Source organism: Xyrauchen texanus, chromosome 39 (assembly GCF_025860055.1).
Source record: "Xyrauchen texanus isolate HMW12.3.18 chromosome 39, RBS_HiC_50CHRs, whole genome shotgun sequence".
NCBI classification, from domain to species: domain Eukaryota; kingdom Metazoa; phylum Chordata; class Actinopteri; order Cypriniformes; family Catostomidae; genus Xyrauchen; species Xyrauchen texanus.
In genome coordinates this window covers 10886535-11030713 of record NC_068314.1, presented here as the reverse complement: position 1 = coordinate 11030713, position 144179 = coordinate 10886535, and the positions used below count along the sequence as shown (strand labels likewise).

Here is a 144179-nt window from a genome sequence, read left to right as displayed (position 1 = left end):
TGTGGTATCAAAGTGTGTAATATATGTTGTAGAACAAACGACCACATATCGTCAAGTAATGTTAACCACAGACCTTATTTTACACATAAATCCAAAACTCCCATTATAAAACCCCATAGAAAAATCCAGAGGGAAAACATGGCAAATTATTTTCCAGGTTTCTCAAACTGAAGGCTATAGCTTATATCACTTTTCCACCGGGGCTGGTGGAGGAGCAGGAGCCGGTGCTTGACCAGAGGGTGGCACTCGCTCAGAACCGGCTTGCGTTTCCACTGACAAGCAAGCTGAACCCACTACGACATTAACAATGCGAGCTGAACCCACTATGTCATCAACAATGCAGAAGTTACACAACAGACACAAACATGGTGCCATATGCAGCAAATATCAAATGTCTGTTTTTAGTTTTACAAACTTAAATCACTTTCGTTTAAATTGTAAATTTTTTAACAGCTAGCTTTGCGAATTAGGGCAAGACATTTGGCTGTTGTGTGGGTATATCCTCGAGCGTGCCACTGGTGGGATACCATAGTTCCTGGATTTAATCCGACGCAGTTTATCCAGAATTTTTGCATTTCCCGAGAGTCTTTTGATTACATTTGCCATGGTCTCCGTCATGTTCTGGAAAGAAGAGACAGCAATTACCATTTGTGTGTACCCTTTAGAAAACAGGTAGCCATTGCCCTATGTCAGTTGGCCACTGGAAGTGAATACAGAAGTATGTCACATTTTTGGGGTAGGCCTAACCACTGTTTTCAACTGTGTGAAATATTTTTGCAACGCAGTGAATAAGGTACTTCTTCCTGTACAGATCAAGTTCCCAGATACCAGGAAATTGGTCAAAATGGCTCGTTTATTTGAACAGCGATGGAGAGTACCACAATTTGTTGGTGCTATAGATGAAAGCCACATTCCAATAATTGCACCCACACAGTATCCTCAGGACTTTTACAATAAAAAAGGATGGCATTCAATTGTCTTGCAAGCAGTAGTGGATGGGAAAGGGTGTTTTGGGGATTTGTGCATTGGCTTTTCTGGAAGTGTGGATGATGCGAGGGTGTTCAAGTATTCACACTTGTGGGAGAGGTTAAGTGATGGACATTTGTTAAGTCAAAACAAGATGAACATTGCTGGTTGTGATGTTGGACACTACCTTATAGGAGACCCTGCTTACCCCCTGCAGAACTGGCTAATGAAACCCTTTGCAGATTGACCCCTCCATCAACAGACGTACAATTACAGTTTAAGATGTGCAAGGTCTGTAGTGGAGATGAGCTTTGGGAGGCTGAAAGGATGATGGTACTGTCTCCTAAAGAGAAATGATTGCAACCTGGAACTGGTAAATAAGATGGTGCTGACCTACTGTGTGCTCCATAATATCTGTGAGGAACATGGAGACAGTTTCAGTGAGGATCACCTGTCTACGCTACATTCAAACATACAGCCCCCATGTCCAACCAGTACCTGAGCATGTTCAACCAGAAGGAAATGATGTGCAAGCTGCATTATTGCACTATTTCAGCAGGCAGGATGAATGACGTTCTTTATATACCAATTAGTATTCATAATAGTCGTTTTGGAGGTGATCGATTTATTCACCAAATAAATGTTCTTAATATGTTCATTTGTAGTAGCTAGTTTTGGATATAATATGAAGAAACAACAACAACAACACAGATTGTGTTAAATGTCATATTTATTAAATGAAATGTCAAAATGTAAATATGTTTAATCACAAACAATTGTGATTAAAAAGTGAATATAAGGTTTAATTCTTTGAACAAGCACACACACATTGAATAACTGCACAAAAATACATAAAGTGTTAAGTGCAAAAATAGTTGAAGTATGTCCAGTGCAAGAAAAACTATGTAAGATGTCTTTAGCAAAGGTGCTGACATGACGAAGTAGAAAAGAAAAAAGAAAAAAAAGCTGTTTAGGTCGCCTTCCTCTGCTCAGCCTCCATGATGGTGACCATGTGCCCTAGAAGTCCAAACAGAGATGCTGAGGTATCATTCATACTTGTCATGATGTCTTGATGCAGCTCTCTTGTTTGCAGCATGAAATGTTCATCTGCGACTTGAAAATATTCCAGCAGATCCTGGTTACTGTCATGTTTTTCACTGATGAACCGACATGTTTGATCTCTAGTTGTTAATATTTACCGCAACTCTGAAAAAAGCTTTTAAAAATGGTGCCTTTCAAACTGCGGTCTGTAGTGAAAGCTCTGCCTACTGACGCCAGCTCTGGCTCCAGCCCCATTGGAAAAGCGGTATTAGTAAGGCTGTGTCCTCCCCAGAGCAGTCCCTGACCGTCTGTTCAGACCAGAGGCGTCAAGAGCCTCAAATCGACTGGAAATCATTAATTTTCTATGACAGCCAGCGTCTCTCGGCGGCGAGAAGCGGCGCGGCGAGTCTTGGCCGGTGTGAGCGTCAGAGGAAAGTTTAAGTGCAGCCAACATTATGGTAATGAGCTTTGACGTGGTTCGGCGGAAACCTATTGGAGTATAGAAGTGCCCCGTTCTAGCGAAGTCTAGAGAACACAACCGTGTAAACTTTGGTTCCCACCAAACATTAGTTCCGAAGACAATTGGAGGAGAAACGGATTATTGCCGTGGTGGGTTTTCCTGTAATATTTGATCTGTTCCTGTTTGCTTACAGGGATATAAATAAAATTAAAGAGGACAAAGGTGTCTGAAATTGTTAGTGTGCCAGGTGAGTTGATGAAGTGGATATTATGGTTTATATAATATTATATAGTAATATATTAAAATATTTCATGAAGATATACGCTACTTGTAATATGTCGTCAAAAAGATACTGGTCGACGTGTCTGGATCAGTGGCGGCTCCTGAAAAAATTCTCAGGAGGGGCAATTTTTCTGATAATGATTAAGGTGATCCATTCAATGGGTACCGATTTCCCCTCTAGCTACATAAGTTAACAGGTGGAAAGCTATGTAAGAAATTAGCATCAAGGAGCCTTCATAAGCAAAAATGACATGGCTCTGCAATTAATTATTCCACTTATTCATTACTTAAATTAATCCAATGTTGTGTGATGTAAAATAGCTAAACAGGACACATTTTTTAAAAAGATATGTCCAGCAACAACATAAAGACGGGGGCAGCATATAAGTCAATACCAGAAGCATTTATTGACTGATCTCATTAGTATTGGCTTACAAAAGCAAAATAAGTTATCACAGTACAAATAATCAAGGGTGTTCTTTCACATTCCTCAACACTGTATAAACAATCTGCATTTCCATAAACAAATGAAATATCAGCTTAAAATACAAGTAGACATATTGTTGAGAGAAGTGGATCTTTAGAACTACATTTTCTGGAATGTAGGATATCACCAATGTGCTACTTAATAAAAGCAAAGTAACATTGTCCTAAATAAGTGAATGAACAAGTGAGGCTTGACCTAATGTGGTCTGTGCATCTTGGCTTTACACATTGAAGACCAAACCAGAATGATGAGGTGCTGCCAAGTTTAACTAAAGAATTCTGATATACACATTAATTACTGGGGCCTCATGGTTGAATTGGAAATATGTGCACCAGAGCATAATTCACAACAAGCGAGCAAGTGCTTTTGATAGAGGCTACTGAAAATATTGATGCAAGATATTGGTAATAAGCAATTTGTATAGAATTCCATATTCTGCCCCCTTGTATAGATTTGTGAAAATGAACATGAACAGTGATAGACATTTTGCCTGAAAACAGCATTTGAAAATAATTTCTAGAAAGGTAAACACAGCTATTTGTATGGCTTTGTAAATATGAACAACCATATTCTGCCCTCTTGTATAGATTTGTGAAAATGAACATGAACAGATTTTGTTTTTTAAACTTTTTTTTTGAATGAATGAAAAATAACTATTTAAAACAACATCAACTTTGAACTGATTTGGTTTGTGTGTGTGTGTTAATCATAAAATCAGGCATGTTGAGGACTAGTTCCCTCTCCATGGAGAGCATGGCCAGTGCGCATTCAGACGTTCCTGGCCCATTGAATTTCGCAGGAATGTCTTAACTTGTGTCAGAAACATCTCTCAGCTTCAGCTGTTGTCATGGGAGTAGTTATGAGGATGTTCAACAGTCACAGTCTCAGAGAATGTCTACATGGTTGTAGCTCATGAGAACCTGGTACAGTGCCAGTGCACCACAGCAGCCCTTGAATTCAGGATTCTCATAGATCAGAGAGAGTTCTGTCTTGAGCTTTGCCTTGTTCAGCATGGTATATGCATTCACAGTGGCCTCATCAGGAAATGAATGGCAGTACCTTTCAAACATATCTGCTTGCAGTAAGGTAGCACTCACAAGGTGGACAGTGAAAAAGAACCTTGCTTTTTGTGTGATTCTGGATGGTGTTGCAGATCTCTTCAGACAGCCTCTGCTTCTCTTCTCTCAAAGCCGTTCTGGGTCTTTTGGCTCCTGTTGCTACTTGCAGCTGCTGTTGAGAGGAGTCCCTGAAGGCAAACAGACCAATGTGTTTGTTAGGCTATGTACAGTACTGTAGTCTATATGATGCATATGAATATGCAATTTATCCACGTATAGTACAAAGATTTCAGTTCCATTTAAAATGGGCAGGGATGCATAAAGTCTTTAGTGTTTAAGTTAGCCTTTGAGTCTCACCTAGCCTGGATGTTCAGCACAGTATACAGTTTATAAAGTAAGCTAGATTAAACCACTGGCGTAACACAATGAGAATAATGTAATTTCTAACACAAATGCAGTCTCCTTTCATGCATACATTTTCAAATGACAAAGCTCTGCTTTGACAACGATCAAATGATATTGTTTAATCTTACCTTATGGCCTGCACACTGTTTGTGAAGCTGTCGAGGGCACGTTTGATGAAGACAGCATCAATGTCCTTCTTCTGGAGCTTCTGGTACAGAGTATCGACGTGGGGCATGATTTTGTGAAAAACCCACATGAAAAAAAAAATGAAATCTTCATCATGTAGCATCCTCACGTAGCCAGATGCCTCTCTCACGGTGGGCTGGTCAAATGAACCCAATACAGCTTCAAAACATTGTATGAGGTCGTCTCGATTCTCGTAGACAGTGTTATCGACTCTGCTGTTGAAGTTCCACCATGTGGATGAAGTTCTGGGCAGTCTTCGTGCAACAGTCTGGTCAAGAATGCTGGTCCCGTTTGGGTGACCGAAAAAAAAAAAAGTTGCAATCCCGCTCAGATCGGAAAAGAAAATCTTAACTTTTTTGATAAGAGAAGTAGCTTACTGCATGATCAAATTCAGCAGATGCGCATAGCAATAAACATAATGGGCATTCTTAAAATGCTCACGCACATTTTGCTGCACACCAGCATTCTCTCCCCTCATCACACTGGCTCCATCGTAAGCTTGCGCGATGAGTTTAACTTTCTCGTCGTCTGCAAAAAGACCGTTCAGTCTCTCCTAAAACACACTGGCAATTGAGATTGATTCCGAGATGGGAAGAAACTAAAAAAAACGTTCCTGCACTTTATGGTTGCTATTGATGGCACAAGCACCAGCAGTGTCTGTGTAGAAAGGTGTGGCAATGTTCACTCTCCCCAAAGCAGACAATCTCAAACAGCTATCAATGTGGGTCTCATGTTTCTTTATCTTTTCTGAAAGATGGTGCATGTCTGTGACACCTGTCGCTGTCAAAGCGGTGCTCTCTGCCGTGCCGCCTTCAGGGTGAAAGTGTAGGCAGGGGTAGCAGAAGACTACATTGGCTACGTCGCAGCCTGCTAGCCAGGTTTTTCGTTCGTACCAATTTTTGGAAAGTCCTCGAGTGTAGGACTTTCCCCCTTTAGTAGAAATCTGTTGAATGATTACATTTGGTCTGGGAGGTCCTAATTGTTTCGTTGACAATTCATCTTGATTCGTTCGCCGACAAAAGGAACTTCTTTCAAAGAGACAATCGAGATTCACTGAACGCTAGCCATCTTGACAGTAGTACGTGAATTGATTGACGCTGCTAGCCTGCTACCCGCTATTTTCTTAGTTATGTTCATGGTTACTTAACGTATGACGAAAACGCGTAAGTGCAAGCCCTCCCGGAACCCATAGAGATTGTATTGAAAGCTCTGATATTTGAAAAAAATTGTTTTTACATGAGAGTCTATGAGAGACTTCTGGGGCGATTTTAAACCTGACTGAAATCGCCCCAAAAGGGGCGGGGCCATTTTAAGCACGACTTTAGCCTGATTGGCAGATCAGATGTCTAGATTAGAACACTGATAACGACTGTTGCCGTGATAGAATTGGTTAGAAAAAAAATCCTTCCTTTTCCCGTTTGGCAGTGCGTCGCCCATATCGCCCTAATGAACACACCGCCCCTGGTCTGGATTTTGTGGCCCCTTTAAATATAGTTCACAAAACCAAGCATTCTCAACAAATGTTGCAGCCTATTTCAAATACATCAGAGCGTCCACAAATTTTCGATAGCGTTGTTGGCAGGGCAGCCAGAGCGAATTTTGACGCTCTCGCCGCCTCTGGTCTGAACGCACGGTAAGAGACTGTAGGCTAGACACTCTAGTAGGTGTGCATTAATAAAAATGACATGAGTCATTATAACAAAGTAAAATGTCACATGGTTCTAAGCAGATGGTTTGCCATGTGCACCTACTTTCTGTTTCATTCTAGCACTTAATGCTGAGGAAGAGTCTATCCTACAGCCTCAGAAGGACTGGTATAGGTAGGACACAGCCTTACTAGGCTGCAGCTGTTATGTTTACCTTGTCTTGTTTCACTGTTGCCCTTTTGTTTGTCATTTTTGACACTTTTGTTATTCCTTAGTTTTCACTTTTGTCACCCTTGTACCTCCATAGTCTTCCTGTCAGCCCTCATGTTCACTGTTCATTGTTTTCACCTGCCCTCGTTTAGTTTCCCTTTGGTTTCTGTTTATCACCTTATCATCTTGTTTGAGTTCTGTTTGTTCATCGGTCCCTTTTTCCTATGTTCATGTATTTTAACCCTGGTTTTTGGTTCAGTCCTTGTCTATCGTTGAGTGTTGTTAGCTGGTATGTTTTCCCTTCCCGTGTGTTCAGCTTTATGTTTATTTCCCCATTGAGGGTTTTTCCTTTGTGTTTATTTGTTTATTTTGATCATTCAATAAAGTTAACTGCATTTGGATCCGCACCTCCTCGTCTGCCTCGCTGCTTACTCGTTACAGAACAATAGACCAAAATATCGATCCAGCGGTTATCCAGGCATGCTGCCGCCTCCTGGACCTGAAGCAAGGAAGCCGCCCGGTGGAGGAACACATTAGGGACTTCCTGTTCCTAGCGAGCGCCACCGACTATCCTGACTCCTCCCTGGTGGTGTTCTTCCAGGCTAGCCTGACCGGTTCGCTCCAGGAGCGGTTGCCGCCGGCGACGCGTGGCTGGACGCTCTGTGAATTCATGGAGGAGACACTTCTGGCATGCGGCTCACTGCTTACTGTGGAGGTGGTTGAGGATCCTGCCTCTCCTCCCACGGCGGTGGCCCTCCAGTCGTCCTTGGCTCATCCTCTTCCACCTGCCCCACCGGTCAGCGAGCTCGCCCCCACACCTGTCACGGTGAGCGAACCTGTGCCCACGTCAGTCATGATCTGCGAGCCAGAGCCCACACCTGCCTTGGTCAGTGAGCCTGCACGGCCCACTTCGTCTGCCCGGAGTGAGCCGGCACCTACGCATATCACGGTGAGCGAGCCAACGCCTACGCATGTCACTGTGAGCGAGCCTGTCGCCCCTGAAGTCACTGAGCCAGCGCCTGTAGCCTCGACCGTCCCCGAGCCAGCGCCTGTAGCCTCGACCGTCCCCGAGCCAGCGCCTGTAGCCTCAACCGTCCCCGAGCCAGCGCCTGTAGCCTCGACCGTCCCCAAGCCAGCACCTGTAGCCTCGACCGTCCCCGAGCCAGCGCCTGTAGCCTCGACCGTCCCCGAGCCAGCGCCTGTAGCCTCGACCGTCCCCGAGCCAGTGCCTGTAGCCTCGACTGTCCAAGAGCCAGTGCCAGCAGCCGTAACCGTCCAAGAGCCAGCAGCCGTAACCTTCCAAGAGCCAGTGCCAGTAGCCATGTCTGTCCAAGAGCCAGTGCCTGAAGCCTCGACCGTCCAAGAGCCAGTGCCAGTAGCCATGACCGTCCAAGAGCCAGTGCCAGTAGCCATGACTGTCCAAGAGCCAGTGCCAGTAGCCATGTCCGTCCAAGAGCCAGTGCCTGAAGCCTCGACCGTCCAAGAGCCAGTGCCAGTAGCCATGACCGTCCAAGAGCCAGTGCCAGTAGCCATGACCGTCCAAGAGCCAGTGCCAGTAGACATGTCTGTCCAAGAGCCAGTGCCAGTACACGACCGTCCAAGAACCAGTGCCAGTAGCCAGGACTGTCCAAGAGCCAGCACCAGTGGTCGTGCCCGTCCTAGAGCCAGTGCCTCTCAAGCCTTCCAGGGCTCCTCCTCCCGAGCCTTCCAGGGCTCCGCCTCTCAAGTCTCTCGAGTCTTCTAGGGCTCCTCCTCCCGAGCTTTCCAGAGCTCTGCCTACCGAGTTTCCCGAGCTTTCCAGAGCTCCGCCTTCCGAGTTTCCCGAGCTTTCCAGAGCTCCGCCTTCCGAGTTTCCCGAGCTTTCCAGAGCTCCGCCTTCCGAGTTTCCCGAGCTTTCCAGAGCTCCGCCTTCCGATTTACCCGAGGTTTCCAGAGCTCCGCTTTCCGAGCTTTCCAGAGCTCCGCCTTCCGAGTTTCCCGAGCTTTCCAGAGCTCCGCCTTCTGAGTTTCCCGAGCTTTCCAGAGCTCTGCCTTCCGAGTTACCCGAGCTTTCCAGAGCTCCGCCTTCTGAGCTTTCCAGAGCTCCGCCTTCCGAGCATCCTGAGCTTCCCAGAGCTCCGCCTCCCGAGCTTCCCAGAGCTCCACCTCTCAAGCCTCTCGAGCCTTCCAGGGCTCCTCCTCCCGCGCCTCCCAGGGCTCCGCCTCTCAAGTCTCTCAAGTCTTCCAGGGCTCCTCCTCCCGAGCCTCCCAAGGCTCCGCCTCTCAAGTCTCTTGAGCCTCTCGAGCCTTCCAGGGCTCCGCCTCTCAAGCCTTCCAGGGCTCCTCCTCCCAAGCCTCCTAGGGCTCCGTCTCTCAAGCCTCCCGAGCCTTCCAGGGCTCCGCCTCTCAAGTCTCTCGAGCCTTCCAGGGCTCCGCCTCTCAAGCCTCTCGAGCCTTCCAGGGCTCCGCCTCCCAAGTCTCTCGAGTCTTCTAGGGCTCCGCCCCTCAAGCTTCTCGAGCCAACCAGGGCTCCACCCCTCAAGCCTCTCGAGCCTTCCAGGGCTCCACCTCCTATAGCCCAGCCTCCCATGGCTCTGCCTCCCGAGCCTCCTACGGCTCCACCTCCTATGGCTCAGCCTCCTACGGCTCCAACTCCCGAGCCTCCTACGGCTCCGCCTCCCGAGCCTCCTACGGCTCCGCCTCCCACGGCTCTGCCTCTCAAGCCTCCTACGGCTCAACCTTCCTCGGCTCCACCTCTGAAGCCTTCCAGCTCACCACCTGAAGAACCTCCTATGGCTCTGCCTCCCACGGCTCTGCCTCTCGAGCCTCCTACGGCTCAAACTTCCTCGGCTCCACCTCCGAAGCCTTCCAGCTCACTGCCTGAAGAACCTACTACGGCGCTACCTCCCTCGGCCCCGCCGCAAGAGCCACCCTCGGCTCCGCCTACTAAGCCCCCCACGGTCCTGCCTACGCCTCCTTCGACGCCGCCTCCCAAGTCTTCTACGGCTCCGCCTCCGAAGTCCTCCTTGGCTCCGCCTCACGCGGCTCCACCGATCTCTATCTGGCGGCCACCACCCAGGGCCTCCTGAGCCGGCCCTTGCCTTATGGCCAGCCCCCGGGCCATCTAAACCTGTCCCTGCCCGGTCGATACCTCCCTGGCCCCCTAAACCTGACCCTTTGTGCCCTTGTGGACTGTCTCATTACCCTTTGTGCCCTCGTGGACCGTCTTGTTGCCCCCTTGGACTGCCTGTCTGCCCCTCGTTGCCCCCCTTGGACTTCCTGCCTGCCCTCTGTGCCCCTTGGACTGCCTTCTTTTTTTGTACCCCTCTGGTCTGCCTGTCTGCCCCTGGTGCCCTCATTGTGTTTTTTGTGGGTTTCCTGTCCTTTGTTTTTGTCCCTTAGGATCGTCTGGAATCCGATCCTTTTGAGGGGGGCTCTGTTATGTTTACCTTGTCTTGTTTCACTGTTGCCCTTTTGTTTGTCATTTTTGTCACTTTTGTTATTCCTTAGTTTTCACTTTTGTCACCCTTGTACCTCCATAGTCTTCCTGTGAGCCCTCGTGTTCACTGTTCATTGTTTTCACCTGCCCTCGTTTAGTTTCCCTTTGGTTTCTGTTTATCACCTTATCATCTTGTTTGAGTTCTGTTTGTTCATTGGTCCCTTTTTCCTATGTTCATGTATTTTAACCCTGGTTTTTGGTTCAGTCCTTGTCTATCGTTGAGTGTTGTTAGCTGGTATGTTTTCCCTTCCCATGTGTTCAGCTTTATGTTTATTTCCCCATTGAGGGTTTTTCCTTTGTGTTTATTTGTTTATTTTGATCATTCAATAAAGTTAACTGCATCTGGATCCGCACCTCCTCGTCTGCCTCGCTGCTTACTCGTTACAGCAGCCTTCTGTTTGAGAAGCACCCACTGATCATCTTATTTCAGCGCCATTCAGTCACCGATTTTATATCTGAAATCTGCATGTACATTCCTGCAACACAGACACCCCACTGTACAAATGAAATTATTTATTTAAAGTCGGTTACACTGCAATGCCACACCTATTACCATCATTAGGGGGAAGAACAGTGATCCAATCTCCGACCCCCAGGAACAGGTTTTCAGATTTGCTGAATATTTCTGTGAGGTCCTGGGGGAGGGGAAATCCCTCAGCCAGGAAACAAAGTGGGGATGACCCTGCCATAGCTGTGGTACCTCCTATATTGGAGGAAGAAGTCACCCCCTGTATGGTTGGCTGAGGTGCCATCTGTTGAGGAAGTACTGAAAGTGATCCAGAGTCTGAGACCGGGAAAGGCACCGGTTAGAGATGATCTCCCAGGCGAATTGCTGAGGTAGGGTAGCGTTTGTGCACAGACTGCCCTACATGACATCATACAACAGTCTGGACCACTGGACAGGTTCTGCAGGATTGGAAGGATGCCCTGATGCCTCTTTAAGAAGGGGGACCGCACAGACTGTAACAACTACAGGGGCATCTCACTACTCAGTGTGCTGGGAAAGGTCCTGGCAAGGATTATTCAATATCGCCTCGCTAGTCATGCTGAGGAGAGGCTTGCAGAGCCCCAATGCGGTTTCAGGAAAGGGCGGTCCTGCACAGATGCCATATTTTCTGTCCGTCTGCTACAGCAGAGGTGTAGAGAACTCCAAAAAGACCTAAAAATCTCTGCTTTATTGACCTGGTCAAGGCCTATTTTACCATCAGTAGGCCTGGGCTCTGGGTTGTTCTTTGTGCTTTCAGAGTCCCTGACCCTCTGCTCATGATCATTAAGGACCTTCATGTTGGTGAGCGGGCCCGGGTGGAACTACGTGGCTCGGAGTCAGAGCCATTCTCTGTATACCTTGGGGTGCAACAGGGATGTTCTCTTACTCCCACATTATTTAACATCTATTTTGACCACGTAGTTCGGGAAGCCTTCAATGGCTGTACCAGAGGAATTTCCATCTGGTACAGATACAATGGGAGGCTGATCGATGCCCATGTGCAGTCAAGGGATGGCTCCCTATTGCTCAACCATGTTATGTATGCCGATGATCTGGTAATTGCTTCTCACTCAGAGGAGTTGCTGTTGAACTTGGAGCTTGCCACAAAGAGGTGGGGCCTTACCATCAGCCCCAACATGGGTACTTTGTGCCATCGGACACTCCACCCCCCCAGCTTCCAATTGGTGATAGAGCAGTTGTGGAGAGAGTGGAGAGTTTCCCATACCTGGAAAGTGCGCTCATGACCGGCTCTGATTTAGCAGCGGCATTACCTTTTCATCGGTTGTGGAACGCTGCGTGGTCTGTTGCTCCGCATGAAGCTTCAGGTCTTCTTGGCCACAGTCATTCCCTCCCTTCTCTATGCATGCTAAACATGGACACCGTTAATGGAACATCTTCACCGGTTAGAAACATTTAGGCTGGCCTGCCTACTATCCATCGTGGGTTTAACCAGGCTGGATTGTGTGAGGAGCTCACAAATCCTTGAAAGATCTGGGCGAAGTTCCACTGGTGAGCTCCTCCAGCAGGCAAGGCTGGGCCATGTGGCCCACCTGTCCAGCCACCGCATGCCTAAACAGCTTTTGTTTGGCCGGATTGAGGGGGCTAAATGGGCACAGCACAGGTTAGAGAGGAGATGGAGTGGTACAGGAGGATGTGGAGTGGACTTGCCGCTGACTGGTACCAATGGTGTCATGATCGGCCTCTGTGGAGGAGGCTCATGAAGGATGCTACTGGACATCACCATCTAACAACTACAGAGGGTGGAGGAGTGACACTCACAACAACGAGTGGAGTGCCGGATTGTTAAAGCACAGCAAGTTGGCACAGTAGGGTGAACAGGTGGTCCATCAGCCAGTTGTCTCAATAAGTCAACCCGTGGCATCTGGGTCTGCCACGTGACCTCCTGACAGCGGGCTTTTGACACCTCAAGGTGCACATAGCCTGGCACAAGCGCCTTGGTGTCGTCAACGCTATTTAGTGGCAAATGGCGGTTGTTGTTGTTGTGTGTGTGGAGAGAGTAATGAGATCAGATGCTGGTATATGATTTCAACTTGGCTGGTTTATTGGCCTGGGGAATCTGTGTAGATATGTTCAAAAGATTTCAATGAATAGATTGTTCTGTGAATTAATTCCTCTCAGTCTCAAGTTCAGCACGGACTGAGTTATATATGAAAATCTAACAAATATATGAAAATACTATTTAAATGTTTTTTTCTCAATTAAGTTTTGACCAAAACAATTTTTTATAATAATATCACAGAAATAAAGGTTTCAAATTGAGTATGAATCCAATTAGAATGTCAAATTATTTTTTAAAGTTGAGATCTAAGTGTTAGGCATACCTCGTCTTGTTTCACCGTTGCCCCTTTGTTTACCATTTTTGTCACTTTTGTAATTCCGTAGTTTTCACTTTTGTCCCTTTTGTAACTCCACAGTCTCCCTGTTAGCGTTCGTGTTCTCATTCATTGTTTTCACCTGCCCTCGTTAATTTGCCATTGGTTTCTGTTTTTCCCCTTGTTATCCTGTTTGAGTTCTGTTTGTTCATTGGTCCCTTTGTCCTATGTCCATGTATTTAAACCCTGTCTGTTTGTTCAGTCGCTGTCTATCGTTGAATGTTGTTAGCCTGGTATGTGTTCCCTGCCCGTTTTCCCCTCAGTCTTGTGTTTATTTCCCCATTGAGGGTTTTCCTTTGTGTTTGTTCATTTATCTGTTCCAATAAAGTAAGTTTTGCATTTAGACCCGCCCTCCTCGTCTGCCTTCGCTGCTTCCGTTCGTAACACTAAGCAAAGATATTCATTGATTTAAGTCTCTTTTAATACCTCTATGTAAATACTACAAATTATACAGACAAAATAAATATATTTAAAGGGGCCATTTTAAATTATGAAATATTTTAACTTCATCAAACTCTCTAAATATTGATGAATTTAACAAATATGATGAAGCCCAATGGGCTAGAAACCTATTGTTTTTGCTAGGATTTTTATTATTAGGGGTTCAAGCCCAAAGGGCAAGTCTATATAGCTGAATAATTTGCCTATGGGGGGCACTACAACTAAAAAAAATGCTCATAACTCTGCAACTGTATTATCAATGTAGTTGAAAATTTGTATACTTCTTGAAGTGTGTAAATTATTGTATATTATCCAATGATACCTGCTATTGTGAACTACATCTAGGACTCACTTGGTCAATAATTATCAAAGAAAAGTTTAACTTTAGTTATTTATTTAGTTATTTAGGGGTTGTATTTATCATGTGGGTTTGACCAAGTATATCCAAAAGCCTATAATTACTAAAATAAATATTCAAACTTTTTGGAGATAGAGTGCATTGTAATAATAATAATAATAATACATTTTATTTAAAGGCGCCTTTCTCGGCACTCAAGGACACCGTACAGTGATACATAAGACATTTAAAAGCACCAAGATTAAAGGGATACTCCAGCTGTGGGAAGATGAATGTGTATTTAATTGTGGTCATTTATGTAGTAGAAATGTGAAATTATTTTTGAATTTGAAGCATTCTAGACTGAGAAAAGGCAAAAAATGTATTTTTTACTCATGTGGCTGAAAGACAACAACTCCCAGAATGCACTTGCTTTGCCGCACTTACGAGGCCACTCCCAAACCACGATTATGCCGGGTGTCCAAACTCTGTACATTACGTCTTAGTAACAAAAAGAAATACAAAACAAATACTCACTTTACACTAAGCCGTCCATTTGTCCCTGGAGGCTTTGGCTGGCGTTTCCAATTTATCTTTGGGATCCTGAAATAAGTTTCCAGGACCCCCCTGTCCATGTGTGGTACAAAACTTGGGTGCTCAGTTGCACATGCTAGCGGTGCAGTTTCATCAGCGGATTCAGCAATCTCATGCAGAAGAAAATGGCATCGCTGAAATTCGCGACAGCAATAGGACTCTCTATCTGTTTGCATAGGCGCTAGCGAGAGCACTGACACCACCAGTTCAGCCCCAGCTCGAGTCTGGCGGGCTCTTCCTCCTGACCGCCAAGCAGGTCTTGCTCCCCTGCTGCAGCAGCTGCTCGACCGCCTCTTGTTCCTCCATCTCCCGCAACTGTTCGACGCTGTATTGCGGCTCAGTATAGGTAGCCATGAGCATCCGATTCACACAAAAGATCTTCGAAATCCCCATCTGTCATTACTTCAAAACTTTCTTCCGCCATCGTGATTAGACTATTATACAAAGTTTTACAGAGCAAGAGCCTGTTAGCTTAGCTTAAAGATGGCTGACACTATCTTTACATTCTATGAGTAAGATCCCGCCTCATATGGGCGTGGTGAAAACATGCGGAACTAGCTACTAATACTGGCTGTAGTTTAAAGCCTCTGTCCCAAAATCCTCCGATGACGCAAAATGACGATTTTTGCGTCATCTGAGGATTTTTTCCAGACTAAAAATGACATTTTCTCTCATATCATGGGAATATGAGGGGGGGAAGCAGGGTAATTCGAAAATACTACTGGTTTTCTACTGATACAAAGCTTAATGCTACATCCTGGAGTATCCCTTTAAATAAACAACAACATTAAAAAAAGGGTAGAGCATAGGCATTTTTGAACAGATGTGTTTTGAGTTGCGATTTGAAGTGGAAAAATGAATCGATGTTTCTAAGTTGGGGTGGTAATGAGTTCCAGAGATGGGGAGCAGAGCGGCTAAATGCTCTGCTCCCTATAGTGGTGAGACGGGCGGGGGGGACAGACAGGTGTATGAAGGAAGAGGATCTAAGGGAGCGGGTGGATGTTGGACCATGGAGAAGATCAGAGAGATATGGGGGGGCAAGTTTGTGGATGGCCTTGAATGTTAACAGAAGGATTTTGAATTGAATACGGAACTGGACCGGGAGCCAGTGAAGCTGTTGAAGAACAGGAGTGATGTGGGGAATAGAGGGGGTTCGAGTTATGATGCGGGCAGCTGAATTCTGGACCAGTTGAAGCTTATGAAGGGATTTGTGAGGAAGGCAGAAAAGGAGAGAGTTGCAGTAGTCCAAGCGGGAAGTGACAAGACTATGGACAAGAATGGCGGCAGTGTGTGGTGTAAGGGAGGGCGGAGGCGATTAATGTTTCAGTAGATGGAAATAGGCAGACCGGGTAATGTTATTGATGTGGGACTGAAAAGATAATGTGGTGTCAAGGATGACACCCAAACTCCTAACCTGGGGGAGGGTGAAACGGAGGAGTTATCAATAGTGAGTGAAAAACTGTCGGTTTTGGATAAATTAGATTTAGTGCCAATGAGGAAAACCTCAGTTTTATCACTGTTTAATTTGAGAAAATTTTGGGAAAACCAGGTTTTTATTTCTGTAATACAGTCAGTGAGGGAGGTGGGCGGGGAAGTGAACGAAGGTTTGGTCGAGAGGTAGAGCTGGGTGTCATCAGCATAACAGTGGAATTGAATGTTAAATTTGCGGAATATATTGCCCAGGGGAAGGAGATAAATTATGAAAAGTAGGGGCCCCAGGACAGAGCCCTGGGGCACACCTGAAGTGACAGTAGAGGGACTGGATTTGAAAGACTTAAGTTAAACAAACTGAGTGCGGCCAGAGAGATAAGATGTGAACCAGTCTAACGGAGTGTGGGTGATGCCAATGGAAGATAATCTGTTGAGAAGGACGGTGTGAGAGATGGTATCAAAGCCTGCACTTAAGTCGAGGAGGATGAGGATGGTAAGGAGTCCAGAATCAGCTGCCATGAGAAGGTCATTGGTGATTTTGATAAGTGCTGTTTCAGTGCTATGAAGTGGACGGAAACCAGACTGGAACTGTTCATACAGGTTATTGTGGGATAGATGATAATGGAGTTGAGAGGCAACTGTTTTTTCTAGGATTTTGGAGATGAATGGTAAGTTGGATATAGGGCGAAAGTTATTGAAGTTTGAAGGATCGGCACCAAATTTTTTTTAAATTGGGGTAATGGCAGCAGTTTTGAATGATGTAGGTACAGTTCCAGTGGTAAGAGAGGAGTGGATGATAGCAGAAATGAGGGGAGCCAGGGAGGGAAAGCAAGCTCTAACAAGTTGTGTGGGAAGGGGTTCAAGTTGACAAGTGGAAGCCTTGGATTTCCTAATGAGTTCTTTGATTTCTGAAATAGCGGGGAGCTGGAAGGAAGAGAATGAATGAGTGGATGGGTGAAAGTCGGCTGAAATGCTAAGATGAGGGATAGATCCCAGGTGCTGGTGGATGTTCTTGATTTTTTCAGTGAAAAATGACATAATGGAGTTGCAAAAGGAGGTTGTATACAAATGAGGGGGAAGAAAGTCCTGGGGTTGGGTAATGTTGTTAAGTAAGGAAAAAAGTGACTTGGAGTTTCCTTTATTGTGGCTTTATTGTGTCTTTATAACAATGAAAAAGTTTAAAAAAAATGACCACCATAACAATTATCCTGTTTCAGGATCGTTGAACACAAGACATCAGTCATATTTAAAACCAGTTTGCAAATTCAGCAACTTACAAAGTACATATACATATACAAATACATTAATGTTTTGCATACTAAGTTCTTAAAAGGCTCAAACCAAACAAAACAAACTAGTCCTAGGTTTTTCGTCCGATCAGGACCAAACCAGAGCCAAACGATTCTATGGAGTCTCATTATTAAAAGTTATTTTAAAAAGTTAGAAATTTCGACTCGAGATGGCTACTGTAAGCGAAAACATCGTAATTGCTGCTTGCAGCTATATTTATTATTATTATTATTATTATGCCATAAAACTGATCGGGCAGAGCAAACAGTAAGGCCTAGAGACTTGAAACTTTGTCAGATGGTAGTAGTATTGCTCACTACTCAGAAACACGGACTCTGCCAAATCGGTCAATAGGGGGCACTACAGCAATCAAAAATGCGTAACTGCTCATAACTCCTAGACAGTTTGTCGTAGACTCAAGTGCTTTGGAATCCCATTGGAATCCACAATCATTTTCCGTCTATAAAACTTTTCTGACATCTTGGAATTTCCATAAAACCTACTTTTGCGAACTAGTCCTAGGTTTTGCCAAATGATTCTATGGAATCTCAATATCAAAAGTTATCAAAAAAGTTTTTACTTTTGACTCGAGCTAGTACGGTATGCGAAAACATCGGAAGTAAACCAATAAAACCAATTTTACGTAAATGGCTATAACTCTTGAAGGAAATGAGATATCTTCACCAAACTTTGCATGCTTTTGTAAGAGGTCAATCTTTGGCTGTCCAGAAAAGTTGGCTTGGTTTTGCCACATGGTGGCGCTATAATATAAAAACATGAAATTGGCTGTAACAATGCAACCATTAGTCTGATTGAGTTAAAAATCTGCATGCAGTGTCTTTGTTCAAGGTGCCTTGACTGTCTATGAGGACATTGGCACATCTCAAAAAATATTTCCCCATAGGCCAATTAAATTTGAGCACCTATTAGACAAGGTTAATGGAGGCCGACTGTCACAAAACTCAGTAGGCTTGTTTGACTCCAGGCCCAAGAGGTCTGTGAGAAATGTAAAAGAAATTAGACACCGAGTGGCGCTATCAAGTTATAAGCCTCAGTAATAATGCTGACTTTCCCATATAGACACAATATGCATATCATATGTTAGAACAAATTGTTCATCAAATATTCATGATTATGTAAAAAACCTACTTTTGCGAACTAGTCCAAGGTTTTTAGCTCAAACTCAATAAAACTAATGCAGTACAATTCTCTGGACTCTCTAAGTCAATAGTTATCACAAAAAAATTGGAACTTTACCCTTTGTGACAATTTTCCACTGCACGTTATGGTTCGACTCGCCTCAACTCTACTCACTTTACTTTTCTGAGCTTGCATTTCCATTGCAGTTTAGTGCCACCTCAGCGTGGGTTGGATTATAGACTGATCATCATAGTTGCACACAAACTGAACAAAACAACAACACAACTGCTAGCTGTTAGCTACAAGCTCATTGTGGTGCATAAAGCAGTTGTTGCATGGTGAACTTTTCTCTACACTGTTGGAAGGTCCATTGGTAGCCATGTAGCCGGAAGACACTTCCTGAGACTTTTTCAGTTTGTTCATTGCTAACGTGTGGACCGTCAGCACCTCGTTCATTGACCACAGTGTGGTTTTGCCCAGAGGCATTTATTTTTTCAAAATTCGAAAGTCGCGGGAACAAATTATACTGTTATCACTGTTGCTAACTTTAAAACTAGTGGGTTGATGTCGCATGTCGGAAATCCAGTGACGCTGGTAGTGACAATTCTCTCTGACCAATCAGAGATCTGCAGGATTTTTATGTCACATTTAGTATCGGCTCGGCTGGATTGTAACCTCAACTGAGGTGGTACTAAAAATAATACCAGGTACCAGGTACTATCCACAGTGGAAAACCCCAAAAATGCGAGCAGAGTGGAGTTGAGTTGAGTTGTACCGTGCAGTGGAAAAGCCCCTTTGGATAGCTATAACAGGGTCATTTAGAAAATGGGCATGGCAAAATATACTCAAAAGCCTATAAATCCTAAACGAAAAGTCAAAACATCACAAAAATAGGTCAGCCATGCAACAAATAAATCTAAAAAAGCATACAAATGTTTCTGGAGATTCAAAAATAGGTGGCGCTATAGCTGTTAAAGCTTTAAAAAACATATATTTCCATAGTAAATAGCCTGTATTGGCTGTAAATTCTCTTTTCCATCTATGTTTTAGGTGGTTACATGCTTACTAAATAAAACATAATACCTTTTTACGCCTGTGCTTAAAGGGTAACTAAACACCTGCTCAGAGTCTGACTCCACCCACTAGAAATATTTGAAAATGCTGGAAAAGTGGGCAGACCCCGGCGGGAACGAACCGAGTGCGGTGCTGAGCGGGGGGGGGGGGTATGGCACCTGAGACTCGTAGTGACGGATTAATTGACAGCTGCTGTCAGACTCTATGTTATTATTATCCCTCACACGGTCACAAGACGACATGTACATGAATCTGGCGTGGTGAGCTGGAACCTGCTTACGTCAGCTGTCACCGCTTACGTCACGAAGTACCGCAACAGCCAATAGGAAAATTCAACTGCAGTAGCCACCGTTCAACCTGAAGAGGGCAGCACTCAGATGTTTTTACACCATATATTGTAGAATTAAAACACTTTATACACAAATGTCAAAAAAATTACTTTAATCAATGACCAGTACTAATAAAGCCCCATACTTACAGATCATTAACTAAAAAAAGTTGGTTTAGGGTTTAGTTACCCTTTAAAGGGCTTAAACTGCTTGAACCCAGTTAATTGCTGCTTGCAGCTTTATTTATTATTATTATTATTATTGTTATTATTCTGCATCTTCTGCTATTGAGTCTATGGCAGACAATAGAACCGCTTGCAGGAAAGTTATGAAATTTGGCACACAAATAGAGGACAGTCTAATATGCTACCACAGCAAATTTAGCATCTCTACCACAAACAATCTAACACCACCAACTGCCCAAATTTGCACTCACGTTTATTTTAATAACTTTTGAACCATGAGTCCTAGAAACTAAATTGATTTTTCTGCTGATTCCTTGGCTCAGGAGAAGTTGATTGCACCCTATGACGTCATTAAGAATTTTCTGAAAAACATTCTTTCAGGCCGTTTGTCCAATTTGGATGAAAATTGGCCTACATCATCTAGAGGCACTCATGACAAAACGTTATTCACAGAATTTTGATAAACCATAACTTTGTCGAATGGCTCTTCAACTAATTGGATGAAGAGCACACCAAAATGACTGTATATATCCTTAACTCTTTAGCTTATTTTTCATAAGCACCATGACTTAAGGGTGCCTGCTGAGTTTCGTAACAGTGCCACCTAGTGGTACTAACTTCTGCTCATAACTTCTGAACATTTTGTCATAAAATCATTGGTCTCATTAGATTCAGTGGGGTACAGCGAGTCCAATGATATGAAAAATTCCTATGTTAGCCCTTTTGGACGTCGGCCATTTTGAAAATCTTTGATAAAAGTAAAAAGTTTAAGACACTTTGTGTGAAAGACGCATCTAAATTTACATCTAAAACTGTTTGTTAAGCTAATGTTAAACTTTGTCTTTCTTAACCCATTTGTTCAGCTTCTGTATAGTGGCTATGAAAGTAAATTGTGTTGCAAATTCACGTTTTGTTTTAGCAATATTGTTACATTATATGGTCGAGAGAGAGACAGCAAATAATGTATGCCTACCTTGCAGAATGCCTCTTTTGACAACACCACTCTGATAAGTATAGGTTTATTATTATTTAACGGATGTGTGGAAGTGAAAAACATTATCAGTGTAGAAATAGGTATTTGTAGCTGTTTGTAATTAGACTATTATTGATTATTTTTATACACATACATGGAAAAATATTTTATCCTCTTTGTTAAAAGTAAAAAAATTACAAACTTAAAGATACAAGTGTTAAAGATACAACTAGAAATATATAAATCATTGTTGACATTACACATTTGTATTAAAGATACAGCTAGAAATATATAAAAATGAATATTGTATTGCAGTAACACAGACCAGTTTGGTAAAACACTGGAATGCTAAACCTTTTTAAACCTTTTGCTCATCATCTTTAAAAGTGACAGTGTTAGAGATGTGGTTCACAATCTAATACCTATTGTTTAAAAAAATAATTTTCTTCTCTTTTGTTAAAAAAAAAAAGTAAGACAATGTGTTAAACCTATATCTAAAATTACACGTAATCGCAGCGTAGTTCTAGCGGGAAGATTAGCAGGTGTACATTATTACACCATTAGCTAGGTAGCCCCTAGCCAAACACATGTAAGCCATTGCTTTATAAGCCTGCTCACAATCTATCACGTTGCTGTTTCAGTGCGCTAACATGGCAACCGGCTGTTTCAGTGCGCTAACACGGCAACATCATTCTATAGCACTGTCTGACGTTGAGTCCATTTTGCTCTCCCACTAGCCACATCCAGCTATGGACAAGGACTTATTCACAACTCCTTTCCTTATCCAGAATCTGCATTCCTGGTGCAAAACACATCTGCAAATTTCCAGATTCTCAGGGGGATCGCGCCTTCTCGGAATCATAATAGATGATTCCTCTCCAGGCCACAGGAGAACCAGTGCACAGAACATCTCTGAAAGCCCGCCTTCCCTTTCCAATGATGCCATCACTTAATCTCAACTTCTGCCCACATCAAACCCATGAGGAGTAAACAACCAGCAAACCCGTATCTTCATCCATATCTCATTCACTTAGGAGATCTCCCTCAACCGAGCCACAGTGTCCTCAATTAGTATGCACGACCTGGCGCGGAAGGAGAGCTCTCCTCGCCAATTCCGTCAAAATCATTGGCTCAGACGGCAGCTGTTTCCATCAGAAATGGAATTATCATATCCATCAAATGCATTCAGAATTAGTCATGGGTCTAGGCCTTCTGTTGCCATGCTGTCTGTTCATCATAACGCATCGCATCAATACCAAAAGCCAGTATTTCATTTCAACAGAGCATTTGCTCTCATAGTAAAGGCAGGCAATTACGCATTCACAGCGTGATCACATGAAGGTAACTCGGTCAAGGTTCACTCGCATGTCATTCATCGTGTTGCATGCCCGAGTGTTCCCCATTGGGGAGTTAAGATTATTATTTAGGCATATCATCATGTACAGTCAGTGCTTATTGTATGGGGTCCCATCACTCCATTCAGTAAGATATCCCTGGTTTGTTGCCTTCAATCTAATCATGTAGTGGGTGCTTTCAAAATACAATTTATCATCCCTATGCCCTACTCACTTAGAAAGACAGAGCTCATGATGTGGGCACTCCGAGGGAGCATGGCATCACAGTTTAATATAGCCTTCAATAAAGTCTTGTGAAAGGGGCATTGGTGAAATAAATAACTTATTTCGTTCGGTACAACATTTCGAGCAGTGTTCCCTACTCAAGCACCTCCAATGGAGCATTAATGCCGATCCGTAAAATGCAGCATTTTCATACTCTATACATCCACGTTCTCATTGGAAGCACTACTGTTGTGGCGGCCATCTGACACCTAGCGATTGGCTCCCCTTCGCATCCCTTTATTCATCAGATTATTTAATTACCAGCGTAATGCATATCGCCATATGATCAGGTCATACAGGGGGTAATTCCTATTTCACGGCATATTTACGTTTTATTATTCATTCAGACATCATTAAAGTGCAGAAATTTGTAATGTATGTCTTCAGAAATTATTCACTCATCTTTGTTCAGACCAATCTATGGGGATCTTCAAGCACTTGGGGCTTTATCAATGTTCCAAATTTCAAAGCTCATGAGTCTAAAAGTCATGTTAGCCCAACTACTGTACATTACTTTTAAGTATCAAAGAATTTTGATATGATGCTATTCACTTTTAATGCACATGGTCAGGGACGTCACATTTTAGTAGCAGGTAAGTAGGCCTGGCAATCATTGGATAAAACCTGTTTCGAGTCAAACTCATTAATATCAAATTGTTACTGTTAAAGGAGATCTATTATGCCCCTTTTTACAAGATGTAATATAAGTCTCAGGTGTCTGTGAAGTTTCAGCTCAAAATACCCCATGTATCATTTATAATACCATGTTGTAAATACTTATTTTGGGTGGAATCAAAAACACACCAATTTCGTGCATGTCTCTTTAAATGCAAATGAAATGCTGCTCCCCACCCCCTTTTCCGGAAGAGGGCTGTGCCTTTACAGCTCGCACTTTGGACAATACAGCAACAACAACCAGAACCAATATGACTGACAGCGTAAATACCGGAGTTCAGCCATATCTGTATGAATATATGTGTATATCTGGTCTCCATGATTACAATAAGAGACAATGGTAACTTTTTAGAAGCATCAGCCATAGAATCAGCTTTCAAGCACATTCGGAAAGGCGATTTGCAAACATTCACAAATTATAAAGTGCAATACTTACATCTTCAGAATGTAAATCTGGAACCCGAACAGTTGGTACTGATCCATGCTTGAGAATCACATTTTTGAAGATCCTGATCTATATTGACACTCACAAACACACAAATTTTCATATGCTTTGGGGCACATTTCCTTCAAAAAACAAAACTTGTCCACTGCGTCTTCATTGCCTCTGATGCCGGGAGTACATTAAGACTCTTTTGTTCACTTTAACAGCCAACAACAGAACACTTATGATGATTAAGAAGCTGAGACATTATTCTTCTCACCGTATTTGCTCCTGCTAAGGGGGGAAAAAAAAACAAACACACACACAGGCCACGTCTCATGACTTTCTAGGCATCACGTTCTATTATCTAAACACGCAAGCTTCCCTGCCTAAAGAAACTTGACAGGATCAGGTCTATTTGCACATCATTCTCTGGTCAGTTTGGGTCTCATAATGCAATCTCCTGTCCCTATTAGGCCACCTCAATTTTGAAATGCGCATCATTCCTGATCGTTTCGTTTCCCGCCTCACTCTAGCTCATTCCGTAGACAAACTCTCCTACATACTAATCAATGATGGCTGCCGTGAATCCTCGGATGCGGCTCCCTCCATACGATTTGGGGGTTACTTTCTAGGATCATGGTTCACAGGGAAATGGCCAGACAAATTTTTCAATATAGCTCCTACCCTCCATCCGTTCTCTATGAAATTTATCCCATCGTCAAGACCAGCATTATATGGGGTTCTCTTTGGACAAGCAACTACGTCGTAGTTTTGTGACAACTCTGCAATAGTCACTATAATCAATAAAGGCCGGTCCTCCTCGAACCATCGTGTCCCTTATGAGACATCTTTCCTTGCCAACCCTCTCTTCTTTATCCTACCTGAAATATAGCCGACCTAACCCAAATCATTAAACAAGCTCAACTCTCCATCAGCCATAAGTTTTCATGCCAGGTGGTTGGTGGCTCTCTCCCAGCACATCCTTCCCTACACAATTATTCAATTCAAGCACGCACACGGTTCGTAAGGATAGCGCATAACTATGTCTACCCTCCTTGACAGGGCTTCCATAATCTCAAGCATCGTTCCTTTGCATAGGTATTTCACAAGCCAGCTTGACCTCGCTGGAAAGCTCACACTATAATGGGATATCTTTCAACAGGGTATTGCACGACAACATTGCCATAATTGTATGGCTTTACGCATGTTGTTCATCTTTCAGCAAAGATACCCCAAACAACTCTTCCCTCATCGGAGGGTTTTCATAATCACATGTTGTTTTCTTTCAACGAAGGGATTGCACGCAACGTTGCTGTTAGATAATTTTGTCATTCAATGTATTTAATTTATTTTCTTGATCTGCAATCCCCTTCTCGATGTGGCTCAGCTGAATAAAATCAAATCTTTCTGCCATGTTTATTGTTCAGCACTATACATAATATAGGTAATTGATCCATTCAGTGTATTTTATATTTGGGGTTATCCATAAAAAGATGGATTCAAAACCAATAGCAATTTCGTTTTGGGCTTTGAACTGCTTTGGAATAACTCTAGGCTGTCCAACACTGTCTAAATGTACTTCAGGGTCACTTGAGGCATCACCTTCTAGGTACGTTCGCGTCCAGGTGTTTACCCATACCTTCATAACAGAAACATCTTCCTGTAACATTACCATAAAACATAAACCATCAAATGGTGTGGGGGTGTGACAAGAAGTTCTGAATCATTACCAGAACATACCCACCACATATCTGCAACCCCCCTCGTGTTGTGTTATATTTGTGTGGGTAAACTGATGCTTTGATGTGAATACGTTTCTACAGCCTTGATCCACCTCACCTGAGAACAGTATTTGATCCAAAACAATTTTTATGTAATGAAGTTCTGTTACCCGTATCTGAGAATTTATAACATTCAGCCTTCTTAAACTTGACCTAGGAAACTAGCTTGGGTAGACTGGCACCTGGCACTGGCCAGTTTGTATAATGGGAATTGTCAAGCGTAGTTTCATTAACACGTCCACTGGCCCTGTAAAGTAAACAGTCAAAAGGACACATTGACTCATTCTGAAGCACTGGCATCATGGTCAGTGCAAGTTCGAGTTGTTTTGTTGGTTCCGGATAGTGGCAGATTAATTGTATAGTTTAAACACGGAGGCCTCCTCTTAATCAGCTCCTCCTGATGAGATAAACATGTTGATGTATTCATTGGTACAGGGATGACATAGGAAATTGATGCTGGTGATCTAGAGCTCACTATACATTGTTTACCACCAGCGGTTTAGTTCATCCACAACCACCATACATTGTTTCTGAGAATTGGAATTACACTTGTGACTCCCTGCTGTTGTGTTAACACTGAACGGGTATAGGCAAGCATAACCGCCTGACATATGCAGCACGTCAGTAGGAATGTTTTCATGTTGACTATTCCGGGTCCCTCCTCAGGTCCTCCTAATTCACAGATTCCTGGTTGGGCACTGGCACTGCATGTTCAGCTCTCGCAGTGCTTTCACCGTTCACCCTGAATAACTTCATTGATTTCAGACACTTCACCAGAACCTGCTGATTTGGAACAAATGGATGAGTAGGGCTTTCTGCAGGCAGTGGGAGAGAGAGAGAGAGACTTCACAATTTATGCCATTTAATGTCTTAATGAGGGAATCCACATATTCTGCAATCACCACCTCCGTGTCACCTGTGGAGAGAAAGCCAGCGCGGCCTTTGACCCAAGGGGTCGGGAAAGGCCTACCCATTAGTATTTCAAATGGAGAGAATTTAACAACAGAGGAAGGTGACATTCTGAGTTCAGTCAACACAGCCGGTAGAACATCAACCCATGTTTTTCTGGTTTCGGTGCAGGCTTTGTTCAATCGTTCTTTTAATGTTCAATTTGTCCATTCAGCCACGCCTGCCGACTGTGGGGGATAGGGTATGTTGAAATGCCAATTTATGTTCCTTTGCGAGTAGTTGCGTAACTTTGGACGTGAACGGAGTGGCATTGTCACTCTCAATAACAGTTGGAATGCTGAATCTTGGTATTATTATTTTTGCCAGAATTTTTATCACTGTTTTAGCATTTTCCCTCACACACGGGAAAGCTTTGTCCACTTAGAAAAACGGTCCAAGATCACAAGCAATAATTTGTTATTCTTGCATGACGGCATATGTGTAAAATCTATTTGCAATCCCCGTCTCGATGCGGCTCAACTGAATCAAATCAAATCCTTCTGCCATGTTTATTGTTCAGCACTTCGTTATATGGTCCAGAAAAAACACATTCCACTGGACCCCCACCAATGAAATAGTTATATACCCTTTATGGGTATAACATATATGTTTGCGCTACATGGGATACGTGAGGGTACAGCGACAGGAAACTCATTCCTATAGAACATCCTTTGAACAGGGAACAGCTGCAGCTACACCAACAAAAGAAGTTTAAAATAGGCCTTCATTATTCCACATTGCCCACTTTGATCCTGAAAGGATCTCGTAGCCTTCTCAACCAACTTCAGTATTAGGTATACGTACATAATGGAGCTTGCCGATATTATGCTGTTTTATCATCACATTCAACTTTTGCATTAGTAATTGTAGCAAACATGGACCATATAATAACATAAGTAGAATGCATACAGCAATCGATATAATGGAGGACATCCAGGGTGTGAACCACCCAAACATATTAAAAAATTTCCCCATATTCCCTGATGACCGGCGTTATCAGCTAATTCTTTATTCAACCTGTACATTTCCTTTAATACTTTTGTGAATTCTCCATCATCATCAGTGTGACCCAGGATGTATGTGCAGCATTAGTCACCAAACACTTCACACACGGGAAAGCTTCTGTCCACTTAACGGTCCACGGTCACAAGTAATAATTTGTTATTCTTGCATGGCGGCATATGTGTAAAATCTATTTGCAGGTGTGGTCTGCTGGAATTGAGTTAATGATAGTGTACACATCCGGTACCACAGGTGACAATGGAATAATTAAATAATAAATTTTCCTCAAATCTTGTGTTAAACACCATGTACCATTAGCTTTTTTTACTGGATTAATTGGTGTGTTGTATGGTGTGTGAGTAGGTTTTAAGATACTTTGTGACAGGCATTGCTGTATTATTGGGCCAATACCTTGTTCTTTTTCTTTGGATAGTGGATACTGTTTGCAGTATACTGGTAAGTTAGAGCAGAGTTTAGCAACATATGGTCTTACATCAATAAGGCCCACCTCATCTTTGTGGGCGGCCCACAGTGCTGGGTCGACGTTGAGCATTTCCTGTTTTGCATCAGAAGTGTTGACAGACGTTGAGCTGCAAACTTCTCTGCAATGTCCTGTATACACAGACTGACAATATACTGAGGGAAACAGTAATTGTAGTGAGTTAGAATCAAAAGCAATTTTTGCCCCAATTTTATGCATCAGATCACGACACAGTAGGCAGAAGGGAGAGTCAGGCAAAATCACAAAATCATGCATTTTAAACAAGTTTGGGTTATCAGGAGATGTTACGGGTAATTTTGGTGTCATCTGACACTTAACGGGAAAGCCATTAATTCCCACAGAGTTTAGAGTGCGTCCCGTAGTAGAGCCCTCATAGTAATGTGCTGTTAATGAACTTTTAGATATGCCAGTATCGACCAGAAATGGGTGTGGTCAATATTTAACGATATAAAAGGCAGTGCTGAGTTATCGACATGTAGCATTGATGCTAATGCATATGCGGAGGGCTCAGTGCTCTGTGATCTTCCCTAGCGGGGTGTCCATTCTGTGGGGTATCGCGGTGTGGAGCGGTTATGTGGGCCAATTTCTCATGGCGGTTCAGAGCGCGCTAAATGTTGTCTGTCATTTCAGTTACACCAATATGGTTGTCCCAGATCTTTCATAATTTTACGACAATCTCGCTTTAGATGTCGCTGTCTTCCGCAGTAATAGCATGTGCTAGATTCATACATCTGGGACGTATACTGTGAAATTGCGGATGACGTATTTGAGGAGGAACGCTAACAGCCCTCAAATGCCCCAGCGGTGGACAGCGAATTCGGAAATTGTCATTGCAGTCAAACCAGCAGTTGTGATACTAATTAATCAAGCAGTTTCAGGGTCCATGTTATTCAAGAATGTGTTTATAAATAGAATCGCTTGATCATCATCAGATGAAAGAGACGATTCGTCAGTCCACGAAGCTTTAAACTGGGCAAAGAATGCCACTGGACCTTCGTCTCGTTGTTGTTTCATATTAGCCACATATGTTATATCTTGTCTGGATGCGGACATGCCCTGCAGGAATTTGAGGAGGTCTCTAAATAGTATTGTAAGGCGTCATTGTCTCCCCATGCCCAGTCTATAGTTGTTCCTTTAAAGTCCCTTCCTGACCTGGTTTATCCTTCCTCCACTCATGGCTGATCGAATTTTAAATCCAGCAAAGGCACTTTATCAACTAATACCGTTTCAGTTACATCTGGAGGTAATGTTTTGGACAATATGAATCTATAATCGCGTCCAGTCAGTTGATTGTACATTGTAAGTTTCTTTAAAATATTCACGTATTGCAGGGGAGATCTAACTGTGTCGGGTAATTCCTTGCATATTGCCAGCACCTCTGACATTGTTAGTGGAATGATTTTATATCCGTCTGGGAACTGGAGAAAAGGAAATGCAGCTGTTGTATCTTCGCGACTGCAGCTGCAGCGAATGAGTTGCCCTTTAATTGTGTTAAATCGGGATACAGCAGTGCGCATGGTGTCATTGGGAGGTTAGGGGTTAAAGCTTTGTTCAGGACAAATATCATATTTGGTGGTCTTCTTCAGGGGCAATTTGAAAACTACGCTGAAGGTGCGGTTGCCACAGGCAACGCGCGGCTGGACTCTCCGTGACTTTCTGGAGGCAACGTTGCTGGTCTGCGGCTCGCCGTTCACCATGGGCGTCGTTGAGGAGGACCCTACCTCTCCATCCACGGCGGTGATTCTCCAGTCGTCCCTAGCTCTCCCTGTCACGCCAGCCCCTCCGGTCAGTGAGCAAACCCCCACGCCTATCGCCGTCAACGAGCCAGCACGACCAACTTTGTCCACACGGAGGAGGAAGAGAAGGAGGGCTTCCGCCTCCCAGCCAATGTCTGCCACGGTCTACGAACCAGTGCCAACGCCTGCCCCGGTCTGCGAGCCAGAGCCAACCGTGGCTGACGTGGGCACAGGCTCGCTGACCGTGGCTGGCGAGGGCTCTGGCTCGCAGACCGGGGCAAGCGTGGGCTCTGGCTCGCAGACCATGGCGAGCCAGAGCCCACGCCTGCCCCGGTCTGCAAGCCAGAGCCCTCGCCAGCCACGGTCAGCGAGCCTGTGCCCACGTCAGCCACGGTCAGCGAGCCTGACGCCACGCCAACCACGCACAGCGTTCCAGCATCACCAGTCTCATCCGCCCGGAGGAAGAGGAGAAATGGAATGTCCTCTGCCATCCAGCCTACGCCTCCCGCAGCTCCGTCCCCAGAAACCCCCGTGGCTCTGCCCTCAGTGTCCAGCGGACCCAAGCTCACGCATACCACGCTTAACCAGCCGGAGCCTGAAGCCTCAAACGTCAGCGGGCCAGTGCATATAACCTCAAACGTCAGTGAGCCAGTGCCTGTAGCCTTGACCGTCCCTGAGCCAGCACCAGTAGCCTCGACCGTCCCTGAGCCAGCGCCAGTGGCCATGACCGTCCAAGAGCCAGCACCAGTAGCCATGACCATCCAAGAGCCAGCGCCTCTCGAGTCTTCCAGGGCTCCTCCTCCCGAGCCTCCCAGGGCCCCGCCTCTCAAGTCTCCCAGGGCTCCTCCTCCCGAGCCTTCCAGGGCTCCGCCTCTCAAGTCTCTCGAGTCTTACAGGGCTTCTCCTCCCGAGCCTCCCAGGGCTCCGCCTCTCAAGCCCTCGAGTCTTCCAGGGCTCCTCCTCCTGAGCCTCCCAGGGCCCCGCCTCTCAAGTCTCTCGAGTCTCCCAGGGCTCCTCCTCCCGAGCCTTCCAGGGCTCCACCTCTCAAGTCTCTCGAGTCTTACAGGGCTTCTCCTCCCGAGCCTCCCACAGCTCTGCCTTCTACACCATCGCCTCCCTCGGCTCCGCCTCCCGAGCCTCCCACGGCTCCGCCTTCTATGCCAACACCTTCCATTGCGCCGCCTCCCAAGCCTTCTACGGCTCTGCCTACGCCTTCCACGGCGCCGCCTCCCAAGCCTTCTATGGCCCCGCCTCCAAAGTCCTCCTTGGCTCTGCCCACCACGGTTCCGCCTCCTGACCCACCCAAGGCCCTACCACCTGAGTCTGCCACGAGTCTCCCACGGCTCTGGCTGCCTCTGCTCCGCCCACAGTGTCTCCCACGGCTCTGCCTGCCTCTGCTCCGCCCCCAGGGTCTCCCGCGGCCTTGCCTACGCCTACTTCGCCGCCGCCACTCAAATCTTCGACTGCTCCGCCTCAGATTAATTTTGTGCTGCCTGCCCTCAGTCAGTGTGGTTTGGCGGAGCGTGTTTACTGAAGAGCTCACTAAAACATGCTTTGATTTCAGGTGGTATGTCAGGCTAGAATTGCTTCAATGGTATGCAAATTCCTTATTGCAGATAGTGCAAAAGACTTTGGTCTTATCAGTGGTTCCATCTGGATGCGTTTTGAATTAAAAATTTCCCTTCAAGTTTCAAGTTTGTTTTTATTTATATAGCACATTTAAAAACAGCAAACAAGGCTGACCAAAGTGCTGAACAGTACACAAAGTAAGGAACAAGGACAAACCACACATTCATGAAAAAAAAAAAAAACTCAGTGTTTTAAATGCTAGAGAAAAAAAAAGTTTTAAGAGAGGATTTAAAAACAGTTAGCGATTGAGTCGCTCTGATGTAAATCGGAAGGCTGCTCCACAGCCTAGGGCCAGCTGACCGAAAGGCTCTGTCCCCTCTATTCTTTAACCATGATCTGGGGACAAACAAAAGTCTCTGATCACCAGACCTCATGTTTCGTGTGGGATTGTGTGTACAGAGTAGCTCAGACAAATAACTCGGTGCCAGATTATTTACGGATTTAAAAACAAAGAGAAGAATTTTAAACTCAATTCTAAGATTCACAGGTAGACAATGCAGTGATTTTAAAATAGGTGAAACATGATCGAATTTACGTTTTTTTTGAGGAACTTTGCAGCAGCATTCTGTACTAATTGGAGACGAGCAATAGAGTTTTTGGGTATGCCATAGTAAAGAGAGTTGCAATAATCCAACCGCGATGTAATGAGCGCATGGATAGCAATCTCTACGGTTTTCTCAGAAAGAGAGGATTTAATCTTAGAGAGAAGACGTAGCTGGAAAAAACAAGAACTGATCACCACATTTATTTGTTTATCAAATTTGAGGTTCTGATCCCAGAGAACACCTAAGTTCTTAATGCAAGATGAAGTTGGATGAAGATAATCCAGATCAATGTTACTGCTATTAAAGTTGTCATGGGGGCCAAAGACTATAACCACGGTTTTGGATTCATTCAGAAATAAGACATTTTGAGAGAACCACATTTTACTTCTTCTAGGCATACAAAAAGAGATTTCCATGCAGTATCTTTGTTGCGTTTCAGAGGCAAATAAATTTGTGTATCATCTGCATTAGCAGTGAAATGATACACCATGCTTTCTGAAAATGGAGTCTAGAGGAAGTAAATACAGGGAAAAAAGAATGGGTGCGAGAATAGACCCCTGCGGCACTCCACATGAGAGTTTGGCTGGCGATGAAGAAGAATTACCCAATTTAACGGAGAAACTTCTATTTGTTAGGTAAGATCTAAACCAACTGAGGACAGTTCCCTGGATGCCCACAAAATGTTCTAGTCGGAATAAAAGAGTTTTATGATCAACTGTATCAAATGCCGAGGTTAGGTCTAAAAGTATTAGGATCACAGAGTCACCAGCGTCAGTCGCTGACAGTATATCATTAGAAACCCTTAATAAAGCAGACTCTGTGCTGTGCAGAGGCTTAAAACCAGACTGGAAAGTTTCAAGAATTTGATTTGAGCTAAGATAAGACTGGAGTTGCTTGAGAACCGTTTTCTCCAATGCTTTTGTAATAAAAGAAAGGGTCGAAATAGGTCGAAAATTATTAAAATCATCAAGTGAAGGTTTCTTAAGAAGAGGTGTAATAGTGGCTTATTTTAGTATATCAGGGAGCGTCCCTGTGCTCAAGAATTTATTCAGAAAAGACACCAAACATGTTCCAACCGAATCAAAAGTTTGTTTCAAGATATGGGGGGAAAGAACATCAAGAGAGCTGAAGGAAGGTTTCAGATGATCAACAATTTCTCTGAGAGATAGAAGAGAAACTGGTTCAAAGACACTCCATATGGCTGAAGAACAACCCGCTTCAGGTGAGACATTAGCAGATGACTGCAACTGAGATCTTAGAGAGGTGATCTTCTCACAAAAAAACCTTGAGAAACCTTCACATAATGATACTGAGGGATTAGAAACCACATTTCTAGTAGGATTTAGAGCAGAATTTAACACAGAAAATAAGGCTTTTGAACTATGATGGTTTTTTAAAATTAAATTAGAAAAATACTTAGATTTAGCAGATAACATTGCTTTCTGAAAAGCACTGAGGGAGTTTTTCAGCATTTCATAAGAGATCTGTAGCTTATCACTTTTCCATTTACGTTCATCTCTTCTACAAGCACGCCTCAAGGAGCGGATGGTATCATTGAGCCATGGTTCTGTGTTAGATTTTGACTTCTTAACTTTTAAAGGAGCAGTATTATTTAAAACCTCGGAACATACAGTATTAAACAGACTCAGATGTTCTTCAGCATCCAAGTCGGGTAGGGGTGACTCCAGGGACAGGGACAAACACACCTCATTGAAGGTGTTAGTAAATTCATCATGGAAACAGGGAGAAAAGGAACGGGTCCATTTTGCAGTAGGTGAAATGTGCAATTTTGTAAAAGGAGAGAACATAGAAAACAGTACAGGCATATGATCAGAGATCAGAATGTTGAAAACCTGAACATCAGTAATGGAAACGCCATGAGAGAGTACCAGGTCCAAAGTATGTCCATGAGTATGTGTGGAATCTTTCACCCACTGAACCATGTTGAACGAGTCAATGAGACTTAAAAACTCTATTGTTAGAGGCTTTGACTGACAGCATACATGAATATTAAAATCCCCTAGCAGAAGAATATTGCTGTAATTAGTTACACATTCACCTAAAAAAGCAGTAAATTCACTTATAAAATCTTTCACTAGGTGAGGGGGGCGATACACCAGCGCTAACAAAACAGGATCGTCAAATTCCAGTCGCAACAGCTGTACTTCAAAGCTACTGTAGGGTGTAGACGGGACAGATTGACAGTAGCTACTAAAACTGTTTTTTAGAATTACCGCTAGACCACCCCCGCGGCCAGAAGAGCGGGGAAAGTTAAAAAATGTGCAGCTTGCCGGAATCAACTCAGCAAAAGGACTTAGATCACCAACCTTCATCCAAGTTTCTGTGATGCACATAAAATCCAATGCATGGGTAATGAAAAAGTCATTTAAAATGAACGTCTTATTGACTAGTGACCGAGCATTAATCAGAGCCATCCTGGAAGGTGTAAGCGAGTCAGAGATCGCGGGAGAGAAGGCTCTATTCAGAAAGCGAAGATTCTCTAGAGTAGCTCCACCGCGACGAACACGGACAGGAGGGTAACAGGGGATCGACGATGTAGAATCCTGAAGAATGGTCCAAAGCCAGCGAACAGGTGGATCGAGCAAACGCCATCCAGCACATCGTCCAACGCCTGGATTCCGCGTCATCATTGGGAAGTTACTGGATGCGCGGGCGGCGTACAGTGTCATTTTCAGTTTGACAGCAACCCCTCCGCGCTTGCCGCGTCTCCTGCGGCGCTTTCTGCGGGGAACCCCATGAGGCCAACTGCGCAGATATTCTGGAATATCCCAGGTAGAGTTTGGGGAGCAGGAATGTGATCCAGCCACAGAGCTTTTTAACTCTGGGTCATATGTAGCCACAAAAGAGTCTCGAATATTCAGAAGTAACTGGCGATCATAAATCAGAAGCGAGTAGCAGTTTGATGTGTTTAAAAGCACAACTATAGCGCAGAGAAGCAGAGATATCAGACGGCATGCCACGTACACCGGCGCCATCTTTTTGGTCAGCTTGGTCATCGCCTTGCATCATGCTCGTCACGAAGCAGCTGCAAGCAATGTAAGATGACGTACAGGTGTGGGGCGGTGTGCGTTACATTTTTTAACGCGTTATTTTTTATAAAATTAATTGCACGTTATTAACGCGTTAAATCGACAGCCCTAATATATATATATAAAAACACCATTAAAAGAGTATATTTCTCTAAAAGAGTGGCACAAACGATGAAGCGTCTTTTTCAAGATGTCTTTCCGTTTGTGTGTGTTTCCTGGTTGCGTGGTCGGTTCGTCTCTCCACGTCTGATGGCCACGATCGCTGCCTCTTGTGTCTGGGTGCTACCCACGGAGAGTCAGCGTTCGTGGATGGTTCATGCTCTCACTGCGAGAGCATGGCTCGTAAGAGCGCGAGCCACCCCAGCCGCTCCCTGACTCGGTCCTTCTACCTACGGGTATGAGGCGGTGTCGGCTAGCGTTGGGGGCAATATGGGGACCTTAGTGGGAGCCTCTCCGCCGGGTACAACCCCACGGACCTCCCACTCCCCACCACGCTCGTATGCTCCAACCGAGCGCTGGGGCGCGGTTGCCGGTTCGCTTCAAAGTGGACCCGCGATCTCGTTCGGAGTGCCTGGCGACAATGAGATCTCGATCGCGGCATCGGAGAGGGGTTCGTCATGTCTGACGCTGAAGACTCGGCTGAGCTCCCACCCTCAGGTGCGGCGGCTCAGTCGCAGGCTGACGCGGAGCTGACAGCCATGCTTGCCCGGGCAGCCGCGAGTGTCGGGCTGGAGTGGAACCCTCCGCCTCCCCCCGAACCCTCGCGGCTCGACGATTGGTTCCTGGGGCCAGAGCGCCACTTACGGCCACGCTCCGCCCCCGTTCCTTTCTTCCCGGAGGTGCATGAGGAGCTTACGCACTCGTGGCAGGCACCTTTCACTGACCGCACGCGCGCGGTAAGCTCCTCCGCTCTCATTACCCTCAACGGCGGGGCAGCAAGGGGCTACACGGCGATTCCCCAGGTGGACCAAGCGGTCGCGGTGCACTTATGCCCGCAAAACGCCTCCACCTGGCGGAACCGCCCGAGGCTTCCATCCAGGGCCTGTGGGCTGACGTCGTCTCTGACGGCTAAAGCCTACAGCGCCGCTGGACACGCAGCCTCCACTTTACATGCCATGGCACTCCTGCAGGTGCACCAAGCCAAGGCACTTGGAGAACTACACGAGGGTAGTCCTGACCCAGATCTAATCCAGGAGCTGCGTTCAGTGACCGACTTCGTCCTCCAGGCAACAAAGGTCATGGCGCGGGCTCTCGAAACCATTGGAGACTTCGCCCGGCAGTTCTCAATGGTAAGGAGGCAGATGGAGGCTATACAGCACATCCTGCCCAGGTGGAGCTACATGCCCCGCACCCCGTCTGCTCGTTGCCCAGTGCGTCCCCCTGCGGTACCAACACCAGTCCCGCCACAGCCCACCCCTCAGGGCCGGCGTGGAGCTAGCCGCAGGACGGCGACCCCCCCCCCGCCTCATGGCCAGCCGCCAAGAACCCCAAGAAGGCTTCGAAGCGCCCCTGAGACGGGCAGCCCTGGGACTCAGGAAACTGCACTTCGGGAGCTGGTAAGCAGACCACTCCCTCCCCTGCCGGAGGGGCGGGTGGGGAATCCTTATTTCCTTTTTAAATTTATTACCCACATTTTCAAAAAAAGAGCAGTTTCCTCAGCCCCCGGGCTCCACTTCCGGTCTCCCCGGCCATCGTTATCACGACTACCGGCTACCGGTTCTCTTTGGCAGGTACAGCGCCCTGGAACCGGGTCTTCCGCTTCCACGCGCCCAGCCGTGGCACAACCCCGCCCCCGAGCCGACGGTCTCCGCAGGCCACGAGGACGAAATTCTTCCTCCCCCATCCCAGGCTGTTCCGGGAGCGGTCACAAGGAGCCAGGTAAGTGCTTCGACTCAGCACCCCGGGCAACAGCGTCCGCCCCACCACGGTGAGAGGCCACTCTCTACGCTGAGTGGCTGCGGGCCACTCACATCCCAGGTTACCTAAACAGCACAGCGGACGCGCTGTCGCGGCAGGTTACATCCAGGGGAGAGTGGAGGCTCCACTCCCAGGTGGTTCAGCTCTCCTCAGTTGCGTTCGCAGGAAGTGTGAACCCTGGACGTTCTTCCTCCCTAGCCTAGCGGCCGTCGAGTCTTCGGAGAGGCTCTCTGCCACCACGGTATGGGCGTCACTAGGCCCCCGTACTGAGGTAAGTGCTCCACATGTGCTGGTTGTGCTGGTTGCCTTCGGCAACCCCGTGTGATTTATATCCCGCAAAATGGTTTCCCTACCGGTAAACCGCGTCTTCCTTGGACAGAGGGCCCAATGCCCTGGGTCGCCGTGTTTGTAGTAACCCCTCCCCACCTTTGGGTAGGGTCTACCACGACGCCGTTCCACACGATGTGCTTACGCTGCTAACCGGTAAGACCGTGTGTGTATACCACCTAAACCCCCCCTCTCGGGGCCGGGTGTGGTCTCCGCGGTGTCCTCCTCTTTGGAGGGACACCCCCCAGCTTGGACCATATATATTTGGCCCCCAGCCGAACGATTTCATTCCTTTTACAGGGGAGAATAATAGAGAGAAGGCCCCGGCTGGGCCAGCCAGTCCTTATACTTCTGAGCAGTTAGCTGTTCCCCTAGGTGCAGGGGACCGCTTCATGCCTGCCAGTGTGTTGGGGGTAGTTATGCGACGGCTTGCTGCGCTGGCTACGAAGCACACAGAGGTTTGCCCGTCTTGCACCGCTAGTCTGCGTAACTCGGTTCAGCTCTGTGGCGTTTTCCATGGGACCCCTAGTGTCAACTCAGCGACACAACGTAGACTGAGTGACAGACGGGGAACGTCTCGGTTACTGACGTAACCTCCGTTCCCTGATGGAGGGAATGAGACGTTGTGTTCCCGCTAGCCACAATACTGAACCATCCACTGAAAGCGCCGGGTCTTTGGCTCGGCTCCTCAGTGCGATACCTGATGTGTATTTGCAGCATCACTCCTTTTATACCTGTTTGTCTGGGGGAGTGGCATGCAAATTCCACACACCAATTCTCATTGGCCTTTTCTCAAAATCAGAGATGACCGGGCTCCGCAGGAGCGACCCCTAGTGTCAACTCAGCGACACAACGTCTCGTTCCCTCCATCAGGGAACAGAGGTTACGTTAGTAACCGAGACGTTCTCATTGACTTGGGACACTGGCAAATAGCTCACATCCAAAAGCAGATTTCGGTGGACAACTTTCATTCTGTCATTGCCATACAGTTTTGTAGATGTGAGTCTGGGGGTTACGAGAAATGATGGTATAGAGCGTAGGCTCCCACTTATCTGCCAATTTACGGTTTCCTCTCTCTCTTTTATTGACAAGAAGTACTCTGTCAACCAGATTCAAGCCTATGCCAAGGGGTTTTCTGATATAGACTTATAGACAGCCTGATGCTACTCCTCTTTACTAGCATGCGATTGGGCAATACTAGCAGCTTTGTAAAAGTCTGAGAAGTGTGTTGTGGCATAAGTGTGGTAGTCCACTACAACAAGGTCTTTCAGAAATTGTTTGAAAACCACATCGACTGAGAGTCTGGGAATTCGCCCATACATCAGGTAAAATGGTGCATACACAGTTGTTTCATGTATGGTTACATTGAAAGCAATGGTCAAAGTTTGTATCTGTTGTGGCCAGTGTTGTTTGTATCTCAAGTTCAAAGTTCGTTGCATAATCCCAAGTGTCCTACTGAATCTTTCTGTCCCTATATTCCCCATAGGGTGGTCAGCAGTGGTACGGGACACATTATCCCAAATTTTCTTTGCAACTTGTTTCACAGTTTCATTACTGCTGGGGAATGCATGGGTCAATGCTTGGCTTCTGAAGATAACAAATCAATACACACAAGTTCCATAGGGGAAGATGTTCGAATGTTCTCTCAAGGGGCTATGGAGGCTGGTTCTGGGGTCTTTGCAAGAATACAACACAGGAAACATTTTATATACTCTCTAATGTCACCCTCCATTCTAAGCCAAAAGAATCATTGCCTTGCCAGATGAAGCATCCTGGCCAGGCTTTGATGACCTGCAAGATCATGAACTCCAACCAAAGCCTTCTCCTTCAAACTTGTAGGTAAGATGTCCTGAAACTGTTTTAGTCTGCTCAAAGGATCCTTGGTAATCCTATAAATGATTCTATCCAGATAGTCCCACTGCTTTAGTAACATCAACATTCTCTCATGTCTAGATGGCCATTTTCTGAGCTCTACGAAGGAAATTGGGATCCGATCCAATGGAAGCAACTTGAATGAAAGAGCCAAGTGAATAGTTCTGGTGTTCACCGCTAACACAAAAGGCTTGAATCTCACATCTATCCTGATTTCCAATGGATTTCAGTGAAGAACCTTCAAAGTACAGCATTGTCTGTCTGTCAGCTTCTTTCAAAGGCTCTCTGTAAGTTTCACTGATCAGCCTTTTACTCACTGACCTAGTGAAAGGATCTCAGTTTAAGGCATCTGCTAATGAATTATTAGTCCACAGAATATTTTTAAAGGCAAATGTGTTGGGTTCGAGTTTGGCAACCCAATGTTGCTCGCTGGTATCAAGGTTTGGCTTTGTCACAATATGTCAACAGATTATTATCCATCCAAACTGTGAAGAATTGCCTTTCAGCCAATGGCAACATTTTACAAAGATGCTCCACTTCAGTGCTAGAAACTAGCCGATGAGCAGGGTATCTTTTTTTGAAGCCAGACAGAGTCTTACTTGCGAAGGCTATGGGACATGCTTTGGTTTCTCCATCTGACATCTGAGAAAGAACTGCTCTGAGTTCATCAAGTGATGCATCTATAGACAGAATGAGCACTTTTGTAAAGTCTTCCCATTTTTATTTGTATAGCGCTTTTTACAAAACACATTGTTCCAAATCAGCTTTACAGAAAATCATGCTTTAATAGAAAATTAAACTGTAATATGTATAAAGTCTTAGAGTCATCATTGTGTAGTTTGATTAAATATGATTGTAAACTGGGTATAGAAATAAATCAGTAAATAATTGTCACTACTGTGAAGTCAGGAGAATGCAGACGGGAGGTGCGGATCCAAATGCAGCTTTATTGGGCAAGCATATAAACATAAACAAACTCAGGAACAAATGAAAAGTCCACGATGGGAAAAAATAAACTAAATGAGGGAAAACATAAAGGGGCTAAACAGGTTGGGGAAACATCCATAAAAGACAGGGAAACCTCGAACGAACACAGAGAACATGAAGAACATGCAACGAAACATCAACATTCAACAACGATCGACAATGACTGAACAAAGAACCAGGTTTAAATACAGGAAGGAACAAACAAGGGAATGAGGGACACCTGGAGGAAACAATCAGGGAAGGAGAACCAATCAGGGGAATACCAATAATAAAAAGAAACTACAGAGGACTACAACAACCAAACAGGAAACAGGAACTAAACTAAACTTCAAAATAACAGCACAAAACAAAAGACAACAGTGAACATGACAGAATAAAATAACCTACAAAAGACTACAAAAACCAAAACAGGAAACAGGAACTAAACTAAACTTCAAAATAACAGCACAAAAACAAAAGACAACAGTGAACATGACAATAATAATTGTATATAGAACCCCAGTGAGCAAGCCGAAGGTGACTGTGTCAAGAAACACAAAACTCAATAAGATGGTGGTTAATGGAGAAAAATAACCTTAGGAGAAACCAAGCTCAGTGTGGGGGCCAGTTTGTCTCTGGCCGAACAGCATGAATATAATGCCAATATTAGTTATTTGTGTACAGTGCAAGTAATGGTTTAAAATGAGTAAAGTAAGTAAGTCTTAAGGGCGGTGTTTAAACAAAGATTTTGTGCAAACTGTAAGATTAATGACTAATATCTTTGAAGTACATCCTGTAATAACTGCAGAGGTTCACATAGACGTCCTTTTTAGTTGACTGATGAAGGCTTTTGTTGTCAATTAATTGATAATACATGTTTTCCTTTTAAGAGTGTAGTCCATCATTAGACCAAGGTGATGCAGGCAGAGATCAGTGAGGTACATCGTAATTAAAACAGCAGGTAATTTCAGTGAGGTTCTGTGAGGTCCATCCTAAGTCCAAGTTTCAGGCAGTGGCTTATGAAGTGTACATCCTATGTAGTCCATCGTAGTAGGCTGAAGTGATGTCTGGCTGGCACTGGCTGTAGTTAGTCATCGTCACTCAGCGACATGTAACAGTGGAGTCCAACACCAAGCAGGAACGGAACTGGATCTGGTTGGCTCTGGTGACCTCGGGATATGAATTTCGAGTTTGGTATAAAATGTTGTTAGTAGGATATCATACCAAGGAAAGACTTCACTCTTTTCACTGAAGGCATGCACCCATCATCTAGTGACCCTCCAGTTCCATCAATGATGTGTCTGAGGAATTTCACAGACTTTCAAAGAATATGGCATTTCTTTGGGCTCAACTTCATGTTATACTCTCTTAATCTCTGTAAGACAATTTCTGACCTGCTAAGAGCCTCTCACTCTGAAGGGGCAAAGACTAATAGGTCATCCAAATAACACAGCAGTGTACTGAAAGCCCCTGCGGCATCCTATTGTATTCATACAGGCTTAGTGGTGTGGTTAATGCTGTATACCTTTTATCCTCTTCATGTATTGGCAGATTGTAAAAGACAGATGTTAAGTCCATTGTGCTTAAGTAAGTATTCCCACCAAGGGCTGCCAAACAGTCTGACTGGTGCAGTTAGGATTGAGCATCTTTGATGGTCCATGCATTCAACCACCTAAAATCAGTGCATATCCTGAGTCCTTCATTGGTCTTCCAAACCATTACTAAGGCGGAAGCAAACTCGCTCACTGACTTTTGTATTATTCTCTGTTCTTCAATTTCAGTAATGACCTGGCAGGGCTTCTGATAATGTGCTGGGGATACTCTGCAGTAAGGCAGCCAGAAATGACAATCGTCTGTAAGCCAAATGAGGTGAACAAATCCTTTTGCCTCTTCACAGTCTAGTTGGGGTTTTGAGAATATATCATGGTACTTTTCAAGCATTAGTTGAGTTTAGTCGATGGGCTGCCTTGGCATGACTCAACATCAACTTCTCCTAGACCTGCATTCAGCAGCCTTTGCTTCAGGTATGTACTGTCTATGCTTGTCTGTGTTGCAGTGTTAGTGCTTTGTGTTTTATTACCTTCTTGACAGGGGCCTTGGAACAGAGCAAAGTATTCAACTGCCAAACAAGGAGACACATCAGCCAATTTGCTGTTTCTTCTCAGAGTGATGGTTTCTCTCAGGGGTTAGTCACTCTAATGGGGACCCATCCGTCTCCCCATAACAGTATAATTAATCGTCTGACTAAAACACCCCTTGGTATTGACCTCGAGCAGGTAGGTTCTATGATTACGGTGCTTCCTGGAGACATAGGGACATTACTGGGTAGCTTACCATACAAGATATTCCTTCTTCGTGACTAAAGTCACTGCTTGTGTTAGTGTGACCATGCCAATTGTTTCAGGTATTACAGCTTTTTCTATCTGGTGAGACTGGTCATCATGTCAAGGAAATCCTCACATTCAGATGATTTCTGAGTGTTGTGGACAATGATTTTCCAATAACCCTCACTGCTTTTCATTTGATGCATTACATCCTTTAGCACGATGGCACAAATAATGATATTATCCTTCTGTCCAGGAACTATTAAAACAGGAACCACACACTTAACTCTATACAAATTCAGTTCCACATTGTATACACACTTTGGATGTACTTGTGATCCTCCACAGCAGACAAGCATGACTTGATCTAACTTTTGCTCTACGGCTGGGAATGTATTTTTGGCCAAAATATTCTATTCTGCCTCATCACTCAAGGTACAGCATAGATCCTGAATCAAGCATGCCTTGTAGCTCAAAGCTCCATTAACTACAACAGTTGCATAAAACAGTCCACTGAATGGCTCGATTTTATGGATGTTTTGGATAATCACTTTTATATCTCCTAACATTTTATCTCTTCCAGGTCTTCATCACTTTTGAGGGTTTGTACTTCATCACCCACACTTCCCCTGACCAAATGTGAGTTAACTAGTTTAATCTGATCTGTTCTTCACCACCCTTAGTTTGCATGGGTGCAACAGGGGTCTACACCGTCTACAGTCTCGATTTAAACAGCTATGGCAGAGGTTCTCTTGTCTGGAAGTGCTTGGAAGTGCTCATCTGAAGGAATTCCTCTCTTTCTGAGGTATGAGTCCATCATATCCTCCCGTTCATGTATTGAGTACTCATCAGCCCCATAACGCTAAAAATGTGGTGGCTCTTTGACATCAGTCTTCATTATTAGCTTAACACCAATCATGTAGGAATATATTGGATCACTACTATACAACAATAAAACCCAAACATTGTCCCCCCTCACCATTCTAAACAGCACTGTGGCAGCAGTGGAGTCATTCAGGTTCCTGGGCACTACCATCTCACAGGACCTGAACTGGGAGACACATATTGACTCATTGTGAAAGGCCCAGCAGAGGTTGTATTTCCTTCGCCAGCTGAGGAAGTTCAACCTGCCACAGGCGCTGCTGATACAGTTCTACACAGCAGTCATTGAGTCTGTCCTCTGCACTTCAATAACTGTCTGGTTTGGTGCAGCTATGAAATCAGACATCAGAAGACTACTGAGGACAGTTCGGACTGCTGAAAGGATTATTGGTTGCCCCTGCCCCCCTTCAAGAACTATACACTTCCAGAGTGAGGAAAAAGGTTGGTAAAATCACTCTGGACCCCACTCACCCTGCCCACTACCTTTTTGAACTGTTGCCTTCTGGCTGACGCTTTAGAGCTCTGAGCACCAGAACCGTCAGGCACAGAACAGTTTTTTCCCTCAGGCTATCCATCTCATGAACAGTTAAATTGCCCCATTGAGAAATAATTATGTGCAATACACAGTGCAAGTCTATATATATTATCCAACATATCCACTTCTGCCATTACATACATTGCACTGTACATAATATACTGCATTTTTGTTCTTTATATAACAGATTTGTAATAGATTTGTAATAGATTTACACGTAGTGTGTGTGTATGTGGGTATGTAAGAAGGTGAGTGTATGTATATGTATAATTATTTATTTTTATTATTCTTTTTTTTTGTTTTTAATTACCTATGTCTTGCTGCTGTTTTTGTATTGTTTTTGTATTGTTGTACACTGGAAGCTCCTGTCACCAAGACAAATTCCTTGTATGTGTAAACATACTTGGCAAGCTGATTCTTTTCTGCTCATATTTATTCTGTTTAAATACCATTTAACAAAATGAAGCTAATGTTTCACTCTCATGGACATAAGAGAGATCAGAAAAAAAAACGATAGTTGTTTTTTTAGTTTGTATAGAGAAAGATTAATATATTTACATACTTGCATGTATTATAATGAAATTATTTTTTATCTTACCATTAGTGAGAAACTTTGTCGATCTGATAAAGAGATTTTTGATTGGTCTCTGGTTGCGCAAGATAGATGAATACAGCAGCTGCCATTCCAATAACTCCATACATTAAAAATGTTCCGAACAGACCCATCACATCGGAGTAAGAAAATTAATATTAAAAACCAAAACATTTACAAATGATAAAATGACATATAGTTTTATACAATGGTTAACGGTGTCTTTTCACTGTATTGTTGTCTTTGGCTTCGGTTGTGCATACCGATTATATTCAAGAAAGAAAAGGTCACTATGAGGTTGGCCCCCACATTGAAGCAGTATATAATATTGTGTAGGTCCCCTCGTGCCACCAAAACAGCGCCAACCCGCATACTGAGATGCTATTCTTCTCACCACAATTGTACAGAACGGTTATCTTTTTTGTTTTTGGCACCATTCGGCATAAACTCGACTGTTGTGTGTGAAAATCCCAGGAGATCAACAGTTTCATAAATACTCAAACCAGCCCATCTGGCACCACCAATCATGCCATGGCCCAAATCATGGAGATCAAATTTTTCCCAATTCTGATGGTTGATTTGAACATTAACTGAAGCTCCTGACCCGCATCTGCATGATTTTATGCACTGCAGCCACCTAATTGGCCGATTAGAAAATTGCATGGATGATTGTTGGTGCCAGATGGGCTGGTTTGAGTATTTCTGTAACTCCTGATATCCTGGGATTTTCACACACAACAGTCTCTAGAATTTACTCTGAATGGTACTGTGGGAATAAGGAGTTTAAGAATACGTTTGGAGGTCTCTTCCAAACAAGAATGGCTTACTGAAGCGATCACCTTTGGTATGTGTTGGCTCTTGGTGCCTCTGTCCCAGCCACTGAATTGATGACCATCGTTCATGATTTAATCATTGTCTGAGTCAAATGCAAATATAATGGCTTAGGTGTGGACCTGCTTTTATCTCAATGATAATGAAGTAGTCTGAGTGATATGGTTATGCTGACTGGATTAAGAGCTAGTAATTCTCCAGGGTCTGGGAAGGGTTCCTACAACCGCTTCCTTCCTTAGCATACTTTGTTAACTGTCATCAACTGAGTACTTTGTCTTCACTTGAAGGACTGCCCACCAAAATGTCTATAAAACTACAATCCAAGTCTCACTTAGAGACTTGCATTGAACGTGCAGCGCCACGCAGCACGTTCTCAAAGAATTCTGCTGAAGACGTACTCCGAGTCTCCTGGTCTTCACTTCTGAGTTTTCAACAGTGCCAAACACAAAAAAAAAAAATCATCCAGTGAGCAGCTGTTCTGTGGAAGGAAATGCCTGGTTGATGAGAGAGGTCAACAGAGAATGGCCAGACTGGCTCAAACTGACAAAGTCTATGGTAACTCAGACAATCCTGTACAACTGTGTTCATCTCAGAATGCAGGTTGGTGCTGTTTTGGTGGCACGAGGGGGACCTACACAATATTAAGGTGGTTTAAATGTTGTGGCTGATCAGTGTGTGTGTGTGTGTGGGCGTGTGTATGTATACATATATGTGTATATATATATATATATATATATATATATATATATATATATATATATATATATATATATATATATATATATATATATATATATATATTTTTAGGGCTGTCGATTTAACGCGTTAATTCAGTGCAATTAATTTGACAAAAAATAAAACGTAAAAAAAATTACGCAATTAATCGCACCATAATAAGGAAAATTCCTGAGAAATGCAAGCTTGTAGTACCACCTGTTTACTCCAGAGGGCAGTAAGTGAAATTTCAGCTGTATGAGCAACGCACAGTTTATACAGTGAAGAAAACATAGTAAGTGCAAAAAGGAGTGCAAAAAATGGAACTAACGAAGTGGTGGTGGCGTAGTGTATATACATACTATATATATATATATATATATATATATATATATATATATATATATAATTTTTAAAGATAACTATGTATAATTATTTCATCATTATGTATTGAATTATTGTTATATGAGGGGCTTTCTCAGCAAATATTTGTATATGCGATGAATTACGATTAATTAATCGGGACACCATGTAATTAATTCGATTCAAAATTGTAATCGATTGACAGCCCTAATATACACACATATATATATTTTGTTGAAAAGCATTATATTTTCATTTGATTAAAGCAAACACAATTTATTTGAAAAGCTGTGTATTAGTGGTTTGAATGTATATCACTTAAATGTTGCACGTATTTGTTACTAACTACAACAAAGGATTTTTTGCTAAAAGTTTTAGCGCATCAAAATAAAGCTGATGGAAACACAAATTATTGCGAAAATTTCACAAGTGTCGACATAATATTTTCCCTTTTAACTCTAGTGCATAAACTCTGTCGATATTAAAAGAGTGTATAGTTAAATCTGAATTATCCCCATCAATGAAACATGGCTTAATTATCCTCATTCCAAAGCCGAATAAGGACATATTATATTTAGACAACTGGAGACCAATAATTCTTTTATCAAACGACTTTAAATTGCTTTCTCACATTTTTGCAAATAGGCTTAAAAAAGGTGTTGGTGAAATCATCAATGAAACTCAATCTGCTTTTATCAAAGGGAGAAGTATTCACAGTCATATTAGGTTAGTCCTTGATATGCTTGAATATAATTATTTAATTCCTCAGTCAAGTTTATTTTTATTTCTAGACTTTTTCAAGGCATTTGATACACTTGAACATCCTTTTCTGTTCAAGTCTCTTGAATTGTTTGGTTTTGATCCTATGTTTCGCAGAGTAAATTCCATGTTTTATAATGATAATTATAGTAGTGTATCCCTTAATCAAGGCTCATCACCCAGAATTCAAATCAAACGAGGAATTCGTCAAGGATGCCCTATTTCACCATTATTATTCAATTTAGCAGCAGAGCTAATGTCTTTATTCATTAAAAAGTTTGAGGATAATATAGTGATTGATATTCTTGGTAGGACTTTTACCATAAGCCAATTTGCAAATGACACTGTTTTATTTCTTAAAAATATAAAGGTAGTTCCAATAGTTATTGACAGAATTGCTATATTTTCAAAAGCTTCAGGACTGACCCTAAACTTGAAAAAGTGTGAATTAATGGCAATCCATAATTGTGCTCTTAAGGAGATAGTGGGCATTCCAGTGAAAGAGGAGGTTAAATACCTAGGGGTCATGATTACCAAGAATTGTATTAATAGAGAAAAAAAAAAATTTTAATCTTAAAATAGAGGGTATGCAAAAATCCTTAAATCATTAGTTGTCTAGAGAGATCTATATTGGGCCGAATTCTTCTAACTAAAACCGAGGGAATATCCAAACGTATTTATTTATCCCATGCCCTGTATACTGCCCCAAAAATAATCAAATCAGTGAATTCCATCTTGTTTAAATTTATATGGAAATACAAAACACACTATTTATGTAAATTCCATTTGGTTAGAGTATGACCATGGTGGTTTGAAAGCCATTGATTTTGAATCTCTCATGGGTACATTCAGAATAAAATGGCTGAAAGAGTGTTTATCAAAGCCACATACAATATGGTACCACATTCCTAAGTATATTTTTAAAACTATAGGTGGCCTCGAGTTCGTGTTAACATGTGATATTGATTTATTTAAAATTCCTTTGAAATTGTCAAATTTTCATAAACAGGTACTGCTTTTTTGGAAAATGATATTTACCCACAACTTTACCCCCCACAATGCCACTATTTGCAATAATAGGGCTGTAGTTATCAATAGGAAGTCTCTTTGCAAAAGTGATTGGTATGTCAAAGGAATTATTTTTATTCAAGATTTATTAGATGCAGAAGGGAACTTTTTTATCTTATAATGAATTTATTAATAAATATAGTGTTAGAACTACAATTAAAAGTTATGATAAAGTATGTAAAGCTATACCCACAGGTTTGTTGAGAATAATTCAAAGTAGTTTATCTGATCCTGTATCTAGGCCTGTTGTTTCTCTGCCTTCCTTGAAAATTTGTAATTTGGAACTAGTTGATAATAAGTGTAGTAACAAACTTATATATAAAGTGTTTAAACATATTATCACTGGGGATTTTCAGTGTTATTTTCTAGGAGATGTTGAAGTTTCAGTAAGAGATAAATCTTTCACCTTTTATCTTGCATACCCTGTTGCACCAAAGGTTAAGGAAACTCATTACAAAATCCTATTTAGGATTTACCCTGTAGGTGATTTTTTACAGAAAAGATTTAATTTCGAGGTGGATCCTTGTGTTTTCTGTTCTTTCTTCCCTGAAACACTTAATCACCTTTTTTTCAATGTGAATTTACTTCACAATTTTGGCTTGACATTTATAACTGGTTATCAGTAAAAATTGAGACAATTCCTCCTATTGTTCTACAAGATATCCTTTTTTATAAAAACAGTTTGAATCCCCAAATTTCTGACATAGTTAATATGGTATTGTTGCTGGGTAAATATCATATTCATACACGTAAATGGAAAAAGCAAGCCCTCCTTTAATTTATTTTTATGTGATTTTGTGAAATCATTCCAGAGCTTCAAATATTTAAAAAAAACTCTGTCGATACTTGTGTAGCCTATCTGTCGTGAAAAAAATTGTCATTAACGCAAAAATATAGTGTCACATGACAGAATTTGCCCAATCGTTAGAATGTGTTAATCATGACGACAAGGTATATATATCCTTGAAAGCTAATTTATTGAACATTATCATGTATTAATTTTAACGGAATATTACGGTGGCCGAGAGAGCTCAACGTGCTGCAACCTAAAGAAGACGCATGCAAATAGAAAAAAACGCATGCAAATAAAAAAACACCCGCAAATTAAGAAAACATCTTCATCAGTTTCACAACACACGTGTGCTCCAAATACTCACAACACAACCAAATACAGAAACGCGCTGCAAAACTCACAACACAACCTAATACAGAAACGCGCTGCAAAAGCTCACAACACAACCAAATACAGAAACGCGCTGCAAAATCTCACAACACAACCAAATACAGAAACGCGCTGCAAAAGCTCACAACACAACCAAATACAGAAACGCGCTGCAAGTAACACAGACCACAACGGAAATGTTTCCGGGGGAACCAAATAAGTGACGAACCCGGCTGGGACGTGCTTATTGCACGTGAGCATCCCTATGCCCTACTCCCTTCGAAGGGCAGACGGCAGAGCTCTTCAAGTGGGACTTTGGAGTGAGCATGGCACTAGTGTGCCATTTATGTAGCCGTTTGGAACGCACTTGATGAAGGGAGCAATGAAAGATAACTTCCAACGTAATTATTTTCACCTGGGATGTTCCCATGACAACGCAGCACGTTGTCCATTAGCTGAATAGCTGTTCTGAGGACAGAAATATAATGCTGTTAACATAACGGTTGCAAATAAATTTATTTTTACTTTACAAAAAAACTGTTAAAATATGCGTTTTATATATCCGTTATATATCTGTGTGTCAGTGTCTCAACTTTAAAACATTGGACCCTACATTACCTAGACCTTCTTATGAAACTTTTCTTTATGAAAATTTAAACATAACATGAAACAATTTGTATAGTGTAACTAAGAGCCATGGAGAGAATGTAAAGATTAATATCTTTCCTTCATGTTCTTCTTCTCTATCTTTTTTATTTATTTTAGTTTTCAGCTCATTGTTCTTTTCTCATTTCTGATGACATTGAACATATTGTTAATACATTTTGTATATTGTATACAAGTTGTATGTCATAAAAAATTAATATCTGTATGTTTTGCGGAAAAAAAAAGTTTAAATAAATAAAATAAAGTAGAATTTTGAGCTATAAGCAAAGAGTAGAAGAACTATAAAAAAGAATAATATTACAATATAATATTATAATATTATTTCTATATACAATATATTACAATATTATTTTAATATTATAGTTTATTTATAAAAAAAATATAGGCTTTCACTTCTTGTCAATATCAGTTCTTTGCTGTAAGCACGTCCCAGCCGGGTTCGTCACTTATTTGGTTCCCCCGGAAACATTTCCGTTGTGGTCTGTGTTACTTGCAGCGCATTTCTGTATTTGGATGTGTTGTGAAACTGATGAAGATGTTTTCTTAATTTGCGGGTGTTTTTTTATTTGCATGCGTTTTTTTTCTATTTGCATGCGTTTTTTTCTATTTGCATGCGTTTTTTTTCTATTTGCATGAGTCTTCTTTAGGTTGCAGCAAGTTGAGCTCTCTCGGCCACCGTAGAATATAGATCCGATGCTGCAAACATGATACACCAGGAGCGCAAACACAAATATATTATATCATGCACATCGACATGTGCAAGGAGAACAAATGAATGGCCACTGTTTGTGATTAAATCGCAGAAGCTATCCATTATTTATTTTCCATACCGTTCAAAATAATAGACGGCAGTCACAGAATTAGCCCATAATACAAAAAAACATAATTTCTATGCACAAAGATGTTTTAAATTAAAAAATAAATACACAATACTAGGAGAAAAGCATCAGTGTGCTTTTTTGGAACACTAACTTACAGCCCAATTCTATAAAAATATTGTTGAGCTTACTTTTGAAAAAATGCCGGCAACATACCCTGTATTAAATTAAATAAATTACTAAACGAAAAACGCGTTAAATAAAATAAAAAAAATTACCAAATGAAATTTGTTATTTTTAGACATAGCCTATTCTTTACACAAACTTAAAATTAGCCTTGTTCTGTAGATGAAAAAAAAAGCCGAATAACATTCTCAGAATATTCTCCACTTTTTTCCAAAGAATATATACCAGAACTATTTGTTCACTTTCAGAAAACAAGCTTTTGAACATTTTAAAATGTTTAAATCTTTCAGAAGATTTTTCTTCTGCTTCAGATTTTGATTTTTTCACTTTGTCTATAACAAAATAGCGCGAGAAGTGGAGGGAAACTAGGCTGTTGTCTTGTTTTCTTGTTTGTTTGTCTTATTGGCTCAAAGCGATACACTTGCTAGGAACTGTTTCTTTGTGGAAGCTTGCGTTTTTTACAACTGAGATAAGAAATTATTTCAACCCAATTAAATATTGTGTCCAACTATACTTTCCCCTCCTACTTTTCCCCAACTCATGCATGGAGCTAAAAGTTAACTTACCTTGCATGCAATATAAAGTGATGGATGGTTGTCACGAATAGGACGGACTCGCCACACTGGACGCATTGCCCCGTTTCGTAGCGACTTTCCTCTAGCAAGCTCTGCAAACAGAGTTACCATCTTCTACTAATTTTCCCGCAACATTCTTACAAAATCCAAAATATTACCGCACTTCTTATTTGGTCTTCTTGAAAGGTTGGAAATTCAATGAAGTCATTGCCTTCAGCCATGTTTTCACGTAAAAAATAAATAAATAAAAATAACAATGTTGCATGCTGCGCCCATGTTTCAGACTCATGATGCTGGGTGAGTGTGGACAGCATACTGAGCGTTTTACAAATCACGATAGTCGCAAACGACTACGAAAACGTGTTGGATTGTTACAATATTTGGGATGTACAGGTTTGCACAAATGTATATAAGTATGAAAGTAAAATTATTATTTATTATTAATGTATTTATTTCCATTTATTTTACCCCTACATGGGTGCTGAGTGTGGGAACGGAGGAACTGAACACGGGTTTAAGAATTAAGATGATTATATGTAGTTTGGTGGAGTAAGGTAAATTAGAAGATTGTAAGTAGAGTGTCAATGGTCCATTTGGGCTATAGGTGGCGTTAATAAACTTATGTCTGCGATCTGCCGTAAAACAAGAAGAAGAAGAAGAAGAAGAATATTTTCCGGAAGCAAATAGCACATTGTGACAGTCAAAGATTCAGGTTGGAAACATGACACAATCATACTTGCCTAAACACAATGCGTCGTCTTATTTAGCAGAGGCACAGTTGATTAAACAGGGCGCTGAAGCCCGTGTATATAGAGGCAGGCTTTTGGGCCGGTCCGTCATTATTAAAGAGAGATTCCCAAAATTATATCGCCACCCTGCAGTCGACGAGAAACTGACACGCCGCAGAACCACGCAGGAGGTGCGATCCATATTGCGCTGTAGGAGGGCAGGTTAGTAGTATACACATATCTCCAGGCTTTGTACATAGTGTGTTTAAGCCATGAAAAACCATCGTAACTAAACGCTAAATTAAACATGGTTAACACAGTCTGTGGTTAGTACAATATTACTATAGTAAAACTATGGTTAATTTTCGTTAGGGTTAAACAAGGGTGTCAACATTAAATGGAGCATATGCATGCCTAACATTCGCTAATAAAACTAGAAAACAGGGCGTGTTTTATAGAACTGAATCCAAATAAAGTGTTAAACAGTAGAAATAACTGAGTATTCTGCTTCAAAAGTCCGTTAAAAGGGATAGTAAACCCAAAAATAAAAATTCAGTCATTGTTTACACACCCCTTGTTATAACCCCATACGACTCTTTTTATTTTCTTATTACAAAGGGAGAAATAAAAATAAAATAAAGTTTGTGCTCAGGGATAATACAATGGCAGTTTATGGTGACCACCCTTTCAAGATTCAGAAGGATACAGAATATAATTCAGAAGTCTAATAAAGTATTGTATGCAACTCATGCCTTTTTCTGAAGGCATACAATGCAGTTTGGTGGGAAGCAAACCCAAATATATTGTATTTGTGTATCACAGGAAAATCACACTGGAGAGATGGAATGGCTTTCCAAAAAGATCCAGGTGCAAATAAAGTGTTAAAAGCAATCATAAAAAAACAAGGTTACATAAAAATAAAGAAAAAAATAAACAAATAATAATAATAAAAAACCAGTCAAAACCTAGCCCTGTTTTTAGCCTTCGTTAATTGGAACTAGGGTTGCAATGGTATGAGATTTTCACTTTATGATAACCGTCTCAGAAAATATCACGGTTTCATGGTATTACACAATTAGTATTATCAGCGAAAACAGAAGGGTTATTTATTTTTGAGCAAACACTTTATTATAATTGAAAGTTAAAACCATTTATTTTATTGAAGTATGTGTAAAAAAAAAAAAAAAAAAAAGTCTCCCTTTTGAAAATAAAATAAATAGAAAAAAAAAAAGAATTATAAACATGATAAAAAATAGCATGTAACTATAACATGTTATATAACTAAAGCATGTTAAATTAACTACTAAATGAAAAATAACAGGCTGTGTGAGCTTTTGAAGTAATGTCCTATGATTATTAACAGTTAACGTATACTGTAGGTGCAGACAGTGCAGCCAGACTGCTCCTGTCTGTAACTTTAACTCAGTGGTTCTCAACTAGTTTTGCTTCAATACAGATTTTATATTGCACATCAAGTGTTGACCTGCCATAGATTAAACAACCTGTATTTAATGTATCCTGGGTTGCATTTCCTTTTATGTTGCATAGTTTTGTTCATGGTATATGCATCATGTGACATTATTTTTGTTGTTGATGTCAACAACAAAATCTACATGAAGTTGTATCACCCCCTTTTAAAAATTGAAGAGCATATTTACTTACATGAGCCCATTATTATCCCATTTGTTATCTAATATTACATATTTATATTACACAGAAGAAAAGGCTCCTCGTTACCATGGTTAAGTCAGTGTGCTAGTCTTAAATGCTAGTAGTAGTAATAATAATAATCAATGTATTTATGAAAAATAAATACTAGCTGAAACACATCTTGAAACTTTAACTACAACTGCCACTGTTGATATAAAATTAGGTCTAATAGATCCCATCTTTTTATATTATTTCATATGGAAACTATACACATTTTGTCAAAATATAACAGTTACGTTTACTCATGTAAAATCCTGAAACAAATTTGTAAAGGTGATTGTGTGTAATATTAATATTTTTAACTCTTTTGTTTAAGGTAATGCATGGGGGGGCCACATTCTATTACTTTTGAGATACAATGTTCTGCATTGATTTCGTTTTTGTAACTTTTAAGCCTAGAAATAGTTGTGTACTCAATTTTCTGAAGTGTATCTGTGACTAGTGAGACTATTCTGCATTTGCCTAAAGTATTGTATTGCTCTACATGTAGATACTTACAATTTAAATCTGAATAAAGGGGACTTCCGGCTGAGCGATAGATGGAGTAAGACGCAACTTTAGAGGCTCCTGCAACAACCCTTAATATTATGTTATAGGCACTTTTTTTGTGTAGTGCTTTTGGTGTAAGTCGTGTCCAACACTTTAATCTTCACTTATTGATGTCCAAAATGGCAGCAAAATCCAAAGGCGGGAGCATTTCGTCTGCTACGCTTCAGCGGCCTGCTCCACACGCTGCATCCTCATCTCGCAGTGATCCCTCCTCCCCCGGCGGGGTAGCTGTTATGCCCGCTGTCCCTCCCGATTTCAAGGAGGACCTCCTCTCTTCACTCCGACACAAAATGGCGGCTATTTTCAAAACTGAGCTCCAGGCGGCCGTGGGCGAAAACTTGTCTTCTATCATGGAAGAGCTACAGACCGTAATGTCGGAATTGACATTCAGTATTACGAATATCCGGTCAGATGTGACAACCTTGAAGAATACCTTGGGCGAAATGGAAACATCACTCTCCACCTGCTGTGTTGACATCGCTACGCTACAGGCTAAAGTGGAGAACCTATCTGCCGAGTTGGGGAGAGTGGAAAATAAATGCGAGGATCTCGAGGCTAGGTCGCGTCTGCTTTATCTGGCACGCCTCCGCATTACACATGACGGCACCGAGAGGGAGTTTAAATCCCCGGAGGATGCCAGAGCCTTCATTAGGACACTGATCAAGTAAGAAAACTGATAACATAACAGGCTGATTATCTGTCTACAGAATTGAATTCGATGACTATTAACTCTACAACACAAGATGTTGCAGTGAATATGTTTGCGTGCCTTGCTCTTTATCATTTAGTTTTCAGGAGCCCGACCTTGGTTGACTATTACTATTGGATCAACAGCTGTTAGGGATTTGACTCCTTGTGGAGTTTGCACTGGGTTCTCCATCATTTGGGGACAATGTAAGTGCTATGGTGAGGGTAAGAGGGGGGTGAGCCAAACTTATTTCCAAAGTGTCGATGGTTAAATATCATCCAATTTGTGATTTCTGATCATGCTCCGCTTTCTTTGGATATTCAGCTTTCCCCCAACCCCGATATTCAACACCGTGGAGGTTTAATACTCTGCTTTTGTCAAATTTAATACATTTATTGCAGCTTCGATTGACTATTTTATTGAAATCAATCAGAATGAGGTTGAACCTATTTCTTGTTCTCTGCTAAATGCGTACTTACGGGGCCAAGTAATGTCCTACTCCGCACATTTAAACAAACGTACAGCCAAACTTCAAGAGCTATCGACAAGACAAAATAGATCGACAATTAGTCATTGGACCCTCTTCTGCCTTACTTAAAAGAGCTCGTTTATTTACAGACTTAATTTGACCTCATTACAACTGCTGATGCAGAGCGCCGCCTTCTACGTTCACGCTCCGCATATTATGAACATGGCGATAAGGCGAGCCGACTCTTGGCCCACCAACTGCGTCGCCAGGCAACCTCGCGCATGATCCCTCAAATAAAAGATTCATTCGGCATACTCCATACAGACCCTAATACCATTAACTCAATGTTTTGCTCATTCTATTCCTCTCTGTATATGGCTGAATTTCCATCTGGGACTTCTGAAATGAATGCTTTTTTTAAGCAGTCTCAATTTCCCTACCATTAACCCGGATGTTGCTAAAGATCTTGATTCACCATTAACCTTAGAGGAAATCAACCTAGCCGTGAATAGCATGCAAAACAATAAAGCTCCTGGCCCTGATGGATTCCCAGTAGAAATTTTCAAAAGATTTAAATTAGGCATGCACCGAAATGAAAATTCTGGGCCGAAACCAAAACCGAAAATCCAGGATGCACTTGGCCGAAAACTGAAATTTTTACCTATTTAAAAAAAAAAAAAAAAAAATGTGTATAATTGTATTCATTTTATACTTTTTCATCAATTTCATGAATTTAATGAATCTGAATTGAAAAACTACAAACCAATAAAATAAATCACACGTTTATTGAAAGTAACACACCAATATTGGACAAAAAAATATATTAAAACTATATTAAATATTATTCTTCTTTCAGTTCTGTAAAAATCTAATTTAACAGATTTTTAGTAACAATTATCCAAATAATGTAAAGTTTTAGAAAACTATTATATGCAAAACAACAGTCAAGTAATGAACTTAGCTAACATCTTTCAAAAAGTTTAAATATGCAACAGTAATTTTAATTAAAACAAAAGACAGAACACAGAATGGCAGAGGGCCTCGATTCCACTGATCTATATATCCTGTTAGCGTTCCTGCAAAATTTGCCTAAAACGCCTAAAAAAGGCCTACCCAAATTAAATTGCATGCTGTTCTTGAACCATTTGGAGTATATGCATGCTTTTGGTCTCTTTTGAAAGGTGACACTCAGAGGTTTGTTCCTAAACAGTCAGAAAAGTCTTACTGGTATTGAGTAATATAACTTTGAACACACTGAAAAAGGACCAAAAAAATTCCGCCTACATTTTTTTTTTTTGTAAACAGATATCTGCAGATAACTACAGCTGGGAGCTATTAGCTGGAAAACACAATGGGATCACAGCATGAAGCCTTACCAAACACCTAATAGTCATCCAATTCAATTCTGTAGACAGATAATCAGCCTGTTATGTTATCAGTTTTCTTACTTGATCAGTGTCCTAATGAAGGCTCTGGCATCCTCCGGGGATTTAAACTCCCTCTCGGTGCCGTCATGTGTAATGCGGAGGCGTGCCAGATAAAGCAGACCAAACCGCATTCCCGGTATCTCACGAAGCTGTGTTTACGCACGGGCGCATGATCCACTATGGAACTTTGCGCACGAACTTCACGCATGACCTGAGGAATCGACCCACTAAATCTGCATATCAACCTTTACAGAAATTCATTGGCTATCAGTCATTTCCATTCAATATTGCAATTGGGTCGATTTACTGTTACTCAAAGAGAGGGAGGTACCATTTTTCATCATTGCGCTCGTTGGCTATTGATGCCAGTTGACACCTATGTCATGGACCGATTGGCTCAAATGACCTGTCTATCAAAAGTTCAGGGATCAAAGGCCATTTTGATGTCACATTTTCTTCAATGTTTACTTTTCATATGAAACTAGATCATAGAATGCGTCGAAGTTGTGATAGTGCTGTCGGCTAACGCGAAATGCTACTACTATATTCCGTGGATGTTTATTGATATATATAAATGTGTTATGGACTAAATACTTCATTGAATTGGATTGTATGGACCCTTTACAGTGTAACCAAACCATTTTTGTTGGAATGTAATGGATCAGTGGACTAACAGGAGGCTTCATGGGTGAGTTTCTTCCAGTTTGGGTTTGTTTATTTGGCTGTTGGTGGTCTGACAAAGAGACAGATTGTACCCGCTGTGTTGATTGTATCTTAAAAAGGTTTACATCGTTCGAATCACGAGTATCTCAGCTTTCCAAATATATGTATTATGTTTACTTTTTTTTTTTTTGGAGTTTTATCTTTCAAAAACATAAACCTCTGAAACACACCGTGGGTCGAGTGCGGCACATCGGACCGGCAAAGCGATATAACTATAGCCTAATATATAATTATATATATAGATCAGTGCTCTATTCTGTTTATGTAAACGTATGTACACTTTAAGTGAACATTATTGTGCAAAACAGCAGTAATTGAACTAAATCCAACCTCAACTGTAAACGACAGATGTATCCTCAAGTGAAGAACAATTGTAATGTAATTGCTATACACATCATATTGGACCGCTTTCTATTTAAGTACAAGCGACCGGTTTCTCTTCAAGAACAAAAGTTGCTAAATTTTCTGACAGTCTCTCCTGTCAGAAAGCTCATCAAGAACATGAGATGCTGCCCTGAACAGTCTCTCAATCTGTGTGCTCGTGCTTGGGCAGATAAATACCTGTGCGCAATCCGCGCAAGCAAAGGAAAGTGGTCTTTGTTTATGCGCCCGTAGTCAAGGGGATTGTCGCTTCTGGCAATGGGTAGTTCAGCTAGATACGTCTCAAGTTGTGTTGTAGCTGCGCTAGTTGTGGCACAGCTGTTGTTCAGGGCGCTTTCATGAAGAATCTCTTGCTGTACTCTGTGTATGTATGTATGTGTGATATATATATATATATATATATATATATATATATATATATATATATATATATATATATATATATATATATATATTTCTTGAAAGTTCTGCTGAACAAACACTGCAGATCGCAAATGTGATATCCTTATCAGAAACTTTGAAGAATTTCCACACCGCTGACTTGATCGGCCTTTGTTTGATAGCGCCGTTGTGGAATTATCTAACAGCCGTGATAAGGGCTAGATCGATCCAGATTGAAATCTGAGCACTGAAGGGCGGGGCGAGGAGGTATATATTTTCAGCTCATATTTTCGGCCTTTTTTCTCTTTCGGCCGAAAACCGAAATTTTCGGCCGAAATTTCGGTGCATCCCTAATTTAAATCTAAACTGTCCCCTTTATTGCATTCTGTATATAAGGAATCTCTGCAGGATGGCTCTCTTCCTCCTACTTTACAACAAGCTTCTATAAATCTGCTTTTAAAGACAGACAAATATCCGAATCTCTGCAGCTCTTATAGACCCCTCTCCTTGATAGATGCTAAGATTCTTGCTAAGGCTTTGGCTAGTCACTTGGAAAGAATTCTTCCTATCATAGTTTCAGAAGAACAAACTGGATTTATAAAGGGGTGTCAGCTATTTTACAATGTCCGCACCCTTTTAAACATGATCTACTCCAAACCCTCCTCTACAACCCCTGAAGTAGTGATCCCAGTCGACACTGAAAAAGCGTTCGACGGCGTTGAATGGGACTACCTGCTTACTGTATTACATACATTTGGATTGGGTGATTCATTTATTGCTTGGATACGCCTTCTGTACACATCCCCGCAAGCTAGTATCTCCACCAATGGTATACAATCAACTTATTTTACTTTGTCCTTATATCTCTTTATGCGGATGATTTATTACTGTATGTTTCCAGCCCAAGTCGTTCTTTACCAGGAATTCTCTCCTTTCTCCAGAGATTTGGTTCATTTTCAGGTTATAAAGTTAACATTTCCAAGAGTGAGTGCTAGCCGGTTAATACTTAAGCATCACAACTAAATCAATCTGATATCCCCTTCAGACTGAGCCCCTCTGGCTTTAAGTATTTAGGAATCAATATAACCAGAACTCTATCTTCACTTTTCTCTGCTAACTTCTCCCAGTTAATGTCTAAAATCATAACTGACCTTCAGCGATGGAGGTCTTTACCTCTATCGCTTATAGGAAGAATTAACACGGTAAAAATGAATATCCTGCCTAAGTTCCTCTTTTTATTCCAATGTTTTCCTCTATTCTTATCAAAATGTTTTTTAGGACTATTGATCAGGACATTTGTAGCTTTTTATGGTGTGTTAAGGCACCCAGAATAAGTAAGCCAATACTTCAGAGATCTAATCTCAATGCTGGCCTTTCTCTCCCAAATTTCCAGCTGTATTACTGGGCATCACACATTCATAAAATCTTATTTTGGTCGAGACCAGTGCATTCCCCATGATGTACGTTAGAGGTACATTCATGTAGCTCGTCCTCTTCAATGGCTCTGCTTCCCTCATCTATTCCCACCAACTTCTCCGGCTTTACAGATAACCCAGTGGTTAGTTCAACTCTAAAAATCTGGTACCAGTTCAGAAAGAATTTTAAATCTGACTTTACATTTGCTATCTGGCATGACAAATGTCTCAAAACCTTCAAAGATTTCTATAGTCTTTCGTAGTTTTGCAGATCTGTCGAGTGAATTTCAGCTTCCACCTTCCCATCTTTTTCTCTATTTTCAAGTTAGACACTGCGCAATTGTTTCCATTGTTTCCTACTTTTCCCTCCTCACCCCCAAATTAACTATGGGATGATTTTGTCTCTTCTGACCCTCTTCAGAAATCTCTTATTTCAAGAATTTATAATAAACTTTTATCTTACGATAGCTCACCTATCACTAAAGTCAAGGTTGCTTGGGAGGGCGAATTGGGGTTGACCCTACATGAAGCCTGGTGGGACGTTTCCCTTAACAAGATCCACACAAGATCATTTTGTGCTTGTCTCTCTTTGATACAGTTCAAGGTAGTGCACAGGATTCATTTCTCCAAGACACATCTGTCACAGATTTATCCCACTGTCATTGACAGATGTGATAAATGTTATGCCTCTCCCTGCAACCTAACCCACATGTTCTGTTCCTGTCCATTATTATTCTCCTTTTGGCAGACGTATTTTGATAGCATCTCAAAAATACTGTCTATTACTGTTAAACCCTCTCCCCATATTACCAAATTTGGGTATCTGGAGGATTTTAACAGGTACAACTCGAACCAGTTAGATCTCTTGGCGTTCACTTCCCTGTTAGCAAGATGGTGCCTTCTTTTCCATTGGAAATCCATAAAGCCTCCTTCCAGCACTCAGTGGCTCAGGATGTAATGTCTTTTCTAAAATTGGAAAACACTCTGGGTGCCAACTCTAAGTTTTACAGTAAGTGGCAGCCTTTCTTAACCTTCAAGTCTGCCATTTTTGTCTTCGGATTGAGGGAACCCCCCCTATTTTATTTATAAAATGTGTTATTTTATTCATTTATTTACATTTTTATTTATTTATTCCTTTTTATTATTATAGTTAGTAATGTTTTTGTTTTTAAAGGTTAGATATTGATATTTTTTATTGAGTATGTATGAATATGTGTTCTAATCTGTACACAAAACAAGTATGGCTCCCATTTGTTGATTCAGTAAGACATACGAAATAAGGTCTGTAACATTGTGCCATAGCACAATGAAAAAACTGAATAAAGGCTGAGCTTATAAATGTATTTTACCATCTCTGATTCCCTGTTCATTTCTAATTCATTTTAACACACTCTACATCAGGGGTCTGTTTTAATAAAAAAAAAAAAAAAAGATTATTGAACTTCATGTTTGTCGCAAAGTGCGTAAGTTTTTCTAAAACTTTACCCGTTTACATGCAAAAAGTGTCATGATGCTGGTCTCCTGGATGGTTTTGCATGTCAATGATTACCCTTCCGTGTGATGATGCCGAGATCTACTTCTATATTTAATTTAATCACTGCGTTTACCTGCGAAATTAGTAGCACCAAACATCACAAGCAGCCTCAAGAATGGACACAGAGTAGCCGTATAACACTTTTCCTTGAGCAGAATATTGCACTACAGATCGCTAAGTTTGTTCAAAGGGGAAAGCAAGAGACAGAAAAAGGGCACTTGCGTGCATGGTTGCCAGATTGCACAAAATAAGTATAACATTAGGCGGAATATTTCCAATTTGCGCAAGTATAAATCTCAAACTGGGGGTGTTGCGTCTCTTATCTGGCAACCCTGATCATGTTAAATGCCTGTGGAGACGTGTTACGTCCCAATGCAAGTTAACTGAAATATAAAAAAAAAATATAAAAAAATGTCAATTTTCAAACCGTGGTATACCGTGAAACGCTGCAACACAAATTGGAACAAACCATTATTTTAAATAAAATTAACACTCATCTCCCTATTTTTAAATACAAAATCTTTGAATAAATACATTAGAATGAGTTTAAATGAGAGTTAAAAACAAAACCAATAAATAGGACGGATAAAAAATTTGCACAATAATAAATATTGAAAATTGGCGAGTAAAACATTTGAACACAGTAAAATTCTGTCATTGAGACCGACTTGCAGGCTCTCCATCACAGTATTGAAAATCTTCACCGACCGTTGCTCGCCTCTTGAAAGTGCACGAGAGAAACAGAATACATATCCCCTGCTCGCGAGGGGGCAGGAGTTCAAGTGAAATCTCGTTTCGTTTTTCTAAAACAGGTCCGACTTTAGATGCCGCCACTGCCGCATCACAGTGACATATGCCACTGTAAGGGGGTCCACCTATTGGTCCAATGGCGGCTTCCAACAGCGTGGCTGAAGGTCTCCTGCGTGTTCTGTCTTATCGTACGCGTTCAGTTTAAGATGTTTAATTCCAGTTACATAACTATATTATTAATTTTAAGATCCTCGTTTATTTTATCTGACTCCAATTATAAAAGTTTCTAAGGATATATTAATGTTCTAATCGTAGTTATTAGTATTAAATTTGATTTAACATTGAATCATCATATTCAACTCTTTTATATTGTGCTTGTTCATTCGGATTCCTGTCGCTTAGAGAGTCTCGCGCCGGCCGTGAACGCGGATCTCACGGTCACAAATATGCCAGTTTTGGTCATTAAAACAGTAATTGACTAAATACTAATTAGATGGCTGCTTCTGCTTGCCGTTTTATCTACAAGTATTTTGTTTAGTCCCCTTAGATAGTAAACACTTAATTACAGTAACATTTCTACCCAGAGGTCATGACCACTATATTTACAAAGATAGACCAACATACCCAAGTTAAAGTATTTTTATATGATCATGCCATAGTTTCCTATGTACACTTAGCTAGAAAATATTACAATAACCAGAGGTTTAGATTTCACCCTATTTAGGCTTTGTCGACACTAAACGGAAATTCCCTATCGAGCTTGTACACACCAAGTACACTAGAAATAATGCCTATTAGTTAGTGGGAGCTCTAAAGTCTCATTCGGTGTGCCCCATGCTCCACTCAAAACCGGCTTTAGTCCGCTGCTAACCTGGTCGAAGATTTGCGGAAACAAGGACTTAACGTAATCTACTAAAGACAATAGTTTCAGAGTAAATCAGAATAAACTCAAATGTAACAATTTTTTGACCCGGTAACATAATAAATTAATCAATTCCAATTTGACAGTGATAAGTCAAATTTAGACATTTTGTCAAAACCTAAGAAATTCAAATTGCCATTACCTGATATAAACAACACACAGTAAACTGTGTGGGATCGTCTGACTACAGAGAACCATGAACAATGTGTCACATCTCCTTAAATACCCAAACCATGATCAAAGGGAATTTTGGGAGTGGTTAGGTTTGGAAGTCCTGGGGACATACCTCATTAACATACAGGTATACAGAATGGGGAAAAGACCTTATAACTTTGTTACCAATAGAAAGAGACCATATACCAGTCACACTGAGACATTTTAAATGATGTGCCTAGTCACATTATTTGTATACATCAGTCATGATATTTTGATGCATGTGGAACTTAGGTGAGTTTGAAGTGATTCTTAGCTGAAGGGGGAGGAGGAGTAGAGGGGGGCAGATGTTTGTGAGTTTTAGGATAATAGGCCTAAATTGGCCTGAGGTGAGATAGAGGTCAGATGTGAGATTTGTGTTTTATTGTCCTTGCTCAGTAGGATGTGTTGACTCAGGTGAAAATGTTCTTCTGTGTGAGTTTTTATGACTTTGTTCTCGCAGAGTTCTTTGACTTTTACGACATCTTGATGCCAGCCTTACACCACTATGTAGTGCAAGAGCGAACCGAGAGCAGCCGCCTGACTCAACAGTTGCTCCAAAGCTGGTGGACAAGCTTTAAAGATGACTCCGATTATAAACGATTTTCCAGACTTGCCGATAATTATGGATGTGACGGATGTTTCATGCTCTGAGTTCACAATGGCATACAGATTTACGACTTTTTTTTGGCATTACAAAAAATATAGCTGCAAGCATTGATGATGGTCCAAAGTAGGGCTGGGCGATATGGCAAAAAATATCACGATATTCTTTTTCATATCATTCGATATCGATATTTATCACTATATTCAATGACATTTGCACATTGCACATTTTTTTGAATTTCCAAAAAAAGAGAAAACAAAATCCTAAATAGTCTTTACAAAACTGTTTGGGGGGCCCAGACACAGCCAATGCAGTGGTGTCTGAGGGATCTTCTATGAAATTATTAGAATATTTTATAGAGTTTATCAATTGAGTGCAGTTTGATTTGATTGTTATAAGATGATCTGTTCATTTTGAATCATAATGAAGGTGTGTGTGTGTGTGTGTGTGTGTGTGTGTGTATATATATATATATATATATATATATATATATATATATATATATATATATATATATATATATATATTATTTATTTTTTAATAACTATTTTCTCATATCTTTACATGCAGATATCCAAGTATGAGGGCATAGAAGCCCTTGTGACTGAGGAATGATACTGTATGGGGGTTCAGGGGTATCTCAAGAGAGAAACATTTGAAAGTAAAAGTCTGAATGGACCATTTTTCTATTTTCCTTCAAGTCTTTCATCCTTGTCAGAGATGATGAAATCTGAATAATTTCACAAAATTAAAACAGAAATCAATTTGTTTATTATTAAAGGCTTGGAACATGCTGATTAGTTTTTTCTAGAGATGCACCGATCGACCGGCCAGGAACCGGAATTAGCCGATTTTCCGCATGCTCGGCCCGGATCGGTGACCGGTCGGTCAGCCTCACGTCTGTCCGATTCCAAGCCGATCCGTTTTGTTGCCAGCGGCGCAGGCAATAACGTCACAGCCGCACGTAAACATGTCATTGGTGTGGAAGATCTTCACTGTGAGTGAAGAATACATAAAGTTCGAAATCTGTAATAATTTTAAGGCCAAAGTAAACCGTGGCGGAACCACAACAATAACTTTCGGATCAACAAACCTAATTAGACATTTATAACACCATCAACCAGCTGAAAATGCCCATTTAAAAAAAGAAGCTAAAAAGTGAAAGCGGCTAAAGCTAGCCAGAGCTCAGAGCCAGTCAAATGTCAGCAGCCTCTCCTATCATTCCTTGGTATGAGCAGCGAAAAGACCAAAGCAATTACGAGGAAAATTATGGAATTAATGGCCCTGGATGACCAGCTGTTCTCCATAGTCGAGGACAGAGGCTTCAGAAATCTGATACATTTCCTCGATACAGAGTATGAGGTACTTTCCAACGTCGCGTTGCCCAAGTTGATTAATCTCGTGTCATGTCACACATGCAGCCAGTTATCCGTTCCACATTTGGGTACACAAATCCGGGAGAGGGGACGGGGGGTGCTGGATGGCAGAGGCAGGCTAAATACAATAGAAATTTTGCCGTTGTGATTTAATGTGCTGAGTAACGTAATTTTTCCCACTGTGTCCGATATTAAAATCAGTGCGACACACATTGCAAAAGGCGTGGGCATAGTCGGTATGGCTTCGGGATATGAAATTCAATTCTTCCATCCAGCTGTTGTTAAATTTACATGTATATTTAGTTTTTTTCACCGGAGCACCAGCTGAGTCTTCCTCTCCTATCTACCAGTGATGCTTGATTTAACACCCTGCGTCTACTGCCTGCGCAGATATCAACAGCACAAATGGGTTGTAGGTTGCCAGATTGAGGTCACAAATTATTTGTAATTTGTATGGTGTGTCGATTGTGTGAGTAGGATGCGTTTCATTCAAGATCTGGAAACTGGACCACCTTGGAATAATATATCGATGTGATTATTCATATAACGTGGTTTGGGCCATACAAATTACAGGAGTTTTTTTGGGAGAAATAACAAAACCGGAGACTCCCGGGAAAAACGGGAGTGTTGACGGGTATGAAGTTACAAGCCGTTCCAGAAGCAGTGCTCAGTTTTACAACTGATATTTGGACATCTAACGTAAGTTGAGCGTATTGGACACTTCAGTTTTTCAGATCTTTGGAATTGTTTTGTTAGACGAGTACTAAAGAGAAAAAGGTCCATTTATAAAAATAGTGGGAAATGACATCTGTTATATAAAGCAACTAATTTCCAGTTAATTGTTATTTCTACCTCTTTCCAGTCATACACTTTATTTTGAGAGTTGTTTAAGTGAGAGAAGATCCTGTAACTTAGTGCAGTTTGGGGGAAATTGTAATGTTTAATAATTTATTTTATTATGAAAATAACATTTATCATTGAAGAAAGGTAGATTTAGTTTGTATATGTGGTCAATAATAGTTCTTAGAAAGAAAATCGGTAAAATCGGTATCGGCAGGTCACACTTGCAAAAAATCGGAAATCGGCCAAGAAAATTGCAATCGGTGCATCTAGTTTTTTTCTTTCTAAATTTAGTTTTATTAAAGGCGCTCTGGAAACACGCACCTCATGTTTACTCGCACGTGGGGAAAAAAGGAAGCGAAGAGGAAGAATACTGCGCAGAAAGATGATGTAACCGGCACTGTTTTGTCACACTGCTCACTAGAGAGGATGGGAGGGCGTAACCATCATAATGATGCCTTGCAGTCACGATGGAATCAATCTGGGGTCCGGATCCGGAACGCGGGGCTATAGCAACTTCATACAGTCTGAGGCTGTGTTTCCACTGACGTGGAAGAAATCCGTACAAAGCCACTCCCAACGCTAGGGAACCATTTGCCCCACGCTGCTGTCAATTTTACAATCCAACTCGCAAGCTTGACGCTCTGCTTCCATAGGAAGGAATTGAAAGCGCTCGCTCACTACGCGCCAGTGGAAACATATGATAAGAACCAAACTGCTAGAGTTTTTAGCAACATGCATGTTTAGATGTAGAACACAGGCTAAATATTGAATTTTTTTTTATTTATTTTTTTTGCTCTCTCGAGTATAAAATATCCAGAGCACCATGGGTCCATTTCCACCCAATGGATTGTGGAAACCAATGCAAGGTGGACATGTATTTGACATTATTCCAAAATGTTTTGAAGCAATTCAGGAAAACATGAGAGGGATATTTCAGTGTCTGTTAAAAGTGCCACACTTCCTTCCCCCAGTTGGTGGCACTATGACCGTGACCCGCAGTAGACACCTCAATGTGATCAGCCCGCAAAGCCAAACATACGGCTCAATTTTGTGAAGAAAAGATATGAGACACTTCCCGTTTCCCTTTTTTTTTTTTAAACATTACTTTATCGTGTCGCCATGGCAACACCATTTGATATATAAAAAAATCAATTTGCAATTTAGCATCAATCATTTGGTACCTGTAACTTGAATCCCCTTGGAGTATTTTAAATTCCAGAGCATGCATTTTTCAATCAATCCAAAATTACCGATTTCCTTTTGGACGAATTTTATGACTGTTAGCCCAAACCTTGTCCGGCTTGGTGAGAAATATACAGTGCATCCAGAAAGTATTCAAAGCCTTATTCCATAATTTATTAAATTCATTATTTTACTCAAAATACTACAAACAATACCCCATAATGACAACGTGAAAGAAGCTTGTTTGAAATCTTTGCAAATTTATAAAAAATCAAAAAATCACATGTATATAATTATTCACAGCCTTTGCCATGACTCTCAAAATTGAGCTCAGGTGCATCCTGTTTCCACTGATCATCCTTGAGAGTTTTCTACAACTTGATGTGAGTCCACCTGTGGTAAATTCAGTTGAGTGGACATGGTTTGGAAAGGCACACACTTGTCTATATAAGGTCCCACAGTTAACAGTGCGTGTCAGAACACAAACCAAGCCATGAAGTCCAAGAAATTGTCTGTAGACCTCCGAGACAGGATTGTATCGAGGCACAGATCTGGGAAAAGGGTACAGAAAACGTTCTGCTGCATTGAAGGTCCCAATGAGCACAGTGGCCTCCATCATCTGTAAATGGAAGAAGTTTGGAACCACCAGGACTCTTCCTAGAGCTGGCTGCCTGGCGAAATTGAGCAATCGGGGGAGAAGGGCCTTAGTCAGGGAGGTGACAAAGAACCCGATGGTCACTCTGACAGAACTCCAGCATATCTCTGTGGAGAGAGGAGAACCTTCCAGAAGATTGAGAACCATCTCTGCAGCACTCCACCAATCAGGCCTGTTTGGTAGAATGGCCAGACGGAAGCCACTCCTCAGTAAAAGGCACATGACAGCCCACCTGGAGTTTTCCAAAAGGCACCTGAAGGACTCTCAGACCATGAGAAACCAAATTCTCTGGTCTGATTAAACAAACATTGAACTCTTTGGCCTGAATGGCAAGTGTCATGTCTAGAGGAAACAAGGAACCACTCATCACCCTGCCAATACCATCCCTACAGTGAAGCATGGTGGTGGCAGCATCATGCTGTGGGGTTGTTTTTCAGTGGCAGGAACTAGAAGACTAGTCAGGATCGAGGGAAACATGAACGCAGCAATGTACAGAGACATCCTTGATGAAAACCTGCTCCAGAGCGCTCTGGACCTCAGACTGGGGCGAAGGTTCATCTTCCAACAGGACAATGACCCCAAGCACACAGCCAAGATAACAAAGGAGTGGCTATGGGACAACTCTTTGAATGTCCTTGAGTGGCCCAGCCAGAGCCCAGATTTGAACCCGATTGAACATCTCTGGAGAGTTCTGAAAATGGCTGTGCACCGACGCTCCCCATCCAACCTGATAGAGCTTGAGAGGTCCTGCAAAGAAGAATGGGAGAAACTGCCCAAAAATAGGTGTGCCAAGCTTGTAGCATCTTACACAAAAAGATTTGAGTCTGTAATTGGTGCCAAAGGTGCTTCAACAAAGTATTGAGCAAAGGCTGTGAATACTTATGTACATGTGATATAAATATATAATATTTATTTTCGTTTTTTATTTTTAATAAATTTGCAAAGATTTCAAACAAACGTCTTTCATGTTATCATTATGAGGTATTGTTTGTAGAAAATAATGAATTTAATCCATTTTGGATTAAGGCTGTAACATAACAAAATGTGGAAAAAGTGAAGCGCTGTGAATAGTTTCTGGATGCACTGTATATGTACCAAGTTTGGTGACCCATAAATGCCCATTTTCAAGGGAGTGCTACATTGCTACATAAAATAATATATTTATTTGACTTTATTCTTGTACACAAAACAGGCACTGTAAGCAACACATAAGCTCTTCAAATTAATAATGTTTCTGGTTATTTTATTTAAAATTGAAGCATCTGAAAGCAAACATCACACAATCTTCCGTAACTGATGAAGGTTGAGCACACCATGGGAAGTGTAATGGTTGACTGCTCTCTTTTCAGCTCCTTCCGAGTGCAACTGGCAATTCTCGTCGATTGGTAAGGCAAGGCGCAGTTCAATTAGAACACACACATGGATTTTTATATTCTTGATGCTATCAACAGGCAGGAAGTTTGCAACCGTAGTGAACATGATGGATTATAGCGTAAAAGGAGTTCACTTAAGTACAGTGCAGTTACATTTACATTTATTCATTTGGCAGACGCTTTTATCCAAAGCGATTTAAAAAAGAGGATAACATAAGCTAATCATCTTAAGGAGACCGTGGTACGAAAAGTGCCATACTAAGTTTCACTATCATCAGAATAGTATACAAAACAGATTTAAGTGCAGATTTATTTTTTTTAAGTGACTGGTTAAGTGCTCTTGGAAAAGATGTGTTTTTTGGAAGATGGAGAGTGAGTCAGTTTCACGGATTGAGTTGGGAAGGTCATTCCACCAACGTGGTATGATGAAACAAAGTCCGGGAAAGTGTTTTGGTGCCTCCTTTGTTTTGGTATGACAAGGCGACGTTCCTTAGCTGACCGCAGGCTTCTGGTGGGAACGTAGCTCTGCGTAAATGTTTTTAGGTAATGCTGGAGCAGACCCAGTGACTGAATTATATGCCAGCATCAGGGCCTTGAATTTAGTTTAGACCAGTTAGACCATTCAAAGCTAATTCAAAAGTATTTAGCAGAATTTTTAAAGACCGATATATCGCAGAGGCCGAATTTTTTAATTATCCGCATCAGACAATACATTTTCCCATTTGGCCGATTCGTTTCTTAAGGCAGCGAGGGCACTGGGAATCACCTGCTTGCATGTGAAGGAGCCACCTGAGACCTGTAAATCACCAATCACAGTTCGTTTTGTTATGTGCCATCGTGCTACTACAACAATAGACAGATTTGCAACACAGTCTCAACAGTCTGCATATCAGAGCCACGATAGAAGCGTTTGATATCAAAATGTTAAAGTGCTCACCTGTTTCATTCTCCCTCTCCTCAACAGTTCCCTGTTTCTCTTAACAGTCTTGTCTAATGATAAAAAGGCAAATATCAATAAAACTAATGTCGTATACCGTTAGCGGATACCTCGTTTAAACATATGTATTACACAAACCTCACAAAACTTGAGCAAATCCAGCGTACTGTGGAGCGCTCATATATCTTCCTCTAAAGTGTATTTGATCAGCCTCTCCTCAGCAGTTCCCTGCAACTTTTAGCTTTATTGTCTAATGATAAAAAGGCAAATTTCAATCAAATTTATATAATTTACCGTCCGCAAATACTGTATGTGGATATCGAGTTTAAACGGATGTAATTCATGAACCTCATGAAAATCCAGTGTTTTCTTGTTGAGCGTTCATCTAATATCTTCCTCTGAAGTGCAAATTCCATCAGCCAGAATTAAAACTCCTGGATCAGGATCAAAAGTTCTTCTAATAATTCACAAATCATGACGGTCAGTCCATAACAATCCAAGCAGGTGATCCATGCTGTTTAAACGCTCAATAGATTCTTGCTGGATGCAACTTCAAAGTAAACGCTCATTTGTTTTATGAGTAAATGCCATATTCTTTGTGTACTGTATGTGCAATTGATTTGATTCTGTCTTTTGTGAGAAAATGTGATTACTAATGCACATATGCCATCCATTGTTGATGGAGTACTGTGTGTACTGCAGGGTTGTAAAGTAACGAATTACAAATTCTCTCATTCCTGTTAGTAGTTTTTCTCATGAATTGTACTTTTTAGTTTTAAAATGGATTACTTTTACTTGAGTACATTTTAAGGGCTGCTTCTGTACTTTTACTCCACTATTTTCCCTCCGTCTGTGTTTGCTACTTCCCTTTTCTGATTTTATTTTTATCCATCAATGTGATTGGCTACGAGAGTCTTGTGACATCAAATCAAAACATGCATAGAATACTTGCAGTTGGAGGGGCGCCAACTGCTATCTTGAGCCTGTTGTACAAAGGGTCCTCAGTTGTTTCCTGGGAGGCAGCATATATCCTAACCCCGTACCCGCACTAATCCTTACCATATGGAGCCTGTAAGGCTGAGTAGCCTGCCGGGAACAACACATGGCACCTTCCACCCATCGCGCCATCTTGATGAATGTGGAGGATGCCTCAAGCAACATTTCAACACCTGAACATCCACGATCGAACCTAAAAGGTCTTTTCACAATGAAGGCGGCAGACTGCTTGATCGTGTCATGTTAGTTTAGCTTGCTCAAGCCAGTCGAGATATCAGCATAAACTCTACGTCTAATTTGAAGAAGCATATTGAGGTACATTTCTGTTTTCTAGATTTTCTGTATATATAAGGCCTCTAAATTAGCTAGCTATCACTGAGATTATTGGGCTGCTATGAGGGATTTATCCAGTGTTAGCTATGTTTTAGGGCTGGAGAATAAAACAATCTCGATATTTGTCAGGAAAAAAAATCCACGATATCGATGATACTCTTGAGTAATTTTATATATTTAGCCTACATCTAGACCAGGGGCCGGATTCACGAAAATGTTCTTAAGAGAAAAATTAAGAAAGTTCTTTAATTATTACGTTCATAATAATTCAATTCTTGAAAAATTCTTAAATTCTCAAATATTTTCTGTAGGGAGGGGGGAATACTGTTTTTGTTCGCAACATATGTTTATTTAAAATAAATCAATAATATTTGGGATTTATAAACTTTTAATCCGTATTTATCTTACCTAACACTTTTATTGTAACTAACATGTAAAAACAAAACCATTAATAATGTGTTTATTTACATTGACATTTTATTTAATTACGTAAAAAGTAGTATTTCAATAAAATTTTCAAGGTCTGGCCAAAAATTCGTAAGATCTGGCTGAAGAACAAATATGACCTTAGATCCTCAACTAACAAATAGGTTTTGATTAGCTTTACTTTGAAAATAAAATCATACAAAGTAGGGTTATTGTTAATGAAAACTGAGAAACAATATTTTGATCTGCCAAAGTCTGTATCTTTGTCAATATCAACACACATATGAGAACAATGGCAATCTAAATTCGAATTTTTCCTTTTAAAAATGTTCATTATCCTCACATTCAATGAGGGCAAAATTTGCCTTCCTTATCTGAGCCAGATACTTAATATCAACTTAATAGCCAGATGGATAATAATCATTAGAAATGGTGAACAAACTGATTTGATGAGGTTCAGGTTTTTGAACCATGTAGAACCAATCACTGTCAGGATTTATGCATAGGCAAGTTCAATGACAATACGAGCACTACGAAAACAATGGAGATTAAAAGCAAATTTTCCTATGTATTTTCTTTGAAGTTTCGGTTTGAGCTGACATCACTTTTGTAACAGCTTTTTTTTATTTTTTAAATATGTAGTTTTGACTGCACCCGCAACATGTTCTCACTCCCAAGGTGTCAAAGACTGACGCTTGTGCTTCAGTTTTACGATGCATCCAGCAAGTGCGTTCTTTTCAATGAGAAACATTTGTCCACTGACTGATCTGATGTCATTAGAATTTTAGCATTGTTTAATTATACATTGAGGTACATTTTGTCATTGTGACATGTTGGGGGTATGATATTAATTTTATTTGAAATCAGCAACATTTATTCACAGTGGTTAATATTTAATCCGTTTTTTTATCTGTCTGTTAAATTTGTCTGTACACATCCTTCACAGCTGAAGTGACCCATTAAATTTCTCTTGTGTATTCTGAGTCTTACAATAATTTTATGTGAAGAACGTAAATGTACGTTTTTAGACACTGATCACCCGACATCCACGGTAACACATCCTGCAAAAGTTTCGTTCTAACACATTCAAATTTTGCCACCTCAAGCGTAATGACACAGGTTTGACGTCAGAGACTCAGAGCGGTTATGCAGTTGGCTCTCAGTTGTTTCGTTCATTATGGTTTAAAATGCTGATCAGTGTATTGAAAATAACTTTTTGATCTTTTCATCTCTGTAATCATGTCTCCCTTTTATTTTTTGGAAGCACATTCAGGTAGTGTTTATTGATGAATGGATTGTAATCTACTTTATTGTCCCCGTTGTGGGAAACTTGGGGTGGACTCAATAGGCAACATTTCTACATTTCAACGTCACCTGAAAAAGATAGTAAAATAATAATACAATGGGTACATCAAAAACACAACAATTCAACACAGCATACATATCCATAAAAAGTCAAAGGTGCGCTCACCTTTGCTCATGCAGTGAAACGCCAAAGAAGAGGGAAACGGGCTGGTGCGTCTTCGCCAGCGAGGATTACGCACACCGTTAATGGGAATATTTCTCTCTAATGTGCCTTCACTGCCCAACAAACTGGAGGAATTACAACTGCTGTGGGAAAAACAGGGACTTTTCTTCATCTACTGTTTTGTGCTTCATGGAGAGGTGGCTTTGTGGATTAATACCGGACTCTGCGCTGCAGCTGGCAGGCTTCCAAATTTACAGAGCGGACGGAGACATGGAACTTTCCGTCAAAACTAAAGGTGGAGGAATCTGTTTTTACATCAACAGTGGTTGGTGCGGGGGTCACGTGGCCGGGACCTGGATGGCAGCTTAGCGGAGAGGCTCCGAGAAACCGTGCACAATTTAATATAAAAACCCTTATAAATACGGCCAAAATTCGAGCAAAGTATCGGCCTTGATATGTCAAAACCTCTAGCAACTAAACAGTGTGACATCTTTACTCGAGCACGCAAGGGCAGCGTTAAAACAACTTCGTTGAGTTCACCAGATGAAGTGGAAGCTAACCACATGGATAGCTTAGCCGAAGTTTTAAACTAACTGAAATCACTTCGAGCAGAGATCGGAACGAAGTTGGACAGCATAGATACCCGTTTGACTGATATGGCAAACTCCATGGTTGCATTGGAAAGCAAAGTGTCGGATGTAAAACGAGATGTTACTTCTAATGCAGCGCGTATTGAGGAGGCTGAAGGCCGCATACACAATGCAGAAAAGACACTTGAGAAAACAGAAGCCGCATTCGATTCAGCCATCAAACGAATCGTTTACCTCGAATCAAAGACTGATGACTTGGAGAACCGGGGCAGAAGGAAGAACCTCCGGCTCTATGGTATTCGAAAGGGCGCCGAGGGTCAGAAAACTCTCCTCGAATTTATAAGCAAGAGGTTGACACAATGGCTGGGACCAGACAAATCATTCACCCTAGAGCGGGTTCATCGCACACTCGCATCTGGGAAGCCCAACCAAAACAGAGCAATACTCATCCACTTCTTAAAGTTTCAGGAGAAAGAATTTGTCTACCGTGAATCAAGGCGGCGAGACATTATGCACGACGGGGTCAAGATATCCTTTGCACAGGATCTCTCAGCGGAGACGGTGCGGATTCGACGGGGATTTAATCCAGTCACGAAATTGTTTGTTGATATCAACGCTTTCCGTGTATTTCAGCATAACCCTTGCAAGCTTCGAGTTCTACACAATGGCAAGATCCATCTCTTCTCAACGCCGCAAGAAGCTGAAAAGTTCTACAAAAGCATCCCACAGTCAACGTAGAATCTACACAGTTGGGTGATCTCTACGGTATTAAACCAACATGTGACCATGTTTAAGCAGCTGTGGATAACGGCGGACAGTCGAGATGTACAGCATGAGTGGGTTTAAATAACTCGAAGTATGCTTCAGTTGGAAGTGTGTGCGAAGTTTTACGTATGCCTATTGTAATCATTTTCAGCGCGACGCGTCGGGTACAACTGTTTTAACTTTGTTCTATATAGTTCTTATGTTATGGATATTAGATAAAGAAGTATTGTTTTGGAAATGGTCAAATTACATAGGCTATTCTTATAGTTAAAAGGGGGAGATTAATATACTAAATTGAATGTGCATGGTTGACGGGTACTGACTGTTTTGTTGGGATCTTGGGCTGAGCTACGCTGGCTAGTTGCTCCTCAAATATTGTGGATCAGCGTCCCTCAGATTCTCATTTAAGGGGAGGGGGGTAGGCACTTCAGTTGGAAGTACCGGGGTTAAAACTCAAACAGTTCGATTTTCTGAATGTGGGTGTGTGCCTGTTGGTTGGGGGGGAGGTTCGTGTACACTTGCATCCCTTTTTTCTTTTTTTTTTTTTTTCTTTTTCTCTTCATTTATATTTCAAAATATGCTATGATAATTAATGAAGAAAACAAAACTAACAAACAGTCTGGACATTAAAATTACAAGTTGGAATGTCCGTGGAATGAGAAAATTGGCCAAACTGAAGCAAATATTGAATAGGGTAAAATATCTCAAATCTAAAATAGTCTTTCTACAAGAATCACACTTGGTTGCAACAGATATACACAACTTAAATAAAAGATGGCCAGGCCAAGTGTTTCACGCTATTTTTAATAGTCATGCAAGGGGCGTAGTTATCCTCATATCCATTTCATTGCCATTTCAAGTTACAAAAACTATACAGGACCATTCAGGAAGATATATTATTGTTCAGGGGAATATTTTGACACAAAAGCTAAATCTTATTAATATTTACAGTCCAAATGATGACAGCCCATTATTTTTTGAGAAATTATTTTTAACTGTATCTGCTTTGGAGAGATTTAATATTATCGCCGGAGATTTTAACCCTCGACCCTGTTTTGGATAGATCTACCCAAATTGATGCAACTCATATACAAACTAGAAAAACAATAATTGATTATATGAAGGATCTAAGATTAATCGAAGTTTGGAGAATGATAAACCCAAATAGAAGAGAATATTCCTGCTACTCAAGTTCCTATAAAATGCATAGATTATTTTATAATCTCAATGGAACTACTGTCTAATGTAAAAAAAATGCTGGTATAATAGTATAGTAATTAGTGATCATGCTGCAGTATCTATGGAGATACATTTGGGTGGATTTCAGCATTGTTCTAGATGGAGGTTGCATACTTATTTGTTACAAGACCCAGTGTTTATTAAATTTGTGGAGAATTGTATTGATAAATATTTTTAACTAAATACGAATGAATTTACGGCAAGTATTAGATGGGAAGCGTTTAAGGCTTGCATAAGAGGAGAAATTATTAGTTATACAAGTGCTAAAGCCAAACGAAATAATCAGGAATAACAAAAACTACAGGATCAAATTAAAAAAGTTGAAATTGAAATAAGTATTGATAATAATCCTGAAAAGTTACATAACCTGTCTGTCATGAGAGCTAACTATGATAAATTAACAACCGACAAAGTGGCTAAAAGCTTAATGTGGACTAGGCAAACATACTATGATCAGGGGGAAAAAGCAGGTAAGCTATTGGCTTGGAGGATAAAGAAAATGCAATCTGAAAGAACAATTAACTCTATAAAGCTGAAATCTGGTAATTTAACTATGGACTCAATAGAAATAAATCATAATTTTAGAGACTTTTATCAGCAGTTATACAAATCAGAATATAAAGCAAATAATAAAACAGTTCAGAAATCGTTTCGGCTGCAATTTGAGACTATATCAGAAGATGACAAAACAGCACTAGATAGTCCATTAACTATAGAAGATCTTAGTGAAGCTATAGGGGATATTAACAGTGGTAAAGCGCCAGGGCCAGATGGGATTCCAATAGAATTCTACAAAATATTTAAAAGACAGCTTATAAGACCCTTACTTGACATGTATGAGGAATCATTTATTACTGGAAGGCTCCCAGATTCATTAAGACTAGCTATAATAACTATAATATTAAAACCAAATAAACCCCTAACTGAATGCTCATCATACAGACCAATTAGTTTAATGGGATGTGATACAAAAATACTTTGTAAAGCAGCTAGAAAATTAGACCAATATCTTCCCCAATTAATTATTGATGATCAACAAGGTTTTGTACAAAAAAGACAAGGTTATCATAATATCAGAAGGGTCTTGAATGTACTACATGAGAAACACAATGAAAAAGACACCGCAATGTTATCAGTAGATGCATGCCAAGCATTCGACAGAATAGAATGGGACTATATATTTGATGTTCTTCCAAGACTTGGATTACGTGAAACTTTTCTGAAGTGGATTCGGCTGTTATATACGGACCCAGCTGTTGAGATACTAACTAATAACACCATCTCAAGATCATTCAATCTACAGCGATCCACCCGTCAGGGGTGCCCTTTGTCCCCGTTGTTGTTCGTGTTGGCAATCGAACCCGTAGCTATGGCAGTGAGAGCACATATAGGAATATCAGGCATTAAAATTGGGGAGAAGGATCATCGTATCTCTTTATTTGCAGATGATATTATATTTTTTCTCACTAATGTGAAAAGTAGTATTTCCAATTTGACGAGATTAATCGAAAACTTTGGATATTTTTCTGGATATAAAATTAACAACTCTAAATCAGTATTATTATTTCTTAATAAGGAAGAAAGACATAGACCCATAATAAATACCCCCTTTATGACAACTATGGAAGGATTTAGATGTTGAAATTACTCCCGACCTTAATAAAATTCTCTCAATAAATTATGATCCCTTGGTGGAAAGAACCACAGAAGCATTGAAAAAATGGTCAAATTTACCAATATCCATGATCGGACGAATTAGCATAATTAAAATGTCTATTCTACCCAAATTCTTATACTTTTTTCAAACACTCCCATTGCCATTATCAAACGTGTTTTATGATAAACTAAACAAACTAATTGCTCAATTTATTTGGAATGATAGTAAAGCTAGACTTCGCCTTAAGCTATTACACCTGCCCTATGAAAGGGGAGGGCTTCAACTTCCAAATTTTATATGGTACTATATGGCTGCCCAGCTGACTTCAGCATTAAACTATTTCTCTACAACAGTGCCTCCAGCTTGGGTAGACATTGAACAAGAGTCCATCCCAGATATACCATTAACCTCTTCCCAATCCTGTAAAATTAGCCTAAAACGCCTAATCAAGGCATACCCAAAGTAAATTTAAAGCTGTTCTTGAACCGTTTGGAGTACATGCATGGTTTTGGTCACATTTGAAAGGGGACACTCTGAAGTTTTTTCTCCAGCAGTCAGAATTACTGTAAGTGCTACTGATTTTGAGTAATAGAAGTTTGAACACAATGAAATAGAATTTTCTTTTTCATACGAAATTTTTTTTGCATACAGATGCCTGCAGATGACTATAACTTGTAGCTATTAGCTTGAGAACACAATGGGATCACAGCATGAATCCTTACCTAGTCCAGGTTCAAATGTTATAACAATATCATAAAAAAATGAATATTTTACACATGTTTTTCTAAGGGTACACCCAGGCGTTTTACAAAAGTGCCTTTTGGATACTCCAAAAGGTCACTTTGGAAACCCTAGGACAAAAAGGCTGCAACTTTTGAGCGCTTCAGCGTACAGTCATAATTGTGGGCTCTAATGAAAGATGACACTTAGAGCTATCATATTCCATATCCAGATCCACTATTAGTTTTGCTGACACAGAGTAACTGATGCATAAACACATTAGAGTGCCTTTTCCTTCTTGAAACTAAATGTTGTGCATATAAAAGAGTCAAAACTAGTGCTATGGTGGACAATTTGTTTATATAAAAAATACACAACAAACTATTTACATTAATTTTTACATAAAGTATTTACAAACCATTATAAAATTGTACATGTTTCTAGCAACATGCCAGTCATTGTAGCAGTCACATTTGTGTACAAAGCACATAGGCACAACACAGGAGAGTACTTCACTGGTGTCTTTGCATGACACTGCCTGCACTTCAGGCGACCAGCGGTGCAAGATTTGGTGATGTGCAACAGCCTGTGATGTGCTCTTAGGTGGAGCAGGAGATACGGGTCTGGCTGTGGATTGAGACCCCAACTCTGCCATGCTCCTCAGCAAGGGTCTCTCTGAAAGCCCTCCTCTCTTGATGAGGTGCTGTCCTGCTGCTCCACTTTATGTGGCAGCTTGCTGAGTGGGGGATAATAAATAAATGTAATTTACAAAGCTAGACACAACTTCTCCATCTTTTCTGTATTCTATATATATATATATATATATATATATATATATATATATATTAGTTTTTCTTTTCAAGTGTGTAAAAATGTATTATTGTATGTATATTTACTGTAAATACTGTATACTTTGCCAATGTACTATGGAACAAAGAGATGGGCCTACACCTCCCCCATGAATTCAGCACTGTAACAAATAGATGGTCCTACACCTCCCCCACCTCCCGCATTGTAACAAATAGACTCTCAAACACAACATATATTCTTATTTTCAACTTATATTTATTGATTTATTTACTATATATATATATATATATATATATATATATATATATATATATATATATATATATATATATATATATATATATATATATATATATATATATATTTTACAGTAAATATACAAAACATCTATATAGCATGTCAATAGATCTGAAACAAACAATGAACTAAAAACAAGCACAAGCGGTTCAAACACTCACTGAGGAAACACAGGACAAAGGGTAATTACAAAATGTGTATTCATTATTCAAACTAAAGCTTATTTATCGCGGAATATACAGTAATATATGTTATAAACACAAGAAAACACTTACTTGTCCAGAGCCGTGTCTCATCTCTCCATCTGCCTCTGAATCATCTGTATTGTTTTCAGAAATTTCATCTCCAAACTCAGAATTTTGACAATGAATGCCTTCTTATATCACATCCTGGGGTGAAAATCCTGTTTTTAGCGTCCGTTTCACCATATTTAAATCGCCAAATGTGTAAACAGTTCCAAAGCAGCTCTGCATGCATTTACGCCTGAGGCGCACAGCAGAGGTAAGCTTCGAGGAAACTTTGCTACAGGAATAACAGAGCCGTCATCTAATAGTTCCACTAAAGCCGCATATCACTGTTTTCAGAATTTCATTGGCTATCACGATCGTCAGTCATTTCCACTCTTCAATGTAATTGGTTTGATCAGTAAACAAAGGAAAGTGGGTATGCCCTTACACTTTCGACACAGATGGTGGTTGGGTATTGAAGGCTGTGGACAGGACATGGAAGCTCCTATTGGGTCAAATGAGGTGTCAATCGAAAGGCCAGAGTGCGTGCTTCCATTTTGATACCGGATATAGGAAATGTTTACATCTGAACTGAAGTTATTACGGTAATATGTGAAAGATTAGGCACAGCTGCCAGGTGCTTTGAAATGATGCAACAAGAGTCTGTGGATATTTATTGATGTAATACTGTGATTTGGACTAAACATTTTACTTGATTTGATCATTTGGACATTTGACAATGAAACAACACCGTTTTTGTCGGGAAGTTATGGCTCAGTGTACAACTATGAGGCATCATAGGTGAGTTGCCTAAATTTTGTTATTGGTTGTTTATATGTTGGTGGTCTGACAAAGATATAGATTGTACCTGCTGTTGTGATTGTATCTTAAAATGGTTTATATCAATAGAAAATCAAGAAATGTAGCTTTCCAAAGATATGTGGCATGTGTACCAATGTAACACACAGCTGTTTTGTTTATCGCATACTTTTATTTTGTACATTTAAGGGCCCGTCCGCGGGCCTAGATTTCCATGGTGTTAAATATGTATCTATACTCCTCAGATATTAAGTCACTGAAGAAGAAAACAAAAAACCCTTTCTTCAAAAACACTGTTTCAATCTGGCACGCTGCACATAAGCATATTGGTGATATGCCGAGATTATCCCAATTTACTCCTATTTGGGGTAATGAACAATTTATACCTGGTAATAAAGATGGAGGATTTAAGTTATGGAATATAAGAGGCATTCAGAAAATTATGGATCTATATGAAGATGGTGTTTTACTTTCATTTGATCAGCTGTGCCAGAAATATACAATCCCCAAAAAGCATTTTTTTTAAGTATTTGCATTTGAAAAGTTACATGTTATCAAAAGAAGAACGGATAATCTGTATGCCATCTTTATCAAAATTAGAAGAAATAACTCTTGGAAATTTAGAAGGCAAGGGTCACGTATCTGTGTACTATAATTTACCGTAATTTCCGGACTATAAGCCGCAACTTTTTTCCCATGCTTTGAACCTCGCGGCTTATACAATGACGCGGCTAATATATGGATTTTTCCCGCTTTCAAATTTTATAAGAAAAAAAAAACATTCTGTGACGTGCTCAGTTTTTTGGCGGTGTGAAGCTTTCATTAGACCAATGAAATTGCCGAACGTGTTAAGGTCAAAACAACTTTTTTTGTTTACTGTTTAGATTAAATCGAGCGCGCTCAAACTTCCCATCATCCTGATTACGGTAGTAATTTTGTCACCCTCACCATGGCAAAGACATGGAGAAATGCATATGATGCAGCTTTCAAGTTGAAGGTGATTGATCTGGCTGCTGCACGGGAGCTTGGTCTTAATGAGTCGATGATAAGACGTTGGAAACAGCAGCGTGATGAATTGACTCAATGCAAAAAGACAACTAAATCTGAGGCTATTCAACTCCGACACCGAAGGAGATGACTTCAGTGGTTTCAGTGCACAGGACGAGGAAGATAGTGACCAATGACTTTATTGGTAGGCTACTGTTTACTACAAATGTTTTATTACAAGCCGTGTGTGGCAGCGGGGGCGTGGTCAAGCGCCCGTCCGGGAGAGAAAAGCTGTAAGGGTACTTACACCTGCGCTAAATTATGTCTAACACCGGTGTCTAATTTCAAGTGCCCTGCTTCACGTGTCCTTCTTGGGAAAACTGTCACACGGGCACCAGTGTGACAGTTTTCAGCAGGGCACTTGATGTTCCAGGTAAGGCTTTTAATGGCCACAGCAATGTTTACAATCAATTTTATAAAGTTTCTCAATTCTTCTACGCGCCAACACTAGACTGACGTGTGTCACTTTCTCAGCTCTGTGGCTGCTGCCTTTTTATGCCGCTCTCCCCATGCTTACTGAAATTAGACACCGGTGTTAGACATAATTTAGCTCAGGTGTAAGCGCCCTTACCACTTTTCTCTCCCGGACGGGCGCTTGACCACGCCCCCGCTGCCACACCGTGTTTCATTAAAGCCTGAGTAAAGTTCATTTGTTTCCATGTACCGGTAGGCACCTGCGGCTTATAGACAGGTGCGGCTTATTTATGTTCAAAATAATATTTTATTTAAAAATCAGTGGGTGCGGCTTATATTCAGGTGTGCTCAATAGTCCGGAAATTACGGTAATGGTCAAACACAGTACTGAATCAACACTGGACAAATTACATGCCTGGAAAATGGATATACAGGAAGATATAGATGAGACAGACTGGAAATATGCATGTCTTAAAGCATAAACACAGACAATAAATACAAGGTTTAAATTACTGCAATATAAATGGTTAATGAGAACCTATATAACACCTGTCAAACTTCATCAAATGTCCGGTAATATTCCAGATGTGTGTTCTAAATGCTTGGATAATAAAGGTACATTATATCATTGCCTCTGGGAATGTCCAAAAATACAAAACTTCTGAAGGAGGTTATAAAATGTATGTCAAACAGGTTTAACATAAAAATTCCTCTGAATGTAAAACTTTGTATTCTTGGAATGTATCCAATGGACTTTATACAAACATCAAGACAGATTCAACTTATAGACTTTGGTCTGCTTCAAGCCAGAAGAGCTATTGCAATATGCTGGAAGAGTATGGAGGCTCCGTCCATGAAAATGTGGATAAAGGAGATATCAAACTGTATCGGACTGGAAAGGCTAACTTACATTGTTAAATGCAAGAGGAAAGACTTTGATCAGCTGTGGGAGCCATACATAAATATCATGTAAACTGGGAATGTAGACCTTACAGAAAAATTTACAGAATAAGACTTTGTAAACACTGTCTCTAACAAATTAATTTACTATTATTTTACATTTTTTATTTATTTATTTTATTTATTTTTAAATTCCTTTTAAGAAGTGTAAATTGAAGATATATATGTAAAAGGGTGTATACATGTGTACTTGTTCTGTGGTTAAAAAATGAGAAAAGGACAATAAACATATTTAAAAAAAAAAAAAAAAACATTGGTTGGTGCAACGACAGTGATCCAGCAGCACTGTTCTCCTGACCTGGAATCTTTCATCATAAACTGTAAGCCTTTTTATTCACCCCTTGAGTTTGCTTCATTCATTCTGGTCTGTGTTTACATCCCGCCGCGGGCCAACGTGCAGGTCGCACAGCGCATGCTCGCCGACCAGATACTGTGTGTGGAGCGGACCAACCCAGACTCTTTAGTTATTGTCCTTGGTGACTTTAACAAAAGAAACCTCACTCATGAACTCCCTAAATTCAGACAGTTTATTAAATGCCCGCCCAGAGAGGAGAACATTCTGGATCACTGTTACACCACAGTCAGGAATGCTTATCATGCCGTCCCCCCTGCTGCACTGGGACACTCTGACCACGTCATTGTCCACCTGATTCCTGCGTACAGGCAGAAACTAAAGCTCTGCAAACCTGTAGTGAGGACATCAAGGAAGTGGACCAGTGAGGCTGTGGAGGATCTCAAGACTGCTACAAACAGTCTGGGTGAGTACACAAAGGCTGTGACGTCATATATCAGCTTCTGTGAGGACTGCTGTGTTCCATTACGCACCAGGGTGAGTTACAACAATGACAAACCCTGGTTTACAGCCAAACTCAGAAAGTTAAGGTTTGATAAGGAAGAGGCCTTCAGGAGTATGGACAAAGACAGATTTAAAGAGGTGACGTACAAGTTTAGCAAGGCAGTGAAAGAGGCTAAAAGACGGTACTCTGAGAAGCTCCAACACCAGCTCTCAACCAACGACTCTGCATCTGTCTGGAAAGGGCTTAGGCAGATCACCAAATACAACTAAGCCTAAAGCCCCCCCAGGCCATCAACGCCTAGCCAACGACCTGAACAAGTTCTTCTGCCGCTTTGAAAGACAAAGGGGCAGTCATGTAACCATTCCCCACGACACCTCCCAACAAAGGGACAGTCCTGAAACCATCACCCACGACACCTTCCAACAGCTACAGTGCATCACCTCCACCTCCCTCACCTCAGCAGGGGCCTGGGCACCCCCACCAATGCCCACCTTAAAGGTACCCACCTCAGTGATGACTCTTTCCATCCATGAGTGGGACGTCAACAAACTCTTCAGGGGACAGAACCCCCGGAAAGCTGCTGGACAGGATGCTGAATCACCATCCAGCTTGAAGCACTGCACTGAGCCACTGTATCCAGTGTTCACAGACATTTTCAACACCTCACTGGAGACATGTCACGTGCTAGCCTGCTTCAAGTCCTCAACTATCATCCCTGTTCCCAATAAGTCAAGGACCACAGGACTTAACGACTTCAGACCCGTCGCCCTGACCTCCTGTGGTTATGAAGTCCTTTAAGCGCCTTGTGCTTTCACACCTAGAAGACATCACCGACCCCCTCCTGGACCCCCTGCAGTTTGCATACAGAGCGAACAGGTCTGTAGACGATGCAGTCAACTTGGCCCTCCACTACATCCTCCAGCACCTGGACTCCGCAGGAACCTACGCCAGGATCCTATTTGTGGATTTCAGCTCTGCCTTTAACACCATCATCCCGGCTCTGCTCCAGGAGAAGCTCTCCCAGCTAAGTGTGCCTGACTCCACCTGCAGGTGGATCACTGACTTCCTGTCAGACAGTAAGCAGCATGTGAAGCTGGGGAAACACGTCTCCGACTCAGACCATTAGCACTGGATCCCCCCAGGGCTGCGTTCTTTCTCCTCTGCTCTTCCCTCTGTACACCAACAGCTGCACATTCAGTCACCAGTCTGTCAAGCTGCTGAAGTTTCATCGGACTCTTCTCTGATGGTGACAAGTCCGCCTACAGGTGGGAGGTCGACCTGGTGCAATCAAAACAACCTTGAGCTCAACGCTCTAAAGACAGTGGAGATGGTTGTGGAATTCAGGAAGAACTCAGCCTCACCTGCACCTGCCCCATCACCCTCTGTGACTCCACAATCGACACTGTGGAGTCTTTCCGCTTCCTGGGAACTATCATCTCCCAGGACCTCAAGTGGGAAATTATAAAATGAAGAAAAGAAAACCTAATAAAAACCTTTCAGCATAGCATATCATATCAATAACAAAACCAAAATTCAACATTTAAAAAATTATAACAAATTTAGGTGTTCGCAGCAATGAGGATTCCTCCTTAAAATGGCAAATCATTTAAAATTGATCTGTAGAGGGTTGGGGTTAAAACCTCCCAATGGAGGAATCCTAAAAAACATGTCTTTCTGTCTGAATTGTAAATGAAAATGATGGCTGTTGCTGGATTTGAACCTTAGACCCTTCACTTACCAGCACAACATCTCAGCCAAGTTAGCTATTCACATCGCTGAGTATTTCTGTTTTCAGGTTCTGTATAAAAAAAGAACCAGTGGCTAGCATTGTCAGATTTGTTCAGTTCAAACTGCTGTACTTAAGAGTGATGTCATCTTGAAGAATGTTAAGTTTGAAATTGATTCATTGACACATATATATATATATATATATATATATATATATATATATATATATATATATAGATATATATAGAGAGAGAGAGAGAGAGAGAGGGGCAATGTGGACATTTACATAAATACGCTCCTTTCAGACATTTTGTGTTGTATTCATTTTCGCTAAGTAACAAATTGAAAGACATCAATTCTACACATGGGTACCAAATTTGAAGTCAATTGGATCTACGTTTCAACAGAAAACCTAGATTTTTATAGGTTTTCCCAAATGTTCAGTGTATAGGAAAATCAAACACGCCGGACTTTATGGATCCTTGATGCTTTTTTGTTCCCTTTGAGAAATTAGGCATGTACACTAAGTTTCAGAAGAATTGGAAAAAATGGGGTGGAAATGACATCACTTTGAATATAGGAAATTTGGGCATGGCCTGTAGCGCCCTCCCCCCAAGGGAGAATTTGGGCCATTATTGGTGTAGCGGTTCCCGTTGGCCTGTAGTATCAATATACACAATTTGAACATTTTTGACCAGAAAATGGGACTTTTGGGCGTGGCATGTAGCGCCCCCTAAGGAGGAATGTTGGCCATGCTTTGCACGGTACTTCAGACTGATGTCGTCTTGAAGAATGTTAGGTTTGGTCGAGCTACGTTTCAGGAGAAGATGATTTTTTGTAGGTTTTCACAAAGTTTCACTGTACTGGAAAATCCATCATGGCAGACGTTATGGGTCCTTGAGGCTTTTTTGTTCCCCATGAGAAATGGGGCATGTACACAAAGTTTCAGAAGAATTGGACAAATGGGGTGGAAATGACATCACTTTGAAAATATTTTTTTGGGTGTGGCCTGTAGTGCCCCCTATGATTCTTGGTGTGGGGGTACCCATTGGCATGTAGTATCAATGTACCAATTTAGAAAATTTTTGACCTGTAACTTATTGAGATATTGGGGCTCAAGGAGAATAATAATAATAAAACCGTCAATAACAATAGTTTTCCTCCTACCAGAGGAATCTAATGATAAAACCGGCAATAACAATAGATTTCCTCCTATCAGAGGAATCTAATAATAATGATAATAATAATAAAACCATCAATAACAATAGATTTCCTCCTACCGGAGGAATCTAATAATAATAAAACCGTCAATAACAATAGATTTCCTCCTACAGGAGGAATCTAATAATAATAAAACCATCAATAACAATAGATTTCCTCCTACAGGAGGAATCTAATAATAATAAAACTGTCAATAACAATAGATTTCCTCCTACAGGAGGAATCTAATAATAATAAAACCTATCAATAACAATAGATTTCCTCCTACCAGAGGAATCTAATAGTAATGATAATAATAATAAAACCATCAATAACAACAGATTTCCTCCTACTGGAGGAATCTAATAATAACAATAAATCTAATATCTAATAATAAAACAGTCAATAACAATAGATTTCCTCCTGTAGGACAGGTACTTTTACTCTACCTCAGGTGAAATGGGCCATAAAAAGAGATATAACTGACACTGAAAAGTCAAATATTGTAAAATGCCTTTCAGACGAGTGCAACACTCTTGAAATAGCTAAACTATTGAGGCGTGACCACTGGACAATCAAATGTTTTGTTGTGAATAGTCAACTGGAGTGCCAGCAAGGTGGAGGAGGGATACTGGTGTGGGCTGCTATCATTTAAGGATGAGGTAGTTGGACCATTTTGAGTTGAAGATGGACAAAATCAACTCTCAAACCTACTGCCAGTTTCTGGAAAATACTTCAAGCAGTGGTACAGGAAGAAGTCCTCAGCATTCAAGAAGTCCATGATCTTTATGCAGGACAATGCTCCATCACATGCATCCAAGTACTCCACTGCTTGGCTAGCCAGCAAGGGCCTCAAAGATGCCCAAATAATGACATGGCCCCCTTCCTCACCTGACTTAAATCATATTGAGTACTTGTGGGCTCTACAGTGAGGAAAGACAATATAACACTTTGAACAGCATTTGGGAGGCTGTGGTTGCTGCTTCAGCGAAAGTTGATCGTGAACAGATTAAGAAACTGACAGGCTCCATGGATAGAAGGCTCACGGCAGTTATTGAAAAGAAGGGTGGCTATATTGGCCACTGAATATTTTTGAAAGGCCAAAAATGTTATTTCATTGTCATTTTGTGTTAATTATTTGTTGCACCTACTCTAAAAATTGAGAATAAACAATTGAGTTGGGAGAAATTATTTTAGTAATTTAGTTGCCTAATAATTGTGCACACTAATAGTTGCATAATAATTGTGCACACTAATAGTTGCCTAATAATTGTGCACACTTCTATATTCCCCTGAGAAAGACAAAACTAAATTTTTCTTAGTTAAACATTCAGATTTGATGTTCAATAACATTTTGGATTGACTGAGAGCATTGTTTGTTCAACAATAAAATGAATCCTGAGGAATACAATTTGCCTAATAATTGGGCACGCAGTGTATTTGGGCCAAAGCTGTGCCAAAGGAAAAGTGCTGACTGGGATACTTTTAATGCTTTGCCAGTTTCACAGTTATTTACCATAAAATGTGTTGGTTTATCTTCATGTTCAATGTTTGTTATATATCTGTAAACAAAAAGCTTGGTTAGTGTTAATAAGTGTTTTAGTATTATAACGACTGCCACCTGCAAGATACATGCAGGACTCTAAAGTGCGAGTATTTCACTCGCTTACGCAAGTAAAAATTGGTAAGTGCGAATGTGGAAAATAATTTGGATACACCGGTGCGAGTGACTGCTCTCACTTGGCTGCGAGCACTATACTCACCCATCTCCTTACGCACACACTTTATTTCTCTGTTATTGATATCAGATGATGCGTGACATGATGGCCATCTGACATGCATGAGATTGGTTTCCAAACACTTGAATGGATCATTCTCCAGTTCGTTTAATATCCTTTGACACAGTCCACCCTTTGCTCTGACATTCTTATAAAGTGCCATTTTCTATAGCCTGCTTTAAATATTGGATAATTTTTACGATGTATTTTCTATTTATTGTCAAAAATAAATACATCGTAAAATAAAATAAAAATTATATGGCATTAATAAATTAATATAGAAATGTTGTATGCTCTTCGCTGACCATCCTGCACACAACTCATGAACGTACCGTCCACTACTGCCTTCAACTCGTAAATTGAATCCTGTGCTGAAAGAAATCTTAGTTTATTTGCACAACTGCGTGAAGATGAAGCACATCAAACAGAGTATGAATGGTTCTGCGCTAGTCAAGTGGATTTATTTTTCTTGGATCTTCAAAATTCTTGGAAATTCTAAGACATACCACCACGCACTGCAAAACTGCCAAAAAAAATAAATAATAATAATCCAATTGTAATGAGACTATCAAGCAGCTGCAGGACTCTGTGGCAAATTGTGTCAAGTTCAACCACAAAAAATGTATCAAGTGTCATGTATTTCGCAGATATGCAAAATCCCGCCGCATGGTAGGCACATTCCAAAAAATAAATATTTTTTATATAATTATCTTGTTTTTTTTAATCCCTCATTATACTTTTGCAAATGTAATATATGCATTTATTATTATTATTATTATTTATGATTATTTTTGTACATTTTTGGATGATAGCAGTCTCACGCCAGAGAGAGAGAGCGCATCCATGAACGTGTTTAGACTTTCTGATAAATAGAGGTGGCTTAAAAGGCTTTTTAGGTTGAGAACCACTGATCAAGCGCATATTTTCACAGCACAATTATTTAAAAACCGCATCTAGGCCTATGGATGTAGAAATGCATTTTTGTGAGGTAGGCTACTTGATGTGCGTGTTATAGAAAATTTACTTTTGACAACTTTCATGAATTACCTTGACATTAAGCGTTGTTGCATTAAACAAAGTTAAACAGGAATTTGAAAATTTTATTTAATATATACAAATGTTGATGAACTGCTACTCTGTTATGAATTACTTAACCTATAGGCCTATGTTAGTTAATGGCAAATGGAAATAAAGCATCATCAATATTAGGGATGCACCGAAATTAAAATTCTGTGCCAAAACCGAAAATCCAGGATGCACTTGGCCGAAAACCGAAACCGAAATTTACTTTTTTTTTTTTTTTTTTTTTTTACCTATTTAAGAAAATTGTTGTGTATAATTGTATTAACATTATACTTTTTCATTCATTTCATGAATTTAATAAATCTGAATTGAAAAACTACAAACCAATAAAATAAATCACACTTTTATTGAAAGTAACACCAATATTGGACAAAAAATATATTAAAACATTAATAAATATTATTCTTCATTCAGTTCTGTAAAAATCTAATTTTTTATTAACAATTATCCAAATAATGTAAAGTTTTCGAAAACTATTATATGCAAAACAACAGTCAAGTAATGAACTTCGCTAGCATCTTTGAAAAAGTTTAAATATGCAACAGTAATTTTAATTAAAACAAAAGGCAGGCAGAACACAATGGCAGAGGGCCTCTATTCCACTGATCTATATATATATATATATATATATATATATATATATATATATATATATATATATATAAATAAACTATAATATATAATTATATATATAGATCAGTGCTCTATTCTGTTTATGTAAGCGTATGCACACTTTAAGTGAACATTATTGTGCAAAACAGCAGTAATTGAACTAAATCCAACCTCAACTGTAAATGACAGATGTATCCTCAAGTGAAGAACAAGTGTAATGTAATTGCTATACACATCAATTTGGACCGCTTTCTATTTAACTACAAGTGACAGGTTTCTCTTCAAGAACAAAAGTTGCTAAACTTTCTGACAGTCTCTCCTGTCAGAAAGCTCATCAAGAACATGAGATGCTGCACTGAACAGTCTCTCACTCTCTGTGCTGGTGCTTGGGCAGATAAATACCTGTGCGCAATCCGCGCAAGCAAAGGAAACCGGTCTTTGTTTATGCGACCGTATTCAAGGGGATTGTCGCTTCTGGCAATGGGTAGTTCAGCTAGATACGTCTCAAGTTGTGGTGTAGCTGCGCTAGTTGTGGCACTGCTGTGCATCGGGGCGCTTTCCTGTAGAATCTCTTGCTGTACTCTGTATATATATATATATATATATATATATATATATATATATATATATATATATATATATATCTTGAAAGTTCTGCTGAACAAACACTGCAGATCGCAAATGTGATGTCCTTATCAGAAACTTTGAAGAATTTCCACGCTGCTGACATGATCGGCCTTTGTTTGGTAGCGCCGTGGTAAGGGCTAGATCGATCCAGAGTGAAATCAGAGCAGGCGAGGAGGTATATATTTTCGGCTCATATTTTCGGCCTTTTTTCTCTTTCGACCTTGAAAAAGGTTAATCAGAGGTGTCCTGTATTTAGAGTCTTTTGTTTATGAATTAATCATTTTTAATGTCAGCTTACATGATCTGTTGTGAAAAATGTTACACATAAAAAAAAAAACTCAGACTGTGCCCCAAAATTTTTTACTGTGCCCCTCCCTAGAATTTTTCACTTGGGGGCATGAGTGTTCCTAATAATTTTTTTTAGCATAGAGCCCTGGCGAGCATGTGTCACCCGATACAGCATTTAATCAGCTGCACTTGCTCGCTTTAATATGACTGCGTTTTGTTGTATTAGTTTTGTACAAAAAAATGATTGCTTATTTCTGTTTTTCTCACAGAAACTATACACAAACATATGGTATTATGTGATTATCAAACTGCAAAAGGCTACGATTAAGGACAGATACACGTGGTCTGTGTGTGCTTCAGAAAATGTGGTTGATGTTCTGTGCATGCGCGAGGCTCTTGGCTTTTGTTTTTACCGCTTTTAGAACAGTTCAAATGCATTGTGAAAGAAAAGTGTGCTGCATGTTCAAGCATTTGCACAATTCTCAACATTAGTAGCCAGTAACCGCTACAAGTAATTATACTCTACATAACTTGTAACTCTACAAATGTGGCACAGTATAACAGAAGAGAGATGCATCTTTCACCAGATGTGGAATATTGCAAGTTCTCACACACTATCGCTGCACTTTTAATGTCAAAATGAAAGTCCCTTGTGAAGATAAAGTAAAGAGGGCAGAAAGTATAGTATATTACTTGTTTTTATCAAATAAATCGAATCCTCAAATCAATATTGATAATTCAGTGTTATTTTAGTATAATAAGCTTGACAGGGTCCCACAGTAATATATTATAATTATGCAATGTTCTACTGGGTTCCAAAAATTAAGTTGTTTTTGCACACCTTGTTTATTCACAAAAAAATGTTTAAGTAAAAATGTATGAAGGTAAATAATGCTTTAATAATTAATTAATAATTAATAATTTAATAAAGGCTACTATGTATCATTGTATATAACATGTAAAACTGCCTTCAATCACATCTACTATACACAACTTGTGCTTTGTGGAGTTTGTTGTCTACTGATTTTTATTTATTTTGGAAAGATTCTTTTTTCAATGTTTTGTCCACGTAATGATCCAAATAAAATAAAAAAAACAGTACAACCTATTGAAGAGACTGTCTCTTACAGTCTCCTTTTTATCCATCAAAAAATCAAATATGGCGATACTGTGAACATGGTCCATATGTGCTTGGCCCCGGATGATTGCCACTTCCAGCTATATTTGTACTATTCATATTATTTTCCCCCTACATTTACTGCATTAAACGGTTTATATAGTTGTTTTTTAATGGTTTCTGTTCAGTTATATTTTTAATAACATATGTATTTTGTGACACTTTCATTGGTTTCTTCTGTCCTAGGTATTAACGCACCAGTTGTTTATTTTGTTGACTACACCACCCATTGCATCTTCTTGGAGGACATTGTTCACTCAGTATCTGTAAGAGACCACATTGTATCAGCTCAAGCATCAGGACAAACCACAGAACATCTCCAAACTCTTGCTGACAAGATGGGTGAAATCCTGGCTCATATGCACAATGAAGATGTTGTCCATGGTGACCTCACAACATCCAACATGCTTCTGGTTAATGGACCTGAGGACAAAAACATAAACCTGGTTCTGATTGACTTTGGGTTGAGTTTCATCTCTGCCCTGCCTGAGGATAAAGGTGTTGACTTGTATGTGTTAGAGAAAGCATTTCTCAGCACTCACCCCAATACAGAGGCTCTGTTTAAAAGACTTCTGAAAAGTTACTCTGCTTCATCCAAAAAGGCCCCTGCGGTCATCAAAAAATTGGATGAGGTTCGGTTAAGAGGTCGGAAGAGGTCTATGGTTGGGTAACATGCAGTAGTTATTTTCTGCCATGAAACCATGTCACTAGAACATTCAATGTTTGATACAAGTGTAGAGATGCAGTTTGATGTTGAAAAAGGAATATTTGTCAATTAGATTTGAGTCAGTTTTTGTTGTAACATGCAGAACATAATAATGAAGTAGCATAATAGAACATTATAATAAACAATTGTTTTAGTCTCACTTTGGATCTTGATTTTGAGTTTTTTCATAGTATTTTAAGAATAGATACAAAACCAGCAGATGATGCTTGGATACCTGAAAGATTTTAAGCATGTGCAATTGCAGATCCTGGCATAGGCGATAGGCAGCCTAGGGCTGAAACGCTCTCTGGGGCAGCACGACAGAGAACCTGCTCGGCCGCCCCTGCTCAGAGCTCGCAAGATCATGGTAAGTGAAAGTTGCCCTGAATTGTGCTGCCCCTGGCTTGATCATGATGGGAGAAAAGTGCCCCAAATTGTGCCACCCTTACAGCGCTTGCAAGATCACGATGGGAGGAAGGTGCCCCAAGTAGTTCCTGACAGGATACTCAAGCCTTAAATGCTCTATATGGTTAGGATAATGCATTCTTACATTATGAACCAACATAAGATAATCATGATCAACATTTTATAGGTACACCATGACACAGTATCACCTCTGTGATCTTGAGAAAATATGTATCAACCATATGATTGCGGGGCAGATATGACAGTCATTGATTATTTTGCATCAATGAAAACTAGGAGGGGAGGGTTAAATTATAAACTAGCTATTAGGTGTAATAGCACAAGCAGCAATCTGTAAGTATTCAATTTTCTATTCTCCATAATTTTGCTATTTACCTTATGCATGTACAGTATAATGTTAATGTAATTTTCATTAAATATACATATACAGTATATACACACACACACACAGTACTGTGCAAAAGTTTTTGCATAAGATGTTTCCCAAAAACATTTGTCTTAAGATGGTTATTTATATCTGCTACCTTAGTGTGTCGATAGGAAATATACATTTTATACATCCAAACATTCCTTTTGCAAATAGAATAGTATAGAATAGAAGAACAAGGAGCCCTTCAACAGATGTCATGGCCCTCACAGAGCACCCCCACTAAACATCAGGTCAATCTGGGATTAAACGAAGAGACCGAAGTAATTATGACAGCCTAAATAAATGAAAGAACTGTGGCGAAGCTTTTGAACATCCTATCTGCCAACAACTAAGAAAAACTGTCCAGGTGTAAGTAGGAAAATTGTTGCTGTTTTTAAGCAAAAGTGTTCACACCAAATATTGATTTAGCTTTTTTTCTGTTTAAATGGACTTTGTATGATGTTAATTGATTAATGAAAACTATTTATGCCATTAATTTTTGAAAGTTTTTCACAAGTGCCTAAAACTTTTGCACGATCGGTATATACATGATCAGCCACAACATTACCTGTCTAATATTGTGTAGGTCCCCCTTGTGCCACCAAAATAGTGCCAACTCACATCTCAGAATAGCATTCCGAGATGCCATTCTTCTCACCACAATTGTATAGAGCAGTTATCTGAGTTACTGTAGACTTTGTATGTTCAAACCAGTCTGGCCTTTCTCTGTTGACCTTTCTCATCAACAAGAGATTTCCGTCCACAGACCTGCCACTTACTGGTGTTTTTTATTTTTATTTTATTTTTTATTCGGCACCATTCTGAGTAAATTCTAGAGGCTGCTGTGCTTGAAAATCCCTGGAGATCAGCAGTTACAGAAATACTCAAACCAGCCCATCTGGCACCAACTGAGATAATTTGTTTTTCCCCATTCTGATGGTTGATGTGAACATTAACTGAAGCTCCTGACCAGTATCATATATAATATATATATATATATATATATATATATATATATATATATATATATATATGTGTGTGTGTGTGTGTATATATGTATGTGTGTGTGTGTGTGTGTGTGTGTGTGTATATATATATATATATATATATATATATATATATATACACACACACACACACTCACATATATATGTATGTGTGTGTATGTATGTGTATAATATATATATATACTCACCTAAAGGATTATTAAGAACACCATACTAATATTGTGTTTGACCCCCTTTCGCCTTCAGAACTGCCTTAATTCTACGTGGCATTGATTCAACAAGGTGCTGAAAGCATTCTTTAGAAATGTTGGCCCATATTGATAGGATAGCATCTTGCAGTTGATGGAGATTTGTGGGATGCACATCCAGGGCACGAAGCTCCCGTTCCACCACATCCCAAAGATGCTCTATTGGGTTGAGATCTGGTGACTGTGGGGGCCATTTTAGTACAGAGAACTCATTGTCATGTTCAAGAAACCAATTTGAAATGATTCGAGCTTTGTGACATGGTGCATTATCCTGCTGGAAGTAGCCATCAGAGGATGGGTACATGGTGGCCATAAAGGGATGGACATGGTCAGAAACAATGCTCAGGTAGGCCGTGGCATTTAAGCGATGCCCAATTGGCACTAAGGGGCCTAAAGTGTGCCAAGAAAACATCCCCACACCATTACACCACCACCACCAGCCTGCACAGTGGTAACAAGGCATGATGGATCCATGTTCTCATTCTGTTTACGCCAAATTCTGACTCTACCATCTGAATGTCTCAACAGAAATCGAGACTCATCAGACCAGGCAACATTTTTCCAGTCTTCAACTGTCCAATTTTGGTGAGCTCTTGCAAATTGTAGCTTCTTTTTCCTATTTGTAGTGGAGATGAGTGTTACCTGGTGGGGTCTTCTGCTGTTGTAGCCCATCCGCCTCAAGGTTGTGCATGTTGTGGCTTCACAAATGCTTTGCTGCATACCTTGGTTGTAGCAGTGGTTATTTCAGGCAAAGTTGCTCTTCTATCAGCTTGAATCAGTCGGCCCATTCTCCTCTGACCTCTAGCATCAACAAGGCATTTTAAGCCCACAGGACTGCCGCATACTGGATGTTTTTCCTTTTCACACCATTCTTTGTAAACCCTAGAAATGGTTGTGCGTGAAAATCCCAGTAACTGAGCAGATTGTGAAATACTCAGACCGGCCCGTCTGGCACCAACAACCATACCAGCTCAAAATTGCTTAAATCACCTTTCTTTCCCATTCTGACATTCAGTTTGGAGTTCAGGAGATTGTCTTGACCAGGACCACACCCTAAATGCATTGAAGCAACTGCCATGTTATTGGTTGATTAGATAATTGCATTAATGAGAAATTGAACAGGTGTTCCTAATAATCCTTTAGGTGAGTATATATATATATATATCTATATATTATACATACACACACACACACACATATATACATACATATACATACACACACACACACATATATATATGTGTGTGTGTGTATGTATGTGTGTGTGTGTGATATATATATATATATATATATATATATATATATATATATATATATATATATATATATATATATATATATATATATATATATACACACACTCACCTAAAGGATTATTAGGAACACCTTTCAATTTCTCATTAATGCAATTATCTAATCAATCAATCACATGGCAGTTGCTTCAATGCATTTAGGGTGTGGTCCTGGTCAAGACAATCTCCTGAACTCCAAACTGAATGTCAGAAGGGAAAGAAAGGTGATTTAAGCAATTTTGAGCGTGGCATGGTTGTTGGTGCCAGATGGGCCGGTCTGAGTATTTCACAGTCTGCTCAGTTACTGGGATTTTCACGCACAACCATTTCTAGGGTTTACAAAGAATGGTTTGAAAAGGGAAAACATCCAGTATGCGGCAGTCCTGTGGGCTAAAATGCCTTGTTGATGCTAGAGGTCAGAGGAGAATGGGCCGACTGATTCAAGCTGATAGAAGAGCAACTTTGCCTGAAATAACCACGCTACAACCGAGGTATGCAGCAAAGCATTTGTGAAGCCACAACACGCACAACCTTGAGGCGGATGGGCTACAACAGCAGAAGACCCCACCGGTAACACTCATCTCCACTACAAATAGGAAAAAGAGGCTACAATTTGCAAGAGCTCACCAAAATTGGACAGTTGAAGACTGGAAAAATGTTGCCTGGTCTGATGAGTCTCGATTTCTGTTGAGACATTCAGATGGTAGAGTCAGAATTTGGCGTAAACAGAATGAGAACATGGATCCATCATGCCTTGTTACCACTGTGCAGGCTGGTGGTGGTGGTGTAATGGTGTGGGGGATGTTTTCTTGGCACACTTTAGGCCGCTTAGTGCCAATTGGGCATCGTTTAAATGCCACGGCCTACCTGAGCATTGTTTCTGACCATGTCCATTCCTTTATGGCCACCATGTACCCATCCTCTGATGGCTACTTCCAGCAGGATAATGCACCATGTCACAAAGCTCGAATCATTTCAAATTGGTTTCTTGAACATGACAATGAGTTCTCTGTACTAAAATGGCCCCCACAGTCACCAGATCTCAACCCAATAGAGCATCTTTTGGATATGGTGGAACGGGAGCTTCGTGCCCTGGATGTGCATCCCACAAATCTCCATCAACTGCAAGATGCTATCCTATCAATATGGGCCAACATTTCTAAAGAATGCTTTCAGCACCTTGTTGAATCAATGCCACGTAGAATTAAGGCAGTTCTGAAGGCGAAAGGGGGTCAAACACAGTATTAATATGGTGTTCCTAATAATCCTTTAGGTGAGTGTATAATGTGTGTGTATATACAATCACCTAAAGGATTATTATGAACACCTGTTCAATTTCTCATTAATGCAATTATCTAATCAACCAATCACATGGCAGTTGCTTCAATGCATTTAGGGGTGTGGTCCTGGTCAAGACAATCTCCTGAACTCCAAACTGAATGTCAGAATGGGAAAGAAAGGTGATTTAAGCAATTTTGAGCGTGGTATGGTTGTTGGTGCCAGGCGGGCGGTCTGAGTATTTCACAATCTGCTCAGTTACTGGGATTTTCACGCTACAACCATTTCTAGGGTTTACAAAGAATGGTGTGAAAAGGAAAAACATCCAGTATGCGGCAGTCCTGTGGGCTGAAAATGCCTTGTTGATGCTAGAGGTCAGAGGAGAATGGGCCGACTGATTCAAGCTGATAGAAGAGCAACTTTGCCTGAAATAACCACTCGTTACAACCAAGGTATGCAGCAAAGCATTTGTGAAGCCACAACATGCACAACCTTGAGGCGGATGGGCTACAACAGCAGAAGACCCCACCGGGTAACACTCATCTCCACTACAAATAGGAAAAAGAAGCTACAATTTGCAAGAGCTCACCAAAATTGGACAGTTGAAGACTGGAAAAATGTTGCCTGGTCTGATGAGTCTCGATTTCTGTTGAGACATTCAGATGGTAGAGTCAGAATTTGGCGTAAACAGAAAGAGAACATGGATCCATCATGCCTTGTTACCACTGTGCAGGCTGGTGGTGGTGGTGTAATGGTGTGGGGGATGTTTTCTTGGCACACTTTAGGCCCCTTAGTGCCAATTGGGCATCGTTTAAATGCCACGGCCTACCTGAGCATTGTTTCTGACCATGTCCATCCCTTTATGGCCACCATGTACCCATCCTCTGATGGCTACTTCCAGCAGGATAATGCACCATGTCACAAAGCTCGAATCATTTCAAATTGGTTTCTTGAACATGACAATGAGTTCACTGTACTAAAATGGCCCCCACAGTCACCAGATCTCAACCCAATAGAGCATCTTTGGGATGTGGTGGAGCAGGAGCTTCGTGCCCTGGATGTGCATCCCACAAATCTCCATCAACTGCAAGATGCTATCCTATCAATATGGGCCAACATTTCTAAAGAATGCTTTCAGCACCTTGTTGAATCAATGCCACGTAGAATTAAGGCAGTTCTGAAGGCGAAAGGGGGTCAAACACAGTATTAGTATGGTGTTCCTAATAATCCTTTAGGTGAGTGTATGTATATAATGTGTGTGTGTGTGTGTGTATATATATATATGTGTGTGTATATATATATATATATATATATATATATATATATATATATATATATCAGGGTACCCGTGGTCTTAAAAACCTTGAAAAAGTCTTAAATTTGATAATCTCAAATTAAGGCCTTAATAGCCTTGAATTTGGTATACAAAGTCTTAGATTTCGTTACAAAGGTCTTATATTTTTTTTGCCTTTCCTAGGATTGTTCATACCGTAACAAAATTAACTGTTAATGTAGGCTAATTAAAAAATCATGCAGCGTAACGTTGAGTGCACCTCAGCTCCACGTCATAGCAGAAAGCGTAGCGTGTGCACCGTTACTATGGTTACTAGGCAAGTGAGGTACAGACCGTACAGACCAAGATAGTAGCTAGCCTAGTTTGTCTGTTAAAATGGGAAAGTGTCGGTTTAATCCGCGGTGGCCAAGGAATCCGAATTACGTTTGGGTCAAATCTGTGCCAGGAAATGACAGCGAGGCCTATTGCTGTTGGTGCCGGAAATCTTTTAAGCTAACGACGATGGGTGTTACGGCCCTGGACTCCCATATGAAGGGTGCCAAACACACCGCGTGTAGTACTGCTCGCCAGCGCCAACCACCTATTGTTCTGTTCTGTGCAGCACAGACCTCTTCGGTTACTGAAACAGCTCTGGCTATCAATAATGAAGAAATTTCTACATTAGAAGCATTGCCACCACAGCCAAGGAACATCCTATCTTACTGTGGCTCGACACCAACTCTGCGGGCAGAGGTGATGTGGGTCCTTAAAACAATCTCAGAGCACCACTCTTACACATCAAATGAGAACATTACAGAGATTTTTAAAACCATGTTTCCTGACTGCGAGGTTGCAGCTACATTCTCGTGTGGAAGCAACAAAACTGCATATATTACTAAATTCGGATTGGCTCCCTTTATAACTAAAGAACTGACTGACCAGGTCAATATGGCCAACGGGTTTGTTGTCATGTTTGACGAGAGTCTTAATAAGATGATGAAAAGTAAGCAGTTGGACCTTCATATTTGCTACTGGGTGGACGACCACGTCCAGTCACGATACTTCGGCTCGCAGTTTATGGGTCATGCAACGGCGGTGGACCTGCTCAAACATTTCAAAGTAAGTTTTTATTCAGAATTTTTAAAATGTTGAGTTTTTTTATTTATAAATAATATATGATATAGTTAAGTAACATAACACGACCAAGTGAGCTGTTCTATAATATCACGATTGCAAATGTTACATTGAATGTATAGTTTAATAAACAAGTAGCCTAGTTAATATGTAGTCACTTACAATTTAGACGCATTATCGTTTTGTTCTATTTTACCGACGAAAATAGTTACAAAAGAAAAGCAACACTAAACGCTGTCTTTTGTTATTAAATGATTCAGCATTTTGAACGAATCGGTTTAATGAATGACTGAATGATTCATTTATTAAGACGGTCACTTGCCACCACCTATTGGTTTATTGTTTAAAGGCATCATTGATCTTTTTTATATTATTTGTTTAAACATCAATCTCATAAAATTATTTATTACAATTGATTGATAACAGCCCTTATTATTAAAACTGAATTTGATCAAATGTAAGAATTTGACAGGAAAGAGAGTGCATATATATAGTAAGGTTTAAAAATTGTCCTTATAAAAGTAAATAACGCCCTGGTGTAAAAATCACAATTATGCAGATTTAAGTAGGCTATGTAAAAGCTGATGAGAATATTGCTTCAAAATAAATTGTATTTATTTATGACAGACATTATTTAAAAATTAGAAACATAATTGTGTCATTAAAAATGTATTAGCCTATAACATTATTATAAAAACTCCCTTATGTGTGATTTAAATGGAAGTAGCTTACAAATAAATAATTTTTAACCTTTAATATTAGAGTGATGTACCATCTGGGGTTCCTTATGGTTTACTTTACAGCCTTAGTTGAGAGAGATTTTTTTCTTGTTATACTGTAGGCCCCAACTTAATTAATATGATATCAAATTGTTTTGATTACTTTTTTTATTTTTTACTTGAAGCAAATGTCTTGAAGCAAAATGTTTTCTTGTCAGAATGCACCAGAATGCTTAATTTACATGTTTAAATCTTAAAAATTGTCTCATGGGGGATAATGCCCCAGACCCCCCTACAACAAATTACTTCGTAAACATGTCACCTTTTTCACCAGTTGTGAGTTTGCAGGTCTGAACCTGTATCTCACCACTCATACAGAACCCTTTAACCTTGAGGCCCCAAACTCCATCACACTAACTATTATGTAGGCTATATAATATGTGTTTGTTTAAAATGTGCTTTTCATGTCTTTTAGGAGTGTGTATGTGACCTTGACTTGAGGAAGATGGTCTTAAATTTCATTTGAAATAAGTAAAATTTATTTATATAGCACCTATCACAGATAAAATCACAAAGTGCTTTACATAGCAAGTTTAACAAAATAATAACAATTTAGACACATTATACAGAAATAAAATAAAACATAAAACATACAAACAATATAGCTCAGTCAACTGAAAGCTTGTCTAAAAAGTACTGTCTTTAGCTGTTTTTTAAAAGAGTCAACGGAAACGGCCACGCGCAACGACGAGGGCAGGGCATTCCACAGTTTAGGAGCTACTGCAAAAAATGAGCGCTCTCCCCGAGTTTTAAGGCGTGTTTTGGGGACCATCAGGAGGTTTTGACCTGAAGAACGAAGAGTGCGGCCGGAAGAATATGAGGTCAGCATGTCGGCGATATATTGTGGGGTCTGTCCATGTAGTGCTCTAAAAGTTAAGACTAAAATTTTAAACTCAATTCTATATTTTACTGGAAGCCAGTGAAGATTAAATAAGATGGGAGTAATGTGAGCCGTTCTGTGAGTTCAGTGTAATTAGCCTGGCTGCAGCGTTTTGCACCAATTGAAGACGGTTCAGAGAAGATTTGTTAAAACAGGTAAAAAGAGAATTACAATAATCAAGCCGTGAAGAGATAAAAGAGTGAATGATCAATTCCATGGTAGCTTTAGGTAAAATAGATCTCAGTTTAGAGATATTTCTCAAGTGAAAAAACAATTTCTGACCAACTGTCTAGAATGACCATCCAAAGACATAGATTGGTCGAATAAAACACCCAGGTTTCTTAGACTCATCTGGAAGGGCGAGTCCAAGGAACAGAGGTGTTGTTTAATTTGGGGTAATTTTTGTTCTGGAGCTATGATCAATGTTTCAGTCTTTTTTGTATTTAGTTGTAAATAATTATTATATAACCAGGTCTTAATGCATGACAGGCATTCTAATAAATCGGTTAATTTACCTAATTCTGACTCATTAAAAGAGCAATACAGCTGAATATCATCAGCATAAAAGTGATAGGACACATTATGAAAATTACGAATTATTTCACTAAGGGGGCTAATATACAATAAAAACAAAATTGGACCTAAAATCGAACCCTGAGGAACTCCATATGAAAGCGGGGTCATGTCAGACAAGATGTTGTTTACGGACACACAAAATGATCTATCACTCAAGTATGAAGTGAACCATTTTAGAACGGACCCAGAAAAATCCAATTCATTACGTAGACGATTTATCAACACTCCATGATCCAATGTATCAAATGCCGAAGATAAGTCAAGTAAAATTAGCACAGTGTATTGTCCAGAATCAGCAGCCATCAAAATGTCACTTGATACCTTTAGAAGAGCAGTCTCAGTAGAATGGAATTTGCGAAAACCTGACTGAAATACATCATAAACATTTTTTCCTTCTAGAAATGAAGTCAGCTGCCCGCCACCACTTTCTCAAGAATTTTAGATAGAAAGGGCAATTTAGATATAGACCTGTAGTTAGTCGGTTCAAAAGAATCCAAATTAGGTTTCTTTAATATGGGGCTGACAACTGCTTGTTTAAAATTGATAGGCACAGAACCAGATAAAAGGGAAAGGTTAATCAGTCTAACAACATACGGACCAACTAAATCAAACACTTTTAACAGCAACGAAGTCGGCAATACATCAAGCGGACTTGAAGATGGTTTAACTTTGCTTAATAAGCCCTTAATATCCTCTCCATTGACAGGTGAAAAAGTATCCCATGAGTATGAGGCAGCTAAACCACAGGATATGGACTCAAGGGATGGGTTTATAGTAGCTCTAATATCTCGCACCTTATTTACAAAAACCTATTACAGTCAGACTTTGAGTGCACAGGCACTTGGGAAGCAGGAGGAGAGACAATCTTAGATATGGTATCAAACAGGACTTTAGGATTTTTCTTGTTCAGGGTTACAAGATTCGAAAAATAAACTGACCTGGCCTGTTTTATCATAACATTAAGTACTGTGATAAGCTCTCTCAAATGCAGTCTATGTACTTCCAGACTAGTTGATTTCCACAAACGTTCAACTTTACGGCACTTTCTCCTGAAAGACATTATTTCTTCATTCAACCAAGGGCATGGATTCTTAGGGGATGTGCTTTTATTTTTCAGAGGTGCAACATTATTTAAAATAGACAGACAATGGCTATCAAAAGACTGAAGAAATGAATCAACGTCACTACACTCAATAAAAGAACTAGGGTCAATTGCCTCAGAAAATTTCTCAACTGTGGTTTGGGTAATTATGCGTCTTTGCAGCATAGGTGTACATGGAGGACAATCAATATTAAATGACAGGTTAAAAATATGCAGCTGTGGTCACTAACATTAATGTCCATAACACTCAATTGGTCAATGTTCAGGCCTAAAGAGAAAACAAGGTCCAACGTATGGCCTTTTATATGCGTGGGACCAGAAACACACTGTTTAAAATGAAATGATTCAGTGAGAGTTATGAACTCAGATGCCACAGCACAAGAAGAGTCAATATGGAGGTTAAAATCCCCGAGTATCAGAACATTTTCAAGTTTGATAATTGAAGATAAAAACTCTGCAAAATTCTCTAAAAACAAGCGAGCAGGACCAGGAGGTCGGTAAATTAAGACACAATAAAATGGAGCAATATTTCCAACCTTAGTCATCTGTAGCTCAAATGTATCGAAAAAGTCCGAGTTCAACAGCCTGCAACAGAAACGGTCCCGGTACACGAGCACGAGTCCACCACCTCGCCGCGACACCCGCGGTGTCCCGAACACAGAACAGTCCGGAGGACAAAGTTCGTTGAGATGAGTGTACTCCATTTCTCGCTGCCATGTCTCAGTTAGGAACATAAAGTCAATATGTCCCTTTGTGAATAAATCATTGAGGATGAACGTTTTGTTAGCAATGGAGCGTGTGTTAAACAGAGCAAATCGAGCCGGCTGGGCACGTTCTGATAGGTCGTGATTGTTACTCGCTAACTGGCATGTCACAGGACACAGAAACCGCTCTCGCGGGGGACTTCGGAGCCGGCGAGACAGAAAAGTCTGGACAGGTTGACTGATCCAAAAGGACGGCGGCGGTGCACAGGACGTGTTCATGCCCGGCTTGCTGACAGGAACCGACCTCAGGCAACGCTCAATCCAGAAAGATCCAGGACCTCTCAGACATGGAGGCAGGCCACGTTGTTTCCTCAGCCTGACCTGGACACCAGCCCTGGAACCCCGCTTCCTTCTCCTACCGCGAGGCTTCGTTACTAGCAGGTACATCGCCGATGACGTGGAATATTCCAAGTTAGGAGGGAAAAACTCTGTAGTCCTGGCCCAGGTAACCGAGAAGTCGTTCATGGACCTCTTGATGCGGAATAACGTGTGGCGATCGTATTTTAAAACAGCTGAGACACAGCTACTTGTTAACAGGGCTGATATGACAAAAAACAACACCAGAAAAACCACAGATACACGTGAGAAAAGAGTGAGAGCAGAGGCAGAGCCGAACACAGGCGCCATCTTGCTAGAAATGTTTTGAGCTGATGTGAAATGGTATTAAAAAGGTCTTAAAAAGCCTTGAATTTCATTTGGAGGATCCTGGGGGTACCCTGTATATCTATATATATATATATATATCCCAAGCGGAGTGATACATACAGTGAAGCGTATGGAACGTCTCTCGTCCAATCAGATTCAAGGACCAGAAATAACTGTTGTGTGTGTGTATATATATATATATATATATATATATATATATATATATATAAATATATATATATATATAGTGTGTGTGTCGTGTTTGTGATTTACGAGGACAATTTTGTAAGTTACAAACTGGTAATTACAAGGTTATTATGCTATAAATGTGATTTATGAGGACATTTCTAGTGTCCCCATAATTCAAATCGCTTAAAAATCATACTAAACAATGTTTTATTGAAAATGTAAAAATGCAGAATGTTTTCTGTGAGGGTTAGGTTTAGGGGTTGTGTTAGGTTTAGAGGATAGAATCTATAGTTTGTACAGTATAAAAGTCATTATGTCTATGGAAAGTCCTCATAATGATAGGTAGACCAACATTTGTGTGTGTGTGTGTGTGTGTGTGTATATATATATACACACACACACACACACATATATATATATAAACACAAGCAGAGTGATACATACAGTGAACCAGTATGGAACATCTCTCGATCCAATCAGATTCGAGGACCTGAACTAACTGTTGTGTGTGTGTGTGTGTGTGTATATATATATATATATATATATATATATATATATATATATATATATATATATATATATATGCACAGTGGGTACAGAAAGTATTCAGACCCCTTAAATTTTTCACGCTTTGTTATATTGCAGCCATTTGCTAAAATCATTTAAGTTCATTTTTTTCCTCATTATTGTACACACAGCACCCCATATTGACATAAAAACACAGAATTGTTGACATTTTTGCACATTTATTAAAAAAGAAAAACTGAAATATCACATGGTCCTAAGTATTCAGACCCTTTGTTCAGTATTTAGTAGAAACACCCTTTTGATCTAATACAGCCATGAGTCTTTTTGGGAAAGATGCAACAAGTTTTTCACATCTGGATTTGGGTATCCTCTGCCATTCCTCCTTGCAGATCCTCTCCAGTTCTGTCAGGTTGGATGGTAAACGTTGGTGGACAGCCATTTTCAGGTCTCTCCAGAGATGCTCAATTGGGTTTAAGTCAGGGCTCTGGCTGGGCCATTCAAGAACAGTCACGGAGTTGTTGTGAAGCCACTCCGTTATTTTAGCGGTGTGCTTAGGGTCATTGTCTTGTTGGAAGGTGAACCTTCGGCCCAGTCTGAGGTCCAGAGCACTCTGGAGAAGGTTTTCGTCCAGGATATCCCTGTACTTGGCCGCATTCATCTTTCCCTCAATTGCAACCAGTCGTCCTGTCCCTGCAGCTGAAAAACACCCCCACAGCATGATGCTGCCACCACCATGCTTCACTGTTGAGACTGTATTGGACAGGTGATGAGCAGTTCCTGCTTTTCTCCACACATACCGCAAATTAGAATTAAGGCCACAAAGTTCTATCTTGGTCTCATCAGACCAGAGAATCTTATTTATCACCATCTTGGAGTCCTTCAGGTGTTTTTTAGCAAACTCCATGCTGGCTTTCATGTGTCTTGCAACGAGGAGAGGCTTCCGTCGGGCCACTCTGCCATAAAGCCCCGACTGGTGGATGGCTGCAGTGATGGTTGACTTACTACAACTTTCTCCCATCTCCCGACTGCATCTCTGGAGCTCAGCCACAGTGATCTTTGGGTTCTTCTTTACCTCTCTCACCAAGGCTCTTCTCCCCCGATAGCTCAGTTTGGCCGGACGGCCAGCTCTAGGAAGGGTTCTGTCATCCCAAACGTCTTCCATTTAAGGATTATGGAGGCCACTGTGCTCTTATGAACCTTAAGGGCAGCAGAAATTTTTTCGTAACCTTGGCCAGATCTGTGCCTTGCCACAATTCTGTCTCTGAGCTCTTCAGGCAGTTCCTTTGACCTCATGATTCTCATTTGCTCTGAAATGCACTGTGAGCTGTAAGGTCTTATATAGACAGGTGTGTGGCTTTCCTAATCAAGTCCAGTCAGTATAATCAAACACAGCTGGACTCAATTGAAGGTGTAGAACCATCTCAAGGATGATCAGAAGAAATGGACAGCACCTGAGTTAAATATATGAGTGTCACAGCAAAGGGTCTGAATACTTAGGACCATGTGATATTTCAATTTTTCTTTTTTAATAAATGTGCAAAAATATCAACAATTCTGTGTTTTTCTGTGAACTTAAATGATTTTAGCAAATGGCTGCAATATAACAAAGAGTGACAAATTTAAGAGGGTCTGAATACTTTCCGTACCCACTGTGTGTGTGTATATATATATATATATGTATATATATATATATATATATATATATATATATATATATATATATATATATATATCAGAAAAAAAAGAAACTTTTTCAGGACATTGTATTTTAAAGATAATTTTGTAAAAATCCAAATTATTTACAGATCTTTATTGTAAAGGGATTAAACAATGTTCCATATTAAACAGTGAACCATAAACAATTAAAAAGCATGCACCCGTGGAATGGTCGTTAAGACATTAACAGCTTACAGACTGTAGGCAATTAAGTTCACCAGTATAAAAACTTAAAAAGACCTTTCTACTGACTCTGAAAAACACCAAAAGAAAGATGCCCAGGGTCCCTGCTCATCTGCGTGAACATTCCTTGGGAATGCTGCAAGGAGGCATGAGGACTGCAGATGTGGCCAGGGCAATAAATTGCAATGTCTGTACTGTGAGAAGCCTAAGACAGCGCTACGGGAAGACAGGACTATAAGAGACTATAAAGGGTCTACTTTTATTTGTGTACACTCAATAACAACAAAACCTTGTGATTTTGTAAAATAAAGAAAATAAAAAGGGTGAGCTTTCAGCAGTTTCTGCGTGAACGAGCATATTTCTGAAACATGTCACAAAAATGAACTGAAACTCCACGAATACTTATCACACAAACATGAAAGATACAGTGCATCCAGAAAGTATTCACAGCGCTTCACTTTTTCCACATTTTGTTATGTTATAGCCTTCCAAATTTTCCAAAATAGATTAAATTCATTATTCATTATTTCAAACAAAGTAGTTTGTTTGAAATCTTTGCAAATGTATTAAAAATAAAAAATGAAAAATGTACATAAATATTCACAGCCTTTGCCATGACACTCAAAATTGAGCTCAGGTGCATCCTGTTTCCACTGATCATCCTTGAGATGTTTCTACAACTTGATTGGAGTCCACATGTGGTAAATTCAGTTGATTGGACATGATTTTGAAAGGCATACACCTGTCTATATAAGGTCCCACAGTTAACAGTGCATGTCAGAGCACAAACCAAGCCATGAAGTTCAAGGAATTGTCTGTAAACCGCTGATACAGGTTTGTATCGAGGCACAGATCTGGGGAAGGGTACAGAAACATTTCTGCTGCACTGAAGGTCCCAATGAGCACAGTGACCTCCATCATCCGTAAATGGAAGAAGTTTGGAACCACCAGGACTCTTCCTAGAGCTGGCCAGAGGCGGCGGCAGCCGATTTTGCCAGGGCTTCAGCCCCGAATGTTTTGAGTGTAGCCCCGAATGAATTTTGAAAAGTTGACTGACAAATATGAAACCGGACAAAAGCCTATGTAAACCCACGAAATCATAAGTTGCCTTATTTCATTGTGTTTTGGCTTTGCACATACTGCATACAGCCTGTAAAAATAGACATAGGCATAATCTAGCCTATAGAATAAGTTTCTTTGCTGTCGGTAGCCTATGGGCGACTCCGTTTCTTCCTCTCTGTTGAATATGCAGCAGGTAGGGGAGGAGCTGACATCAACTTATGTTACTTAGTGGCGAGTTAACAGCAGTTAGCAGGAAAGACAGCAAAAATGAAGCAAATGAGGCTTTGGGGATTTTTCCAAAAGAAGTCAGTGGGTAAGAATTCACATTTGTTTTTGTCCTTAAAGTCTAAAGATCATCATCTGGCTTGCTTTCACCCACAGTAGGCTAAACCTCAAGAGGTCCACTACCGACAGAAATTACATATTGTAGCCTCTAGCCTTGTGGTTAGCGCATCTGCCTCTCACGCTGGAGACTGCTGTTCGAGTCCCGTTCGAAGCATACTTTTCTTGTTTATCAGGTGTTGTTTTCTCTAAGAATAACCAATAAGCATTAGCATATAATGTATGTGTGACTTGTTTTGTGATATTAGTTTGTAGTAAATATACACTTTGATTTGATTAAATGGTTTTGTAGAGGGTAGCAAAGATGTGCCAGAATCAGGCATGGAAACTGGTAACAATTAATCAGTCACTTTACTTTAGAGAAAGTTAAAAGTGAAACATTGTTTATCCTAATGAAAGGATTTTGACAGATGAACATGGAGAATTATATACAGTTAGATGCCATGGTGTGTCAATGAACTTAGACTAAAGTCATTCATGTATTGCTTTAACTTAGGATCTTATACATCATTTTGACTATTTATGTCAAAAAATATAATTTTTTTTACTTCACTTTACTCACCATAATATAACTCTTTTGTGATGACTTTGTTAATGTACATGAAAATTTAAGAATCATGATAGATCTTAGGGCAATCCCACTGATCTGCTCTTCCCAATACATTTTCTTCAATGGTATTGGTCTACAATTTGACATATGTAGCACTTGATGAATTAGTTGTTTGAAGCTGATTTGCAATAAGTTATGTGCTGTATCTGTTCTTTTGCATCACAGATGATTCAGGGAGGAGAGAGGATGAGTTAGTCGAGGATAGTACTAGAGTGGAAGATTTAGGAACTGTAGAAACAGGCCCAGCCAGAGCAAAACTCAAAGAATACCCTCTCACCAGCTTTGGACTACAGGGAAGTGGTTGCTAGTGTGAAAATAAAATGGTCTGGGCTAAGCCCCGGATGTCCTTCAATGCTGGAAACGCCTCTGGAGCTGGCCACTCGGCCAAAATAAGTGATCGGGGGAGAAGGGCCTTAGTCAGGGAGGTGACCAAGAACCCGATGGACACTTTGACCGAGCTCCAGCGTTTCTCTTTGGAGAGAGGAGAACAACCATCTCTACAGCACTCCACCAATCAGGCCTGTATGGTAGAGTGGCTAGACAGAAGCCACTCCTCAGTAAAAGGCACATGACAGCCTGCCTGGAGTTTGCCAAAAGGCACCTGAAGGACTCTCAGACCATGAGATACAAAATTCTCTGGTCTGATGAAACAAATATTGAACGCTTCCAGACATGACGCTCAAAGTGTCATTTCTGGAGGAAACCAGGCACTGCTCATCAACTGGCCAATACCATCCCTACAGTGAAGCATGGTGGTGGCAGCATCATGCTGTGGGGATGTTTTTCAGCGGCAGGAACTGGGAGACTAGTCAGGATCAAGGGAGAGATGAATGCAGCAATGTACAGAGACATCTTTGATGAAAACCTGCTCCAGAGTGCTCTGGACCTCAGACTGGGGCAAAGGGTCGTTGTCCTATTGGAAGATGAACCTAAGCATACAGCCAAGATAACAAAGGAGTGGCTACGGGACAACTATGTGAATGTCCTTGAGTGGCCCAGCAAGATCCCAGACTTAAACCCGATTGAACATCTCAAGAGAGATCTGAAAATGGCTGTGCACCGACGCTCCCCATCCAACCTGACAGAGCTTGAGAGGTTCTGCAAAGAAGAATGGGATAAACTGCCCAAAAATAGGTGTGCCAAGCTTGTAGCACCATACACAAAGTATTGAGCACAGGCTGTGAATACTAATGTACATGTGTTTTTTTTTTTTGTTTTTTTTTTAATAAATTTGCAAAGATTTCAAACAATGAAACTTCTTTCATGTTGTCATTATGGGGTATTGTTTGTAGAATTGAGGAAAATCATGAATTGAATCCATTTTGGAATAAGGCTGTAACCTAACAAAATGTGGAAAAAGTGAAGCGCTGTGAATACTTTCCGGATGCACTGTATGTTTAACGAAAGCTTAAAATGTCTGCTTTAAAACAATTCAAATTTAGAACAAGTATTCTCCTGCAATGTAATCGCTATGAAACAAAGTGATGTACAATTTCTCCTGGCTTAACTAATTATCCTTAATGTGATCACACTCGTGGGCAGACGGCACTATTCATATGGTAATGTACTGAGACGATCAATGCAAATGGTAATACCCCCGACTGTGATTTCAAAATCATCAAGTTCATTCACTTTTCTGTGCGTTTGGAAGATGGCACGATACACAGGTGAGGAAGTTGCTGAAATCGAAGAGTTAACATTTTCCTCAGAAGAAGAACGGGAGTGACTTGATCCAGCTGAGTATACAATTTCAGATGAGTAAGTAATTTAGTTTTATTACATATTAGTTGACATGCTATTTTATATAAACATGTACATATTTTATTAGTGGTACTGTTTCCAGACTTGCCAGGCAGCAAGTTTTAGTTACATTTAAATGTTTCGGCTAAAGCAGGTATTTAAATTGTTTGCTGTATGATATAAATATGATATGTAATGTGATATAAAAATAATATAAATGTTTAGATTATATTATGCTGCCTCATTATCATCAACAAACGTGTGCTTGCAAGTATCTGTTCAGGTGTAAATTAGTAAAATGCACTTTAAATATGCCCATATTAAGAAAATCAGCATATTATAATGATTTCTGAAGGATCATGTGACACTGAAGACTGCAGTAATGATGCAGAAAATTCAGCTTTGATCACAAATTGCATTTAACAATATATTCAAATAGAAAACTGTTCTTTTAAATTGTAAAAAGAGTTCACACAATGTTTTTACTGTATTTTGGATCAAATGCAGTCTTGGTGAGCAGAAGAGACTTCTTTTAAATGGTAGTGTAGGTATAAAATTAAGTAAAGTCTTTATGTAAAAAAAATATATAGTCAGATTACTTCTTTTAACTTAAAACTTGATTTTGATCAAGTCTCCTCACATTCATTCTCTATCCCTCATTGATAGGCCCAGGGGAGGCGTCTTTTGTCTCTTTAGGTGTAAATTACCTCAATATTCATGATCGTTTACGCTTCCTCGCATATTACCTTTCAACACTAAAATTGTCTTACAAAAGTTCAATTACTATATTGTTTTGTGTGAATGAGTGATCAGTATGGTTTTCACATCATTTTGTAGCAAAAACTCTAGGCTACAAGATCCAGTTCTCAAAAGTCTTGTGGACAAATATTTATTATGTGTTATATGGCCTTATTTCAATGACTTAAAAATTTATTTTTTTCAAAAACCATGCATAAATATTATTTTCTCAAAAATACAAACATGTACACACATGTTGCTCACATATTATTGTAGCCCAGTTTGTGCTGAATACAGTGTTATCAGACTTTAGCCATTAATATGTTTTTAAGCAACTGAAAAAAGAACAAATGTCAAGGCATGTCAAAACTTCTCCAGGGCTCAAAACACCCTCAGACCCCAGAGGGTTAAAGCAGAAACTGATCTAACAGTTTGATTTACCTCATTATATAAGCTGGTAACCATGTGTCACATTGGGGAGCTTTTGGAGTCTCCAAATGGCCTTTTCAGAAAGACCCCCAGACAAACACTTTAAATGCTTACAGAAAGCACATTTCTACTAATATCACCTTCAAATTTGAAACATATCTTGGTAAAACTTAGGGATTTAGCCTGTTGTGTTTTTAGGTGCCTAAACCACAGCATTGTGTATTTCACAAGAAGTGTGAAATATATTTTTTGCTTTCGTGTTTGCACTTTATCTCTGTGTTAGTAACAGATTGAGATTGAGATGAAGATTTCATCGTAAAATATCAAGTGTTAGCTTTCTAAAGATACCTTGAGTATGTGTGTAGTAAGAGGGACTCTTATGAGCAGTAAACCTTTTATATTGGGTATGTCATTTACCCCGTTTCTCACCAAAGTGGGGGTGTTAGGAAAGAGGTTAAATAGCCTTTAAATTATGTTGGGAAAATAAGGATATACGTAAGGTTATACTACATGTTCTCCCATAGAATAATCATTAAAAGCCAAAATTACCAACTGGTGACTAGCAAATTACTTTTGTTCCTCAACGTTGCCACAACGTCATCATGATGGAATGGCGCAGTTCCAAAGTTATGTTGTGGCTACGAATCCAGGAATTTCACTTTTCCGAATGTCACAATGTAATCAGTTACGTTGTCACAAGGAATGTATGATCATCAAATTACGGTGCAGTTAGGTAATGCAAGAAAACGTATCTAAGGTTAAAATAGATTTAAATTTACGCATTTGGCAGACGATTTTATCCAAAGCGACTTACAGAGCCCTTATTACAGGGACAATCCCCCTGGAGCAACCTGGAGTTAAGTGCCTTACTCAAGGACACAATGGTGGTGGCTGTGGGGCTCGAACCAGCATCCTTCTGATTACCAGTTATGTGCTTAGACCACTATACCACCACTCCACAATAAATCTGTAAACTAAAAACACAAATGAGGATTCAATAATTAGGCCTGTTTCAATTATTACATTGTATGATATTTAATCAGGCCCAGTTGTAATAAAGGAATAATGACATTTAATGCGTTGCCATGGCAACACTGTGTAAGATATCAAGAATCCCTTCAGAATTTTAAATCTGCACTGTCTTGACATTATTCTAAAATTTTTGAAGCAAGTCAGGTAAACAGGGATATTTCAAAGTCTGTTAAACATGCCATACTTCTGCCATACTTCCTAAAGTTGGTGGCGCTACAACTGTGACTCACAGTTGCCACTTCCTTGTGATTAGCCCACAAGGCCAAATATTTGGCTCAAATTTTGCATGCAGAAGATATGAGACTCCCATTTCCCATTTTTTTTAAGTTACTTTATCGCATCGCCATTGCAACACCGTTCAATATATCAAATCTGTTCGCAGTTTAGCATCGTCAATGTATTGGCATAATGTCACCCACATTTGGTGCCTGTATCATGAATTCCCATGGAGCAGCATTTCAAATTCCAGAGCATGCATTTTTCAAAAAATACAAAATGGCCGACTTCCTGTTGGGCAGAGCTTATGACTGTCAGGAGGAAAGTTGTCTGGCTTGATGAGATCTATATGTGTACAAAGTTTGGTGATGGTAGCTCAAAAGGGACGTGCTACAGAGCCCCTGGACCATGTCTATCTTCTAGGTGGTTCTACAGAGCCCCCCCTGCAACTTTTTCCAGCCTTAATGGCCAATGACTCTGGTGTGTGTGCAAACTTTTTTCCCCACATGTTAAGTACCCCAAAAGTACCGAAATCCTTGAAAAGAAGAACGAGGGGTCCCCCTGTCACAGGGGGACGTAGGGCCCTCACAAAGTGTAGCCAGGGCGAACTGGCAAATGTGTGAGATGTGTCCTGAGTAGGAGTCTGAGCACTTGGAATGTAAACAAGATATTCATCAAAAGAACTCGATGAGCATGTTGATATGATTCCTGATCTATTCATCCAAAATGAACGAAGCAAATGATTTGAATCTAGTTTGAATGTCTATGTAGACATTCATGCTCTCAATCTACTTAGGTCTCTAAACTCCAAACAAAAATATATTTTCTATCAGGTAAGACATTGGTGCTTCGAGAAAGTTAGAGGTAAAAATACAGAGTCATTACATGTTTTTCTTACTGGAGGTGCAGGAACAGGAAAGTCACATTTAATCTGAGATATTCATTATGAAGCAACACGATTATTATCCATAATTGCAACTGCACCAGACAAAGTTTCTGTTCTACTGACAGCACCTACTGGAATTGCTGCTTTACACTTGGGTGCCAAGACCATCCATAGTACATTTTCAACGGGACAGATGTAAAATGTACTTACCTTTTAAGAGAAGAAAAAGTAAATACAGTGCATGCGTTATTAGTGAATTGCATACTGATTATAGATTAAATTTCTATGGTAAACCACAGCCTAATAGCTTAGACAAATAAAGCAGACAGGTGACTACTCTCCTTTGGTAAAGTTAGTATAATTGCTGTGGGAGATTTTTTCCAATTGCCACCTGTGAGAGGAAAACCATTGTATTTGCAAAATGCTCCATTTTATTTGTGGAACTGCACATTTGCACTGTCAGAATTAACAATCATTGTTAGACAAAAAGATTCAGCTTTTGCGGAAATATTGAATAGATTGCGTACACATAGCAAGAGTTCCCCGTTATCACTTAATGACTTAAATATGCACAAAAGTAGGGAAACTGGGCAAACCGCTTCCGCTTTACACATTTTCCCAACAAATATGTGAGTGGAAGAGCATAACATCAAACAGATAATTGCATATTGCCCAGACCACATTTGTGTAGAGGCTCAGGATTTTGAGAAAATCAGCAAACTGGACAAATGCAATTTAAAAAGGGACACTTTTCCCAAGTATTTAATTCCATTGATTGATGATGTGTACAAGAAATTGACATCTAAATATACTACCATTACTCAAGTTATGATAGTGTTTGGATAGTGTTATCAGTTACATTGCCACAACAAAAGTTTGGTCATCAAATTACGGTGTAGTTAGGAAATGCCCACGTAATTTGGATAGCTGGGATTACAAAATGGCTGAATTTTCTGCTACTTTTTTCAAATTTTGCAATGCAATTTTCTGCATTTTAGGGGTTGTTTTGCAGTAAAAACTCACAAATCATTATTATATACCCATTGGGTTAATTACATTGTAAATGCAATTACAGGTAAATATTTTAGTGCATAATAACTGAATATGTAGCTAGCAACCAAAAAATAAATAAATAATGCACACAAAAATACCATACATTTAGGTGAAAGATGAAAGGCCCTTAATTATTTTCTATTAAAATGTTCTGCCACAGAGAATGCAATAAAACTTATCTAAGTTTAAAATAGACGTACAATAAATCTGTAAGCTAAAAATACAAATGAGGATTCAATAATTAGGCCTGTTGCCATTATTACATTGTCTGATATTTAAATTTGGTATATGGCCATATACAAACAAATACAATTAGAGTTCATATATTTGAGCATTTATGTACAAATTTAAATTCCACAAGTGTTTAAAAAAAGATGTTACATATATGAAAGTTGTATTTTTGTCATATACTGTATATTGCGTATATCTACTGTGTAACGAAGCTGGCGTGCAATGACAGGCAGACGAAGATGATGGTGATTTGAAGAATCCAAGTGCAGTTTATTCATAAACATAAAATCTAAAAACCGTGAACAGAAACATAAATATGAACTAAACTAGAATTGACTTGACATCCAAACAACGTTACATAAACAATACCTGACAAAGGACCATGTAAAACATGAGGGTTTAAATACAAGGACATGGGTAACCACATGACTTAAACAAACAATGCAGAGACAGATATTAAAAGATGAACACAAAATGTTTTTTGTGTCTCATTTTCAGCATGCAGGGTGAAGATTAAAGGGCACCTATTATGCCCCTCAAGTTTCTTGAGATTTTTTAGTGACAAAATTACTAACTAAAGATTAGTCGCAGTTAATGCCTTGCATTGAGGATCAATTAAATTCTATGCATTCACAAGCCTCATTGGATGCCTTTGACACTATCACATTACTCACAGTTATAGAAATAACTGCCAGTCTTAAACCCTCCTTTTGCCCTTGATATTATTCATCTTCGGTACTTCAAACCAATAGTAGATTCAGTAGGTCCTAGTCTGGAATTCTTTTTGAATAAATGTCTGTGTACAGGGAATATAAGTGAAAGGACGAGGCGAGAACCGGCTTGACAATATAGTTTAATGAAGAAATAAACCAAAAGACACATGATGGTCAGCTGACAGTAAACAATATCTCTCTCGTCGCACCGCCATCCGCAGTCGGCCTTTATCCCTCTCGGAGGCTTAATTAGCTTGATAAGGGTCTGGGTGTGTATAATCATGACCAGGCCCCACCCTCAGCCCTGTCACAGTCTGTTTACAGAGTCCATCCCTGACTCCATCTGTCACTCCTTTGCTCAAGAAGCCTTCACTAGATGTATTTGTTTCAAATACTTTCCGACCAATCTCTGTCTTACCCTTTATTTAAAAAATAATGGAAAAGATTGTGCTTATGCAGCTTCAGATCTTTCTTAAGAACAACCACATTTTTGAAACCTTTCAGTCTGGTTTTAAATCTTCACATTGCATAGAATCTACTCTCCTTAGAGTTTTAAATGATATTTTAGTAGCTACAGATTCAGGTGATTCTGTGATTTTTAGTTCTTTTAGATCTGACTTCAGCATTTGATACTGTTGATCATGCTATACTGCTCTCCAGAATAGAATCGTGTGTGTGGGCTGAAAAGGGAATGTTCTTAAATGGTTTAAATCCTATTTAACTGATAGAACGTTCTCTGTTAAGCTCTCAAATCTACTTACCGATTAAACGAAATGATCACATTGCAATTCAGTCTCTTCTAGCTTGCCTGGAGGAAATAAAAGTTTGGCTAACCAAAAACATTTTATTTTTGAATAAAGATAAGACAGAAGTGATTGTCTTTGGTCCTACAGATAATTTTGATGTCAGTAATGCTGATTGCAGAAATCTCAATGGTTTCCTCTCTCCTCAAACACGGATCCTGGGTGTCCAGTTTGATAGCCAGCTGCAATTTGACAAACATAGTAGTGCTGTCATATGTTCCAGTTTCATTCAGCTACGTCTACTCTCTAAAGTTAAACCCTTTTTGTCTGAGAAAATATTAGAGATAGCAGTTCATGCTTTCATCACTTCTCATCTGGATTACTGTAATTCTCTCTCTTGTGGAATTTCCAAATATCTTATTGCTCGACTTCAATTAGTTCAAAATGCAGCAGAAAAAATTTCTAAAAGGAGGTCAGAAATACGATCATGTTACTCCATTTTAGAATCACTTCACTGGCAGCCGGTTCAAGTTAGTATTCATTTTAAAATTATATTGTTTGTTTATAAATGATTACACAACCAAGCTCCCAGTTAATTGTCAGACTTACTACATCCTTACAATCCACCTTGAAGTCTGAGATCCGGTGATCAGTATCTCCTCGATGTCCCACGCTTGAGGCTAAAGCATAGAGGAGGGAGAGCCTTTTCAGTTGTGGGTCCTATTTTATGGAATAGTTAGTCAGTATCAGATTGTCAACTTCATTATCTGTTTTTAAATCATCTCTTTTAACTGGCTTTTAATAGCATGTAATGTCCTGGTCTTAAATTGTGTTTTTTTATAATTTTGTATTGTACAGCACTTTGGTCAGCCTTGACGCTGTTTTTAAATGTGCTATATAAATAAAAGAACTTGAACTTTTCACAAGATGTAATTTAAAACTTTGGTGTCCCCAGAATGGGTCTGTGAAGTTTCAGCTCAAAATACCCTACAGATAATTTATTATACCATGTTGAAAATGGCAATTCGTGGGTGTGAATAAAAACAAGCTGTTTATGCTCCCTGCACAATATCCAGAATAGGGTGGAGTTTTTACATCTCTGCTTCGGATAACTAGACATCATAAGTAATATGACTGACAGCAAAAATAGTGGTGTTCAGCCCTATATGACAGACACTGATGAGGGAGAGACTCAAAACTTTCAGAACGAACCAGGAAGTTTCCGAATGGTTATTTGATACATATATTTATATGTTGTAGAGTTTTTTCAGCAGTTTTGCAAAAATGGATGAGCAACACACACTCACAAATACTGTTACAACGTTAGCTATGCTCTATAACGAAACAACACACACAAACAAACATGTCCGTCAGTAGTGTCCGTCAACAGTTGTGGGCAGGGTCTGTACAAAGTCATGTCACTTTGTACAAATCTGTGAACGGCTTGTTCTGAGACAGTGCTTATGATTAATGGGGATTAAAAAAAAGGACTGGGTGGATTTTTATCATTATAGGGTGGTTGTGTATACACACTGCCAAAATACATTTATGTTCAAACACCATGTAAAAGAAAATTTTACATAATAGGTACCCTTAAAATGTTAGCTATGATGTATGTGTGCTGTCTACGGTCCATTGAAAGTTAGAAGGATTTTGATAGTGAACGTACAAGTGGAGAAGATGCTACACTGTTACTATGGAGATGATACAATAGCTGCTGTGCATTTGGATATGTTGCAAATGCGTCAGGCTTTTCAAGCATTTGTTTGGCCACTGTCAAACAAGAAAGAAAGCAATGGGAATCCCTCAGACTTGTGTTTTTTGTGCAAAATGTCTGGGAATGATAAAAAATGGCAAGTTACCGCAAATAAGGTAAATAAGGTTCTTGAGGTAAAGTTGTTCAGAATGAGAAGAGCTATCATATGCTATGAATTACTTGTGCTTTTTTAAAACGCTGCGTTATACAACCATTAACACGCACAAAAATCGTGATAGTGCCACCCAGTGGATGATTTTTAAAAACTTTGCACAGACCTCTTAGGCCAAGAGTCAAATAGGTCCATCGAGTTTCATTCTGATCAACCTTTGTTAACCTTGTCTAATAGCTGCTGAAAGCTGATTGGCTGATGGCAGCCATGTTTTTACACATACGCAAATGTCCTAATAAAATTTTATGGGACCTGAGACAAAGACACTGCATGCAAAGTTTGAAGTTGATCAGACAAACGGTTCCATAGTTTCATATAGCACCACCAAGTTGCAAAACTATGTGGATTTTTTTGTGTATCCTCAGATAGAGCCCATACATAACAATGTGAAGTTTAGTGAAGATATCTCATTTTGTTCACGAGTTATAACATTTACGTAAAAGTGGCCATTCATACTTCCTGTGTTTTCACATATCGTAGCTAACGGGAATCGAAAGTTTGAACTTTTTAAATATTTATTGATATTGACACTCCATAGCATCATTTGGCATTGGTTTGGTCCCGATCGGACGAACGGCATTGGACTAGTTTGCAAAGGTAGGTTTAGCAAAAAATCCAATATGGCGGAAATCTTTTCATGCCAGAAATGAAATTGAAGGCATACATAATGTTCAACTTTTCAACAGATTCCATTGATATAAGACACATGAGTCTGTGACAAACAGTTAAAAAGTTATGGCCATTTTTCTAAAAGGTTTTGTTTTGCTCACTATAGCGCCACCATCTTGCCTGAGTAGCGACGGTGAGTACTACCATCTGACCGTTTAATGTCTCTACGCCTTACGGTACAGGCTCCACTATCAGTTTTAAGGCAGAATAATAATAATAATAATAATAATAATAATATAACATATGAAAAAATCAACAATCATCGGGGTCCAAACACATGTGTAGAAACAACCAAATTAATCAGAATTTACAGAAATGATCCAGTGGATGCAAAATAATACAAATTGACTATATAAAAGCTGCTGAAAGCCGATTGTCGATGGCGGCCATTTTTTTCAAAATATGCGATTGTCCTAATAGAACTTCGATTGGACGTCGATTGGACCAACGTTTTTATAGTCAGAGACATTTTTTTTAACCATTATGGTGCCACCAAGAGGCAGAGGTGCAAAATATTTGAGTTTGTCCTCAGAATGACCTCATACATAAGTGTATCATATGTGGTGATATTATCTCGTTCTGTTCATGAGCTATAACATTTTAGTAAAAGTGGCCCCATCCACTATGTATATTTTGGCATACCGCTTGACGATGAATCAATTAAAAAATTCCTTTGATGACTTTTCATTCTGGGACACTGCTGAATCTACCTGCACTGGTTTGGTGCCGAATAGGCGAATGGCCTAGGATGAGTTCATTTAGAATTTTTTCAAAAAATCCCAAATAGCAGGAAAACAAAAGGGTGGAGCAAAAATTTGAAAGTCGCAAAACTCTTCGTCATGACGCAAGGAATCACAGAAATATGGATTTCTTTCTAATCCTTATGGCCCAGGATTTATGGCCCAAATTGTGATTTTTGATTGTTTTGTTCACAATAGCGCCGTCTAGTCTCTGACGGATGTGTGTCTGTATTCCTCAGTAGTGGGGAGGATTTGGAACCATCCTGTCAGTTTTGGGGCCTCTGTGACCTATGGTCTCTGACTCCCAGACACTTTTAAGGCAGACATTTTTTCCCCCCTAATATAACGCCACCAAGATGAGGACATGCACAATTGTTTTTGTGTGTCCCTAGAAAGACTCTAACAGAATCAGATAATATCACCAAATTTGGTACACATATGTATAGAGTTATAACCATTTTAGTAAAAGTGGCCATACCCATTACGAACGTTTTGGCATCTCGTTTGAAGATAAATTACAAATGTAAAATGTATTTGATAACGTTTCATTTTGGGACTCCAGAGAATCTTTCTACAATAGCTTGGTTCCAATCGGGCGAACGATTTGTTCGAAAAAGTAATCTTTAAAATAATCTCAAGTATTTATTGAAAGTTTAGTTTAAAACCAAAAGTACTTGGGGCAAAGTTGTTCAGAATGAGGAGGTTTACACCATGGTCTAAATAATGTGTTTCTTTTTGAAACACAGCAGTATATACAACAATTTACATGCATGTAAAATGTGATAGTGCCTCCCGGTGGCCAATTTTTGTCAAATTTTGCACAGACATCTTGAGCCAAGAGACAAATAGGCCTACCAAGTTTAGTTCAGATCGGCCTTAATTAACCCTAAATAAAAGCTGCTAAAAGCTGATTGGTCGATGGCGGCCATATTTTTTAGACCTTGATGGCACCTTGAACAAAAATACACTGCATGCAAAATTGAGTCAATCGGAACTACGGTTTCATAGTTGGAGCCAATAAATTTATTTTTATTATTATTGCGCCACCAAGAGGCAAAGGTGTGCAATATTTTTTGTATATCCACAAAAGGCCTGTACATACATGTACCAAATTTGGTGATAATATCTGTTCAAAATCTGTTCAAAAGTTATAACCGTTTTAGTAAAATGGACATGTCCATTATGAATGTTTTGGTGTACTGTTTGACAATAAATCAGAATTAAAAAATTCCTTTAATACATTTTCATAATAGAATGGTTTGGTTCCTTCGGGCAAACAGCCTAGGATGAGATTTTAAATTTTACAATCCAAAATAGTGGGAAAAAGAAAGGACAGAGCAAAAATTTGACAGTTACAAAACGCAAGACGCATGGAATTACAGGAAAAAAATATTTTGTTTCTAGCTCATATGGTTCAAGAGTTATAGCCCAAATTGTGATTTTTGTTTGATGCCCACACATTTATGACAGAAAAAACATTTTACAAAATGTATTATAATGCCATCAAGAAGTAGAGAAGCTCAATAGCTTTTTGTGTCCTTAGAATCACTCCATACATATGTGTACCAAATTTGTTGACAATATCTCATTCTTTTAAAGTGTTAGAACCATTTAAGTAAAATAGACATGCCCACTACGGAATTTGCTTGAAGATAAATCATAATTTCAAAATTACTTTGATAGCTTTTCATAATGGGACTCTGCTGTGCACTGGTTTGGTTCCGATCGGGCAAACGGCCTAGGACGAGTTGTTTTTAATTTTTTTTTTCAAACAATCCAAAATAGAGGAAAATGAAGGTACTCAGCAAAATTCTGACAGTGTCACTCTTCAGCTTTACACAAGGAATCAGAGGAAAAACTATTTTGTTTCTAGCTCTCACGGCCCAAGATTTATGGCCCAAAATATACTTTTTTTTGTTTTATTCGCAAAAGTAAGACCTAGTGTCCGACGGATGTGTGTGTCTGTATGCCTGAGTAGTGGGGATATTTGGAACCATCCTGCCAAGTTTGGGATATCTGCAACTTATGGTCTACGATGCCCAGACACCTTTAGGGCAGAAAAATAAAATAAAATAAAGTATAATAATAATAATAATAATAATAATAATAAATATAGCGGCAAGCGACAATCATCAGTGTTCAAGCACATGTGAAGAATTAAACAAAACAATCAGAATTTACAGAAATTATCCAGTGGATGCCAAATAATACAAATTGACAGAATAGATCCTGCCTAAACTAAATTTGTAGAAAATTGGGTAACAACATTTTGAAGCTGTAAAATGCACATAAAGGCAGCATCAAATTAATCCATACAACTCTAGTTGTTGAATCCATATTTTTGAAGCAACATAATTCAGGAATATGATTTTTGTTTGTTTTGTCTGAATCAAATGAATGAAACTGGAAGTCTCTACTAACGCATGGTGCAGAGATATGTGATTTGTTACATGGTTGCTAGGGTAACCTCATTTGATTGCTAGGCAGTTACTAAGATGATACTAAAAAGGCTCCTTGCTACCCTGAGTCAAATAAAAGAGACTGGAAGTGTCTACAATGTTCTGATGCAGAGATATGTGATTTGTTACTTGGTTGCTTGGTTAACCCCATCTGGTTGCTAGGCAGTTACCAGGGTGATACTCAAAAGGCTCCTTTTTACCCTGAGACAAATGAATGAAACCGTAAGTTGCTACGATGTTCTGGTGCAGAGATGTGTGATTTGATACTTGGTTGCTAAGGCTCCTTGCTACCCTAAATCAATTGAACGAAACCAGGAGTCTCTATGACATTCTGATCCTGAGATCCCCATCAAGCATTTTGAATGGAAGTCAATGGGGTTTGGTTGCTACTGTGCTCTAAATGGTTGCTAGGGCATGGCTAAGTAGTTTCCATGAAGATACCAAAAGTCTGATTACTCACCCAAGCAAGAAAAGCCAACTGTCATTTCTCTAGGATATTCTGATCCAAAGATATCACACTCAGCCATTTTGAATGGAAGTCAATGAGGCTGATTGCTAGGGTACTCTATATGGTTGCTAGGGTGTGGATAAGTAGTTTTTCAAGTGGATACATGAAGACTGATTGCTCACCCAATTGATACAAGTCAACTGTCATGTCTGTAGTCCATTCTGATCCAAAGATATCCCTCTCAGCCATTTGTAATGGAAGTCAATAGGGCTGGTTGCAAGGGTGCTCTAAATGGTTGTTAGGTCTTGGCTAACAAGTGACCAGAGAGATTTTTATTGGCTGATTATTAACCTGACTCAAAAGATCCAATCCCCAAATGTCTACAGAATTCTGTTCTGAAGATATTATTCTGAGCCATTTTGAATGGAAGTCTATGGGGGTGGTTCCTATGGTGCTGTAAATGGTTGCTAGGGCATGGCTACACCATTTCCAAGATGATACTTAAAGACTGATTGGTAGCCCCGAGTGAAATGACCCTGCCCCTCTGTCTCTACGACATTTTGATTGGGAGATATAATCCCACAAAATGTATTGTCTTGTCATGGTAGGAAAAACAATTGTTTTCATGGGCTAGAGACTTGCCATAGTACATAGGCCTTGCCTATGGGGCATTTTTGGGCTGGTTTTAAGATAGCATTTTACAGTTTTCGGACTCAGCCATATAGAAATGACGAGAGACAGAAACGAAGATAATGGAAAAATAAACACATAATATAATTCCAGTCATATGTAAACATATCCCTAAAACAATGTGACAGTTAATCATGTCTGGCAACTTGACAAATATGTTTTCAATATTTTTAGGATATGTAAAAATGAAGGTGACATTTGATAATCTATAATCATTTTGGAAATCACAGATTTACTTGCAAACTAATATTATAAAAGTCTGAAGACATTGTCAGTGTACCATGTTTCTTCAAATAAATGTATACGTATGCATTCATACACTGTGGAGGAGGAGGTGAATTGTCTGTGGACAAAACTGTGGTTTTAACTCCCTGTTGAGCATCCGAGTGCACATTCACCTTCACTCGCGTGCAGGAAAAACAAACGAAACGCTGTTCAGTGATGTTTATCCTTTTAGCAGGATTTTTATTTAGCAAGCTTCACTTGACCATAACATCAGTTAGCTGTTCTCTCAACTTAGAAGAATGTGACGTAAAGCATAACGTCATCATGTACAAAACCGTATACCTCCAAATAAAACTATACAGGTAGTCAATACCGTAATACAATGTATAAGGGTGCAATACGCTTAACACTCCCGCGATCGCTAACGCAGCTTTGTCGACCCCAGCGGATTAACTTTAGCCTAACCATAAATTGTGATTCAAATATATATGATCACTCACCTCAAGACGCCGCTGAGGTGGTGGAGTCCATGCAGGAGGAGCAGCGTTTGGCACTGCGTCGCTTTCAGCTGAGCTGTTTGGAGAAGCCCATTTCCACCTCCATTGCATTGGAGAAGCAATCCCGCGTAAAATGCACTTTGCACACTCCTCCAGCTCTAGGCGGGAACTCGCGGTCTTCCAGAACAAGGACATGCAACCACTGGCGCCTAATTTCCAAGTCTGCTGGAAAGCTATACAGTCCAGCAGTGCTGTTGCAACCAGAAACACTACACCTACGTACCATCCTGACCACTGTACTAAATACAGATAATCTATGCTAACTTGAAGCTATCCTAACTGACGCAATACTATGCTACTAAATAACTATGCTTCTAACAATACTACACTAACAAATATGCTAATTAACTACCTAGGCTACACGAAATAATCTAAATAACTATATAAATGCTATGCTAAATAGATGCTAAAATACTCTATCCTGATCGTTTTCAATCCTCGCAATTCCAACTCCTGACTCGCTACAGTGGTTTTGACGAAACGAGATGGTTTTTATACTGCCATGGGCGTGGTAACTCGTACCAAGGGCGTGGTGAGCTGGAACCTGCTTACGTCACGAAGTACCGCAAACAGCCAATAGGAAAATTCAACTGCAGTAGCCACCGTTCAACCTGAAGAGGGCAGCACTCAGACGTTTTTACACCATATATTGTAGAATTAAAACACTTTATATACAAATGTCAAAAAAATTACTTGAATCAATGACCAGTACTAATAAAGCCCCATTCTTACAGATCATTAACTAAAAAAAGTTGGTTTAGGGTTTAGTTACCCTTTAAACAATTCAAAATAACGTGAAAACGAAGGGGCGGCGCAAAACATTGACATGGGGGGAAAACGTTTTGGCACAACACAAGAAATCAGAGGGAAAAATAATTTTGTTTCTACCCTATTACAGTTCAAGACTTTTGGTCCAAAATGTGAACATATTTTGTTTTGTTAACTATAGTGCCACCTATGGGCTGATTGGCTCGATTCAATGCGTATGGCTAGCCAGCCGGAGTACTACCATTCCCCAAAGTTTCAAGTCTCTAGGCCTTACAGTTTGGACTGCACAATCAGTTTTAGGGCAGAAATAAAACATCCTTGTAAATATAATAATAATATAGCCACAGGCGGCAATTATCGGGGGCCAAACACATACTGAAAAATGACAAACATAATCTGATTTGAAAGAAAAGATTCTGTGGAACCCTAATTCAAACCCCAACCACTTTCAAAGGGCTGAGAGCATGTCCACTGTTCTATTACAGTCATTCATGTTTTATTGCAGGTCAATTTAATATTTAAACCACCTCAGCTGCAAGTTTATAGTTAATCCATAACTGAGATTTAAATCAGAGTTTAAAGTACTGGAACAACAGCATTAAAGTTAATTCAGATATACTGTGAAATTTTAATTAGGATTAAATGTATTATTTAAATGTAACTGATTACTTTTAAACAATTTTGGTGCAACAGAATTAACTACAACCATGTAAACACTTTAACAAATATATTATCAGCTCAACTGGGTACACAGCTTTTGTGTTTTTGTACATTGGTAACACTTATGAAACTGCTTACTGGTTCATAAAACACCAAATGCACTGAATAGGACAAAATCACATGAAATCTTTTTACAAGCCTCAGCCAAACCACATTCGTAGTTAATTTTGAATTAGATTTTTCTTAATGCATCTCAGTGTTTTTTTCTTCATAATTTTCTGTGCGCAATGGTTGTTATATGTCAGGATTTGCGACGAGAAAACATACTGCACTCTGAATAGCATTATTAATCCAATAAAATCCATAATGAATTCAAATTTAATACAATAATGATGGTCACACAGTAGGATCATTATGCATTTTTTAAAATAAAAATGACTTCAAAATTTTGTTCAGCTTGTTTTATTACACATTTCAGCTCTACAAAACTTTCACAGTGGAAGGAAACAGTGCATAGAGATCATCACTCCTGATTGAAACACCCAAATGTCATATACAGTGCATCCGGAAAGTATTCACAGCGCTTCACTTTTTCCACATTTTGTTATGTTACAGCTTTATTCCAAAATAAATTCATTATTTTCCTAAAAATTCTACAAACAATACCCCATAATGACAACGTGAAAGTAGCTTTTTTGAAATCTTTGCAAATGTATAAAATAAATAAATCAAGTAAATAATAAAAAAATAATAATAATCACATGTACATTAGTATTCACAGCCTTTGCCATGATACTCAAAATTGAGCTCAGGTGCATCCTGTTGTCATATTCCCTGTTATCTTTTGTTGTGGTGCTTTTATGTTTTTTGTTTTGCCGTTTCCTGTTTTTGTAGACCTTTGTTGCTTCATTTTATGATTGGTTGTTTCTCATTCCCTGATTGTTTCCCCAGGTCTTCCTTGTTTTCCCTTGTGTATTTAAGCCCTTGTTTCCCCCAGTTTATTTGTCAGTTCTTGCATGTTTTGTTATGCTCTGTGCTAGGTTCCCTGTGTTTTGATTTATTCTGAGCTTTCTTGTTGATTTTAATAAAGCTGCGTATAGTTCCTCATTCCTCGCCTGCCTCATCAGAATTCTCCTCCTCGAGCAAGGGGACAGTCCTGTTGAGGATCACATCCATGAGTTTTTAGAGCCTTACTAGACACTTTGCGAGTTCGTGGAGGGGGCTCTGCGAGTTAGCGGCTCGCCTTTCACTGTGGCGTAGAGGAAGAGGGCTTTAAATCTCCTCCCACAGTGGTCGCTCCGCAGCCTTCCATGCCTCATCCATTCATGGCCAATGAGCCCGTGCCCGCCACGGCCAGCGAGCTAGCGCCCGCCACGGCCATCGATAAGCCATGGAGAAGGACTTTCAGTCCGCACCAAAGTGCTTCTGGAAAACCATCCGCCACCTTAGGAGGGGGAAACGGGAAACCATCCAAGCTGTATACAGCAAAGATGGGATGCTGTTGACCTCATCCGAGGAGGTTATTGGGCGGTGGAAGGAACACTTTAAAGAACTCCTAAATCCCAACACGCCCTCTATGCTAGAGGCAGAGCCGGAGGATGATGGGGGATCAGATTCTATTTCCCTGGGGGAAGTCACTGAGGTAGTCAAACAACTCTGCAGTGGCAAAGCCCCAGGGATTGATGAGATCCGACCAGAAGTGATGAAAGCTTTGGATGTGGAGGGGGTGTCATGGATGACACGCCTCTTCAACACTGCGTGGAAATCTGGAACAGTGCCTAAGGCGTGGCAGAACGGGGTGGTGGTTCCCCTCTTCAAAAAGCCGATAAGCGGTTGAAGATGGATGGATGATTTATTGTATGTGGGTTAATAATTAAACAGTAAAGACACATATTACATTTCTAGTGGAAGTTTATATATATATATCACATCACATTTCTTGGCTTTTGAAGTGCATTAAATATGTGAGGATATGTATTCATCAACCTGTTGCATGTCTGATATGATGATACAGGCTCATTGAACCAAGTTTAAACTTGTTTTTCTAATATTTCAGAAAAGAACCATCCTAATTTATTCACTGTAAACCATATATAAACCCTTTATAATAAGTTTTATTAACATTAAAATACATTACATTCTATAAAGTTTAAACAATTATTAAAACTGCAGCTCTGCCTATTTCCACCATTGAAATCTGCTGCTCGAAACAACCTCGAAGCGCGGTTTCCTGCGGTGTGACATCAGAGTAATTTAATCTATAGCTGTGTCACATTTGGAAGGCCGCATCCTCCAGAGCTTGCATTTGTTGGCCGCATACATCATCGAGGCTGTCTCGTTTCATAAAAACGACTAGGACACTTCGAATGCAGCCATCGAATGCGACCTTCTTTCACAGGAATTCAGAGGATGCATGAGGTGTATCCTTCGTGGGCACTCACAACCCACAATTCTTTGCTTCAAGTCAAGTCAGGTCAAGTGGTTTTTATTGTCGTTCAAGCATTTACAGTTAGTACAGTACACAGTGAAACGAGACAACGTTCCTCCAGGACCATGGTGCTACATAAAACAACATAGAACAAACACAGAACCACATGACTACACAGACTAAATAACATACATATATAAAGTGCACGTGCAAACGTGTGCAAAAAGTACGGGACAGTACAATAAATTACAAAAAATTAACAGGACAATGGGCACAGTGAGAGACAATGTACACAGTAGTGCAAAAAGATGACAGTTTCTAAAAATGCCAAATGTAAACATAACATACTATAAGATAGTGTTCTATGCACATAGCAGTTATTGAGGTAGCAGCCAGGTATAAAGTGACAATAATTAAAGTGCAACACAGGACAAGTGTGTGTGTGTCAGTCCAGTCTCTGATTATTGAGGAGTCTGATGGCTTGGGGGAAGAAACTGTTACACAGTCTGGCCGTGAGGGCCCGAATGCGTCGGTACCTTTTGCCAGGCGGCAGGAGGGTGAAGAGTTTGTGTGAGGGGTCATCCACAATGCTGGTTGCTTTGCGGATGCAGTGTTTTTTGTAAATGTCTTTGATGGAGGGAAGAGAGACCCTGATATTCTCAGCTGTCCTCACTATCCTCTGCAGGGCTTTGCGGTCCGAAATGGTGCAAGTCCCAAACCAGGCAGTGATGCAGCTGCTCAGGATGCTCTCAATAGTTCCTCTATAGAATGTAGTGAGGATGGGGGGTGGGAGATGTGCTTTCCTCAGCCTTCGAGGAAAGTAGAGACGCTGCTGGGCTTTCTTGGTAATAGAGCTGGTGTTGAGGGACCAGGTGAGGTTCTCCGCCAGGTGAACACCAAGAAATTTGGTGCTCTTGACGATTTCCACAGAGGAGCCGTGGATGTTCAGCGGAGAGTGGTCACTCTGTGCTCTCCTAAAGTCAACAACCATCTTTTGTTTTGTCCACATTCAGAGACAGGTTGTTGGCTCTACACCAGTCCATTAGCCTTTGCACCTCCTCTCTGTATGCTGACTCGTCGTTCTTGCTGATGAGACCCACCACGGTCATGTCATCGGCAAACTTAATGATGTGGTTTGAGCTGTGCATTGCTGCACAGTCGTGAGTCAGCAGAGTGAACAGCAGTGGACTGAGCACACAGCCCTGGGGGGCCCCAGTGCTCAGTGCGGTGGAGATGCTGTTCCCGATCCGGACTGACTGAGGTCTCCTAGTCAGGAACTCCAGGATCCAGTTGCAGAGGGAGGTGTCCAGGCCCAGCAGGTTCAGCTTTCCAATCAGGTGCTGAGGAATTATTGTGTTGAATGCTGAGCTGAAGTCTATGAACATTATTCGAACATATGAGTCCTTTAAAGGGTAACTAAAAACCTGCTCAGAGTCTGACTCCACCCACTAGAAATATTTGAAAATGCTGGAAAAGTGGGTAGACCCTGGCGGGGATAGAGGGAAAGAACCGAGTGCGGTGCTGGGGGGGGGGGGCACCTGAGACTCGTAGTGACGGATTAATTGACAGCTGCTGTCAGACTCTATGTTATTATTATTCCTCACACGGTCGCAAGACGACATGTACATGAATCTGGCATGGTGAGCTGGAACCTGCTTACGTCAGCTGTCACCGCTTACGTCACGAAGTACCGCAAACAGCCAATAGGAAAATGCAACTGCAGTAGCCACTGTTCAACCTGAAGAGGGCAGCACTCAGACGTTTTTACACCATATATTGTAGAATTAAAACACTTTATACACATGTCAAAAAAATTACTTGAATCAATGACCAGTACTAATAAAGCCCCATGCTTACAGATCATTAACTAAAAAAAGTTGGTTTAGGGTTTAGTTACCCTTTAAATCTAGGTGGGTGAGGGCCAGACGGAGGGTGGTGGCGATGGCGTCGTCTGTTGAACAATTTGGACGATACCCGAACTGCAGTGGGTCTAGTGAGGGGGGCAGCTGGGTCTTAATATGTCTCATGACGAGCCTCTCGAAGCACTTCATGATGATGGGTGTGAGTGCGACGGGCCAGTAGCCGTTGAGGCAGGACACTGAAGACTTCTTTGGCATGGGGACGATGGTGGTGGCCTTGAAGCACGTTGGAACGAAGGAGCTGCTCAGAGAGATGTTGAAGATGTCGGTAAGAACATCTGCCAGCTGGTCTGCACATCCGCTGAGAACTCTGCCAGGAATGTTGTCTGGTCCAGCAGCCTTCCATGGGTTGACTCTACGCAGAGTTTTCCGCACATCAGCCGTGGTAAGACAGAGCACCTGGTCGTTGGGAAGGAGGGGTGGTCTTCCTCGCCACCACGTCGTTCTGTGCTTCAAACCTAGAGTCTTTCAGCGCAATATGGAATGGAGGCATCTTTGTTACAGGCAACTGATGTTGTTCTGTTGTTGGTGATGGTCTGGATGCCTTGCCACATGTGCCGCTTGTTGCCGCTGTCCTGGAAGTGACTGTGAATTCTCTGGGCATGTGCACGCTTTGCCTCTCTGATGGCCCGGGACAGTTTGGCCCTTGCTGTTCTTAGGGCAGCCTTGTCGCCTGCTCTGAAGGCGGAGTCTTGGGTCCTCAGCAGCGCGCATGCTCCTCCGCAGTCATCCATGGCTTCTGGTTGGAGTGTGTGTTGATGGTCTTGGAGAAGGTGATCAATGCACTTGCTGATGTAGCTGGTCACTGATGCGGTGTATTCCTCCAAGTTGGTAGAGTCGCCATATGTTGCAGCCTCCCTGAACATGTGCAAGTCAGTACACTCAAAACAGTCCTGAAGAGCAGAGATGGCTCCTGCTGGCCAGGTTTTCACCTGCTTCTGGAGCGGTTTTGTGCATCTGACGAGTGGTCTGTATGCTGGAATTAGCATAACAGAGATGTGCTCTGAGTAGCCGAGGTGGGTGTGTGGCTCCGCCCGGTACGTGCCTGGGATGTTTGTGTAACAAGATCAAGTGTGTTCGCCCCTCTCATTGCAAAGTCCACATACTGATGGAATTTAGGGAGCACTGTCTTGAGATTCGCATGGTTGAAATCTCTGGCGACAATAAACAGTCCGTCAGGGTGAGCGTTCTGCAGTTCGCTCATAGCCCTATACAGTTCACAGTGTGCTTCCTTAGCGTTAGCGCTGGATATAATAACAGTGGTGAATTCCCATGGTATATAAAAAGGTCTGCATCTAACAGTCACAAGCTCCACCAGCGATGAGCAATAACTAGAGACTAGCATAGAGTTATTGCACCATTCCATGTTGATGTTAACACACAAGCCACCACCGCGAGTCTTACAGCACCGAGCTGCATTTCTGTAGGCACGAAACAAGGCAAGCCCGTCTAGCTGAATGGTGGTGTCCAGAACTCTGTCGCTGAGCCACGTCTCCATGAAAACAAAGACGCAGCAATCTCTAAGCTCATGCTGCGTATTCTGCTGGAGTCAGATGTAGTCCAGTTTATTGACCAGGGAGCAAACATTTGAGAGCATGATAGACGTGAGAGCCGGAAGGCTAAGGTTTGTTTTTAGCCTAGCATGGACCCCCGCCCTCTTGCCACGCTTTCGCTTCCTTGCACACCACTTACGACATCCCCTCCCCCGGGCACCGGCATCAGGCAACGCCGAGGACTGGAGGCCTGGTCTCCGCAGAAAGCAGAGTTCGCATAGCAACTACTGCAGATCATCATGCAGCTTGGTTGTTGCATGAATCTTATATTTTAACAGTGTCTGGCGATGGTAGACAGGAACACCGGTTGCTCCGATGTCCATGTGCCACAATGTCTCATTTAAACGAGGCTTGTTTAAAAGGAGGACGCTCGGTACACTGCAGCCTTCAAAGGACGTGTCCTACCAAGCACGCAGCCTATGAAACAAGACACAGCTTACAAAGTATTGAGTGTCATGTGAATACGGGATGCTATAAATCTTTTTATAATTTAATACGGGACATAAAGCCTTCAATTCAGGATGTTTCACTCTCTGCTAAAAGACAAGACCCCATGATAAAAAGCGTCCCGTGTGGGACAACGTACTTTCGGCCAAAGTAAAGGACGTCCCCGTTAAAACAGGCAGCAACAATTATTTCATATGCCACCTCTCCCATTTTAAGCCATTGTCTGTGAAGAATGATCATATTTGGATACTGCCCTCATGAAAAGCATAATCAATGGTAAAATTTCCATCGCTAAAATATCAGGCATGGTGAATATATGCAAGTTTGCTCCATTACTATGACAACTAATGTGGACATGATAGAAAAAGCGACTGTAGTCTGAACAGAAATAAATCTGATCTAGCACATTTAAATTTAATACAGTTTGAACAGCCACTCAAAAAATCGTATTTGTGGAAAAATCTGATTTTTCCTTCCATGTGAACAAAGCCATATCGTTTCACTACTCACATCGTACATGGCACTGACTGCTAAACTAACTTGTTACTTGCTTTGCATTGAGCTGCACGCTGCTCCTCTCGAAACGTGAATCCCGCCTTTCTTTGATTTGATTGGTGATCTCAAACGACATTGATGAGCGGTGTTAAATCACAAATATTTAGAATACAAACCTATTTACAACTTTATACTTACTGTGATTTAAAACATAGCTATTATTTATGTACATCCGTGGCCATACATTTTTTTCACGTTTCTATGGCATACTGGAAAACAATGATAAGCATTTCATGAGTGTGACAGGGCGGAGCCGGGTCGTGATTATACACACCCGGCCTCTGATCAGGCTTATTAAGCCTCGGAGAGGGATAAAGGCTGATTGCGGACGGTGGTACGATGAGAGAGAGAGATCATTTACAGACGTGTGTGTGTGTTTGTCTTTTGTTTAAGTTAATCATTAAAATATTGTTTATATCGCCGGGCTGGTTCTCGCCTCCTCTTTTCCATTGAACTGCTTTACAATGAGTTTTAAAGGCTTTTATTGGTAAAAACATTCAATATATGCAAAGAGTCAATATTTACAGTGATGACCCTTGTTCTTCATAACCTCTGTAATTCGCTCTGGCATGCTGGATATCAGCTTCTGGGCCAAATCCTGACTGATGGCGATCCATTCTTGCCTTATTAGTGCTTGAAGTTGATCACAATTTGTGGGCTTCTGTCCACTCACCTTTTGAGGATTGACCACAGGTTCTCTATGGGATTAAGATCCAGGGGGTTGCCTGGCCACGGATCAAAAATTTCAATGTAATGATCTCTGAGCCACTTCATTATCACTCCTGCCTTGTGACATGGTGCTCCATTATGCTGGAAAATGCACGGATCATCACCAAATTGCTCCTGGATCGTTGGAAAAAGTTGCTCTTGCAGGACTCTGTGATACCTTTCTTAATTCATGGCAGTGTTTTTGGGCAGAATTGTGAGAGAGCCAACTCCCTTGAATGAAAAGCAACCCGACACATGGATGGTCTCAGGATGCTTCACTGTTGGCACGACACAGGACTCATGGTAGCATTCGCCTTTTCTTCTCCGGACTATCAATTTTCCAGATGTCCCAAACAGTCGGAAGGGGGCTTCATCAGAGAAAATAACTTTACACAAGTCTTTGGCTGTCCAATCCTTGTACTTCCTGCTGACTTTCAGTCTGTCCTTGATGTTTTTCTTGGAGAGAAGTGTCTACTTTGCTGCCATTATTGACACCAGGACATTGTCCAAAATTCTTCAAATATAAAAATAATATAGTGTGCAGATGCACACACCAACCTGCTGCCAATATTGAGCATGCTCTGCACTGGTGGTGACACTATTCCATAGCTGACTCCTCAGGAGGAGATGGTCCTTGCGCTTGCTGGACACTCTGGGATGTCCTGAAGCCTTCTTCACTGCAATTGAACCTCTCTCCTTGAAGTTCTTGATGATCCAGTAAATGGTTCTTTCAGGTGCAATATTCCTTGCAGCAATTTCCTTGCATGTGAGGCCATTTTTATGCAAAGCGATGATGGCTGCACGTCTTTCTTTAGAGGTAACCATTGCGAAAAAAACACAATGATTGGAAGCACTTCTTCCCTCCTTGTATAGCAATCAGTCGGCTCTTATAAACTAATCAGAATGACAGTGATTTCACCTGACTAGTACTCATTCACACTTTCCCAGCTGCTGATATGATTAGTGAAATGCAAATTTTGTGCCAGGGCCAAAACAACTGTGAATTATGTGTTTTTGTGGTAGTTTTTTGCAATGGTTTAAAATGTGATGTGAATTTAAATAGAATATCAGTAGGTTGGCTCTTTCAAGCCAACCTAATAATAATAATAATAATAATAATAATAATAATAATAATAATAATAATAATGTTTAAATAGAATATCAGTCTGTTGGCTTTCTCAAGCCAAAATAATAATATTGAGTTTAAATGGCATTTCAGTAAATTGGCTCTCAAGCCAACCTAATAAGTTTAAATAGGATTTCAGTAAGTTGGCTTTCTAAGTTTAAGTGATAAGTGATAGGGTGATAAATGTTTATCATGAAGGATATCAGTATGTTGGCTTTCTCAAGCCAACAACATAAGATAAAATGTTTGACAAGACAAACTTTGATGTTGGCTTGAGAAAGTCTTGGCTAAAAGTTTGAAGTAGTTGTAAAAGCTTGAAGTTTGAAGGTTTTAAGTTTGAAGAAGTTATAAGTTTTAGTAGTTTTAAAAGTTCAAAGATTATAAGAACATTCAAATCATCAGATTTAACAGATAGATAAGTAATTTGGTTGCTAGGCAGTTACCAAGGTGATACTCAAAAGGCTACTTGCTACTCTGAGCCCAATGAACGAAACCAGAAGTTTTTATGTTGTTCTGGTGCAGAGATATGTGATTTGTTACTTGGTTGCTAGGGTAACCCCATCTGGTTTCTAGGCAGTTACCAAGGAGATACTTAACATCCTGATTGAAATAAGTCAACCCGGAAGTCTCTAAGATGGTCTGGTGCAGAGATATGTGATTTGTAACTTGGTTGCTAGGGTAACCCCATCAGGTTGCCAGTCTGTTACCAGGGTGATACATATCAAACCTCATTTCCATCCTGAATGAAATAAGTCAACGTGGAAGTCTCTACGATGTTCTGGTGTAGAGATATGTGATTTGTTACTTTGTTGATAGATTAACCCATCTGGTTGCTAAGCAGTTACCAGGGTGATACTTAACATGGCTCCTTGCCACCCTGAGTGAAATAATTCACCCTGGAAGTCTCTACGATATTCTGGTACAGAGATATGTGATTTGTTACTTAGTTGCTAGGGTAACCCCATCTGGTTGCTAGGAAGTTATCAAGTTGATACTTGACATAACTCCTTGCCCTCCTGAGATAAATAAGTAAATCTGGAGGTATCTACAATGTTCTTGTGCAGAGATATATATTTTTTTCTTGGTTGCTAGGGTAACACCATCTGGTTGCTAGGCAGTTATCAAGTTGATACTTGACATAACTCCTTGCCCTCCTGAGTGAAATAAGTCAATCCGGAGGTATCTACCACGTTCTTGTGCAGAGATATATCATTTTTTTTTCTTGGTTGCTGGGTAACCCCATCTGGTTGCTAAGCAGTTACCAAGGTTACACTCAAACGGCTCCTTGCCATCATGAGTGAAATAGGTCAACCTGGTTGTCTCAAGAATGTTATGGTGCAGAGATATGTGATTTGTTACTTGGTTGCTAGGGTAATAACCCCATCTGGTTGCTAGGTAGTTAACAAGGTGATACTTAACATGGCTCCTTGCCATCCTGAGTGAAATAAGTCAGGCTGTAACAGCAGCTGTTCATTTATGTAATGGTTTACAGTTTTTTTCCAGAAATGTTTACAGTACATTTGCATTTTTGCAGATATGCCTCAGCTTTTAAATGCTGTTTGACACTGTATACTAAGGGGAGGCAAGCTACAGAAGATTGGAGAGTATGCTGAAGATGGTTTGATGAACTTTACCACAGTGCTACAATTGTTAATAGAAGAATTACTGGTATTTAAAGAATAATTATGTTGCATTAAAATACCACAAAGCGTTGACCTATCTCTATACAAGTCATTTTTATTTGTATAGTGCTTTACACAACACACATAGTTTCAAAGCAGCTTTAGAGGAAATCATGCATAAACAAAAATGAAACTGTAATATCAATAAAGTTAATAAAGATCACTGTGTTCAACTTCAAGATTAATGACTAATGTCTTTGAAGTCCATCCTGGATTAACTGCAGAAATTCACATTGATGCATTGTTCTTTGTTAGTTTGTTGGCAATAAAATGAAAGTCTGTGTATTCCATTTAAAGAGTGAAGTCCATCAATAGACAAAAGGTGATGCTGGCAGAGATTAATGAGGTGCATAGCAGTTCAACCTGCAGGATTTGTTTTCGGTGAGGTCCGTTGGGGTCCATCCTAAATCCAAGGTTCAGAAAGAGACGATGCTACTATGGGAACCGGCCGCACCAGCCACGGGCTTTTCTATCTATTTTCTCCCCACAGAGTGAAAAAATCTTTCGGCTGGGGACAATTGTATTCGCGTCAGAGAAGGTGTTCTTTCCCAGGAGGAAAAGACATTGCAGAGACCACCTCCTGCCCCAAGGGGAAGTTAAAATATGGCAGATACATCACATGGGCTTACCAGCCGCACGTGGAAGAGGTGCCGTGGTAGGTCCTACCCAGAGGGGAGATCTACAACATGGCGACCGATGGCAAAGGGAGCTCTGCCCAAGGGAGATGCAGATCTACCAACAGCGAAACCATACTGCGGAAAATACATCACAGGGGGTTACCACAAGTAACCAGCACATGTGGCGCACTTACCCCAGTATAGGGCATCCTAGTACACATACTGGGCCCGGCTATGAATTCCTCTGCCGAATTAGCCAGCCACAGGGCTAGGGAGGAAGGACATCCAGTGTCCACCTTATCGTGAACTCACATGGGGGAAAGCACACGTCTTACCTGTTCATACCTGACAACACACTGGAAGAGACTGTATTAACCCAGAGATTATAAAACCTCACAAAGGTATTGAGTGTTGCCAAGCCCGCTGCCCTGCAGATGTCTACTAAAGAGGCGTCATTGGCAAGCCAAATCAGACAAAGTGCTGCTAAGATCATCTAAAGCTCTGCGTACAATCCAAGTAGATGCGCAAAGCACACACTGGACACAGCAATGATAAGGCTTGGTCTATCTCCTCCCGGGGCAGCGTTTGCAGGCACACCATCTGATCCCTTAAAGTTGTCATAGGTACCATGGTCACATAGCCCGGTCGGGGTCTCAAGACCACGTGAGAGTACTCTGGACTTAACTCCAGGCGGTTGTCGACAGAGAATGCCTGCAGGTCCCCAACCCTCTTGATGGACGTGAGTGCAGTCAGGAGGGCTGCCTTCAATGAGACCGCCTTTAGCTCAACTGACTCTAGGGGCTCAGAAGGGGAACTCCGCAGGCCCAGGAGGACCACAGAGAGATCCCACAAGCAAAAAAGGCGCAGCCTAGGAGGAGTCAGCCTCTGTGCTTCCCCAGGGACTTACAGTATATCCACAGTGTTGTGGTGCGCCACTATAGCAGTGTGGGATCCAGAGGTTTTGGCACGGGTGCCAGATGCTGCCCTGTCCCTGAGAGAGGAGGTCCTGCCTCAGGGGAACTCACCAGGGAGAGACTGGGTGGGCCAGTACGGCGCCACGAGGATGACCTGTTCCTCATTCCCCCTGACCTTGCGCACAAGGTCTGTGCAAGAAGGCTCACTGGGGGAAACTCATACTTGTGCAGCCCCCGGGGCCAGCTGTGCCTGCTTCGGTCAGAGAATACCAGAGCTGGGAACCAAACAGGTCTACCTGTGCTTCGCCAAATCAACTCCAAATCAGCTGGACCACCTGGGGGTAGATTCTCCACTCTCCTCAGAGCCTCAACTGCCACAACAACACATCTGCTGTACAGTTGATGTCAGTGGCCCGCAGCAGCGGGGGAGGGGGGGCAAGTTGCGACATGTGACGCGAGTGTAAACCGCCTTGGTGGTTTATATATGCTACTGTTGCCATGTTGTCTGTCCGGACCAACATGTGCTTCCCCTGGATCAACGGCAAAAGCAATACCGGCTGCAACTCGAGGCGGTTGATATGCCAATGCAGTTACTGTCCTGTCCTGAACCCAGAAGTTGGGTCTGAGCAGTAAAAGATACCGTCCATGACTTAGTGAGTTCTTTGTGTACCTCTGGGAGGAATGAGACCGGGGCAGGGATCGGCCGTGAGCGGCGCTCCAAACCCAGGAATCAATCATCAAACCGCGAAGGCTCAGGGAAGGGTGGAGGGTTCAACTCCAGCCTGACACTCGCAGCAGCCGGGGCAAGCATGGCGGTCAGCTCCGCATCAGCCTCAGACTGGGCAGCTACACACGAAGTTGGAAGCCCATTCGAGTCCTCAGCGTCCAACTGCGCCATCCCGCTCTCTGATGCTGTGATCGAGAGCTCATCCTGCTCATGAACTCCGAAAGAGACATATCTCATGGTTCTGTGTCGACCATTCTGGCTGCCGAGGGAATTCACAGCGGTCATTATCACAGCTGTGTACATCCCCCCACAAGCCGACACAGACCGGGCACTCAGGGAACTGTATGGGAGTATAAGTGAGCAGGAAACCGCGCACCCTGAGGCTGCGTTCATTGTTACCGGGGACTTTAACAAAGCCAACTTCAAAACAATCGCTCCAAAATACGACCAACACATAAAGTTCAACACACGAGGGGACCGGATTTTAGATCATTGTTACTCTCCTTTCCGGGATGGCTACAAATCCCTCCCCCGCCCCCCATTTGGCAAATCGGACCATTCTTCCGTTCTGCTTTTGCCTGCTTACAAGCAGAAGCTGAAAAGGGAAGCACCCACCCTCAGAACGATCCAGTGCTGGTCGGACCAATCAGACTCTGCGCTACAAGACCGTTTTGATCACGCGGACTGGGAGATGTTCTGGTCCGCCTCTGATGACGACATCGAGGTTTACGCTGACAGCGTAACGTGTTTCATCAGGAAGTGCGTAGAGGATGTTGTTCCGACCAAAACAATACGGATATACCCCCACCAGAAACCATGGGTTAACGGCGAGGTTCGCGCGGCACTCAATGCGCAGTCCTCCGCTTTTAATTCTTCTAACACGGAGGAGCGTAAACAAGCCAGTTATGCCCTCCGTAACACCATCAGTGAAGCCAAACGCCAGTACAGGCACAAACTTGAAGGTCAGTTCAACACCACTGACTCTAGAAGCATGTGGCAGGGAATTAATACCATCACAGACTACAAACGGAATAAAGACTCCGCTGTGAACTCCGCTGTGAACACCGCTGCATCTCTCCCGGATGAACTTAATACATTTTATGCTCGTTTTGAGGACAATAACACCGCCCTCGCGGAGAGAGCACTCGCTGCTGACGCTACAGAGGTTGATTCACTCTCCGTCTCTGTTGTGGATGTAACCCGATCCTTCCGACGGGTGAACATCCGTAAAGCCGCGGGTCCAGACGGCATTCGGGCTGCGTCATCAGAGCGTTGCGCGAATCAACTGGCTGGTGTTTTTACGGACATTTTCAATCTGTCCCTCTCCCTGTCTGTAGTCCCCACATGCTTCAAAACATCAACCATTGTGCCTGTACCGAAGCAAGCCACAATCACTTGCTTAAATGACTGGCGTCCTGTTGCTCTGACCCCCATCATCAGCAAATGCTTTGAAAGGTTAATCAGAGATTACATCTGCTCTGTTCTGCCCCCCCTCTTTGGACCCATTGCAGTTTGCCTACCGCAACAACCGCTCCACTGATGATGCTATTGCATCTACACTACACACTGCTCTCTCCCATCTGGAAAAAAGGAACCCATATGTGAGAATGCTGTTTGTAGACTACAGCTCAGCATTCAACACCATAGTGCCCTCCAAGCTTGATATGAAACTCCGGGCTCTGGGCTTAAACAGCTCGCTGTGCAGCTGGATACTGGATTTCCTCTCAGGCAGACGTCAGGTGGTTAGAATGGGCAGCAACATCTCATCACTGACCCTCAACACTGGAGCCCCGCAGGGCTGTGTTCTCAGCCCACTCCTGTATTCCCTATACACGCATAACTGTGTGGCAACACATAGCTCCAATGCCATCATTAAGTTTGCTGACGATACGACGGTGATAGGTCTGATCACTGACAATGATGAAAGAGCCTACAGAGAGGAGGTGCACACTCTGACACGCTGGTGTCAGGAGCACAACCTCTCCCTCAACGTCAGTAAAACCAAGGAGCTTGTGGTGGATTTCAGGAGGAAAGACGGAGAACACAGCCCCATCACCATCAATGGAAAACCGGTGGAGAGAGTCAGCAGTTTCAAGTTCCTCGGTGTCCACATCACTGAAGAACTCACATGGTCCATCCACACTGAGGCCATTGTGAAGAAGGCTCACCAGCGCCTCTTCTTCCTGAGACGGCTGAGGAAGTTTGGAATGAACCACCACATCCTCACACGGTTCTACACCAGTACTGTAGACAGCATCCTGACTGGCTGCATCACTGCCTGGTACGGCAATAGCACCGCCCACAACTGCAAAGGGTGGTGCGAACTGCCAGAAACATCATCGGAGGTGAGCTTCCCTCCCTCCAGGACATATACACTAGGCGGTGTGTAAAAAAAGCTCGGAGGATCATCAGAGACTCCAGCCACCGGAGTCATAGGCTGTTCTCACTGCTACCATCAGGACCCTTACCAGCCGACTACATGACAGCTTCTTTCCCCAAGCAGTCAGACTGTTGAACACTTGATCTATCACGATCAATAATTAGCACTGCACTTTATTCATCTATAATCTCACACTGGACTGTCAACATATTCTCCTCAATATACTACATTATATATATATATATATATATATTTTCACATACTCCTTACTTATTGTATTTTGTATTGTTTACTGTACATTGTATATATTTATTGTGTTGTGTAAGTATGTGTACATTTGATTTGTAAATTGTTTTGTGTATGTTGTTTATTGTAAATTGGTATATGTCTCGTCACTGTCATGACTGCTATGTCGCTCGGAACTGCACACAAGACTTTCACCTACTGTTGCACTTGTGTACATGGTAGTGTGACAATAAAGTGATTTGATTTGATTTGATGTCAGAAGGTCACTAAAGTACTGTGGAGCTAGACCATTCAAAGCTTTGTACGTCATTAACAGATTTTAAAATATGAAATTTAACAGGTAGCCAATGTAACGTGTCATCGTCACGGTCTTCATCATCAGCCCTCTGTTCATGATGACTCTTATTTTGACATGGTTATTGTTTTCTGTTGTTAGTTTGTCCCACACTACAATTCCCATGTTGCACTGCCCTTATCACAGCAATCTGTTCCCCATCTTTCTCACCTGTTCCCTGATCAATCATCAGTTTGAATACAAACCCTCTAGTTTCTCTCACTTTTGGTCAGTTCTTATGTTCCTGTGATCGTTGTTCCTTATGCGTTAATGTTACTATTTGGTTCTTTGCATTACTCCACGTTGTTTTGTATCACCTACATCATCTTCATTAAAAAGGCTTGTGTTTAGATCCATTGTCGTCTAATCTCATCTCTACAACACGTAACATAATGACAATAGAATGTGGCTAATGTGATCATATTTCAAGGTTCTAGTCAGCTTGACACCAAAATGCTGGGTGTAAGAAATAGATCAGTATTACAATTTTTTTTTAATAAAAACTCATGAGGGTCGAGGTCAAGCACGTTGGCAAGTTCACGCAACTGGCGTGTGAAATATGAAAAAACAGAAGCGCAGAGTTGCTTACAACAGAGGAGCTTAGATAATCATAAACCATTCCCTGGTTTAGATCCATCAACTGCGGCACCATCTTAGAATGGTCAACAAGGTCAAACAACTGTTTGAATCGGTTTGAATGCAAGTGGAGGAGATGCCTTCGACCAAGCTCCTTGCTCAGACTGCTGCATAAGCTGCTTTTGTATGTAAACAGTATTGCGGTCCATAGAAGCAGTTCTAATAAGGCATCTACATATGAATATTTATCCAGAGGAAGCTTTCGTGCTTACGTGAGCGGCAGTTTGAACTACACCTTCATCAACATACAAACCTCAAGCTGGTTGGAAGTGAAAATTGTTTGTAAAAAAAAGTTTAAAATATTGATCTATTTCTTACACACACTCAATGTTTCACTGTTAGTTCACTGGAACTGTATAGATTATTTTTATGATGGCTATATATAATTTTTGGAGCTTCAAAAAGCTGGCACCTATTTATTTGCATTGTATGGACCTACAGAGCTGAAGAAAAATCTTAATTTGTGTTCTGCTGAAGTCATACAAATCTGGGAGGACATGAGGGTGAGTAAATTATGAGAGAATTAAAATTTTTGGGTGAACCATTTCATTAATGATGCCTTCACAGATGTACAAGTTGCCCATGCCATGGGCACTGACACCCCCATACAATGGCAGACACTGGCTTTTGGACCTGACACTGATAACAGCTGGATGGTCCTTTTCCTCTATGGCCTGAATAACACGTTAGCTGTTTTTTCCAAAAACTATTTGAAATGTTGACTCGTCAAACCACAAAATACGAATCTGAACCACTGTTCTACTTTTCAAGCCCAGAAAATGTTGTGGTGCATCTAGATGGCGTTGATGTATGGCTTCTGCTTTGCATTGTAAAGCTTAACTTGCATCTGTGGATGCACCGGCGAATGGTGTTGACTGACAAGGGCTCTGGAATACTTCAGAAAACCTTTGTCATGATAACCATTAAAGACGCATAATTGTTTTTAAAATGGTGCAGTCTGAGGGATATATTACAGATCATGTACATTTAAAAATGTTTTTTTTTGCCTGGCACTTTTCACACCTAACTTTGACTGGATTCCTTAAATCTTTTGACTATATTGTACACTTCAGAGGGTGAACTGCCCAAATCATTCCAATTTGTCTGGGGAACATAGTTCTCAAAGCACTGGATTATTTGCTGATGCATCTTTTGGCAAATTGGGGAGCCTCGACCAATCCTTGCTCTTGAAGGACTAGGCTTTTTTTTGGAGGTTCTTGTATACCATAACAGAATTGCCTCTTGTTTAACACCTGTTTCTCATTACCTTGTTATTTCAACTTGTCAGACTGTATTAGTCCTAAATTGCCCGTCTCAACTTTTTTTTAATGTTACAGGCATCAATTTCAGAATAAATGTATATCTTTAAAAAAAACAATGCTGATTAAGTAAAACATGAAGTATCTTGTATTTATACTGTTTTTGTCTGAATAAAAATCAAAGTAGACTACATTTACAAATCCCTCCTTTTTTATTATGCATTTTGCATACTGTACCAACTTTTTTGGAACTGGGGTTATAAAATAATAAAATTAATGTATTTATTTATTTCTCCCCAATTTGGAATGC

At 40.6% G+C, this 144179-nt stretch overlaps 1 protein-coding gene across 1 annotated transcript; it reads left to right on the top strand.

The window, feature by feature from the left end:
* Positions 1-52042: 52042 nt before the first annotated feature.
* On the top strand, positions 52043-93119 carry tp53rk (TP53 regulating kinase). Its single transcript, XM_052111703.1, has 2 exons — positions 52043-52314; positions 92451-93119. Exons 1-2 carry the CDS (start codon positions 52086-52088, stop codon positions 92933-92935), a joined length of 714 nt encoding a protein of 237 aa, XP_051967663.1. The 5' UTR covers positions 52043-52085; the 3' UTR covers positions 92936-93119.
* Positions 93120-144179: the final 51060 nt, after the last annotated feature.

Coding starts and splice junctions, on each gene's coding strand:
- tp53rk (XM_052111703.1), top strand. CDS start 52,086: ATGACACAATCATACTTGCCTAAACACAATGCGTCGTCTTATTTAGCA. Junction 52,315..92,450: donor ATTGCGCTGTAGGAGGGCAG/GTTAGTAGTATA, acceptor CTTCTGTCCTAG/GTATTAACGCACCAGTTGTT.